This window comes from Choloepus didactylus, chromosome 10 (genome assembly GCF_015220235.1).
Source record: "Choloepus didactylus isolate mChoDid1 chromosome 10, mChoDid1.pri, whole genome shotgun sequence".
In the NCBI taxonomy this organism is placed as follows: domain Eukaryota; kingdom Metazoa; phylum Chordata; class Mammalia; order Pilosa; family Megalonychidae; genus Choloepus; species Choloepus didactylus.
Genome location: NC_051316.1, coordinates 80,228,442 through 80,372,620, shown reverse-complemented (window position 1 = coordinate 80,372,620; position 144,179 = coordinate 80,228,442).

Here is a 144,179-nt window from a genome sequence, read left to right as displayed (position 1 = left end):
TAGAACTAATTAATGGGTGTAACAAAGTGGCAGGCTACAATATCAACATGCAAAAATCTGTAGTGTTCTTATACACAACTAATGTACAACAGGAGAAAGAAATCAAGAAAAAAATTCCATTTACAATAGCAACCAAAAGAATCAAGTATTTAGTAATAAACTTAACAAAGGCCACAAAGGACCTATACAGAGAAAACTGCAAGAAACTGCTAAAAGAAATCAAACAGGACCTAAAAAAAATGGAAGAACATGCTAAGTTCATGGATTGAATGCTAAATATAATTATGATGTCAATTCTACCTAAACTGATTTGTAGATTCAATGCAATACCAATTAAAATCCCAACAACCTACTTTGCAGAAATAGAAAAACCAATAACCAAATTTATTTGGAAGGGCAAGGTGCCCGAATAACCAAAATATCTTGAGAAAGAGGAACAAAGTGGGAGGTCTCACACTACCTGACTTTGGAGCATATTACAAAGCTACAGTGCTCAAAACACCATGGTACTGGCATAAGGGTAGATATACCAACCAATGGAATTGAATTGACTGTTCAGAAATAGACCCTTGCATCTACAGGAAATTGATCTTTGATAAGGCAGTCAAGACAAAGCAACTGGGAAAGAGTAGCCTCTTCAGTAAATGGTGTTTGGAGAACTGGATATCCATTTCCAAAAGAATGAAAGAGGACTCCTACCTCATACCTTATACAAAAATTAACTCGAAATGGATCAAAGACCTAAACATTACTGCTAAGACCATAGGACTCTTAGAAGAAAATGTAGGAAAATATCTTAAAGATCTTGTGATAGGAGGTGGTTTCCTAGACCTTACACCCAAAGCACAAGCAACCAAAGAACAAATAGACAAATGGGATCTCCTCAATATTAAACAATTTGGTGCATCTAAAGACTTTGTCAGAAAGGTTAAAAAGGCAGCCTATGCAATGGGAGCCAATATTTGGAAACCACATATCAGATAAGGTTTTAATATCCCAAATATATAAAGTGATCCTACAGCTCAACAACAGAAAGACAAACAACCCAATTAAAAAATGGGCAAAAGACATGGACAGACACTTTTCTGAAGAGGAAACCAAAATGGCTCAAAAACATATGAAAAAATTCTCAACTTCACTGGATATTGGGGAAATGAAAATCAAAACCACAATGAGATATCATCTCACACCTACCAGAATGGCCATTATCCAAAAAACAGAAAATTACAAGTGCTGGAGAGGATGTGGACAAAGAGGCACACTTATTCATTGTTGGTGGGAATGTAGAATGGTGCAACCACTCTGGAAGACAGTGTGGCATTTCCTCAGGAAGCTAAGTATAGATTTGCCATATCACCCAGCTATTCCATTACTAGGCATATACTCAGAGGAACTGAAAGTTAAGACATAAACAGACGTTTGTAAACCAATGTTTACTGAGGCATTATTCATGATAGCCAAGAAATGGAAACAGCCCAAATGTCCATCAATGGATGAGTGGATAAACAAACTGTGATACATACACACAATGGAATATTATGCAGCTGTAAGACAGAAGAAAGACACAGAACATATAATAAGGTTTATGAACTTAAGGATGTATGTTGAGCAAAGTTAGCCAGAAATAAAAGGACAAATACTGTATTGTCTCACTAATATGAACTAACATTAATGAACAAACTTTGGGAGTTAAAAGCTGATATCACAGGCTATCAGGAAATAGAAAGAGGGTAGAGATCAGGCATTTGATGCTGAAGTACTACAGAATCTTCAGCAGGATTGACTGTACAGATCAAGAAATAGGTAGCATTAATACTGTGTGATGGTAGCACAATATTGTAAGTACATTGAGCAAAGATGTCTGTAAGCAAAGCTGAAAGTGGTGGGCTAGGGGCATGTATGACACCTGAGGTAAAGATAGAAGATCAAGAATGGGACTGTTTAACTTAGCAAAAACTGGAGTGGTCAATGATTGTGACTAAATGTACAAACATATAAATGTTCTTGCATGTGGGAGGACAAATAATGTCAACCATGCAGAGTGCTGAAAATTGGAAGTTATGGAGGTGAAATACAATCAAAGCAAACTGAGTCTATGGTCAACAGTGACATTGTAATACGCTTCCATCAAATGTAAGAAAGGCAATATACAAAACTAAATGTGTACAAGAGGGGGATATAAGGGAGGTATATGGAATTCTTGGTAGTGGTGTTGGTGTCTGATCCTACCATTATATTGTATTGTATGATATTTCATTTTTCTTTTTATTTTCTTTTTTATTATTCATTAAAAAAACTGTTTCGTAGTAATCAATATGTTGAAGTGCTGACTGTGGTGATAAATGCATAAGTATATGATGATACCGTGAACAACTGATTGTATAGTGTTGATAATTGTATGGTATGTGAATATAGCTCTATAAAATTGTAGGAAAAAATGTAAATAGGTATAAAAGTGCTGGAGAAGGGATGTACGTATTTACTTTGATTAGGAGGCAGAATGGTGTAGCCTTTCTAGAGGAAAGTCTGGTGGTTCCACAAGCTAAGTATGTGGGTGCTATTAGGTCCTGCAGTCTCATTGGGGGCATATACTTGGAAGATCTGAGAGCAGGGATATGAATGGATATTTGTACACTGTTGTTTATGGATGCAGTATGCCTGATTTGCAATGGGTGGAAGCAGCGTAAGAGTACATCAACTAATGAACAGAATGGTGATCTGTGGTGTGTGCATACAATAGGATACTGAGTGACTGAGAGGAGGAGTGAAGCTGTGATCCACACAATGAGGTGAATGGATCCTGTGGACAGCATTTTGAGTGAACTACGCCAGACACAAAGGCAAACACTATAATGCCTCACCGATATGGACTAACTACAATGTGTAAACTCAATTAAATCTTAGAGCACAGCTTATCAGGGGAACACTTATTTTAATGGTCCCTAGATTGAAGCTCTTACAGCAGTCACATCTATTCCTGAATTGTAATGGCTATCTCCAGCTTCTGAGATGCTGATCCCTTTGTGTATAACCTGACTGATCCCTGGAACTTTGTGTATCTGTGTGCCACCCGAAACTCAGAGCTAGAGCTCAGCAGATATGAATGTCATTATTAACACATACAGCAACTGTTAAAAAAGCTGAAAGAATCTAGACTTCAATTACAGATATAAATGAAACAGATCTAGTTTGAACTAGGGCAAATTGGGCCAAAGGGTAAAAGACAATACTGACTGTGTTTTAAAACTTCAACTTCCATGTGAGACCAAGGGACGAGATGTTTCTTTCATGCAGGATCTATATTTCCTAAACAACATAACTCATACAGTTTTTTCAAATACCATAATTACATGGAACTTTGAATAGGAAGTGAGACCTCATAGGTTTGTACAGGTTAGTGTGAAATAGTGACACATCCCAAAGTAATTTGGGCTGAGAATAAAAATATATATACAGGGCCCTCTTGAGGAGCCAGGGGAAAATGCAGAAGTGTTGGACTTCCTCACCTGCATTGTTGCTGATGTTCTCACAAACATTGAGGACTGCTGGTTTGGTATGCTGCGCCCTCTATCTTGGGGCTTGCCCTTATGAAGCTCATTATTGCAAAAGAGAGGCTAAACCTGCTTATAATTATGCCTAAGAGTCTCCCCCTGAGTACCTCTTTATTGCTCAGATGTGGCCCTCTCTCTCTGTAGCTAACCCAACTTGGCAGGTGAACTCGCTGCCTTCCCCCCTAAGTGGGACCTGACTCCCAGGGGTGTAAATCTCCCTGGCAATGCAGGATATGACTCCCAAGGATGAATCTGGACCTGACTTCATGGGATTGAGAACATCTTCTTGACCAAAAGGGGAATGAAAAATGAAACAAAACAAAGTTTCAGTGGCTGAGAGATTCCAAATGGAGTCAGGTGGTCACTCTGTTGGGCACTCTTATGCACTATATAGATAACCCTTTTTAGGTTTTAAGGTACTGGAATAGCTAGAAGTAAATATGTGAAACTCTCAAACTGTAACTCAGCGGCCTTCACTCTTGAAGACGATTGTATAACAATATAGCTTACAAGGGGTGACAGTGTGATTGTGAAAGCCTTGTGGATCACACTCCCTTTATCTAGTGTATGGATGGATGAGTAGAAAAATGAGGACAAAAACTAAGTGAAAAATAGGTTGGGGGGAGGTAATTTGGGTGTTCTTTCTTACTTTTATTTTTTATTCTTATATTTACATTTTCTGGTATAAGGAAAATGTTCAAAAATATATTGGGGTGATGAATGTACAACTATATGATTGCACTGTGAACAGTTGATTGTATACCACAGATGATTGTGTGATATGTGAATATATCTCAATAAAACTAAATTTTTAAAAAAGTGTAAAAAATAAAAAATAAACATGTGAGACTAGCTCAGAAAAACAACATGAATGATTAATGATGAAAGAATAGTTCCATTAGATATTGAAAAGCATTAGTATTTACATTATAGTATAGTATTATAATATAGATGAAATAAACAAAGGGAAGATTTGGAAAGAAGACCACCAAGTACTCACCAATAATTTGATTATTTGGCTCCTTAAAAACTATAGAGTTCAACTTAATAAGAGAAAACAGGAATTATTCTTTAAATTGTATTCAGTAGAATAATGGCAATAACACTCCAAAAACAAAACAAAACACCACAGAAATGCAACAATGATAAGCAAATGTCTGATTTCCAGAGTTGCCATGTTATATAATTTAAAATGTCCAGGTTTCAACAAAAAATTATGAGCTGCATGAAGAACCAAGAAAGCAGTGGCTCATACACACAAAAAAAGTGTCAACAGAAACTGTCCATGAGGAAGTCCAGATAAAGAACTTAGGATACATATCTAAAAAATTCAAAAACAGTGTGAGAACAAATAAAAAAAATCAATAAAATGACAGAATTATTTTTGAAATACCTAAATAGAAATTCTGGAATTGAAAAGTACAATAACTGAAGAAACTTGGTAAACAAAACAAAAAACAAAAACCCTAGAGGGCTTGACATAACTGAGTTGGCAGAATTAAAAAACCAGTTGACATGAAGATATATCAAATGGGATTATCCAGTCTGAGGAACATAAAGGAAAAAGTGACAAAAGAAAGAACAGAACTTAAAAAACCTGTGGGACCACCTAAAACATGCTGATATATCCATAATGGGAGTCCTGAAGGGAAAGGAGAGAAAGGGAAGAGAATAAATATTGGTCAAAAGCTTCCTAAAGTTGATAAATGGCCACTGGCTTGTTAGCTGGTGATTGATAGGGACTTAAAAGCCACTTCCCCAATATCAGTGGTGCGCATAACCAATCAATCATGACAGCTTTTGATTAGCAACATTAATCTCCATATTCAAGAAGCTGAGAAACTCCAAACACGATGAACACAGGAGATCCAAATAGCCACATGGCTTCACTGGTGAATTCTGCATAACTTAAAAGAGACTTAATACCAACCCTTCACAAATCTTTCCAAGCAATAGAATAGGGGGGAATACTTCCCAGCTCATTATGTAAAGCTAATAATATCTTGTTAAAACAGACAAAGATATAACAAGAAGAATAAAAAGGATGTACAGATTAATATTTCTTAATAAAATACTGGCAAATTGGATCCAGCAACACATTAAAAGGATTACACAAATGACCCAACAAGATTTAGCCTAGTAATGCACAGTTGGTTTGACACTGAAAAACCAGAGTATCCAGATTGGAAAGGAAGAAGTAAAACTGTTTTTATTTGCAGATGGCATTATCTTGTATAAAGAAAATTCTAAGGAATCAATTTAAATGACTAGAAATAATGAAATAGTTCTGCAGGGTTAAAGGATGCAAGATCCCTATACAAATATTTCTTGTATTTCTATACACTCACAATTTTCAATCTGAAAATGAAGTTAAGAAAACAATTTCTTTCACAACATGATCAAAAAGAATAAATACTTAGAAAAAATCTAACAATATAAGATTGGAGACTGCATCTCCAATGTATTGAAAACCACAAAACATTCCTGAAAGAAATTAAAGGAGATCTAAAATAAAGCAAAACATATCCTATGTTAATGGATTAGAAGATGTAATGTTAATACAATGGCAAAACATCTCAAATTATCTACATATACAAATTACCTGTCAAAATCCCAAGTGACTTTCTGTTCAACAAATTAAAGAAGGGTCCTAAAATTCGTATGGAATCCATGAGAATCAGAATAACAAAAACTATATGAAAAAGAACAATTGTCAATACTGTTGTGAGATGCTTTTCATCATTTTTCACTAATACCTTTCAAAAATAGAAATACATTTTTTAAGGACTAAATATTATTGATTTTGAAATATTAACCAAACTAAAATGTAAAATATGCTGTTGATACTAGAATTCCTGGAATGCCTTAAATAACTATTATTTAGAGTAGGAAGATCAAAGATTCACCAGAACAACTATTAAACAGGCAGGAATTATCTGAAACAACAATTTCAAAACTTCAGAGTCCAGTGGAACACTGTACAGCATCCAGGGAAGAGTAGGAGGAAGAGGCTAGCAAATTATGGTAAAGATTAGTAAATTGCTCTCTCCGCACAGCAGTTACTGCTGCCCATCCCCCACTCTCAAGGTAAAGACACTGTAGGGTAATGCCCCTGGCTAGCTAGCTGGTGAATGAAAGGGATGTAAAATGCCACTTCCCCCAAACCAGTGGTGGGCATGCCCAATCACTGATGACAGCTTTTGATTAGCAACTCCAGATCACTAGAGGCCCAGCTCTGAGGATGCGCATTGTTCCAAGCCACCCCAGACAAAGGCAGCCGAGAAAATTTAAAAGATGCTTCACTTCATAGCTTTCTCCAAAATGCTTCTTGGCATCTGTCTTAGCTCCTCTCTCTCAGCTCCTCTGTGTCCTTCTTTCTCCCAGGATGTTTCTCTCTAAGCATTTGAGAGTCCTCTCTTAGCTTATTCGGGGCAAACTTGGGGTTTCAACTCTTAGTTTAGCATCTCCAAATGTCTTTCTGTCTGCATCTCCAAGCATCAGCAAGCATCTGCTGGCTTTTGAGTTCTCTTAAGTAATCCAGTGAACCAATCAAGACCCACCCTGAGTGGGCAGGCTCCATGGAAATAATTTAATCAAAGATAATCACCCACAGTTGGCTAAGTCACATCTGCATGGAAACAATCAAAAGTTTCCACCCTAATCAAAAGGCTAATAAATTTGCCCCCACAAGATTGCATTAAAGACCATGGCTTTTTGGGGGACTGGCACAGGCACAAAATTTTACATATATCAAATAATTATAAACTTCACATTATTAAAATAAAAAAATTATCAATGGTTGGAAAAAAAATATTAGACTCAAGTTCTAGTTTTCAAATTGTTCCATGAATATCCATTTTGATAGTAAAGGAAAGTGAAGACCAAATGTCTTACAAGTCAGGGTAGTCAATATCAATAATGTTCTGAGTACTAAAGGGACAGAATATGATAAACCAAACAAGATGCCAAGTTTATGATGCAAAGCCAAATAATGAAGCTTACACTTCATTTCCAAAAGGGATGTTTAACACAATAAATCTCCAAGAGTCTTATCAACCCATTTTTAGCTAATTCAGGGCCTTTAAGAAGAAAAGCCAGGATACAATAATGGGGTGAGCAGAGAGAAGTAAGTTGATTTTAAAACAGACAATGAATACTATTTACCTTTTTCTTTAATGTTTTTATAAGAGAGATTCAGAAGTATACCTCTTTAAATTTGTAGACTATCAGTTAGGAAGATAATACCACCATGTGTATGCTAAATCTAGTAATCTTGTATTTTCTAAAGGCTATTTCTGTTTTTCTCTTTCTGTAGGACCATTTTACTTGCAAGAAAGACACACAAGGATGATGGGTTATTTCATAGAATCTAATGGGAAGAATATAGCCAATCCAAGAAAAAAACTGGACTCAGAAACTCAACTATTAACATTCACTTCCTTTCTATATTCTTGTCTCAGTCAGGTACAGTCAAAAAGCAGGAAATTAAGTAATATGTTTTCTCCCCCTGCTTCCTCCATTTACCTAGTAGAAAAAAGAATGGCCAGAGATATGCTAAGTTTACAGCTTTACATTCAACCACCTAAACTGATACTATCCAGGTCCCCAAAAAACACAATACCATGCTGAAGTGTTTTGATAATATTGTAGATTATTTTTAATATTGGAAGATTTGGAAGCAATCTAGATAACCAGCAATTTGAGTTAGCCAAATAATAGCAATTCATTGGTCCAAACAAATGTTAATCATCCATTAACAATGCTGATTATGAAAGCAATGTGGACGCAAAGAAATGTTACCTACAGAGCTGTAATTACTTTAAAGGTGTGCCAGTTTGAATATATTGTGTCCCCCAGATGCCATTATCTTTGTGGTCTTGTGGGACAGACGTTTTGGTGCTGGTTAGATTTGCTTGGAATGTGCCCCACCCAGCTGTGGGTGGTGACCTTGGTGGGATACTCCCATGGAGGCGTGACCCCACCCATTCAGGGTGGGCCTTGATAAGTGGAGCCATATAAAACATGCTGACTCAAAGAGACTGGACGGAGTGCAGCTGTGAGTGATGTTTTGGATTGGAGCAAGCTTGCTGGAGAGGAACATCATGGGAGAAAGCCATTTTGAAACCAGAACTTTGGAGCAGATGCCAGCCACGTGCCTTCCCAGCTAACAGAGGTTTTCCGGACGCCATTGGCCATCTTCCAGTGAAGGTACCCGATTGCTGACGTGTTACCTTGGACATTTTGTGGCCTTAAGACTGTAACTGTGTAGCAAAATAAACCCCCGTTTTATAAAAGCCTATCCATCTCTGGTGTTTTGCATTCCGCAGCATTAGCAAACTAAAACAAAAGGTAAAATTGCTGAACCTGTGTTTAATACTAAATAGTGTATGCACATGAATAAGATTTAAAAACAGTGCTTTAAAATGATAGCACTAATTGGGATGGTGTAGTGAGGTTTTTGGTAACTTCAGTTATTTTTTATAACAAAATGTGATTGTATTAGGTTTATAATAAACATTAACTTTTGTAAAGTGCCAGTACTTTTCAAAAATTATTTTATTTCCACATGTAAATGTCAAAAAGATTTTGGAAATTAAGTGAGGGAGAAAGAAGAAGACAAAGTCCATAGTCTCATCACACGCTCAGTTATAGCTAGTATTTTGCTTAATTTCTCCACACAGCAGCAATACAGAGCATCTATGTAATTAATTCAATAAATGTTTATTGAGTGCCAGCATTGTGCCGGACTGTTTTACAGAAAAGGGATATAGCTGCAAACTACAATGACAATGTCAATACCAAAATCCTCCATCTCTTGTGGAGCTTAAATTCTAGTGATTATTTTTAATGCTCAACTTTTCATCTTGGTTCATATGAAAATGTATGACAGGAATGTTCATGCTATTACATAATTTTATGAGGATTATTTTAATACGTGCATTATATTCCACACAATGGTTAGTTGGTATTATTATTGTTAATCATCTTTCTATTATCAAATAACTTGAATATTTTAGTTCTTTAATTACATAGATATGTTTTTAAGGAACTTGCATCTTTTTTCATGAAGTCATTTTATTCTGGAATTATGTTTTATTTAAATTTAAGATCAGTTCCAAAAGTTAATTTACTGAGATTAAATAAATATGTATTTGAGGCTCTGAATATATTTTGTTAAATTGTTTCTCCAAATGCTGCTGTTTATGTTTCTATTAGAAGTATATGAGTATCCATCTCACCTTCCACTCTTCAGAATAGGATATTATACGATGATTTTTCTGATTACTGTAGTTAAAAACTCCTATCTCAGTGTTTTCTTTTTTTATTTTGCATTTCTATTTTTCTATTAATTCAGTGATCAAGTCTCCCATTTACAACTTTTGTTTTCTTTATTTAAAATTATTGTTTATAATTTTTTCATTACCTAGTAAGCTATTGAAATTTATGATGAATTTTAAGTTCTATATTCATGATATGTTAATTACTGTACCAACTTTTACAGTTTGTTATTTTCTTTTTAATTATAATTACCTCTTGACACAGGAGTCATTACTATTATCATCATTGCTATTATCATTATTATTAACAGTGTAAGTGGTATTTTCTTGTAGTCTATTTCATCAGCCTTCTGGTGTGCTGATTTCTAAGCTGGAATGTAATGTGTTCTTGAATAATTGCTGAATGCTCTTACTTTTTGGAGTTTTTAAAATCTTGTTTTTTTTTACTTTATATCTGGAATAATTTTTAGTCATGTAAGAATATAGGAAGTTTTTTCCCCTCCAAATACTAACTCTTTCTCCCAGCACTTTTTAATGTATCCATGTTTGCCACCTCATTAATTAATATGGTGCTTATCATTCAAAAATTATTATCTGGTATGAGGAGAGTCTTTTCTTAAGCAAACATAACTCATATTTTGGTATCACATATACTTTTGATTGAAATGTTTTTTTCTGTCTGGGTAGTTTATCCTCATTGATCAAAGACAGAAAGTGATTAAAGAATAGAAGGGTATGTCACCCATTGTCTATATATGTTTGTCTCTTACCTACCTATCAAGTGGGGACCTTAATAATACATAAAATCAAAAAATTATTACATATGCAATTTTAGAAATGTGTTTTCAATATTTTATTAAATAAAGTAGTCAGATGGTCTCCAGAAGAGAAGATAGCTTTTATTTTTGAACATTTGCTTTTCAAGATTCTGCTTTTTCCTTTTAGATCAAAGGTAGGAGATCCCTATCACTTAGATATTAGTCTGAGAATTGTGAATTTTATAAAATAAGGGACACAGGGAAATAGCATTTAGAAAGCTCAGAAAAAAAAGTTTGGATAAATAGCCACCTGCTTTGCTTTGGGGAATTTTTGAATATTAGAAATGGAATTTGAGAAAGAAACTGCCTTTTTATTTATCTTTCCTCTGGATCCCTTACAAACTTTTCTCCTCACTGTACTGCACAAGGGAAATTGGAAGACATATATCCTGTTGGTTGCAGGAAAAAAAATGCTATTTCATTTTGGAGTGGGTGGTTGAATAAAATGTTTTAAGAGATTATAGTTAAAATATTCATTACACAATCTTTCGTCTTTGAATTGAGCCAAAGAATATACTGAGAGGGAAAGAAATCTTTAAACACATGGCATAAAATGCCATAATGTTTCTCAATGAAACCAAATGAATTTCATTCCAATCAATTGAAATTTAGAAGATTGTTAGGACATATGAAAATGCGATATGATACACAGTGAATAATGAAGGCTCTAAATGTTCAGATGTGCTACTTAAAATTATATAAATATTTCCTTTTCAGGATAAAGAGAGAATAAAATATATACAGCAGACTGAATTGTAAAGGTGGGATTTTAATAATACAATCTTTTAATTTTCCCTATATAGTAGTGTTTGCACAATTTAAAATAAATTCTTGAGTTACTATAATGGTGTAAGTGAAAAAGAAATGCCACTCTTCTTTCAGTTTAGTGACTGATAAAGCTATCTTCTTTACTGTGGAGTTGTTCGCTGCTATGACATTCAGAAAGACAGAAACATTTGAATATGTCTGACCAGGTGGATACCTCCTCCCTAAACTAAGCATTCATTCATGTCTAAATTCAGATGTAGTTACCTAAATTCAGGTGTAGTTATGTGTATGATTGATTGAGTGAAAACTTTTGCTTTGACAAAAAGGGATTACCTTTGAGAAGCAGTTGGTTTATATAAATTTAATCTGCAGTTTCAGAATCCTGGGGAGTAACTGATAAGATCAAGAGAGCTCCAGAGCCCTGGGCGATATTCCAACCCCAACAGCCACCTGTATTAGAAGATTAGAGGACTGCTGCCTTTCAGTTACAGAGGTATAGAAGAGGAAAGTGGTCAGCCAAATGTCTGAGCACCAAGAACAGACTAGCTCCTGTATCAGTACACCCAGCCTTCAAAAGCCATTACAATGAAATACCTTCCAACAGAGAAGCATCTGGAAGTTGAGAATATCAGAGAAGCTGCCTCCTGGGCTAAGTGAGTTTTTGGGCATCCTGTCTTAGGCAGAGATAGAGATGGACTGCAATAAGCTATCCATGAGGTGGATGGAAAAATAGAAGGTCTTGACTTAGTGAAGAAAGGCTGAGGTTGTCATTTTGCTTCCACAGGATTTTAACCATACCTGAGGAAACAAAACCTACAAATAACCAAGAGACTGCTCTGTAGGAGCCCCAAGTTCACCAAAATAGTCATGAGGTAACTGTGCCAAGCACTTGAACTGGGGGCTGCTATTTTTTATGTTGATATATTTTCTACTTTTGATCACCTTTTCTCATCTTGGATAATCTTAAAAGTGAATGGTAGAAAGACAAATCTTCTAACACTATGGGAGACAAAAATGGAGCCCAGAAAGGGAACCACCCCCAAGTGAGACAAGAATATTTCTCTTTAACTTTTTAAAGACTAGACTGAAGCAAATATGGACACAAGTGGTAGCCACTATGATGAAACTTATGACATTATGCATTGGGGATGGGAGAAATTAAATAGATACAGAGATTGAGATACACACACACACACACACACACATTTTATTCAGGTTTTGGATCATAAAATTATGAGGCCGTTTATTGTCTCGGGGGAATAAAAAGGCCGTAACTGAGGAGTCATGGTGTTGGAGGGGGGATGTTGTAGAATAAGGAGAATGACAAGAGAAAGACATACCAATTTTTGGGTGAGTGAAGCTAAGGGAGGCAGAAAAGTCTGAGAGTAGTTTGTCACTGTCAGATGCAAAAATAACTGCCAGACTGGGAGTTGACAGTGGCAGGAGGGGGACAGAATGGAGCATACACAGCAGTTCCACGGGCAACGGCTGCTACCATGAAGAAGCCCTTCCACTTCCAATCCACTCTGCAGCAGAGGGATGGCCAGCAGGGCGCAATGCTTCTGGCAAGAAAACTCCCAACAGTATGGCTGGGACTAAAGAAGGTTAAAACAAAAAAAGAAAGCATCTCTCTTCCCTGTCAACACCAGGCATTCTCCAAAGCTGAAGCATGCCTGTGAAGTCTAGCACAGTGTGTGATAATTTTCATTTATTCAGTAACAGTGTGTGTATACATATATATATGTGTGTATATGTATATATATGCATTTGTGTGTGTTTGTGTGTAAAACTTAATTTGTTTTCCTTATGATTCTTCTCAGGAAACTGGCAACAGATGATCTCCGTGCTGTATCTGCTGGGGGTAGCCTGATCAAAAAATCCATAATTCTTCTTTTAATCCCTATAACACTTGTGCCTTTCCTCTATCCCATCATAAAGGGACCAGATGCCTGCAAATGTATTATGTACATGACCAAATGGCAAAGATTAGAGGTGGATTCCATATGCTAGAAGACAGGTTATGGGTGTCCTGAGGTTATGAGTGTCGCCTCCCCCCTTCCCACTCATCCTCAGCCCCATAATGAGACCCATGTGGAAAAGGACGACATCGAGCAAAGAGCATAGGTGGAAACTCCCACCCTCCACAGCACTGATTAGCTGCTCTCAGCTCAAACGTTTAAAGAGAGCAAGAAGACTTACTTCAGTTGGTTGGCATCACTGTGACCACATGTCAATTTCATAGAGGAGTATACAGGAAGGAGAAAAGTGGCTCTAATGAGAGACAAGGTAAAGTACAACTTGAACTCAGCTCTGGTCTCAGCAAACTGGACACCACCACTACAGATGCTGTCAGGTCTTGGGTCTCAAAGTCCCAGCTCTCTTTCCTCAGGTTTCTAAATGTAATATAGTTTTCCTGAGGAAAGAAACATTTTAAAAAGTAGCAAGATCATTTTGAAAGTGGTTCTTACTATTTCTTCTTCTGCATTAGTACCATGAGTGCAAAGGGGGTGTGCTAATAGGCAGATGTAAAAGACAGGCTACAGAGGTGAGGACACTAGAAGGCTTGGTGAAGGGAGTTAAGACATACGGGTTACATGGGGGCTAGGAGTAATAGAGAAAATGGCTATGATTTACAAATGAAATGCTGGATAGGTAAGTTCTTCAAATCTGGGGGTTGTAGAGGATGTTGGGGTGAACCCAATCAGCATAGGACTCTCAGGAATGAAGTGTGGACATCCCCTCAAAGGGGTCTTTTCAACAGGGCCATTTCTGACACCTATCACAATCAAGGGGCTCAGGACAGGTGATCTAGTTTCTCCCTGGCAAGGTTAAATACAAAACAATTGAAAATAACAAGAAGGTGAAACTTAAGAGGTAAAATAAGTCAAATAGGAAAACCTACTACTTAGGATATGTGGAAAGGATGTGCTTTCAACAGACTTTTTCAGTCTTCATACAAGAAGCTAAGGGCTACCCTCTAAAATAGAAATTGAGGATAAATTCTTTATTACATCAACTGGCAGGAAATACGCCCTTCTCTGCATTTGTTGTCAGGGTCCCTGTTAAAACTGTAACTGTTTGGGAGCTTGAAGCCCTGGCTTGAGATAGCAGTTTCTACCTCACTGTTCCCATGACACTAGGTATATAAAGAAATAACCAGAGGAGAGGCAATAATTCAAGATGGAATGAGAATAGTGATGTTCACGTGTACATGTCCAGAAATCACTACAACAGCAGCAGGAAAAGGAAAAATCACTAAGATGACTAGGATCAGAGGGAGGGGATGGAAGGTGAAAGGACAAAGCAGAGGGGAGGGAAAGGCATGAGGGTAGCAATTTCAGGAGAAAGGAGCTCTGGAGGAGGGATAAGGAACTATCATTATGGCTGAGCTGTATGCACAGACCAAGAAGGCTTTGGGCTTGCTTTAGCTACCTCTGGATGGAAGGCTTGGGCTAAGTGCGCAGAGCTGACCAGAGGAAACTGCTAATAACCTTGACCAGAGAAAGGAAAACGGGTACTTTTGTTCAAAAGGCTTTCTTATGGATGAGAAGATGAAAGTAAATTTTCTCTCTCTTCAGATAATGCATGCATTGGAAATTAAATGATAGTGAATGAATAATCTTAAAGCCTAGAAGAGAAAGTTTTCAAGAAGAGGAGCCCAAGAGCTAAGCAAGCAGCAGAGGAGATTTCCACATTCTTGAAATATTTGTAAGTCCTAAGTATGAAAGCTAAACCTATCTAGCAAGCTGATTTCAGCCCAGGCTGTGGCTCCTGCCACAGATTAGGGTATGCATCCCAGCCCAGGCATTCTTCAAATCCAGGGGAAACATGGAATGAGTGGCCTATAAGGGAAAGTTATAGTTGCTCAAGGCAATTATTTCTGAGAACATTGGATCTAAATATTTCGTAGGAGCTTACAGTTATAAAACAGTTTCCCCGGAAATGTCAACTCTGTCGTTAGAGAGTTATCTGAATAGCTAATACCCAGGTGTAACTCAGTTTCCACATGAAAATACTCTTAATTCCTTAATCTTCTACTTTGGTTCCAGCTCTGACAGTCTGAGTCTTGTGATAAACAATTACTGATAGTAGAAGGGGGAGGAGGAGGATCTGAGGAGGCTATCCTGAGCCTCCCTGAAGGTAAAGCCTCTCAAATTTTTTATTTATTTATTTATTTATTTATTTATTTATTTATTTATTTATTTATTTACTGTGCTTCTTGCAGGGAGTCTTTGAGAATTTCTGAGCTATTGGTCACTTGGAGGTTTGCCTGCCTGATGCATGATTTCCATGTTGATATCCTCAGAGTAACTGAGGTTAGAAGCCAGAATGTAGCTGGAACCCAGGAGTGTGGAAAAGGTTACAGACCCCCTGAGCCCTCAGGCTTGCAAGAAATTGAAGGGTCATCTATATTACGGGGTCCTACTGCATTATCCTTCAGATGTGAAAGAGCCAAAAGGAGAAGGAACTTGGATGTGATATTTCCAATTGTGGCTCTGATTGCCCAGAGCCAGGATGAAAAATTACTTATGCTTTCCTTGGAAAGAGATGACATCCAAGCTATCTCAGGGAGAGAAGGCCCCAGAGTATCCCTGGGCCCAGCCTGTGTGAGACAAGCGAATGTAGAATTGGACCAGAGGAAAACTCATCCAATCCAAAGCCTAAAAATAAAAGTTATTCTGCCTTTGGCTTCTGCAGGAATCACTTAAGTATTATAGATGTAGGAGTACTGGTCATAGATTGAGAAAGGATCAAGTTTGTTAGAGGTTTGCCAGTAACAATTTTGCAGATTTAGGAAGCAGAACTGGAGTTTGGAATTTAATTATCCATCAAAATATCCCAAGCCATATAGAGGCTACCGTAACTTAACCTGACTCAGGTATCTTGAAAAACTATATGGATTCAGAAGAATAGAATATAACTTCAGGTCAAAAGAAGAACAAGAGCTTTGAAATCAAACTCTTGAATAAAAATTTAAATGCTTTCAGTCACTAGATATGAGATCTCATGCAGTTTCTTTGTCTCCCTATAACTCTGTGTTCTCATATATAAAATGGGAAAAACAACCTCTTCTAATGATCATTGTCAAAATTATTACATTATGTAACTAAAATACTTGACATAGTACATTTCCAAAAATGGTACGTATTGTTCTATGATTCGTCCAAATATGATCTTCTAAGTACTGTTTCTATAAATTGTCATATTTTAAAAACTTATTTTGATAATTTGAGATTGGAAGTGGCAAACTGGGATGGTGAGATACCTGGGCACTATGTCATATGAAACCTACCTGAAGAATCTGGTTAATGGTGAAACTGAAGAAATAGAAATTGAAGTCAGAAACATTCTTTTAATAAATGTAGAGCCCTGAGGATAGATACAGGAACAGAGGAACATGCTGGGAGTTATTTTTAGTATTCTGTAAAGGAATTCAACAGAATTTGTGATGTGGATAAGTTTAACAGGTGATGAAGTCTCTGTCATAAGTATTCACATGAGGCTGGAATACCCTCATGACGGGGTAATTTCTGAATGGAGTAAGTGTTAGAAACGGATTCTTTTTAACTAGAGAAGTTGTAAGTTAACAAATATGATGTATAAAATATGAAGTTCCCATATACCACCCTATTATCAACATCTTGCATTAGTGTGGTGTATTTGTTACAAATGATGAATATTTTTATAATTTTACTATTAACTATGATCCATGGTTTACTTTAGGGTTCATTGTGATTTACAGTACTATGGATTTTAAAATTTTTATTCTAGTAACATATATATGACCTAATATTGCCCTTTCTGAGCATATTCAAATATATATTTCAGAGCTGTTAATTATATTCACAATATTGTGCTACCATCACCATGCTCCATTACCAAAACTTTTTCATCATCCCAAATAGAAACTCTGTACAACTTAAGCATTAAATCCTGATTCCTTACCACTACCATGGCCCCTAGTAACCTATACTCTAGTGTCTGATTTTATGAGTTTGCTTATTCTGTTTATTTCATATCAGTGAGATCATACAATATTTGCCCTTTTGTGTCTGGCTTATTTCACTGAACATGATGTCTTAAGGTTCATTCATGTTGTCACATGTATCAGCACTTCATTTTTATGGCTGAATAATATTCCATTGCATGTAAATACCACATTTTGTTCATTCATTCATCAGTTGATGGGCACTTGCTTTGCTTTGTTTCCATCTTTTGGCAATTGTGAATAATGCCGCTATGAACATCAATGTGCAAATATCTGTTCTAGTCTCTGCTTTCAATTCTTTTGAATATACACCTAGAAGTAGGATTGTCAAGTCATATAGAAATTATAGACTTTCTGAGGAACAGCCAAACTGTCTTCTACAGCAGCTACACCATTTTACATTCCCACCAACAATGAGTTTTCCTATTTCTTCACATTCTCTCCAACACTTGTAGTTTTCCTTTTAATAGTAGCCCTTCTAGTGGGTGTGAAATGGTATCTCACTGTGGTTTTGATTTGCCTATCCCTAATGGCTAATGAGGTTGAGCATCTTTTCATGTACTTTTTGGCCATTTGAATATTTTTCCCACAGTCCCCAGAAATTGATTTTGAAACCTTATTTTATAAATTGCATATAGGAAAAACTGGCCACTAAGCACACTATCCAGAGATAAGCATTAACATTTTAGTGTAGTCATATTATATATTTTACAAATTATTGTTAGCCTGTACATAATTTGATCCATGATTAATTCACTGAAAATAACTTGAACATATTAAGGGAATTTTGCATTACTCATAAGAAACACTTTAATATTCCTGCATAGTATTATATGGATGCATTTAACCAATGAATGATTAATTAGTGCGTTTTGTGTAGAACCAGTGTGCTAGAATAACACAGGTATGCTCCCTAATCTAAAAGAGTTTATATTCTATTGTGGAAGCCTAAATATACAATTAGAAAAATTAATTTAAAATTAAAACCAAAATGAGATAATTTATACACCCGCTTGAGTAATTGAAAAACATAATCAAAAACAATACCAAGAGTGGGTGAGGGTGTAGAGAAACTAATGTTCATGCTGGTAAAAATAAAAATTGCCTCTCCACATTTTCTTAAAAAGTTAAGCATAAGAGTACCATACAACCAAACCCACTTATAGAAACCTACACAAGACAATGAAAATATGTTCACACAAGGATACATATGCAATGTTTATGGCATTATTATAACAAAAAACTGGAAACAATCTAAATGGTCATCAAAAGATAAATGGATAAAATATGGTATAACCGCACAATGGAGTTCTATTTCAGCAATAAAAAAAGAACATACTAATTATACATGCTACAATAAGGATAAACCTAAACATTTTGCTAAGTAAAAGAAGCCAGATTAAAAAAAAAAAATGAACATTACATTTACATAAAATGTCAAGAAAAGACAAATTTACAGAGACACAAAATTGATTGTCTGGAGCTCAGGGTATGAAATGCGTTTAATTGCAGAGAGGCTCAAGGGACTTTTGTAGGAGTGATAGAAATATTCTAAAACTTGATTGTGGTGATAATTGTCCAACTCTATAAATTTACTAAAAGTAATTCAATTAAAAATAGGCTAATCCTATGGCATATAAATTATATTTCAAAATAGCTGTTAAATTGATATAAAAAAGAAGAAAACACTCTTATAAATACAATGAAGGAAATAAGTAGGCTACGGTGATGGAGAACAAGGGAAAGAATAGGGGCTGAGTTAGATACAGCTCTCAGGAAGTCCTGCTTGCTAAGGAGGCAGCTTAAGCTGAGTTCCAGTGCAGAGGATAAGTAAGAGAAAGCCTTGCTCAGAGCTGGGCTAACAGCAAGCTGGATAACCACACAGGTGCTGGGCAGAATTCTCACATCTGCCAGCTCGTGATTCTTGGCAAGTTATCTAACATGTTCTGGGCTTCTGAAGAGGAAATAATAGGATGCATTTCCTGGCATGTGAAAAAAAATTAACTTTTATTAACCAATTCCATACTGCTGGTTAGTTGGGATATTTATGATGCTTTTTTGAGGTTCTAATTTAAATCTGTGGATGTATTCCTCTTTCCTCAACACAAATTCTTAGAGGTTCATAGGAAATATACATTTTTAAGATATATAATATATGTGTATAAATACTGTTTACATATACCTAAGTGAATGGAGACTGGGGACACCTTCGAACAAAAAATCTATTCTGTCCTGTAAGGGAAGGATCTGTTTCTGATTCATCTTTTTATACCTCGGAGCACTTACATAAGTGCTTTCCACACTAAGTAATATTTGTTGAAAGAATGACTAACTGAATCTTCCAGAGACAAGAATGAGCTGGTAATTGAGAATATTCTTTCGTGACCAGAAGTATACAGCCAGTTTTGTGCAGCCTTGTAAAAGAGTTTCTTCCTTGTAGGTTTCAGCCCCCAGCGGGGAGAATAAAGGGAAAACTGACACTCCAGGTTGACAACTTGAGGGAGAACATATTGAAATACACTCTGCAAATAGGTGGTTATGTCGAAAGGTCACTGTTCCCCTAAAAAACCTGTGATTATTTTTTTAATCAGACACAAATAGGGAGCCATTTTAAGCTTTTTAAGATAATTTAGTTTGGGGAATGTGACAAAAAAATAAGTTGGAGATAACTAAAATAGCCAAATCACCAGGCCCTAAGCATGCCCACATATCATGTTGGCATGAAACATAATTGTAAAGGCAGGAAACAAACCCATTGTGTTTCCAGAGTGCCAGAGCCTATTTCTTCTGCCACTGGTGGCTCCCTTTCCCCTCAGCTGAACGCTGGCCTCCCACCCTCCCTTTCTGTCATCCTTTCCCCCATAACCTACTCTCCGACAAATGACTGATGTGTTACTTTTCCTTTGGTATGTTTCTGAATACCATTTGCTGCACGACTTTTTCATAGTAAAATGAAAGACTCTGTCCCTTGTAATAGTACCAAGGTGAGGTGTATTGCAGTGATTCACTCTGAGTGCAGGCAATAAACAGTGCAGTGTCTACAGAGAATTTTAAAGCTGTGAAACAGGCTAAAAGTTGATGTGCTTTTCATTAGAAGCATGTGTCAGCAATTCCAAATATTGATGAAAAAAAATACTCCTCCCTTCCCTGCCAAAAATAGGACCATTTTGTTGGTCTGTGTTTTAAATTATTTTGTTTACTGTTGAGCTTTAGAAACACATACGTAAGCTTCAAAGAAGTACATTTGTATTACTTATACCTTAATAAACATTGTATTATACTGGAATCTAATTCAGAAAATTCCCAGTTATGCTACTGGCCTCAGGCATTTGCAGACTCAGATAAGCATGTTAATTTTTTGTGTGAGCTATTGGTTTGGAACTGTTCAAACTTGCTTTGGGCATGCTTCATGACTCCAGCCCCTGAGATACTGTATATTATTACATTTAAACAGACTCAAAATAAACAACGATGGCACAGGCCTTGATTTACTTCAATTCTGATATTCTATGTGACCACAGGAAGTTTGTATTTGTATTTACAATTTAAAACATTGAAATAGTACAAACTGAGATGTGTAGTGTATTTTACACATTTTAGACCACATTAGATGTATTTTGCAAATTTTAGACCAAATGTATTTTGAAAATTTTAGACCATTGTAATAAAGAGTCTGACTCCATTTTTTGATGTTTGACTGTCACAGCTTTTTTTTTTTTGCCCCGTATCTGGGAAAGCTTATGGGAAAGCCTGGGTGCTACTTCCGTGGTGCTGGCAGGGCCTTAAAATAATTCATGCCCTTGCCCATCCAAGGGAACTTTCACTCAGACCCACCCACTAACCACCATAAAAACCCCAAGCCTGTCTCCATTCTCTGTTACTTCAAGCCATTTTTAGATCTTCTTGAGAAGTCTGCCCTGCTCTCCCCAGAAAGCCTCCCTATGTGGGTAACCTTTTCATATACTTGTGGTGTGTTTGTGGCATCATCAATGTCGACATGCAAAGCAAATTTTGAGTGGAGCTTAATCCTGTCTTTGAGGATTTCCCAAGCAACCAGACATGAAATAGTCTACTAAATGTGAACGATATATTTAAAAATGAAGTCCACTGTTTTAAAATTAAAGAATAAAATAATGATTATCACTGATTATTACATAATTGTTAATAAAAATAATTTTTGTCATTTAGAGAAGAGAAAGAAAAAAAATTATCCATCCGAGTTTCAAATATGCTAGCTACGCACTGATAAGAATATCAAGGAATAGCTGGAGATATTCCAGCTGCCGAGATTTTATTTATAATCTTTCTAACATTATTCATTAAGAGTATCTCCCAAGGTATCCCTGCAGGTGATCTGAATGTCAAGGATTGGTTCTGTTACAGGTGAAACTGTGGACAATCAGGAGAGTAAAGATAGCACAGCTTCTGGGAACAGACGAATTGAACCATAAGCTTAGATCATTAAATGACCTTTTTTTTTTTATGTTACTTTGTGTTAAACCCTCTACAGCTCCAGATTCCTAAATAATTGCAAGATATGTCAGTCTTTCTACCAGCATATCTGTGATATGATTCCTTGTATGTCATATAAATGAAATTTTAAATTAGTCACTTTAAATAATTGTAGTTCTCAGCCCATAAGCAAAGGCACTATAATAATAGCAGTAATTGTAATAATATTCAATGCTTGTCGAGCACTCTGTGGAATAATAAAATTTTGTAATTTGTATGTAAATAAATAAATTAAATTTCATTTACTACTAACAAGAACTGTATTAGGTAGGTAATATTATGTTCTTCATTTATGGATGAGCTAATTGAGGAAGAAACAAAGCAGGGAAATATCTTGTTCAAGGTTACACAGTAATGCAGAAGGGAAATATATTTTCAGTGGCTAATTAATATATATAATGGAATAATATATATATTAATATAAATATTTATAAAATATATAATGGAATAATAATAATATAATGGAATAATAGTTGTTTATAATAAAAAAGTTTGGAAGTTAAGGACTGATTTCAAACCCTGGAAACTTCATTCATTTTCTGAAGAGTTTGCTGTCCCAGGAGACCTTGGCCCAAATATGTTTTGGAAGTCTGATGCTTCCTTTACAAAAAACAAATGCATTTTAATGGAATTTTGTATTTTTTCTGAAGAATAAAATCCCAGCTATTCCCAATGAAATCTCCTAAGCTCTGAGTTGATACTTCTCAGGAAAAACATAAAGAATATCACAACAAATGCAAAATGAAATGCTTGAGGAGTTTTCTGTTAAGTCTTTGTCTCCTAATTGGGAGGATTATTATCCCTATCCTATGTAGTAATGGAGTTTATTAAACATTGGCCAATCACTACCAACAGAAAGAGGAGTAGGTCAGAACTCCTCTCCCCATTGAAGCAGATACTCAGTGGAAGGCAAAATCTTCTGTACCCACTTCTCCATTAGAAAGATGAAGATATCCTAATCACTGAGAGTTCTGTGTGGTAGACATTACTAATACACATGAGCCTTGTGGTTTCCATTATTTCCCAGCCTCTTTACAGTTAGGTGGGGCAATATGACTAATATTGTTAACGCACTGGGAGTAGAAGTGAACATTGTGACAAAACCAAAGAGTGTCACTTTGGGGCTGACCCAGTGATAAACCCCATATAATTCTCCAAACCCTCTTCATTCGATTAGTGATCTTCCAGCATCCTGTTTCACTGAATCTATGCATGGAAGCCAGTTGCCCTAGAGAGTTGCCCAAACCTATGCAGAATTTTGCAAAAGTTTCAATGGGGAAAATTTTTTCACTAGATTAATAATATTAATGAATGAAATCTCTCCACTAGGATTTGGAGGGCTGTTTCTAGACAGCATAGCTTAGCCTATTCTGGTGAATGCATCATATAATACAATACTGTAATGAAAGTTTTAGTAGAGATTTAAAGAAGCATATGATAATCTTTTGATTTATTTTACTCAGTCATCAAGTGTCTCAAAATGTCTACCTTACTGATTATTTTAAGAGAAGAAAAATTCAGAAAAGCCTAAAAAATGGAGGCAATCCTGAATTTCATAGTCATAATAGATCAACACACGTCATTTACATTTTCTCTGCCTCTATTTCCTTATCTGTAAATGGGGATAACAGTAATTATTTCATTTCATTATTATGAAATTTAATTTAATTGAAATAGTGCAAGTAGAGTTTCTGGCACATTACAAATATTCAAGAATGTTGGTCACTTCTAATTTTCCTTGTTTATCTCCTCTAGCCTCTGGTACCCATTCTATAGAACTTCACTCAAAGATAGCAAAGCAAAACAAAAAAGCACACTTGCAAATCAGGGAACTAAATTATCCAGTTCTATCAATGTTCAGATAAGATAACAGATTTTCAAGATATTGTGACTAGCAACTTTTCCAACTAGCATATGCATTTCTGTCTTCCAAGCATGTCTGTTTTTATATTTGCCTAGTATAGTTTATAATTATTATTACTTATATTTAAATTAAAATTCCATATTTAGATGAGGAATCAGATGACTGAAGGGTATGTATATAGTTGTATATTATATATAACTTGTATAGTATGTGTAATATAGTATATATACATCAGTATAAATACACAGAATTATATATATACAACTACTGTGTGTGTGTGTGTGTGTGTGTGTGTTTACGTACAGTTGAGGAAACATAACTAAGAAATATACATTCTAGATTTGAGTTTCTTCTCTAAATGCTTGATTGCTCTATTTTCAGAAATACTTTCTCAAAGCTGAATGAAAGTTTTCCTATATATTATAACTGGTCAAATGAAAAGCAATCTTCTCCAAATTATATTCTCTATCACATTTGATCATACAAAGTTTTACCTATCTTCATACTTTTTTTAAGATTTATGCAAAACTAATCAAAAAATTGGTTGCTAAAATATATTTTAACACGAGTCAAGAGAACCCATGTCAGTATTTCATTACGAATTCAGTGGTCAGGAGAATACTGTGCCCCTCCACACACAAGGACTTCTTCAAGTATGTTATCTTTCTGGAAGGTCACAGCAAACCATTTAAAAAAAATCTTTATCAGATATATGCTTATAAAGTAGAGAAGGTGACAGTCCTCAGCAGTCACAGCAATAATTTATTTAAGAAAAAAAGATAAGTGACAGGTAGATAAAATTGCTGTCAAGCTTTGGAGACCTTGAGATAAAAGAGAAACTCTTTTAGAAATAACAAAAGGTCAGATCCTTAGTACTTTTAAGAAGACTTCCTTGATGCTTTCTTTTCATTTTTCGTTGTCAGAATGAAAGTGGATACATCTGGAATTGTCCTTCAGTTTTGATAGAATCAGGGCTTCAAATATATCAGGCAAGAAGACCAAACAGTAGGAAAGTGTGAAGAGTTAGGCTCAAATTACAGAATATTTAAATTGACTAGTTAAATGTGATTTCTCTTTCATCACCCATTTCAACATTAGAAAATTTCTTAATATTTGAAGATATAATTCAGATTTTGCCAATCAATTGTAAAATTAGTATAGCATTTTTAGTCCTTCAAAACTATATTTTGACTACTGTGTGCCATTGTCTAACATTATGCTCTTATATTCTAGTGGAACTCAGTAAACATTCAAATAATCTCAAAAACAATTACACACTGTGATACATATTATGAAAGATGAATATGGGATGCCATAGACAACAGAATGGGAACTGATGTGTTAATGATATCAGGGAAATCGTGTATGTGGAAATGAACCTCAAGAAAGACGGGTGGTATAGTTGTGGTGCAGACAAGAAGTCAAGAAAACATGTCAGGGCCCAGCTCAGTACATTCCTGTAGGCCATGGAAAGACTAGATTTTATCCAATGGGAAACCATAAGTGGTTTTAAGCACCAAATTGACATTTTGTCCATGTTTTAATAAACATTTTCATGCAGGAAAAAAAAAGAAAAACAAGAGTAATAGATAACAGAATCCTTTGAAGCTGAGGATAATTACAAAGGAAAATGATCCTTTATGCAAAATGAATATTCTATTGTTCATGCTACCTCTAATTTAAAAAAAAAACAACAACTAATTTTTAAGTCCAACTCTGCCTTTTAAAGTCAAATCTCAACAAGGAACAGTAAGGGCAAGGTAAAACTAGAGATACATAATAAATTTCAGCATAGAAAATAAATGTTAAAGTAATTACAAGAACATATCAGAGTTCTACAGTAGTCTTAGTTCTGAGATATAATTTGTGCCCATGTGTGCCGGTTTGAGTGTATTGTGTCCCCCAAATGCCATTATCTTTGTAGTCTTGTGTGGGGCAGAAGTTTTGGTGTTGGTTAGATTTGCTTGGAGTGTGCCCCACCCAGCTGTCGGTGATAATTTTGATGAGATGTTCCCATGGAGGCTTGGCCCCACCCATTCGGGGTGGGCCTTGATCGGTGGAGCTATATAAATGAGCTGACTCAAAGAGGAAAGAGAGTGCAGCTGGGAGTGATGTTTTGAAGAGAAGCAAGCTTGCTAGAAAGGAACATCCTGGGAGAAAGCCGTTTTGAGGCCGGAGCTTTGGAGCAGATGCCAGCTGCCTTCCTAGCTAGCAGAGGTTTTCTGGACGCCATGGCCATCCTCCGGTGAAGGTACCCGATTGCTGAGGTGTTACCTTGGATGCTTTGTGGCCTTAAGACTGTAACTGTGTAGTGAAATAAACCCCCGTTTTATAAAAGCCTATCCATCTCTGGTGTTTTGCATTCTCCAGCATTAGCAAACTAGGACAGATTTTGGTACCAGAAGTGGGGTGATTTTGCTGCTGAGTTTGCAGATACCAAACATGTTGGAACGGCTTTTTAAATGGATAAGGAGGACTTTCTGGAAGAGTTGTGAGGAGCTTGATAGAAAAGGCCAAAACTGCTTTAAAGAGACTGTTTGTGGAAATATGGACTCTAAAGATACTTCTGATGAGGACTTGAGCAGAAATGAGGAATGTGTTGTTGCAAACTGGAAGAAAGGTGATCCTTGTTTTAAAGTGGCACAAAATTTGGCAAAATTGAGTCCTGGTGTCAGGTGGAAGGAAGAATTTAAAAGTGACAACCTGGAATACTTAGCTGAGGAGATCTCCAGACTATCTGTGGAGGATATACCCTGGCTTCTCCTTGCAGCTTATAGTAAAATGCGAGTGGAGAGAGATAAACTTAGAACTGAACTCTTGGGTTCAAAGAAACCAGAAGCTGATGGCTTAGAAAATTACGAGCTTCCAGGGGGTAGAATCCCAGAAGCTACAGCCCAACGTGAGGACATAACCAAACATGGAACCCAGCCGCCATTTCAGTACAAGCCAAGTTTGGAGATGGAATTATCCAGAAAGGATTTGTGGAAAGTCCTATTGTTTGATGGCTTTGACCCCTGCGTGCTTCATGCAAAGCCAACAGAATTTTTGCGAGATCTTTATAGACAGAGCCATTGCCGGTCTGGACTGGAGGAGACAGACAAGGGAAAAATTAAAGGAAAAATCTCTTCAAAGACAGAGCCATGGAAGTTGAGGTCTGGAGTCAGGAGGTCTCGGGCTGGGAGAGCAGAGCAGCCCACATACATGGAAAGGGTGAGTTTGCCCTGGAGGTCGAGGGCGGGCCTTCCCCCTCGATGCTCTGGAAGAGTTCTGCCACCCGAGGTCCCAAAGAGGGTGGAGCACATTTCCAGGGAATTGAGGAGAGCCTGGCTGCCACCACACTGTTCTGAAGGGGTTGAGCGTGTGCCCCGGAGATGGAAGGGAATCCGGGAGCTGCCCCGAGGTTTTAGGAGGGTGGAGCCAAGAAGGTGGTCTCCCCAATGTGTGGAAATGTTGGAGCACTCACCCAAGCATTTGGAGAGAAAAGGGCTGCCACAAAGGCCCTTAGGAAGGGTTAGACTCCTGCTCTCTCAAGCCCCAAGGATGCAACGTCGTTCTGTAAATGACTCTCAGACTTTGAAATCTAATGGAGTTTGTCCTGCAGGTTTTAGGAACTGTTTTGGTCCTGTTAACCCTGTTTTCCTTACTCTTTCTCCTTATGGCAATGGAAATGTTTATCCTATGAATGTCTCTCCTTTGTATATTGGAAGCACATTCCGGGCGGAAATACCAAAAATCTGTCCTAGTTTGCTAATGCTGGAGAATGCAAAACACCAGAGATGGATAGGCTTTTATAAAACGGGGGTTTATTTCACTACACAGTTACAGTCTTAAGGCCATAAAGCATCCAAGGTAACACCTCAGCAATCGGGTACCTTCACCGGAATGGCGCCCGGAAAACCTCTGCTAGCTAGGAAAGCAGCTGGCATCTGCTCCAAAGCTCCGGCCTCAAAACGGCTTTCTCCCAGGATGTTCCTTTCTAGCAAGCTTGCTTCTCTTCAAAACATCACTCCCAGCTGCACTCTCTTTCCTCTTTGAGTCAGCTCATTTATATAGCTCCACCGATCAAGGCCCACCCCAAATGGGTGGGGCCAAGCCTCCATGGGAACATCTCATCAAAATTATCACCGACAGCTGGGTGGGGCATACTCCAAGCAAATCCAACCAGCACCCAAGGGTCTGCCCCACACAAGACCACAAAGATAATGGCATTTGGGGGACACAATACATTCAAACTGGCACACCATGTGATATTGTAGTTCATGTTACCTTTTTTTCTTTTGGATTTCTATATTATATTTTACAATCATATATTGTTTGTTAATCCACTTCTAATTAATGGCCACCACTAAATTCCTGAAGTTTTTATTAGCATAATCTTGATAGTAGATAAAATTAAAACAATTTAGACTTTAACTAAATCACTCACACTTAACTGTATCTGTATTTTGTCACCATATTCCCCCTTATTATATACATAATAATATGAAGGGCATAAAAAGAATGGATGTTTACAGAAATTTGGAAGCCTCATATACATCTTCCAACTTTTGCTCTTACTTTCTTTTTCCCGTAAATGTTCTGCTCTGCTATCAGATTCATTGTCAATTATAGAGATAGATTTCCATAGAGCAGCCAATTTTTGAAACAGCACTTTTATAGTTACAAATACATGCTTACAAGATTTTAAAACGATACTTGATATATACAGTTTTAAGATTATATGTTCTCATGGAGGTCAGTAAATCATGATTGCCTATCAATACTGGATTCTAAACAATTCCTACAATGTCAACCATTTATTACCAGCTTCCATGTACCAAGCTTTGGCTTACATAATTTTATTTAACCTTTGTGATTTAATTTTCCTATTTTTCCAACATGGAAATGGAGATCAGAGAGCTTAGGTTACTTGTTAAAGTAAACCAACTCATAAGTTATATAGCCTGAATTCCAACCTAGGTTTATCTGATTTCATTGTGCTGTTAATTATACTTTTAACATTCATTTTGGATCACATAATTTTTTGGATCTACTTTATTTTTCCATAAAGCTTAAGTCTTTAACTCCCTTTCCTTCTCTCACTCTCCTATTCCCTCTCATAATTGATTCTATTTTCTGTTTTCTTTGTCTCTGCACATGGGCAAGATTAGGTCACAACATTCAGCAAAACTGGGAATGATTTTCATTGTAAGTTACTGAAGCATTGCTTTAATTCCTTGCACACTTCTAACTAGGTGTGGTCACAGAACTACTTCTGCCATTAAACGTGTGACTTTGGAAACCCATGTAAATATTTTACACATCCTTTTCTTTTTCTGTATAATGAAGGGGTCAATATAGGTAATCTCAAATTTCCTCTAAAGCACTGATTATAATATCAAAGAGTTAATACTTTGGCTTGTTTAAGTTTTAGCACATCTTAATTTGGGTAATATCTAGAAGCTGATTTTATATCCTAACATTTGGCTTATCATGTGGTTATAATATCAATATATTCTAAAATGTGTTTCATAGAACACTAGACCAATAAAATGTTTCTTAAAAATGGGGTGCCAGAGTCAGATAAGTTTGGAAAATTCTGCTTGTTTTAAGCCTTTCTCATTTTAGGATGCTCCCAATAAACAGGAGCATATTAAATTGTCTCACATATTGTACAGTGAAATAATAAATATTTAACCTAGATTTCAAGAAAACTTTTTTGACCATCAGTATATGTTATTCATTTTGGAAAATGCAGTTTCCTATACTGCTGTCTCTGGTTCTCTTACTGGCCCAAGCTTGAAATATGTTCAAGGCTTACCAAACTCACATTGCTACATGGGTTTGGAGGAATTTAAAGGTGATTTTTAAAATATATACACTTGTGTCTATTTTAATACCTATAAGATACTTTATTTTCCATGAATTTCTATGACTGTTAGAAGTCCTTCCTACCTCGAAAAATCAAATGTTTAACATTCTCCAGACTTCTGTGTACTCACATAATGTATATCTAGTTATTTTAGAAGCTACACATGTTCTCCAATTTGCCTTCCCATTTATTTTATATGCCATGAAATTAAAGGCATAAAAATATTTAACCAATTATAAGTGTACTGATTTTGTGTTTTATAAAATACTATAAAATCATGTCATTTTTGAAATATGTATAATGTACATAAACTGCTACATAAAACAGGAAAAATTATAAAAGAAGCAAGAAGCAACTATATATCTAAAATATATTTGGTTTCTGTAAATCACTGACATGAGAATAAATCATGTCAGAATAATTATTATCTCTTTATATTTTCTTTTGATTTAATGGGAAAAATGACTCAAAAATCTATAAACAACTAGACCAGCAATCAAGGTGATGATTGAGTCAGAAACTGTTTACTTATTTGCATAATTTTCCTACCCAAATGATTATTGCCTAAATATACTCAAACTGAAATTCACGATCCCACAGAGAGAATTATTGATTTCCATGAAAATAAGAGTATGTGCAGCAGTGCATGATAAACTAGATACACTTCTTCAAGGGAATTGAGAGGGTATGACCATTCTCTATGGGAAACTTTACAGGACATTCATGTACATTCTATTGATTTTGTGACCTGTCACCCATAAAAGATAACTGTATATGTCTAAATATGAGGTGATCTGATAACTGTATCAAACACTGCTTTAGAGCAAACCATATCTGTAGTGGAGTTTACTGTACAGAAGGATGAATAAGAATACAAAGGAGAGCTTTCTCACAGTGTTTGATATAATAATTGAATCTAGAATGAGAGTTAAATTAACCCTGTCCTCAGAAAGGCTTAAGGCAAAGTGTATTTAGAGACAGCAATGTTGTTCAGGTAATTCATCTTTGGAAATAATGAGCAGAAGAGATACGCTTATTCCAAGAAAAAGGAAAACAATATCATCTTGATGGGTTGAAGTGGTCCTATCACTTCTTTCAGCCAAAAATGTTTAATTCAGTAGAAATGTCCACAAGGAGGCTGAGTAGAAAAACACTGAAGCTAATGAGGCAGCCTAAGATGCTGTTAGAGACCATGCTGCTCTTACTATTGCTACAACAAGGAAATTTATCTGTGCAATCCTTTCTTGATTTAGCCTGAATGTTCCTTTATTAATCTTACACCATCCTTAGGTAAGAACAAGGTGGTCAATGATTGCTTTGAGCTGGGAGGGTCTAATTTCCTGGCCCACCTCCAGATATTTTGATTCAGTAGATTGGGGGTAAAGTTTTGTAATTCACACACACATACACATGCCTAATATACATATACATACATGCATATATATATGCATAAATATATATAAATACATATATATACGCACACATATGATATCGATAGACAACCTGATGTGGTACAAGCTGAGCAAATTATTTTGAAAAATAGAAATCTGTCTGATCTAAAAGAGTGTTTTTAAGCCTTTATTATTCAGTTACTTTTTTTGTTTTTACAATTACTCTTTTTAACAGGACTAACACTAATCTTTACTTTTAAAACTTAGTCCATACCCTGTCTCATTTTCTCATTACATAAATAGAAATTTATGGATCACCTATATCATTATCCATAGTTATTTTCACCTCCTTCTTTTCATATATTCATTGAAGAAAACAGTTTTTTCTATGTGCCAACAATGTATCACAGTTATCTAGTATATAATTCTATATTCTCCATCTCTATGAAGCCTTCTCTACAGATTTTGGTCTACAACATTTCCCTCAACTAGAAAGGACCTCTTATATAACATTGTAATGTGAGGAAGTTGCAAGTTCAAGTTTATGAAATAATTTATTTTTCATAAAGTTTATGCAATTTCTCCACTATAGAGTCCCAACACAGTAGAACGGTTCAACACTCAGGATACACAGGGGAGGAGTATTCATTCCTATGACTTCCTAGTTGTTTTTGTTTTTTTTTTTAGGCTGTCCATAAGCCTGAAAATTCCTCTCCTGTTATCTGACTTCAATACCTGATGATGCCTTCATTTGGACTTTCTTTTAGCCTCAAGACTGTAAGCGAATAAGTCCCCATTGTTTAAGCCAACCCATTTCATGGTTTTTGCTTGAGCAGCCAAGGAAACTACAACACTGTACTTTTTCCTACTTCATTACTTCATTTATTTTTAATATTTCTTATTTTTAATATGTGGTTTTGAGGTTTTTTATTTATTCTTTGTATCTCAAGAAAATTTGGGGCATTGTACTTACCATTTTGTATAGTTCTAAATATTTTTATAACACAGTTTGTCATTTCTTCTTAAAACTACAAGTGTCATATTTTGTCAGTTCCCAAAATTTGGACAGTTCTTAATATATTTTTATTATTGATTCCTAATATTACCAACATATTGATATACAAAATGTGTTTGTATCTTTTGTTAAAAATTTCATCAGAATATGGCAAATAGCTTATTGCTCAAAATATTCCCAGGATATAAAAAATAATGTACATTATGATGTATATTTTGAATGATATACAGAATTTCCAAAAAAGTTTAAAGCAGTTTTAAGCATTAATCACTGCAGAATTATAAATGCTAAAATCTTACCAGAAGACACCATTTGAATAATTACTTTTAAAATTTATTTTACTCTTAATTGTTCTTTTTTAAATTTTGAATTTCAGTTTTTTAGTTTTAACTATTTATGCCTGTAATCAAAATGTAAAATGTTGATTGAAACAACAAAACTCCAAAATTTCATAAACAAACCTTATAAAGCTAAATAAATGAAAAATAACTGTAAAAAATTTTTTCAAATTACTTTTTGTATGTATATATGAGTTTTGACATTATGAAAGCCTAAAAATGCACTAAGATTTTTGGGACACTATAAAAATTTCTGTTAAGTTAGATATATCTTAATTACAAAGATATGGAAATTATGTTTTTTAAATCATCTGTGTTCTTATTAATTTTTTGTCTGCTTGCATTGTCGGTTTCTGAGAAATGCATATTAAACATACCACTGTCATTATGGATTTGTCAATTTCTCTTTGTATATTTGTATATATTTCCAGATGCATATGCAGTTATTGTCAATACATATTTTTAATGTATTATTATTACCTTCCACTTTTGATTCCTATTATTGCTTTTATCTAAATTCACTTTTGTCTGATATGAATAGTGATTAACCTTTTATTTCATGTTGGTTAATATTTTGCTTTTCTCTCTTTTCTTGTATTTACTCTCAGAAGTTCTTTGTGCTTTTGACTTCATGTGTCTTCAAAGGGCATATAGTAGGATTAAATTTATGTTTTCTCTCGGGTTCATTTCTGCTATTATATTGTGTTTTCTATATGCCATCAATTTTCATATATATGTTTATAACTATATATCATATAACTAATATGTAACCTTTAAATTATATATTTTACTTATATTCGTATATATATGACTCTTCCTCCTCCTCCCCCTCTCACTTCTCATCCCACTGCTCCTCTTCCATGTCCTTCTCTCTGCCTCACCTCTGCCTCCTCCTTTCCTTTAATTCATGCTTTAGGATTAATAAGATTTCCTATACTTTCTACATACAAGAAGATATCCTCAACAAATAGAGATAGTTTGGTATTTTTGCTTTATCTGGATGATTCTTGTTTTGTTTCTGCCTAATTGCCTTTACTAGAACTTCCAGGATAATTTTCAACAGAAATGACAAGAGTAGATACCCTTGTCTTGATCTTACGGGAAGAGCATTCACTCTTTCGCCATTATGTTTCCTGTTAGCTGTAGGGTTTTGTGTGCATGTTGTTTATCAGGTGGGAGAAGTTCCCTTTTATTCCTTGTTTTTTTCTATGGTGTTTATCTGAAAGGCTATTATATTTTGTCAGGTACTTTCTCTTCATTTATTGAGACGGTCATGTGGCTTTTGTGCTTTATTAATATGGCATATTACATTGTCTGAGCTTTTCAAAGCCACATGTGGACATTTCCTCCCCCTGCCCCCACCACCCCACCCCTCACCCTCCTGCCAATTTTTCTTTTATCTTTTTAAGCCAGTCTCTTGTTTGCCCCAACTGGCAATGCCACCTCAGGCAGCTGGGATGTGAAACAACTGCTGTGGTGGTTTTCAGCAAGCACCATGGGAGCACCCTGGTGGTAGGGCTTCACTCATTGAGCAAGCTCTGTATCAGGTCAAATCAAAACAACCCTCACCAACAGGCAGGCCAAATAGTGACAATTCTCTGGGGATAGGGCTTTTATGGTACAACAAACCCATGCTACCTCCTCCACCGGCTGCTAAGCTGTTAATTTTCACAGATATCTTGGTTGAAGGTCTATGTGTTTTCAAGACTACCACGGAGATGGTTAAGGGAGGAGGGGTTATGGCACATTAAAACACCACTAAGCTCAGGGTTCACCATTTTCATGACTAAACATTCATAGGATTGATGCAAGCTTTTGGTTAATTTTCCATAATTCTGAAAAATTTGATTTAACATTTGGCTATGTTATCACTGATTTCATGGAGATGATGATTTCAGAGGCCTTTACTCTACCATGCTGGAAGTGTTTCCAATAATTTTTATTAAGTGAATAAATATGTTGATAAGCCTGTTGCTGATATTAAAATATCACCATTATAATTGTTATCAAAAGCCTATCTTCTTTCTTAAGTAGCTCTATCTATGGGCCCAAAGTATTTCAGAGGGAGTACTGCAAGACTTTATAAAGTGAATGGAATGAGAAATCATGTTTTCTCTTTATAAAATATCTAAAAGCATGTTATTTTGGCCTCCTGTTAGACCCCTGTTTCATAAAGAGCTGGCAAAAGGGATATGGAGTACACTTTTCACCTTGCTAGAGTTTCTTTCTGAAGCTTCAGTAATCTTCACTACAACACTTTTACACCTACTTTGAGTAATTTTGAACATGTTAATCAACATAGAATTTTCCGATAGGCAACATTGCTTCTATAAGTGTGTGAATTTATAGCCCAATCATATGATAGAGGAAATTGATATGACATATAGAAAAGTTTTACTATTTTAAATGATTTTTTTCTATGATTAGGAAAATACATCTCTTAAAAATTTTTTGAAGGGTCTAATGAGAAATCCATGCATTTACTCATCCAACATACATTTATTTAGCTCGTAACATCTAAGTCTTTGTATTAGATTACTGAGATCCATTTTAAATAAAGAAGCTTAAAATCCCTATCCTCATGAAGTTTATAGCCTATAGGGCCAAAGATACATTCAAGAAATAATTATTTCATCACAAAGAAAAAATTCATTGTGATAATATGACATGGAATTAAAGCAAGTATAGGTTGTAATAAGAGGACATAACAGAGATAAATAACCTGACCTAAAGAGTCAGAGACAGGTTCTCTGAAATTTTAAGCTCAGATATAAAATACAAGTAGAAGTTACTTAGGCAAAATGGTGAGAAGTCAGAATGACAATTCCAAAGAGAGGATTTTCTTGTAAGAAGGCACATTGAATAACTAGGAGAAGGTAAGTGTGGAGGTGTTAACATTGAGGTGTTAACTGGCAGTAGTTGAGTCTGGAGATGTAGGCAGAAGGCAGATCCTGCAGCATCTGGGCTTTTTGGGAAAAAAAAATAATTTTCTTCTAATGAGCACACAGAATTAAAGAAAAATACTTAAGCTGTGTGACATGCTGCAGCCCAACCAATTATATCACTATAATCAAAGTCTTCAGTGACTGGTGTGACAGTTTTTGCATTCATTTTTTTCTTAAGTATGTTCCTGGCCAGAGAGAGAACCAGGAAAATTACTTGTCTGGGTCTGAAGATTAGTTTCTGGCTCCTATGATACGAACTTGAGACCTCACACCCTAAGCGAAATCTGGACCACAGGTTATAACTGCAGAGCTGTGTATGCTTAAAGCTGAGACCAAGTTTTAGCATAGATATTGGAGACTGTTCATGTTGCGGAGCTGAATCACCAGAAATGAGGATAGCCATAAAAATTATAATGCTCCAAAGGTATATCTCATCTCATATAATCTCACTACGACCAAAGTACATGTATAGATAAAGAAGTTTCTAGAGCTGTACCAAAGAGAAAACACTTTTCTGTTCCAGGAGGAAATGTACTGGTAAGACATAGGGTCTAATTAATGCAATTTTGGAGCCAAAATGTAAGGTGAGAAAGGTTAGTAACATTATGGGGAGGGATGTAATGAGGTACATATGTATAGCAGTATAATTAGGAAATCATGATTTGAACATTTTGTAATGAATAAATATTTTCCCAAATACATGGTTGGAAGAAAAGTCTTAAGGCAAACAAACAAACAAACAAACAAACAAGCAAAAACACTACTACCTGGGTAGAGCAGGGTGAATGTTAAGGAGGGTCAAACCTGTGGGTTGGGTCAGAGCAATTAGAGTGTCTCTTGGGGAAACAGCAATGATTTGTTTTGATTCTAAGGGTGCCCATCTCACAGTTTCTATGGGTCAGAAGTTCAAAAGCATTTACCTCAGTGTATACATGGCGCATTCCCATCATACGTAATTTACCTTCCAAGGCAAGAAAACTGTTAAAGATGCCTATGCGAATGGATTGTTATACTCAGTGGGACCTGAGGTGTCAGAGAAAGGACAGCTGCAGTTTTGTGTGCAGGCAGCTATAGGTCTTAATCACCTAAGACCATGGTTAGAAGCCTAGAAAATCTACAAATTCTATATTTCAGTAGTGTGGATGGGTCTCCACATAACTTAGACAGACTTGGTTTTCACTGGTAAACAACAAGACAGATGTGAGTCTGACTCTTGGCTTCATGTCATTACGCTCTGCACCTGAGTAAAGCTGGGATTCATACAGATCATTCTCAGATTTGCCATGCATATCAGAAAGGAGTGCCAGTCTTTTAAGAGGAAACGGGAGACAATATCCTCTCATTTGTAAATGAAAGAGTGTACAAAACAAGGATTTCAAGAAATGAAAATAATCTGAAAACAGTATTTCTATTTTATAGATAATTGAATTTCAAAACACACAAATCTGTGGTCAGAATATGAATCTCTTGGAAATGTCTTTGCTTGTAGTTTAACTGTCAGGTCAGATTTGTAAGGCATTCTTTTTTGATGACATGCTTTTCACTGAAAATTTTTCTATTCATACAAACTGTTCTGGTTGTAGAATTGAAATAACTCTATTATGAAAATGAAGTGTCATAATTTTTAATCAGTATGTATTACCTCTGGGGCTGATCTAATGAAAGAGTAAGAAAGGGACAGAAAGGATAAGAAAAAAAAGTAATTATACAAATCCAGATTATATTTGAGGGCTTCAGTTCAAGCTTCTAATAGTCATCAGTAACCTTTGTGATACTTTTCATTCTGCATTCAAAATACATTTGCCATTAAAAGAAAAGTCAAATTTGCATCCTTGCAGTTGGGATTATGGCATATAAATTTCAAATTAGTTCTATATTAATCCCCATTAGACTCTCCCCATAATCTATAGGATGTAATAAGATTATTATTAATAATAATAAACCAAAATCATGATTAATAGCAAAACTTTTACATCACCAATGGGGAGAATCACAAAGATAACAATAAATCATATTTTACTCATATTTCAGTCCTAATAAAGAGAGAAAACTTATTTTATTTTTATAAAAGCAATATATGTATACTATGTAATATTTTGGAAAGCACAATAAAGAACAAAAAAGAGAGCGAATAGTGGTGTGAAGTTCAGACTTTGGAGTTACATTGGCATACGATGAAATCTTAATGCCATAGCTTCGTAATTTTGAAATTTTAGCAAGTGAATCAACCTGAGTCTTTCTAACCTGCATGCCATGATGCCTCCTTTTTAGGATTTTTGAGAGGATTTAATGAGAAACTATGTGTGACAGCATGATACATGGACTTAATAAAAAGAAGTCATTAATGCTATTGCCACTTCCCAGGTGACTTTGATTAAAAAAAAAAAGTAATATTCACTATCAAGTATTATTTCCAATAAACAAAAAAATCAATGATTTTTTATCAGATTGAAATATATTAACTGCAACATAGTAGACTATTTTAAATCAATCCAATATAACTGACAATCCCAGACATAATGCCTATTATGGTTTGGGTGGATCATTTTTATTTCAAATACATGAACATGAATAAACTTCCAAATATTTGAAATCAAAGTTCTGTCACTATTTATGCAGTTTGTAATCATGCATTATATGAATTTTACCATATCACTAAATGCTCCTTGCATTCATGTTCTTTAAAGTTTGCATAATATTCCATTTTACATATGAAACATAATTTACTTAATGTTATACAATATAAATTGTTTTAAAGAGGTTTGGACAAAATAAGTACTCAATAATTAATGAAAATATATAGCAGATCTTAGATGAATGTCGAGAAAAGAAATGTGAGTGTGACAATTGACATATGGAACTGAACAAAATCAAATAAGCAAAATGCCACTAAATTTTTATGAGATATAAGGCAACGCTATTTAAAAATGACTACTGGGTGTTTAGAACCATGATAAAGCATGGGATAAGCATACCATCCTACAGCCCAACATTCCATATTAACATCAATAATTCAATTCTAAATGAAATATTAGCAAAAGCAATGCAAAGATACAGTAAGTAATAATACAAGCAAGTATAATTTACACCAGTAATTCAAGAATTATTTAACATTTAGGAATCTGTATATATTTTTCAGTCTATTATTTGGGCCAAAAAAGGATCATTACAACAGATGCCAAAAAGAAATTAGATAAAATAAAATATTTATTTTTGATAAAAATTATCATTGTATATTTGCATTTTGTGACATATACAACATAATAGGTCACCATATGCATTGCCATGTGGCAGAAAACTCAAGAACCAAGGACTGCAAGGATCACCAGCACCAGAATGGCACAGTCTTCTGGGAGAAACATTGCCTTGATGATAATGCCTTGATTTTGGTCTTCTCCTAGCCTCAAAACCCTAAGCCAATACGTTCCCATTGTTTTAAGCCAATCCAGTGCATGGTATTTGGTTTAGCAGCCAAGAAACTAAAACAGGAGGGTATATGGAACTTTGTATATACTGCATTTTTTTCTCTAGGATACAACTTCTCTAATAAAAATAAATAAATTTTATAAATGGTGCTGTGGCAAGTGGACATCTATAGGAAAAAAAATGTAAAACTTGACCTAAGTCTCACACATTATGCAACAATTAACTCAATATGCATTCAACTTGGGTAGAGAATATAAGATTATAAAACTTTTCTCTAAAAACCCTAGGAAAACTCTTTTTTATCTACAACGAGGCAAAGTGCTCTTAGATTTGTTATCAAAGTATAATCCATAAAAGTAAAACATGATTAATTGTACTTCACAGAAATTAAAACTTTTCTCTGCAAAGGCACTGTTAAGAGGGTGAAAATACAAGCCACAGAGTTGAAGGAAATATTTGCAAACTGCTTATCATATGTAGGATTATTATCTAAGAGTATGTAAAGTAAACTAAAAACTCATCAATAAAAGACAAAGCAATCCAACTAGAGATTAACAAAATACTTGAAAGTATATTTCATAGAAGAGAATATACAAGGGCAATGTAGCACATTAAAAGATTTTCAACATCATTATCCATTAGAGAATGAAAATTAAAACCACAATCAGATATTACCACACATCTATGAGAATGGCTGAAACATAATTAATGGCACCATCAAATGCTGGTGAGGATTTGGAGAAACTGGATCCCTCATACCTTGATGACTGAAGTAAAAATGATAAACACATCTTGAGAAAACAGGTTACCAGTTTTTTTAGAAAAAGAAACTAACTATTCAACTACGATATGAACAACAGTAGCACTCCTGGGCAGAGAAATGAAAAGGATGTTCACACACACAGGTACACAGTATTTTATTGCAGCTTTATCTGCAATATCTAAAATTTGTAAGCAACTCAGATTCCCTTTAGTTGGAGAATGGTTAAACAAATTGTGTACATTGATACCATGGAATACTACTCAGCAAAAAAAAAAAAGTCTCCAGATATTTATGCTGAATGAACAATGCCAATCACAAAATGCTACAGGATTCTATTTCAATAACAGCCTCGAAATGACAAAAGTATAGAAATGGAGAACAGATTAATGATTTTTAAGTGTTACAGAGTGGGTGAAGGTGGGAGAAAAGTGGTTGTGGCTACAACGGGAGCTTGAGGGATCCTTGTGGAAATGTTAACGTTCAGATACTGACAATGTCAATTTCCAGGTTGTAATATTATATAATCATTTTGCAGGATATTACCACTGGGAGACTGCAGGTAAAGAGGACCTGGGATCTGTCACATTATTTCTTATATCTCCATGCAAACCAATTCCCTCAACATAAATAGCTTAATTTAAAAAATAAACACAAGTTTACATGGCAAAAATGAAGTACTGGATTGAATAGATGTAAAAATTACAATCTGGAGGTCACAAACATTAGAACATGTATATCCAAAAGAGTCATTATTTTAATAATAAAATATTCTTAGATATCAGTAAATAAACATTGACAATCCAATAAAATTCAGCAAAAATATGAATAGAAAATTAAAGAACAAAGAAAAATGCTTTAAATTATAAGACAATGCTCCTCTCATTATTGACAAAAAGTTTAATAATAATATCCTTTTTCACTTATCAAGTTTGCTTAGATAAAAATATATAATACATAACACTGTTGATGACAAGAAAGTAGACTGGAATATAAGCTGATCAGACAGAAGTGGATAAGATAGTTTTATGGGCATTTGGATGCACTGATTTTTTTTAAAGGGTATAGTCTTTATATTTTAATTCAAGGAATACATTTTATATATTTACTAGTTTGTTTTACCAAAGAAAATATCTAGATATTGATAAAGTCTATATATATATACACACACACACAAGAATAATATATAATTACATACACAATTATGTACAATTTTAATTATTATTAATGATGGGTTATTATTTAATATATATATATTTGTTACTATATACTGTGTACTATATTTTATACTTCATTATATACTAAATATTCTAATATATGTAATCAATGGATCTTTTATATATTTACATATATGTTATTACCATGGAATTCTTAATAGTATAAAACAGCTATACAGATGCTGATCTACAGTGAATCCTAAGATAAGTTAGGGAGAAAGGTAAACCATATGTCTATATGTGTCTGATTATTAAAAGAAAAGGATAAAGTAAAAGAAGATGCATAAACACATACAAACATGTATACATGGTTACTTGCATATTCATAGAGTGTTTCAGGAAGAATTCCTAAGGGAAACAGGTAACTTGCTCTCAAGGAGAAGAGGGAAAACTAGTGTAGAAGACAATTAATCATGTTTATTTTTAACTGCATGCTTATTTGTGCCATTTGTATTTGCAAAATACATGAGAATTATTTTTCATTACTAAAAGTTGAGTAAAATAATAATTTGTATTATTTTAAAGACCAAAGTAGGAATATGGTGTTTAAAGGAGTTCAGACATATTAATACATACAACACTTTTAATAAAAGATTTCAGATATGTTAATACATATAACACTTGTAAAAGCAAGAATTTTAACATTAATTTCAAAATTTCCATTTCAACTTTGCAACAATTAACTGCCTTGAAAAATTCAATGTCAATCTGATCTGTCTTTAACATCTACAAAATGCTTCCTACTTGATGTTCCAGAACTTTAATTTATGACATGTCCTTCTATGCCAACGAAGTAGAATTTGAGATAGAGGCCCAGCCTGGAGAGTTGAGGAGTAATAACCAGTTCAAAAGGACAGAAAAACTGTAACTGATGGCTTACTCATCTGAATGTTCTTTTATTTATTACCACATTTTGCAAATTAGAAACAGTTAGAGCTTCACCATAAATTAGAATTTATGGCACAAGGCAAATACAGTCTCATGGGAGCTCTAATATAGGCCACTTTGGGGGAAAAAAAAAGCCTTTCACCAATAATGAGACCTTTGATACAATTTTATACAAATATAAATGAAAAATCTAGTGATGCATTTTACAGCTACCATAGTACATTTACTGCCTAGGCTTAACTTCTGCATAATAAATTATTTCAAATGCAAACTATCTCACATTCATATGGCTGCTACAGAAATGAAAAATCAATAAATCTTTACTAATGGTCTAAAATAAGTAATGACTCCAAAAGAATTCCCTGAATAGGACACCATTTGAAAACAGCATGCAATAAGCAAAACTGAAATTACACTAAAAGATGCACAGCTATTCACTGATCATCAATAACCTCCTAAATAAAATAGCAAAAAACAAACAAAACAAATTGTTCTAGTTTCTTTTTTTAACAGATAACTTTTCTCCCAAATACAAGATCTCAAAGAGGTAGTATTCTTGAAATACGAAACATTTAAAAGTTCATATTCAAATACTCTGAATTTCATAATAAAAACCACTTTTCCACACTTACTTACCACTATTTTTATCTTTTTCTATCTGTGGCAAAACTAAGTTGATGTGTCCTATGCATTGAATTGGGGTTCTTTTGATGTGACCATATTAATCATTTTAATTAGGAATAATTGATACAATAAGGACACTAATGTTATTTATAATTTTAGGAAGTGAACTTTAGCTACAACAAGGAAGCAGACTTTAACATAATGACATATTTATATATATTATTGAAAACTATAATAAAATAAAATTAAAAGTATATATCCTTATATTATCCACTTTTTTTATTCACATGTATACATTAACTATTATTATTTAAAAACTTTTGCTCCCAGAAAAAAACTAGGCTAAAGCTGAGTTAAATCATACAAAACAAGACTCCCTTATCTAAAATCTCACCAAGATCCAATTGAACATTACATGTGCTGAGCTATTTTTTTCTCAAAACTTTAGCAATTTTCCCACCACTGAGATTATAGTTCATTGTTTTCCATCACTCTATAGTTACTACAACCTAGACAGACAAAAGATTTAAATGGCCAACTATACTTGTTTATTTCATTTGCATTTATAACCTCACCCCAATTAACTTAAATTGATGAAAAGTCTTATTATTCATACTACACAGAATGTATAAAACTCAACTCTCTCTCTCTCTCTCTCTCCATATATATATAGGTATATATATATATATATATATATATGACATGCTAAATATAAAGATGTAATTATTTCTTTTAAGAGTATTTTGAAAAAAATGAAATAATCATTGATGTAGAATTTAAAATATCAATACAATACTTAAAATATAATTCAAATAAATAAGCTACAGTATAATTTGGTGAAATATTCGAATGTGAGTGCATTTTGTGTTCTTTATTAATCTTATTTGATGCACTCCATTATTGTGTCTGCAAAGTCTCCAAATTTTAACTAATTACAAAGTAAAGAACAATACATGGCAATAATTGTTATCAGAATCAAGCAATTTGCTATGGAGACTCAGATAATGGAAACTGTCACACTTACCTATGATTTTGCTTATGTGAAATCTTAACAGAGACCATGCAAAAGGTTAAAGGCTTTTAAAAAATATTTATGTCAAAGAAATATACTTGGTGTATGGGAGTATATCTTGTTTCGTATTTGAAATTTAATCATTTTTATCTATGTAATATGATTTAGTTATTAAAGTATATATATATATATATATATATACACCTATAAAACATTGTTCAATGTATATGAAAGTATATAAAACATGTATATAAGATTTTACTAGTTACTGGAATAGATTTTAGTCTCAGATATTCTTGCATCACTCAAAACTAATTTAATTGTATGCTAAAATATTCATAATGGTTATATTCATATTTCTAAATGAATTCAAATTTCTAAAATTTGGAATTAACTAATACAGAGTAATATATTCATAAATTTGTAAAAATTGTAAAAATTATTACCTAAGTAATAATTGAAAAAGGTTTAGCGGATGTGATGGTTGTATTCATGTATCAACTTGGTCATGTTTTGGTGTCCAGTTGTTTGGTCAAGCAAGTGCTGGCCTGATTGTTACTGTAAGGACATTTCATGGACTTAAATTATCAGTAAGTTGATTAATCAACTGAGGAGATGGCCTTCAACAATGAGAGAAGTCTCATCCAATCAGCTGAAGGCTTTAAAAGGAGAAGTGATGATTTCAGCAGTCAGAAGGGAGAATTTCTATCTCTTCTTCAGCAAGCCAGCTTCTCCTGAAATAGTCATCGAAAACCTTCATTGGAGTTCTCAGCTCGCAGCCTGCTCTATGAGATTTGGACTTGTGCATCTCCACATTCGTGTAAGGTAATTCTTATAAAAATCTCATAGTATTTACAGATATCGTCAGTTGGTTCTGTTTCCCTAGTGAACCATAACAAATACAGAGGGAAATAATTGCTAGGAACACAATTACAGAAGTCTTGGGTTCTAAATTGTACTTCAAAAGATACTAAGCCTCTATTTAAGCTTTTCTAATATGAAGAGACTGAATCAGGCATCAAAAAGCACCCCCACCCACCCAGACTCGAAAAAAGTCCAGGACCAGATGGCTTCATAGGTGAATTCAACCAATCATTCAAGAAAGAATCAGTACCAATCCTACTCAAACTCTTCAAAAAAAATTGAAAAGGAAGAAATGCTACCTAACTCATCCTATGAAACAAACATCACCCTAATACCAAAGCCAGACAAAGATACCACAAGACAAGAAAATTACAGACCAATCTTTTTAAAGAATCCTCAACAAAATACTCACAAATCAAATCCAGCAGCACATTTAAAGAATTATACACCATGACCAAGTGGGACTTATTCCAGTTATGCCAGGCTGGTTCAACATAATTAATGAATATATCATATCAAGAAATCAAAGCAGAAAAACCACTTGATCAAATTGATTGATGCAGAAAAAGCATTTGACTAAATTCAACATCCTTTCTTGATAAAAACACTCAAAAGGATAGGAATAGAAGGGACCTTCCTCAATATGATAAAGGCAATATATGAAAAACCCACAGATAACATCATACTCAATAAGGAAATACTGAAAGCTTTCCCTCTAAGATCAGCAACAAGACAAGGAGGCACTGTCACCATTGTTATTCAGCATTATTCTAGAAGTTCTAACTAGAGCAATTAGGCAGGAAAAAGAAATAAAAGGCATCCACATTGGAGAGGAAGAAGTAAAACTTTCACTGTTTGCAGATGATGTGATCCTGTATGTAGAAAATCCTGAAAAATCTAGAGGAAAGCTACTAGAAATAATAAATGAATATAGCAAAGTGGCAGGGTACAAGATCAACACCCAATAAATCAATAGTGTTTCTATACACTAACAAGAAGCAATGTGAAGGAAATCAAGAAAAAAAAAATTCCATTTACAATAGTAACCAAAAGAATCAAATATTTAGGAATAAATTTAACCAAGGTTACAAAAGACCTATACACAGAAAACTATAAGAAATTGCTAAATGAAATCACAGAGGACCTAAATAAATGGAAGGATATACTGTGTTCATGAATCGGAAGACTAAATATAGTTAAGATGTCAATTCTACCTAAATTGATTTATAGATTCAACACAATACCAATTAAAGTCCTAAGAACTTCCTTTGCAGAAAAGAAAAACCAATAACCCAATTTATTTGGAAGGGCAGTGTGCCCCAAATAGCCAAAAATATCTTGAGAAAAAGTAATGAAGTGGGCGGTCTCACACTACCTGACTCTGAAGCATATTTACAAAGCTACAGTGGTCAAAACAGCAAGGTACTGGCATAAAGATAGATATACTGACCAATGGAATCAAATGGAGTGTTCAGAAATTGTTCCTCCCATCTAAAGACAATTGATCTTGGATAAGGCAGTCAAACCATTGCAACTGGGACAGGGCAGCCTCTTCAATAAATAGTGTTTGGTGAACTGGATAGCAATATCCAAAGGAAAGAAAGACAACTATATCTCACATCTTATACAAAAATTAACTCAAAATAGATCAAAGATTTAAAACTTAGAGCTAAGACCATCAAACATTTAGAAGAAAATGTAGGGCAGTATCTTAAAGATCTTTTGATAGGAGGTGGTTTCCTAGACCTTACACCCAAAGCACCAGCAATCAAAGAAGGAATAGACAAATGGGGTCTCTTCAAAATTAAACACTTTTGTGCATGAAAGGACTTTGCCAGAAAAGTAAAAAGGCAGCCTACACAATGGGAGACAATATTTGGAAGCCATATATCAGATAAGGGTTTAATATCCAGAAGATATAAAGAGATCCTACAACTCAACAACAGAAAGACAACCCAATTTAAAAATGGGACAGACAGGGACAGACACGTTTTTGGAGAGGAAACGCAAATGGCCCAAATACATTTGAAAAGATGCTCAACTTCTCTGGCTTTTAGGCAAATGCAAATCAGAACTACAAAGAGATATCATCTCACACACACTAGAATGGCCACTATCAAAAAAAAATAAAAATAACAGAAAATTACAAGTGCTGGAGAAGATGTGGAGAAAGAGGCACACTTATTTACTGTTGGTGGTAATGTGGAATGACACAACCACTCTGTAAGACAGTGTGTCAGTTCCTTAGGAAGCTAAGCATAGAATTGCCTTATGATCCAGCAATCTTATTACTAGGTATACATTCAGAGAAACTGAAGGCAAGAACACGAATGGACATTTACACACCAATGCTTACAATGGCATTATTCATGATCGTCAAGAGATGAAAACATCCCAAATGACCATCAACAGACAAGTGGATAAGCAAAATGTGGTATATACATATGGTGGAATATTATGCAGCTGTAAGACAGAATAAAGTCATGAAGCATATAACAATGTGGATGAAAATTGCAGATATTAAGTTGAGCAAAATTAGCCAAAAACAAAAGGACAAATAATTTATGGTCTCATTAATATGAATTAACATTAGTGGGCAAACTTAGAGATTTAAAGTTGAGAACACAGGTTATGAGGAAATAGAAAGAAGGTAGAGATAGGGCATTTGATGCTGAAGGAGTATAGAATGCTCAACAGCATAGATTATATAGATTCAGAAATAGATAGCATGATACTGTGTGACAGTAGCACAATATTGTAATTACACTGAACAAAGATGAGTGTGAGTATGGTTGAAAGAGGAAGGTTACAGGAATGTAGAATACCAGCAGGAAAGATAGAAGATAAAGACTGAGACCATATAACTTAGTGAAACCTAGAGTCGTCAATGGTGGTGATTAAATGTGCAAATATAAGAATGTTTTCACATGAGGGAGAACAAATGAATGTCAACATTGCAAGGTGTTGGGAATGGGATATTATTGGGGGAAAAATACAATCAATGCAAACTAGAGTCTTATAGTTAACAGTAACATTGTAATATGCCTCCACTAATTGTAACAAAGGCAATATACCAAAGGTAAATGTTTGTAAGAGGGGGACATAAGGGAGGGGTATGGGATTCTTGGTAGTGGGGTTGTTGTCTGAACTTTTTAATGAATTTTATTTCATTTTTTCTTTTACTTTTTTTGTTCATCATTTACATTTTTTTTCTTTTGCCTTTTTTCTCCTCTCCCTCTTTTTTATATGGAAGAAACGGAATTGTCCACATATAGACTGTGATGGTGACTGCATAACTATGTTATTATACTGGAAATCACTGATTGTTTACTTAAGATTGAATGTTTAAAAAATAAACAGGAATACAAGTGCTGGAGAAATGTGGAGAAGGAAGTGCCTATTCACTGTTGATGTGGAAGTAGAATGACACAACCCATCTGGAGGGCAGTGTGGTGGGTCCACAGGAAGCTAAGTATGGGTTTGCCATATGGTCCTGCAACCCCATTATTTGGTATATACTTGAAAGAACTGAGAGCTGGGACACAAATGGACATTTGTATACTGGTGTTGATGGCAACAGTATCTATGATTCACAATGGATGGAGGTGGACTGAGGGTACATTGACTGATGAACAGAATGGTGAACTGTGGCGTATACATACAATGGAATACTGAGCAGCTGCAAGAAGAAATGTAGCTGTGAGGCATGCAGTTATGTAAATGGATCTTGAGGACACTATGTTAAGTGAAATAAGCCAGAAATGAAAAGACAGATATTATAATGCCTCACTAGTATGGACTAACTATAATGTGCAAACTCTGAGAACTGAATCTGAGAGCACAGGTTATCAGAGGAAGGCTTATTGTAATGGTTCCCAAACTGTAAGCTCTTATAGCTGTTACCTCTATTCCTGAGTTGTAATGGCTGTTTCTAGATTCTATGATGCTGAGCTCTTTTGTATAACCTGGCTGCTCCCTGAAACTTCAGGTACCTGTGATACCTGAGATTCAAGAGCTAGAGTTCAGTAGCTATGAATGTCAACATTATCCCACACAGCGAATGCTAAAGAAGCTGAAAAAGAGATGAGACCTCAATTAGAGATATGCACAAAATGACTTTGGTTAGAACTAAGGCAAATCAGACTAAATGGTAGAGGATGGAATTGACTGTGTTTTAAAACTTCAACTTCTATGTGAGACCAAAGACAGAGGTGTTTATTTGGTGGAAAATCTTTATTTTCTGTAGCACACTGTATAATTTAACTTGTGTGGTCAGTTTATTCAAACACCATAATTACATGGAACCTTTAATATACAGTGAGATCTGGTTTGTTTGTACAGTTTAGTGTGGAGCTCTGATACATCCCAGAGTAATTTCGGCAGTAAACAAAGATGTATTTGCAAAGCCTGTCTGAGGGACTGGGGAAAATTTGGAAATATTAAACTTCCCCACCTGGGGAGTTCTTGATATTCTTGCAAGCATTGGGGACTACCATTATAATAAGCTGAGCCCTCGATCTTGGGGCTTACCCTTATGAAGCTTGTTACTGCAAAGGAGAGGCTAAGCCTACTTATATTTGTGCCTAAGAGTCACCCCCAGAGGACCTCTTTTGTTACTCAGATGTGGCCTCTCTCTCTAAGCCAACATGGCAGTTGGAATCGCTGCCCTTTCCCCTACATGGGACATGACTCTCAGGGGTGCAAATCTCCCCAGTAACGTGGGACATGACTCCTGGGGATGAGTCTGGACCTGGCATCACAGGATTGAGAATGATTTCTTGACCAAAACAGGGAAAAGAAATGAAACAAAGTAATGTTTCAGTGGCTGAGAGATTTCAAATGGAGTCAAGAGGTCATTCTGGAGGTTGTTCTTATTCATTATATAGATAGCCTTTTTTTTTGGTTTTTAGTGTATTAGAATAGCTAGAAGGAAATACCTGACTGTTGAACTGCAACCCAGTAGCCTTGATTCTTGAAGATGAGTGTATAACTATATAGCTTATACAGTGTAGAAAAACTTGTGGCTCATACTTTCTTTATCCAATGTATGGACATATGAGTAGAAAAATGGGGACAAAAAAGTAAATAAATAATATGAATAATCGGGGTGCGTGGGAGTATGGGTTGTTTTGAGTGTTCTTTTTACATTTATTTTTATTATTTTTATTTTTATTATTTTTCAGAGTAATGAAAATGTTCAAAAATTGACTGTGGTGATGAATGCACAACTATATGATGATACTGTGAACAATGATTATACACTTTGGATGATTGTTTGGCATGTAACTATATCTCAATAAAATTGTAAGGAACAAAAAGGCATTGTAGTACTGATAAATAGATCCCTCAGCAATTTGCAGAAACACACAAGAAAGTTTTATTGTAGATAGGCAAAAGTGTAATAGCCAAGAACATGGACTCTGGAGTTATATAGCCTGGTTTCAAATTTAATTCTTGCTACTTACTAGCTGTGTGATCTTAAGAATGTTACCTAATATTTCTGCCTCTGATTTCACAGGATGTACTTCACAGGATGATTATAAGAATTAAATGTCTTCCAGTAAAAGTAAAATTCTTTGCACAATGCTTTGCACACAGTAAATGATGGATAAGAATTAGTCCTTGTTATGCCACAGAATGAATGCTGAAAAATTGATAAGAAGAAGATGATATATTAAGAGACAATTTCTAACCTATCAACTCAGATCATTAAATACTCAAAATTAGAGATCCTTTTTTACTGTATCTAATTTTTTGAATTTGGTTGCATCAATTTCCCACCTATAGGAATTGTGGCAAAGAGTCTTTGAATCTATATGAAAGCATACATTATCTGTAGAATGATAAAATAATATATTTCAATGTGTTACTTTTAGTTCTGTTACAAGCTATCACTATTTTATTGATTTATTGGGCATGGAAAATGTTTTAACAGTATTTTGAGGCCGAAGTGACATGCAAAAAAATTGCACATGTTTAAAATATAGAATTTGGTATGATTTTACATATGTACACACGTGTGGCCTTCAAGACAATCAAAATAATTAGCATATATATTGCTTGCAAACCTTTTTTCATGCTCCTTTGCTATCTCTTCCTCTCACAATTCCCAGCCACCTCCATCCACAGGCAAACAGTGGTCTACTTTCTGACAGTATATATTAGTTTGCAATTTCTAGATTTTTTAAGGAATAGAATCATATTATGTGTACATTTTTGTCTGGCTTTTCTCATTCAGCATAATTATTTTTAATAATTATTTTTCATGTTGCTACATCTATCAATAGTTCATTTCAGTGATGAGTAGTATTTCATTTTATGGGCATGCCACAATTTTCCTATGTATTCACTTGTTGATTGACATTTGAGTTGTTTCTAGTTTCATCTATTCCAAACAAAGCTGCCATGAACATTTGTATAAAAGTCTGTATATGGTCAAATACCTAGGAGTGGAAAGATTGGGTTATATATTATGCGCATATTCATCTTTGTTGAGAAACTACCAAATCTTTTACCAAAAGAGCTGTACCATTTGAAATCCTACCAGAAGTATATATGAGTTCCAGTTTCTCCATATCTTTGTGAACAACTGGCATGGTCAGATAGTTGTGGGTTTTTTTTTGTTTGTTTGTTTGTTTTAGCTTGTTTTGTTTTGCTTAATTTTAGATATTCTAATTGGTGTATAGTATTATCTCACTGTGGTTTTAAATTGCTTTTATTCAGAATGAATGATAACAAGCATACGTTCAAATGCTCATTTGCAAGGTGTGTATTTTCTTTGGTTCAGGATCTGTTTGGATCTTCTGACCACTTCGACTGGGTTTTTTATTTTGTTATTCTTGAGTTTGAGAGTTCTTTATTTTTCTGGATACAAGTCTGTTACCAAATATTTTCTCCTAGTCCGCATCTTGTCTTTTTTTTTTAATTTAATAAATTTTATTTTGAAATAAATTCATTCTTACAGGAACAGTTTCAAAAACAGTACAAACCCCATACATAGAACTCCATCATACCCCGACCCCCCTCCCCCGATACCCCAATCCACCACCTTTAACATCCTGTCACACCACTGTTTCTTTCTTTTCCTCCCTCTCTCCCTCCCTCCCTCCCTATCTATTATCCATCACCTGTTGCTCTGTCCTCTGAACATATGAGAGCAAGCTGCACATCTTTGAACAAACAATATAATTCACATATATGTTTCCCATGGACAAGAACATTCTTTTATGCAATCTCATTAAGCGCAGCTAAGAAGTTCAAGAAATTCAACATTGATACAAAGCTTACATTCTATATTTCCTTTTTTTTTTTTTCTTGTGTCCCATCTGTGTCCCTTTGAGCCTCCTCTCCTCCATCCCCAGATTGCATTCAGGTTCATCCTTGGAATTTAATTGTCACCTATTTAGACTGTCTTCATTTTTTTTTTTTTCAATTGTGGAAACATATATATAGCCTAAATCTTCCCATTCCACCCCCTCCCTAGCATTCCATTAGTGGGATTAATCACATTTAGAATGTTGCAATGTTATCACCTTCCCACTATCCATTTCTAGAAGTTTCCCTTCACCCCAAACAGAAACCCTACTCTCATCTCTTAACTCCCCATTGCCCCTTCCCCCACTTCTTGGAATCCCTACTCTATTTTTCATCTCTATGGTCATATTCTCTGATACTTTCTTTGTGTTTACTGTGGGGCTTAAATTTAACATCTTAAATCTATAACAATCTTGTTTTTCTTTGATACCAACTTAACTTCAATATGACATGTAGACTATGTTCCTATACTCCATCATTCCCCCACCTTCATGTACTTGTCAAAAATTACATATTTTACATTGAGTTCAAAACCACTGATTTATCATTACAGTTTATGTATTTTAGATCCTGTAGGAAGTAAATAGTGGAGTTATAAGTCAAAAATATAGTAGTATTGGTATTTATATTTACCATGTGATCTTTACTGGAAATCTTTTTTTCTTCATGTAGTTTAAGTCAATTGTTTGGTGTCCCTTCCTTTCAGCCTGCTCAACTCCCTTTAGCATTTCTTATAGGACTGATTACTGGTGGTGAAGTCCCTCAGTTTTTGATTATCCATGAATGTTTTCATCTCCCCCTCATTTTTATCCTCCAGGTATTTGTGAATTCTCCAAGTCTCTGATGGTTATTGACTTCTATTTCTATTCCATTGTGGTCAGAGAATGTGCTTTGAACAAATCCATTTTTTTTTTAATTGAGGCTTGTTTTTATGTCCTAGCATATGGTCCATTCTGCAGAAAGATCCATGATCACTAGAGAAGAATGTGTGTCCCCATGACCTGGGATGTAATATTCTATATATGTCTGTTAAATCTCTCTCTCTCTCTCTCCTTTCTTTGTTTCTCTGTCAGTAGGGCTTCCTTTAGTATCTGAAGTAGGGCAGGTCTTTTATTAGCAAAATCTCTTAGCATTTGTTTGTGAAAAATTTAAGCTCTCCCTCAAATTTGAAGGAGAGTTTTGCTGGATAAAGTATTCTTGGTTGGAAATTTTTCTCTCTCAGAATTTTAAATATGTCATTCCACTGCCTTCTCGCCTCCATGGTGGCCACTGAGTAGTCCAAGTTAGTCTTATGTTGTTTCCTTTGTATGTGGTGAATTGCTTTTCTCTTGCTGCTTTCAGAACTTGCTCCTTCTCTTCATTATTTGACAGTCTTATCAGAATATGTCTTGCAGTGGGTTTATTTGGATTTATTCTATTTGGAGTTCAGTGGGCATTTATGCTTTGTGTATTTATATTATGTAGAAGGTTTGGGAAGTTTTCCCCAACAATTTCTTTGAATACTCTTTCTAGACCTTTACTCTTTTCTTCCTCTTCTGGGACACCAATGAGTCTTAAATTTGGATGTTTTATTTTATCTATCATATCCCTGAGATCCATTTCAATTTTTTCAATTTCTTTCCCCGTTCTTTCTTTTGTTCTTTCATTTTCTGTTCTGTGGTCCTCAAGGAGGCTGAGTTGTTGTTCAACTTCCTCTAATCTTGTATGATGAGTATCCAGAGTCTTTTTAATTTGACCTACAGTTTCTTTAATTTCCATAAGATCTGCTAGTTTTTGTATTTCCTCTTGCAATATCTTCTTTATGCTCTTCTAGGGTCTTCTTTATGTCTTTTATATCCTGTGCCATGCTCTTCTTCATGTCCTTTATATCCTGTGCCATGCTCTCGTTGCCTGTCTGTAGTTCTTTGATTAATTGCGCCAAGTGCTGTGTGTCTTCTGATCTTTTGATTTGGGTGTTTGGGTTTGGGTTCTCCATATGGTCTGGTTTTATCATATGCTTTAAGATTTTCTGTTGTTTTTGGCCTCTTGGCATTTGCTTTACTTGATGTGTAATCTGTCAGAATTGCAGCTTGGTGGCGTACACTTTCTCTAACTAACCAGCAGATGGCGTCCGTGAGTCACCTATTCCCCTCAAGTCGGTTATCCCCAACTTTGTCTTTGTGGTGGTGGGGATCTGATTCTTATGGGGTCCAATTGGTGCACTTAATTTGGGTGTGTTGTCAGTGCTGTCCACCCTGAATGAGGGGCTTGTGTCTGAGCCATTAGGGAGGAAGGCCAGCTTTAATAATCAAACCTCCCAGGTGTTTCCGGAGATTCAAGCCTGTTCTCTGCCACTGACCCAAAAGTCCTTGGTATTGGCATAGGTTCCCTGGGATTTCCGAGTGGTTCCCCCTTCCCTGCTGTGCTCTTCCAGGACCTCTGCTGAGGGAGGGAGGGCCATGTCATGTCACAAGTGCATGCCAGCCTCCAGGGAAGCCCTGGGACACCGGGCTGTGCAGGGGCATTCCCAGCCTGCTTCAAAGATGCGTTAACTTCCCCCTTTCCACACAGCTCTGCCCTCCCATCTACGGGACAATCAGCCATGGGTGTATTAAAGGCCAGTGTCCACAGTGGATATTGTGGTATGTGCACAGTGCTGAGGGAAAGACTCCCTGTCACACTGGGTTTCTTGGCACGACTCTGTGCTGTGGGCTCGGCCCTGGGCAGGAGTGCCCCCGCCCGCCGGGGAGATGGCTGCAAGTTGTGCATTTTTTTCTCCTTTTGGCTGCCCTTTGCTCCCCTGGGCCTGAGACAATCAGCAGTGGGTGTGGGAAGGGGTATCCTCCATGCCAGACACTGAGGCGTTAGCCCAGCCCACTCCCGTCGTATCTGCAGCTGCTCCCAGGCTTTTTTTTTTTTTTTTAAAGAACAAGTCCATCTGCAAATGCCAACCCACTGTTTCCCCACACCGCAGTATGGTTGAGGGACTTTCAGCCAACTCACTCACTTGTTTCAGAATGTAGACTCCTGGTTTCACCAAATGCACAGTCCCTGTAGATTTAGCAGACCTTGCCTGGCTGGTGCTACTCTGGAAGTAGTATTCTGGGTCACTTTCTGTTTTTTATCTAGTATTTTTCAAGGAGGTGTTTTTTTGCCCTGTCTCACCTAGCCGCCATCTTAGGTTCTCTCTCTGCAGATCCTTTTCTTTAAACTGAACTCTGAAGATAGGCTGCCAGCATCTGGGGCTCCTCTGTCACATGGGAAGGCACATGGCTAACATCTGCTGGTCCTTCTTTCCCGGGTTTCATTGCTTTCAGCTTCTGGCTTCAGTGGCTTCGCATCTTGTCTTTTCAATAGTTTCCTAATTTTGATCAAGTCCAATAGACCAATTATTTTTACTTTATATGTTGTGTTTTGGTGATCTAAGAACTCTTTGCCTAACACAAGGTCATAAGTATTTTCTCCTATGTTTTCTTAGAAAAGTTTTATAGTTTTATGATTTACTCTTAGTTTTATGATCCATTTTTAGTTAATTTTTCCATATAGTGTGAGGTGTGGATTGAAGTTCATTATTGTCATATGGATAGTCAATTGTTTTAGCACCATTTGTAGACAAGATTAATCTTCCTCCATTGAACTGTCTTTTCATCTTTGTAGAAAATCAACTGACAATATGTGTGTGTGTTTCTATATTCTCTGTATTATCCATTCTTTTCTATTAACCTATTGCCTATCCTCTTGCTAATACCACACTACCTTGGCTACTGTTAACTTTGAAATAAGCCTTGAAATTAGGTATCATAATTCTTCAAACTTTGTTGTTCTTCTACAAAGCTTTTTTTTTTTTCTTTTTGCATTTTAGAACTTTTGCAACTTCACACCAATTTTAGTATTTACTTTAAATTTCTACAAAAAGAAAAATCTGCTGACTGTTGAGGCTATAGATCAATTTAGATAGAACTCCTTGAAAATAATGAGTCTTCAGATCCATGAACCGAGTATATCCTCCATTTTTTTTTGTTTTTTAATTTCTCTCAGCAATGTTTGATAGCTTCTAGCTTATTTTTCTTGCAGATCATGTCATATTTATGCCTACATTATACATATGTAGATGCCATTGTAATTGGTATTATGATTTTAGTTTTAATTCAATTGTTTACTGTTACTACACAGAGATGTTTTGTGTACTGATCTTATATCCTACAATCTTGCTAAAATCATTAGTTTTAGTAGCTTTTGTGTTTATTTCATTAGACTTTATACATAGGTGATCATATTTTCCTTGAATAAAGAATTGTACTTCTTTCTTTCCATGTTGAAAACCAGTAAAATGTGGAATAGAAGAGGTGTTTCTGATCTTAGGAGGAAAGCATTCATTCTCTCACTGTTAAGTATCATATTAGTTGATAGTTTCTCATGGATACCTGTCAGGCTGTGAAAGTTCCCTTTTATTCCTGGTTTGTTGAGAAAACTGATCAGGATTGGATATTGGAATTTTGTAAATGATTGTTAAGCAACTCTTTAGATAATCAAATGCTTTCTTTTATTTGTTTATAATATGTTGAATTACACTGATTTTTGCATGTTAAACCAAGTTTGAAATCATGGGATAAATACCTCTGGGGGTATTGCTCAGTTTTATCTGATAAATATTAAGAATTTTTGCATGTTGGTCAGCAGTTTACTTCTTTTAATGTCTCTGATTTTGGTATCAGAGTAATACTGACCTCATAGAATAAGTCTGGAAATATTTCCTTTTCTTTAGAATTGGTATTATTTCTTCTGTCATTTGGTTATGAAATTCACCAGTGAAGCCATACGGTAGAGTTGTCTATGGGAGAATTCAACTTCCTAGATAGATAGATAGATAGATAGATAGATAGATAGATAATTCAAGCTATTTCTTCCTGAGTGATCTTTGGCAGTTACTTGAGTGTTCCAAGGAATTTGCCTCTTATATCAAGTTTGTTATTTTTGTCTCTGTAGGATCTCTAATGATGCCAATCTTCTCATCCTTATATTAGTGATTTGGGCCTTTTTTCCCTTGATTATCTAACTAGAGGTTTAGGAGTGTTTTGAACTTATTACAGAAACAGCTTTTGTTTTCATGGATTATCTCTATGGTTTTCCATTTCTTTGATTTCCATTTTGTTCTTAATTATTTATTTTCTGAGCATACTTTGGGTTTCATTTACTCTTCACTTTCTACTTTGTTAAAATAGAAACTGGCAATTGATTTTAGACCTTCCTTCTTTTCAAATATAGGTGTTTAATGCTATAACTTTCCATGTATGTACTGTTTTAGGTAGACCCCACAAATCGGATATGTCATGTTTTAAAATTCATTCAATTCAAAATGCGTTCTAATTTTCCTCTTGATTTCTTCTTTTACACAAGTGTTACTTAATAGTTTCTTATTTAGTCTCCAAAATTTGGAGGTTTTATACATATATTTCTGTTATTCATTTCTAATTTAATCTCATCATTGTCAGAGAACATACTTTGAATAATTCTCATTCATATTTATATTTATTGAAAATTGTTTTATAGCCCAGAATATTATCTACCTTGGTTAATGCCTGCATGTAATTGAAAAAATGCCTGTATGTAGCTGAAAAAATGTGTATTCTGTTGCTATGTAAAGTGATATGCATGTATATAACAACCCCATACATACATGTGTGTGTGTGTATACACAAACACACATATACACATATCAGGTTAAGGTGATTCAAATGTGGTTCAAGTTCTCAATAGACATACCAGTTTTCTGTACACTTGTTTTATCATTTATTGTTAAAATATCCAGTTAAAACTCTGAATTTGATTATGTCCTCTTGCAGCTGTATCCATTTTTGCTTCCTGTATTTTGAAGCTCTGTTATTACATTTATAGATGCTTTTACTTTTAGAATTTCTTGATGAATTGATCACTTAATCATTATATCTTTAATCCTGGCAATTTCCTTTACTCTGAAATCTACTTTAAAAAAATTAAACATTACTTTTATATACTAGACATCTGTTTGAAGTACAATAAAAATCTTAGAAACTCATGATTTTTAGTTTCTTGAACACAGAGCATCTTCACACTTAGAGAAATATATCATTAATATCACAGTTTTTCTGGTGTTTTTTCGTCATGTAGAGTTTGCAAACTGTCAGTTATTTGTCCCTTTTAGTTTCTTTTGTACATTCCAATAGGCTCTACCTTTCCTTTGTTATTTCTTGAAGCACAGAAGTCCAAACAGCACATACATGAATCACGACAAAAATGGCAACTATATCGCAACAGAACTCTCCAAATACTCTAAAATATGCAAAGTAAAAATAAGTAAAAGAACTAAAGCTTTGTGGGGGGGGGGTGGGAGTGGGGATTTGGGGGATTGGGAGACTGGGGGACCACTTGAAATTGTCAGTATCAAAGACTCAAAGACTTTGCCTTAATTGGCACGATCATCACATAGGTTGGTCAGTGCTGTATTTGTTCTTCATCTGAAAAGGATATAGAGCTGACTCTCATATGAGTTTTGACAGTCTTCCTCTCAGAGAGGAGAGAGTTTTTGATGAAGTAGAGTGAGGATTGTCAATCTTCAAAGTGAGTAATTTACTATATCATTAGCTACATTTTGTTTAATAATATGCAAGAAATTCACCCCCCAAAAAAAGACTTTCTGGAAAAATCAAGTTTTACTCTTACATTTAGAAATAAATTTTAAAAAGTAAGATATTTCCATATTTCCACTGCTATTAATTTTTAGAAGTCTATTTTCTACTTTGTGAAAGAATGAATACATCAGATATAGTAACATATGAAAAGAAACAAAACACAATCAAGTTTATTTAATACGACTACTATAAAATTTGTTTTCATGAAAATTTAATTGGCCATAAATGTCTCTAATATATATTTTGCACACAAATTGACTTAGTAATAAAATTAATCATTTAATTTATTTATTCACTTATGGAATATTCATAATAAACATGGTATATGCCAGGCTATCGACTAGGTTTTTGAAACAAAAATCTTTATAACAGAAAGGTCAAGAACACCAGTTGATAACAATCTCTACATAGTAATATGAATTTAAATAAATATAGCCAATGATTTGTGATAAGAAACAGGATGGAAATATGCAGAGTCATTAATTCCATCTGGGATCTTCCCAGCAATTGCATTCTGACTTATATCATGAACAGTGAAGGAGATCATAAAGCAGATGGAGATGAGAGAAGTTTAGGCATAATGGCTAAATAGTGCAAAGAAGTAGAATAGCATGTTATTCTCATACAATTGTAACTTATTCATTGAATATGAAATGTAACATTCATGTGAGGATGTAATATTCATGTGAGGCTGAGACTAGACGGAGAAAGACATTTTATATAATGTCAATTATTTGGATATAAGTCTTGAATCAAATGAGAATTATAACAAGATATAAGGTGAGATATAATATTATTTACAAGATGTTATTTTCTCTTAACTATGGGTAAAAGATTACCCAATGAAATAATTATTTTTAGTTTTCCAGAGACATTACTGTTTTATTAACTTGCTTTCTTTATTACATTTCTTATTCAAATTAACAGAAAATAAAGAAATTGCACATGAAAATGGAGTTAAGAGATATTACAGCCACAACTTTTTAAAATTAAATGCGAATATTCTTAATACTGTACATTGCTCCCAAGTATCCTTCACATGATAGTATGTCTCTGTTTTGTCCTAAAGAGCTCAATGGGAAGTCAGAATTTGTTATTTGTGCCATCATTTGTTTATTGCCCTTATAATGTCTCCCATTGAGTTTGATTAAAATGCTATCCAACTTCAATTCCAGAATACCTGAAATCTAATTATCTAAAAGCAAATTTTAGTATTTTCTTTTTGTCTTGTTATGAAAAGTTAAGAGATACTGTGTCTTCTGAGAGTTATATTAACTGGCCAGCTTTAGAATTTCAACTTTGATTATTAAATTAAATTGTGGTTCTTACTGTTTGAAAACCTCTGAATTGCAGTAGGCCAGATGCTGTTGCCTGATTAGATACTGAGATATTTTAATCACCAGCTGTAGCATTATAAACCTGTTCTTTTAATACTTCACTTTAAGTTTTCCATCTGCTTTCTGCATCTGGTCAGTTCTGTCTAGGCTGTCATTTTATTTCATTCTTCTTTGTTACTCCACATATGTCATGGCTTAAATGGAACTGCTGTATTTGTGCTAATGATTAAACCAGATATAACATCATTCTTCAGTTCACACACAGTCATCTCTAAAACTTTTGTTAATACTAATATTTCTATAGAGTTTTCATTTTTGACATACCTATAGTAGGTAATACAGATTAATAATATGTTATGCATAATATAATAATACTCACTAAAGAAAATTTAATTAATTTAATTGATTAAGATGGGGAATGCCTTGCCCTAAAGAGATGTGTTACTAAAATAAACTTGCCAAAATGCTCTTTCCCATTTGTAATACTACTATGGAATGGATTTAGAGAATGGGTTAAAAGAGGTTTCAAATTCTGGGTATAGAATTCTTAATAATAGGGAAGAAGTGTACAGTATCCAATATTCAAGACCAGAATATTAAAGACTACATCAAAGACGGGATTGGGGTTTTGCAAACAACCAACCTTTAATCAGGGTTCTTTCTCTGTCACCTTCTTTAGATCTGTGCCAGGCCCACATCTTGCCTTCTCAGTTGACGATGCTTGCATGTATAGCAACACACACATGTCTTTCTCTTTAATGAGATTCTATTGAATCTAAATTACTAAAATGTTCATTTTTAACAGTTTACTTTGGAGTTTTACTTCACAATTAGTTTATAAGTCCATTTAGAGATGATATCATAGCTTTATTTTTTACACATATTTCATAACACTACATACAGTTTTGAGGACTTAGCAAGCACACAGTAAACATTAAGGACTGAGTAAGAGAAGATCCGCATTATAAAGTAAGCAACCTAGACATTGTGAAGCTTATAGATTTTAACAACAAAACTGCAGAGGGAAAATGAGGCAAAAGTAATAAAATAGGGAAGAAGTGTACAGTATCCAGTATTCAAGACCAGAATATTGAAGACTACATCAAAGACGGGATTGGGGTTTTGCAAACAACCAACCTTTAATCAGGGTTCTTTCTCTGTCACCTTCTCTAGATCTGTGCCAGGCCACATCTTGCCTTCATAACACTTATGAATTTATAGCTAACACTTTACAAACATACCGTAAGTGATTTCCAAATCCATCCATTCAAAATACTTATGGCGTGTCCACAGCATGCCAATACATATCCTGGAAATATATCAGAAAATTAAAATGGAAAATATAATTGATTTCATAGAGCTCATATTCCAATGGATGATGGTAAAGGAATCATCCAAATAGCATGCCATCTAAAGACAATGATAAATGATCTAGGAATTTTATATCTCCCTAATGAGCATTAAAATAAAAGCATTTTGTAGTGTTTTATGAAGAACACGTGTCCTAAATCTCTGAGGAAATCTCTCCTATTTGAGGCTGTAGTATTTGCATGAATTTTAGCAGTAGCAAAAAGAACAACAGCAGCAACAATGGAAAACAACAAAGTAGCGCTGATTTAAAAAAAAACACTGAAACTTGAGTTTATCAATAAAGTTATCAGATCATGACATATCAGCAGTAGTTTCAGAATCATGTCTACAGATGATGGGAAGTGAGGTAAAAAAAGAATTTCATCAAAACTGGAAAATACTTCCTTAGCCATTACTGTTGAAAATTTTCCCCTAGTAGGTAGAGGTTAAGGATAAATGGTATATTATCTATGCTTGATGGGTATATATCTCAATTACATCATTAGTCAAGAAATCATACATAGTTCATTCAAATATATACATGACTGTTTATTATATAATACTTTTGACATCTCTATAACACCCAAGCTAAGGAAGAAATCCTCATAATATGAAGGAAAGATACTTGAAGCAACAGAATCCAATTTACATCTACATCTAAATTTTCGTATATCAGCAGGGGAAATTATGTTTGGCTGTGATACCCTTTGATGCCAAAACCATTGCCAAAACCTGCATACTTAAAATACTGTTTTTAAAATCAAGTTAAAGTTACTTAATCCTAAAATGTTTCACCTAGAAATAACAAAGCAAAATTAAAATCTGCTTGTCCTTCAACAAACTAGTATGATATATTTGAGCATATTATTTTATGAGTATTAGTGATAGATTATACTTGCCCACAAATTCTTTATATTTTAGCAAACAGATTTATTTATTTATTCATCTATTATTCATTGACTTTGGCTTCACTGAATACTGAAAATATGCCAAATACTAATGAATTTTAATTATGAAATGATGGATTTAAGATCATAATCTTTGAATTAAGGCAGTTAATTGGTTAATCTACACAATTGGTTTTACTATTTCACACTTGTAGCATCACATTAGTTTTATGAAATATAAAATAAGCTATTATAATGTTCAACATGGGGCAAAAATTCAAAAACAAAACAAAAACAAATGAAAACAACATTCAAGTAAATATAGTTGAATTTTGATGCTGTTTATCAGCGATCCTTACCAGCACTTTTTTTAAGCTTCTGGGAAACACTATGTCCTAAACATCTGTCCTTTCAAAATCATTCATTTCACACAAATAATTGCTTAGAAAACTCTTGCTACTGTCTCCCTTGTTTATGAAAATCCACAATAAGAAAAACTGAACGCAAAGCTGTTTTCCAATATGCAGTAATTAAAATAACATAAATTATAGATGGGGTGATTTTCATCATAAATTGTGTAAAATGTGCTCTTGCATCAATTTCATCTATGAAAATGAATTCATTTGGAAATGCTTAAATTCCTTATTATGAAACATTACATTTTATCAATATATTATAAATAAATTTTATGGATCATTTGAATAGCATGAATTAAAAAAAAAACACATTTTCTGATAATGAGTTCTTTAACCTGAAATACCTATTATTATCCCTGGGACTAAAATTACTATGTATTTTTATTACACTTCCTGTAACTAAAGGTTATTTGCAAACACAATTAAAAAAAAAAGGTAATTTCAATACCAGAAGGTTGCAAAGAAAACAAAATATCAAGCAAATTTAAGGATGTTCAAACTCTCTAAGTTAAAATAACACATAAATACATGCACATACACACAGGTGCACAAACACACACATACACATCTAAGAAATCAAACAAGTGCTGTTGGTGCTGCTATTTTAATTCATAATGAACCTTATTTTAAGTAGGATTATTTTGATCATTTTATACTCATCTCCAGGACTTCTTACAGTTAAACCAAAACTTACTCCAGTGGATGTTTTGTAAATGCTTTTTATGTATGCAAAGAAATTATTCTGGACTGCTGCAGTGTGTCCTGTCTGCTCCTTGGAGAAATGGAAGAAAGCAGCCAGATATTTTTGTAAAGAGTTCATTCACCCTCAGTATTACTAGAGATTCCAAATAGACTCCTTGTAGTTTCCCAGTTAATCGGCAGGGGATCTGCTGCAAGGTGGAAAGCAGTGGGACCTGCTGAGATTTGCTGAAGACCTATGTGGATAAGAGCTCATGTGATAAACAGCAGCACAGTTGGTTTAGCTCCATTGGAAAAATGGTAACGTTTGATTATGTGGTATCTGCACACCAAGAGATTGACATTTTTGATTTCGACATTCAGTGAAACAGCCTAAGAAATTTAAAAAGTCTGAGGTTATATAATCCAGGTCAAACTTTTATTAAAACAACCATACCTCCTGTTTCAAGTCAATATTTACTTTGCTCTTTTCTCCTTTTCAAGGAAAACTAAAATAAAAATGTTTTAAAAATATATTTTCAAAGAGATAAATGTTAAAGAAAATAACTTATTGATCTCTCATCAATCCTAATAATAATAAAAGACACCACTTACAGCAATGAAATCATACAACAGTCCCATAATTTCCTATGAATATGTACTTCATGAATGAGTTCATTGTCAGAGAACAGTTTTCTCCTTGCAACTATTAGTCATGCCCCTGGCAAAAGTTCCCAGATAGAAATAACACACAGTTTACCAGGAAAAATTATTTGACTGTATGTGTGTGTGCGTGGATGTTTGTTTTCCTTGTCTTTTCCTTGTCCATTACTCATTCCCCTGAAAAACAACAGTAGAATTATTCTGCTGAAAGCTACTCTGCAGCAGTATAAGTGCCTTATGAAAACTGTCTTTATATCAAATAATAAACCCAAGGGAAACTCTAATGCAATGGTTTGTTACCTTACACCTCAACTCACATGTCAGAGAACTATTTTCCCATAAATAGCACTGTATTCAGTTTTCAAACTTCCCAAGTAGAAAGGACTGAAATTATGTAGAATTTATCTAACATAAAGACAGTGGATAGTTTCCTTAGCTTTGCAACACATAAGCTAAGTGGCAATAAGCAGCAAGTAAACAGGTTTGGCCACAGTTTTCATTAGATGAGGACACTCATTAGTGTTATACAGGAAATTACCACAGATAATTGAGTCTGTGGCTTGATGGGGTGAGTGTTCCAAAGGAACTGCTTCCGGAGTTGATTTTATTTATGCCACAGAATCATAAAAGAAACCAAATACAACAATTGATGGGTGAAGCAAAATGGTGATGCACATGATGAATTGTTTCTTTCAGAAGGTAGCAAACCAAATAAATCAAAATAACCATAGTAGTAGTAGTATACACGCCCAAGGCAGTAGATGGTAATCCACAAGGGACAATTTAAAGATAACAGCTTCTAGGACCCTATTGAAAATTTAGTGTTTTTACACATTTCAAAGAGAGTAAGGATTTATGAAACTTTTAGCATTGATATTTGAATATCAGATTTACCATGTGTCATATGTATCTCATTCATCTTTCTAATTTATCCTTATTTAATGCTGAATATCTTTCCTTCGAAGACTTGAATGTCTCAACAGCTTTATTTTTATAATAGTTGCATAATATTACAATGAATATTGCACTATAATTCCAGTATCAATTCATCACCTGTCCAGTTTTATATGATTACATAGTAGCTCCACTGAGAAATTGGACACCATTTTGCATGTAGAGGTAGAATCTCCTCCACTTTTAACTCAAGTGGCCAGGCTTTTTGGTAATTTTAGAAAGGAACATTGTTACATTTCTTGAGACACATCATCAAACAAGGGTAGTCTACTGATTAATGTTTTTAGAAAAAAAATGTTAAGACTATCATAATTAGCATTCATATTGCACATGGAATTGCCTCTGGATATCAAAAATGTGGGCATAAATATCAAGATGCAAATAAATTGAATTTGAATTCCACTATTAGATAGTTAATGGGGTACATACTTGCAAATCATACACACATGTATATGCATAAATATGTGAATATACATATTTTAAGCAAATATTTTTCAGTAAAGAACAAGAAATTATGAAAAAAGATACTTTAATTTTATTAGTCAAACATAAACTTACCTTTAATCATGTGACTAATGTTCAATATACTACCAGCTATATAATATGGATTACCTCTCATTAATTTCCAATATTCTCCATAAACAAGAAGTAACACATGATATAAATATCTCATTGAGAAATTATGCTGATCTTATACATTGCTGTATTTCCAGCACTATCACTTTGCCTAGTACTTATAGCAGATTATTTTGAAAGATTTTTGGTTGTACTTTATAACGATTTTCCCCCTCCAAAACATCCTACATTAGAACTTTACCATGACAATTATTGCCTCATAGAAAAGTCTGTCTTGGTCTAGAAGAAAACTCAATTATAATTTTTTATGGTAGAGCAGAAACCATTTTCTGAAGGCCAAAGCCTTTTTTATTTACAAGAATAAGAGTGCTTTGGATGTGAAAAGAAAGATATTTGTGTACACTTCCCAGGGAAGAATCCTTGAAACTTGCAATGCGAAATTTTTTTTAAATGGGAAAATAGAAGGTAGATAAATAATGGCAGAGAATGGTGTTGCTGTGTATGGGCATAAGGACACACCCAGAATGCCACAGAGTTGAAAGTATAAAAAAATGTCATGGATATTCAGAAAGAACCAATGATAGGTCTGTGACAAGGTCAAGTGTTGATTCTTTGACCAGGAGCCACAGGAGAGACCACAGAACAGAAATAAATAGGCAGTGGGATGCCCAAAGACCAGCGGCAAGAGCAGTGGGTGGCAGGACCCCAGTGCTCAAAGATCAGGAGCAAGAAGCCATATCTCAAGGAAGGTTAATCATGTTAGGGTACAACATAGGCAGCTTTGAGGTATTAACTCTTTTCATGTTTTATTTTCTATAAATCCTATAATGATGTTTTAAATAAATTTTGTTTGCTTTGACAGAGGTGAGTTACTTCTAGACCTTGAGATACTCTCTAATGCTAGCAGCAGAGAATCCCAGCTGCATCAATGAACAATGAAGAGCTACCATCAGATTATAATTTTTCACTATTCATTGGTGCAGCTATAATATCCATTTCAGTTCTCAAATTGAATGGCAAGTTGATGTCCTTAGCTTTTTTCTCTTTTTTTTTTTTTTGATGTCCCTAGCTTTTAACCAAATTTTCTGAGTCAAGCCAATTTTTTTCCACTGATCTCATTGCTACCCACTCTATGACTATTTGAATTTCTTTAGAAATGTATCTCTATTTTTTCCATTGCATTGCATATTCATAATAATATTATTTCCAAGAAGTCAAACCTCCTATCCTTGAATGCATAAACCAGTTGAGTCTCCAGGTTCCTTTCCAACCATGATATTTTGCACTGCTGGAGGTTCTAGTCTTCTAAATGTGTCTTAAAATTTCTCAATCTATTCTATTAATATTGGAATTAAAAGTAATTTCTCACAGAATTTGGTTTATAATTGATAAGTGTTCTTTGTTTCCAGGATTATTCTGATTTTGTATTTTGGTTTATTTTAGTGGCAGAGAGCAAATGCCTTGGGCTTTAATTTTAAAGACTATCATTTTATTAACTTGCCTGTGTAGTAGACAATTTTGTCCCTATTGTGGGAAGTAATCCAATGACTTTAGTCCTGGCATCTTTAATTCTCCTTGCTTTCCCACCTCCCAACCACCATATTTTAAGACATTTATAGACTAAGAGGAAGAGTGACGCATAGTACTGAAGCTGCTTAAAATTAGCAATACTTACCATTTCCTTTTTATTTTTTAAACATGTTGATCAATTGCCACAGTATAGTTTTAGGAATAATAGGATGCTTAGTGAATAGGACTAGCAGGACCCTCTGTAGTACACCAGAAAGACACAGCAATCCACTTTTGTTTTACAAAGCAATGACTGAGAATTATACCTAAAATGCTGTTTACCATAGCAAATCCCAATCTCTAGCTGGCACCAACCAATCAGTAAGTCTTTCTCTTGTTTCCTGGCCAGCCCTGAGCATTATTTTTCACATGAAATTTTGGGCCAGTGATAACATAATAGTGCTTGCTTTCTGGCAAATACAGTTTGCTTCAAGGAATATGCATACCTACTGAAGCATGACTTTTGTGTACTTGTTTCAGTCGGAAACAGACGGTGCAACCACTCCTCACAGATGTCTTTATAACTGTTTGCAGCTTTACTTCTGCCTTTCCAGAAAATATTATGCAAAAAAGCAAGAAAAAGGAGTATCAAGGCTACATGTATATGTATGTGTGTGTGTGTATATATATATATATATATATATATATATATATTTCTAAAGTATGAAAATGTGAAGAAACCAATTATTCAGTAACTGATTCAATACAGTGCCTCACCAAATTGGTTCCTGCATTTATATGAGCAGCTGCCTTTACCATACTTTATTGCATATCTTCCTTAAGCAGTGGACTTGGGATTAGGAAAAGCAAGGCCTTTAAAGTCAAGCTCATATATTTTGGTTGTAATATGTTGGTGGAAACTTCCTAGAGTATTTGTGAGAGAATTGGACTACTCAGAATAAAAGAAAGTCTGTCCAGTCAACATTTTGTACGTGGAGCTGCTCCCTGTATGCCCCAACTTGTCTCTCAGGGTGTTAAGTGTCTTACCTAGATCCTGTGAGAAAGCAGAATCTGAGGCAAGCTTGTATAAGCTTACATGAAATCAAAATGTAGGCTTAAAAATAATGAAACAAGGAAAGACAAAAGGCCCATATAAGAGTGCATTTTCAGAGTTACCTCTTGGGTCATTGTCTGAATCTTGCCAGGATCTCTTAAGAAACCACATAGAAGACAATTTAAATTGCCTTTGCAAGGGACTGAAGAGGAGAATAGTGAAGCAACTCCCATCTCTCATTGTTAATGCAAGGAAGAGCCCTCCATTACCTTTGCACCAAGTTTGTGCTTTTGTGAGTGGAGAGTGAGTTCCCATGGGTCTTCCACTCTGCTGGATCAGAGAAGCAAAGAAAGAGAAAAGCAGAGTTACAGAGAGCAGCTGAAGTTGTGGACAGGGCAATGCATGTACAGTTTCATGAAGTGGGGTTTGCTGCAGGCAATGGCCAAAGTGGACTGTGAGAAATGTGAGATGGCACACCCGAGAGCGTGCAATATGTTAACTAAAATATCCATGGGATAGACCCAAATCAGATTCCTCTTCCAAGTAAAAACTTAAAGTATTATTTTAATCCAAGGTTTCATAAAAATTGATTAATTAAAAATTACTAATACACAACATGGAAAGTATTGACTTTACTTAACACACACACACACACACACACACACACACACACACACACATGTAATATCACACACATTTATGTATTTATGTAGGTGGCCCAGGGCTTAGTATGAATAACAACTCTAAAAACTTGCTCTGACTTTTTCGTTTGTTTGACAGAAGTAAGGTTAATATAAGTAGTATCCTAGAAAACGAATACAAAGGACTTAGGAAGTGAAGGAGTAATAATAGACATCAAGTCTTCTTCTAATTACCTTTCTATGATTTCAAGTTCTATGGAGAAGGCATGACCCTTGTAATTGCTAGGGACTATCAGATTGTGGTGCATTTGATTCAGGAAACAGCTAATGAACCAGAATTAGCATTTCTCAAACAAACTCTAGCTTTTTGATCATTTTTGAGGCAGCATGACTTTTACATAAGGAAGGATTGGAAATGTTGATGCAGATCTAAATCTGATTGATTTGGAACACTAATGAGATATTCAAGAGTCAACCAGTAGTCTCAGCAAGCTGACTTTGTACAGGGTGTTATGGCTTCTACATTCCATTTCTTGGAATCAGAATTTTATCAGTTCCTTGCCATGTGCAGAGTTGGGCCACTCTCCCAGACTGATCAACTAGTCAGTAGTATTCTACTATATACTGTGAGATTCTCAAGCTTTGCAATTTTTGTGTTTCTCTTCATGCTATCTAATAAATTTTTTATACTTCATGTTTGGACATTAAGATAATTTTTTGTTTCCAAGATAGATATTTACCACATAAAGTACCCAATGTCTATTTCTTGACTATTCATCACTTAACATATACTAATTTAGTACTAAAAATACTAAGTCACAATTATACCATGAATTAATCTATAATTGCCTAGAGCACACTCATATTTTGTTATTGTAATACTAATTAATGATTAATAGTTGTTAATTAATAATATTTAACAATACCAATTAATTTCTGACACTGATATTAACTGCAGCAAGAAATGAGAAATATCCAAATGATGGCAATTCATAAAAAAGCATTTAACTCATTACATTCCACAACACATGGACATTACTTCTGCAATGCCTGATATAACCTACTAATCCCTTTGCCTTGCATTATTTTTGAAACTTCATTCAGGTGTACAAAGAGACGTAACTCTTCAGTTTATGAGATGGATGATTTTCTACCATGACCACTGTGGTTCTATGTCAATCAATGATCAACTTGGTCATTATCAGTTTTTTTTGTTTGCAAAAAACATATCAATATCTGAATGGATCACTTGTAGGTATTGGAGCCAATAGTTTTTATATTTCAATATTTACAGCGACAACCATCAACGATGGTGTTTCTACAGTTAAAACTCTTTCTATTGCTACTTAACTACTGCCAAACACATGAAATTTAGTGATTACAAGAGGTAAGTTTTTCCAAAAAATAAATACCCCCTGAAATTCTTATCCCAAAAATAACTTTCTCTGTACTACAGTAGCTTTAGCTCAGAAAGGAATGATTCCATTGCCTACATTGTCTAGAAGCCTTCCAACAAAATCTCAGTTTTATATTTAGCATTTATTTAAGTATAGATTAATGTGAAATACTGAATGTTGAGAAAAACATTTATATATATATATATTTGAGGGAGAAAATTAGTCTTTTTAAGAAAGTTTTCCATATAAATATATTTCAAAAGTCTAAATGAAGGTCATATTAATGGATATTAATCAATAGTATTGAATTCTAAGTAACCAATTAAGTTAGCATTAATTAGTATCCATTATTTTGTAACTTTTATAATTCTTTCGTGAAACATTTTAATTTTTAAAAAAATTTTAGTACTGCTTTTGTGAGTTAGCCAGTAGCTATTATATTTATCTTGTTGTCCCTATTTTCATTAAATAGGGATCCTTAAAATGCTGTTTCCCTAAAACAGTGATTTTTTTATGAGAACAAGGAATTTTGATGTTCCTTTTCATTTCATATCTCCACCTACACCTTTGAATTTATATTCTATAATTTGAAAATTAAAAAATACTTCTAATTAATTCATTGGTCAAAGAAGAAATTACAATGAAATTGTACAACCTATATTAAAGTGTACTGACATTTGGCAATGACGTTTTTAATATAAGACTTCTCACAAAGTTTAATATGCTATTGAATATGGTGGTCCTCCACACACATGCACAAAAAATGTAGTGTATGCAAGGTTATTCAAATTTGTTTGATTAAAGGACTCCCTTTTAGAGGAATGAATAGTACATCTAGTGTTTCTCAGAACAAACATTGGCTAATACTTCCCTGGAAAAATATATGACAAAAATAATAGATTGTCACCGTTTACATTTTTTAAAGCACAGAAATCATGTATATTACCTTGATAATGGCTTTAACACAGATAATAAAAACTGATACAGTGTAAGAACATGAAAAAACATGCACGTGAATCCATTTTTTGGTACCAGAACAGTGATCTAAAATACTTTGCAGAGCACTTCCAAAACCACCCAACACATCATCCAAAAATATGTTCCAATTCTTTCTCTGAACTCAGGAATAATATAAAGATTTGCATATCCCCGAAAGTGGCATTCTGGAGTAAATTAAACTATGTTTACTTAAGTTTATGTGTCAGTTAGGAAACATTTGGTTGCAGCGAAAGCAAACACAAAAGAGATAACTCAGTAAAAACTTCAATTTGAAAATGGAGAGAATGGAAACCACACACCCCAAGCGTCTCATCCGTGGAACTTATAATATCCTGATTTTCAGTAACAACAGGGTCTCTCTAACCTGTTGTGGAGTAAAGTCCTTGGCTGCCAGAGGTTTTGTTCTTTCTAAAATAATCTCCTCTGTACATCATCTGTGGTTGGTTGAAATTATGTACCCCCATTCAGACATGTTCTTAATCTTAGTCCGCATTCCTGTGAGTATGAACCCATTGTAAATGGGATCACATGAAGTATTTTTAGGTAAGATGTGGCTCAAACTAATGAGATTGGGTCTTAAACCTGAGTACTGGTAGCTATACAGAGAAAGAAACCGGAAGTCGATGTAAGAAAAAGCCAGGGGGAGGAGCCAAAAGCCGGAAATCAGCAAAACCGGAGTTGAAGGAAAACATCACCAAGTGACAGGAGGCAGAGATGTAAGGCAGGGAACCCCAAGGATGTTGCAGAGTTTGGGTAAAAGCATCACCTTGCTGGAACCTCAATTTGGACTCTCCTAGACTTAAAATGGTGAGTCAGTAAATTCTTGTTGTTTAAGGCAATCCAATGTGTAGTATTTGTCACAGTAGCCTGGCAAACTAGGACATTATCCTCCAAGGCCATACATGGAAGGTGCATTGAATGGAGACCATGCCTTTTTGGAGCTACCTCACCTCAACCCACTCCTATTCTAGTGAAAATTCTGGGGCATGAGTATTACTTTGGAGTTGAGTAATCACAGATCTTTCTTAGCCAGATTCCCTTAAAACTTTAAAACTATTTGATTTGACACAATTTTGCATGCTAGAAACCAAAGCCACAAGTTGCCTTCTAATTATATTCTTTGAACCTGGAATTAGGCTTGTGAATGTGGGTAAGTGACCAGCAGTCTTAGGCTCAAACCCTGCCCATTCATTGTGTGTAGAGAAGCTGCTAAAATAGTCTCTGGCTGCAAGGTATATGCCAAAGTGATTTATTTCCTTTTTTCCTTCCCTCCTCTCTGCCTCCCTTCCTTCCTTTATCTCTTTTTTCTTTTACATATTCTTTTCTTTTTTGTTTGTTTGTTTTTAATCAGGCAGGGGCTTCTAAATAAGGGTGTGGGGGGTTGTAGGCAGGAGACCATATCAGGCTTGCCTTAGGTGCTTATCTTATTCCTTGCCGAATCTCCTACATACCAGCTAGTTTAAGGATCTTTTCACTCTAGTTTAATGTGCAGAATTTGCCTTTACCAACTCAATGAAGTTCCAGATGTTCAGAATTTTGGTCACCTTGTAATGCAGCCTACAGACAAAAGGGGCTTCTTTTAGTAAAGCTCCTATTAATTTTATTATCTGCTTTCAAATGAACTGACTTCAGAAAAAACTTGTCTCAACTGAGAGCTGCAGCATTAGCCAACACCCCCAGGCATTATCATATTTTCCTGCAGCAACGCTAATTTTGCAGGCTCAGCAGACTCAAGATTTGAGTCCCAATGTACAATAGAGCACAGATTCACAATCTATTTCATTAACACATAATAAGGATCACGTGTTTCCTAGACTGTGATGAGGGTTCTTGCTGCTTTGTCCTATTTCCTTAGTTCAGCAAATCCAAATTTCAGAATCTGTTATTATCAATGCACTGTACAGATTTCTGAATGAATTCAGATGTTTTCTCTTGCAAGAAATGGATGGCTCACATAAATAAAAATCCCTTAGCTAGACTGTAGAACTCAGCCATAAAGCCTGAAGTTCACTCTGATTGAACTAGCTGAAGTCATATTCCCAGCCCTAAATAAATCACTGTGGCCAAAAAAAAATGGAATTTACTGATAGCAGCCAAATTCACATGGACTACATTTTGGAGCTTGAAATATAGTCAGGTTTCAAATGAATTTCCAGTGAAAATTAGCTACTGTTTGAGATGAGGGAAGGGCACTCAAAAGCTGAGCATTCAACCAACATATACATCACTATCCCTATAAATAATTATGAATCTTAAAGAACTTTTATAAACAATATTTAACTCTTTTCCATAGGAAGAGTTCAAATGATGTTTCATATCGACTATATTAAAAATTAACTGCTTCATGAAAACTAAAGTGACAGTATCCCTAGCAAAACAGTTTGTAAATACTGTGTTGTAGCCGTACCAAAATTGCAAAAAATAAATAAATAAATAGATAATAAAATAATCTAGACTACCTAAAGACCTAAAGGCCATGGAAATTAAATCACAATTAGTTTGCTTTTTCATCTTCTTCTGAATAAGATTCTTGAACTATAAATAAAAAATTTATTTTATGAAAACTGGAGCTTTACAAAAACCAAAGTCCTTTCTCTTTCACTAAATGAGCCTAGAATGTGTCTAATGACCTATCAGGGAACTGTTTGTGAGATTGTCCTTAAGTATCTTTTTGGCAAGACATCTGTAAGTCCCCAAAACACATTTGGAAGAAATGGCTCTGAAATAAGATAGATCTAGGTTCAAAACCCTCAACCATTATGTTATAATTACCAATATAAGTGTGGGCCAAAACATATTAAATTAAGCATCTATAGATAGTAATATTTGGCAAGCAGAGTTGTCATGAAGAGTACATCATAAAATATAAATGAATTAACTTAGCACATGACCTAATACATAAGTAGGTCCTAAAAACTAATAATAATTCATTTATGCACTTTTCTTAAATATTATTTTTGGGGGTTAGAATTAAGAATACAAAGGCTAATAGCAGTTAATTAATTCACTGGATTTCTTAATGTCCTCTTTGTACTCCTATTTTTTCTGCTTCTCATTCAGCTGCTTATGTTGTCTCTGAATCTTTACCCTTACCTGTTACTTCAGGTATTGGGAAAAACAACTTCCCAATTGAGTCACATTTAAAAAGTTTCCATTGTAGAGAATTTGTTTGCTCATTCATTCAACAAGCTTTATTAGGTTATCTACTATTTACCAGACTGCAGGTGAAGTCCTGGGGATTTAGTGGGGTTCATAACAGACCTGATAACTAGCATTACTGAATTTAAATATGTTGTTAGCATCTGTCACTTCCAAGAACCTTTGTGGCATATGTATTGGGTTTAATATCCCTGAAATGCTTACGTTCTGTTAATTCTTTATGGAGTCTTAAGAGAAGTTTTAAAACAATTTTTATCTGTGTAAATGTGATTAATGAAACTCAAGAAGTTTCAGTTTTGGTAATCACCAACCTATTCAGTTAGATTTCCTTCTTATTATCTGTTGATTCACCCTTTAAAAATTCCCTCCTAACTCTTCTCACATCACCACCAGTTCCTCCACTAAAATATCACTTACATATTGTTCTAGTTTGCTAATGCTGCCGGAATGCAGAACACCAGAGATGGATTGGCTTTTATAAAAGGGGGTTTATTTGGTTACACAATTACAGTCTTAAGGCCATAAAGTGTCCAAAGTAACGCATCAGCAATCAGGTACCTTCACTGGAGGATGGCCAATGGTGTCCAGAAAACCTCTGTTAGCTGGGAAGGCACGTGGCTGGCGTCTGCTCAAAAGTTCTGGTTTCAAAATGGCTTTCTCCCAGGACATTCCTCTCTAGGCTGCAGTTCCTCAAAAATGTCACTCTTAATTGCACTTGGGATATTTGTCCTCTCTCAGCTTCTCCGGAGCAAGAGTCTGCTTTCAACAGCCGTCTTCAAACTTTATCTCATCTGTAGCTCCTGTGCTTTCTTCAAAGTGTCCCTCTTGGCTGTAGCTCTCTTCAAAATGTCACTCACAGCTGCAATGAGTTCCCTCTGCCTGTCAGCTCATTTATATGGCTCCAATGATCAAGGCCCACCCTGAATGGGTGGGGCCCTGCCTCCATGGAAATATCTCATCAGAGTTATCACCTACAGTTGGGTGGGGCACATTTCCATGCAAACAACCTAATCCAAAAGTTCCAACTTAATCCCCACTAATATGTCTGCCCCACAAGATTGCATCAAAGGATATGGCTTTTTCTGGGGGACATAATACACTCAAACTGGCACACATATGTTAATAAGTTAGATTTGCACACCTGGAAAGCAATTGCCTTCATGTTTTTAAAATGCATAAAATATGAAAGAAACTTCATGTAAGACAGGAGCGTAAGAAAGGGTTAAGTTTCGCATTCACATAAAGGCAGCATGGAATAGGGAAAATGGCAGCAGAACTGCCTTAAACAGGCTCAGCAGTAAAGGGAGAAGAGAGAGCCATGAAGTAAGTCTAGAATCAGTGCCAGCTCCTTATATGGGAAAGAAAACCAGGGTTACTGGAATGTAAAGGGATATGGGGTATACTCAGAGGCGTCTCTCTAAGATAGGCTGTACAATTCAAATCTTAAAGACAGGCTAGTTAGCTCTCTTGGATAGGCTGTAACCTCTGGAGTACCCAGCCAATGGGGAAACAGGGGAGGGACCTGTGCATTAGGGGTAGGATATTAAAGATTGCCATGTTCTTTTTCCCACGCGTCAGCCCACCACGTTTCTGGCTGTGTGCCCTTTCTTGCAAGATTGTAAATAAATTCTTTTCTCCTCCAGAACTGAGTGAGCATTTACTCCTTTATAGGTACTGCTTTATTTCCAACAACTTGGGGGCTCGTCCGGGATCTGAGGCTTAGGAGGGGGACACTCGAGGTGGACAAAGGGAAGGCGCGCCCTGCTTATTGAGCGGTCTTGGACTCCACCATTGGGGGCCCACCTCCGGTAGCTGAACAGCCCAAGACCAGATGCTTGGATCTGCTGGTTGTGGATGAGAAAAGGGGAAAAGGGAAAGCCTGCTTCCTGTTGACCAGGCAACTCCCTGCACAGACCAAGGTAAGGAAAGAGGACTATTAAATATTATATTACCTTGGTGGTTGGGAATTCTGATGAGTCTGGGGTTGATTGTGTGTGACTGAGACATGCAAAATACTGCATGAAGCGAGTGTAGAGTCCTGATTTGCGGTTCCCTTCTCCCTTGAGGAAAGGGTCAGAGACGGACAAAGTGAAAGGAACTGAGAGAAAGAAGCCCAGATAAGACTCAGAATGGGGAACAGAGGCAGTTGGCCAGCCAGGGAGGAAGAAAAGGGGGCACCTGTAGAGTCCCTCAGGGACATCCCTCCAGATAGTCCACTAGGTAGAATGTTAAAATATTGGACCGATAGCAATCAGGCCAAGAGAAAGGACAAAAAGAAAATGATTAAATATTGTTGTTACATTTGGACCAAAGAATGCGTTTCACCGCCGGATGTATTCTGGCCAAAATACGGGACAGAGGAGGATTGGCTCTGTGCCAAACTTGTACTTTATGTTAATGAAAAGAAAACCTTTTCCAAAGAGGAGTCATGTGCTGGCTAAAGAAGAAAAACACTTCCCTCTACCTTATGAAAGATAAAAATCCAAACTCAGAAGCTGAATTGGTGGAATCTAAACCCTGGGACCCCTTATTAAGCCTTCCTCCTCCCTACTTTTCCCCTCCTCTCCTGGGGCAGAAATTGTTGGAGTCTGAGGGACTAATAAAGTTCACACAGGTTCCAGGGGAACCAGGAGGCCCCTTGGCACCAATTGCCCCACCAGATGCGACCCATCAATTGTTGAGGAAAGAATTGGCACAGTGCAAAAGGAATATACAGAATTTTCCATTTCCAAAAACTCTTGAAGGAAAGGGAGTAAGGGAACATCACCCTGTTGAATCCCTTTACCCCTTGAGGGAGGTGCCTATGGGGCGAAAAGAAGTTGGGTATGTAGATGCCCCATTAATGAGTGTAGAAGTAAGGAATTTTAGGAAGGAGATGAAATCATTAATAGGGGACCCAATGGGGCTGGCTGAGCAAATAGATCAATTCCTAGGCTCTAGCCTATACATGTGGTCTGAACTTATGTCCATATTAAACATCCTCTTTACAAGACAGTAGAGAAGAATGGTGAGAGGGTCAGCTATGATAGAATGGGAAAGGCAACACCCACCAGGGCAAGGGGTGATGGCAGCAGAGCAAGGATTTCCAAGTACTGACCCCAATTGGGATAATAATGATAAGGAGGATAGGGCACAAATGAAGGATCTCAGAGATCTCATTATACAGGGGATAAAATTGGGCATACCCAAATCTCAAAATTTGGATAAGGCTTTTGAGATGAATCAAGAGAACGATGTCTCCCTCTGCTTACCTGCAAAGATTGAGAGATCAAGTGAGGAGATATTCAGGTATGGACCCTGATGACCCTGTGGCCAGGGAATATTAAAAGTCAGCTATATGAAGGGGTCTTGGTCTGATATTCAGAAAAAGATCCAGAAAATAGATGGATGGATGAATAAGCCATTGGAGGAGTTATTAAGGGATGCACAGAAAGTATTTGTAAGAAGGGAGAATGAAAAGCAAAAGCAACAGGCTAAAGTCATGGTGTTCATTGTCAACCAGTTGGTCAAGAAAAGATTAGAAGCAGGGAAGTGAGGAAGCAGACAGAGGCAAGATAAGGGAGTGGGCCAGGCTAACTTTAAATAAAGGAGTAAGGAGAATGCAGAACTCTGCAGGGTGTTATTACTGTGGAAAACCTGGTCATTTCAAAAGGGAGTGCCCAGACTTACAGAAGGAGGGCTGAGTCGTACCTCTAATGAATTTCGAGGACTAGAAGGGTCAGAGGCTCCTCACCTCAGAAGCCCACTGGGAGTCTTTAGTAAATTTAAACGTGGGCCCATATCAAGAGGAAATTACATTCTTGGTAGACACTGGAGCAGCTCGATCCTCTGTAAATCATCTTCCAAAGGGGGCCAGGCTCTCTGGCAGTTCCCTCACCATCTCAGGGATAAAAGGGGAGGGATTTAAATTTCCCATTCTTGAGCCTACTAACATTTGTTTGGAAAATAATCAAATTATAGCTACCTTATTGCACATCCCAGAAGCTGGGAGTGATTTATTGGGAAGAGACCTAATAATACCTATGGGACTGGATTTAGAGGTGAGGAATGGACAAATTGAGGTTTTGGCCCTGTTCACTGAAGAAGATGAAAAGGACATTAAGGAGGAGGTATGGGCAAAAGAAGGAAATGAGGGAGGGTTGCAAATTCCTCCAAATTCCCCCAGTTAAAGAAGGAAGGGGAAGTTGTGTGCTGGAAACAATATCCTATTTCCCTTGAAGACAGGACTCCAACCCATCATTGATGGTCTCCTTCAAGATGAACTCTTAGAGACTTGTTTGTCCCCTTTTAATATTCCCATTCTCCCCATCCAGAAACCAGATGGTAGCTGGAGAATGGTGCAGGACCTAAGGGCCATTAATCAAATTGTCCAGGTTCGACACCCTGTTGTTCCTAATCCTTACACTCTCCTGAGTAAACTCCCCTACTGTCATAAGTGGTTTAGTGTAGTAGATTTAAAGGATGCCTTCTGGGCCTGTTCCCTTGATCCAGAAAGTAGAGACCTGTTTGCCTTTGAGTGGGAAGATCCCTTCAATGGGCAAAAGCAGCAATACGTATGGACGGTCTTGCCTCAGGGTTTTACAGAGTCCCCCAGTCTCTTTGGGCAAGAGTTAGAAAGGGTACTGGAAAAATTTCCAATCCCACCTGAAAGCACCCTTCTGCAATATGTAGATGATCTATTAATATCGGGTAAAGAAAGGCAAGCAGTGGCTCAAGCTACAAAGAATCTACTGAACTTTTTAGGGGATCAAGGATTAAGGGCATCTAAAAGTAAACTGCAATTTGTAGCAAGGGAAGTTAAGTACCTAGGCCACCTCATAAGTGAAGGAAAAAGAAAAATCCATCCAGAAGGGATTCAGGCCATAGCTGAGTTGCCTCTTCCTCAAACAAAAAGGGAACTAAGGAAATTCCTGGGATTGGTAGGGTACTGTAGATTGTGGGCAGATTCTTTTGCATCTTGAAGTAAGGGGCTATACCAAACATTACTGGAAGAAGAACCTGACAATTTAGAATGGGAGGAAGTGGAAATGGAGGCTTTAAATGAGCCCAAGCAGGTACTGGTGCAAGCCCCTGTTCTAGCACTTCCTTCACTCGAGAAACCCTTTCACCTGTTTGTTACAGTAGACAAAGGAATGGCTTTAGGGGTCCTAACTCAAATCTGGTGAGGCAAGGCCCATAGCTTTCCTTTTCAAGGTTTTAGATCCAGTCTCTAGGGGGTGGCCTGGGTGTGTTCGAGCCATTTCAGCAACCACCCTTTTAGTAGAAGAAAGCAGGAAGTTAACAGTTGGAGGGGCATTAGCAGTTATTACCCCTCATGAAGTGAGAACTATTCTGTCTCAGAGGGCAGGGAGACGGCTGACTGATTCCCAAATCCTGAAATATGAGGCAATCCTAATGGAAAAAGATGATTTAGTCTTGACAAGAGATCATAGCCTAAACCCGGCCTCCTTCCTCTCAAAGGGGGCTGAACAAGTAGAGACCCCTGAGCATGACTGTTTAGACCTAATTGACTACCAAACCCGAGTCCAGCCTGACTCAGGGGAAAGATTGTTCATAGATGGATCCTCTAGAGTCCTAGAAGGAGAAAGGCACAATGGCTATGCAGCTGTAGATGGTAACTTGTGAAGTGAAAGAAGCTAGCTGACTGCCCAATAAGTGGTCAGCTCAACCTTGTGAGTTGTATGCACTAAATCAAGCCCTCAAATTATTAGAGGGAAAGGATGGTACAGTACACACCTGCTCTAAGTATGCCTTTGGGGTAGTCCACACCTTTGGAAAGATCTGGGAAGATAGGGGATTAATCAACAGTAAAGGAAAAGAACTGGTTCATGTGGAATTGGTGAAACAAGTATTAACCAATCTACTCTTACCTAGAGAAGTATCAGTGGTGCACAGAAGCAGACATCAGAAGGGCCCTACTTTTGAGGCAAAAGGCAATAGGTTAGCTGACGAGAAGGCTAAGGAGGCTTCTCTCTGTCCCCCTTTAAAACTAATCGTGATAACCTCTATCCCTGAAGAGTTTGGGGTCCCTACATTCTCTGTCAAAGAAGTAAAGGAGCTGGAACAGTTAGGAGTGACCTTAAATGATAAGGGGAAATGGTTTCTCCCAGTTGGCAGACAAATGTTAAATAAAAATGAGGGAGGTATTAGCAGTCTTACACCAGGGGAGTCACTGGGGGGTAAAAGCCATGTGTGATTTAGTACTTAGACAATTATTTGGATGTATAGGCCTTTATACAGTTGCTAAACAAATATGTGAATGGTGCATAATTTGTCAAAAGATTAATAAGAAGGTCTTGAGAAAACAGGTACAAGGGGGAAGAGAGCCGGGCCTTAGACCATTCCAGAGCATTTGGGTTGATTACACTGAAATGCCCCCAATAGTCATTTAGAGTATATTGGTGATTGTAGACCATCTCACCAGATGGGTGGAAGCCTATCCTCTATCCTCAGTTACAGCATTGGGAACTTCTAAAGATATCCTTGAACAAATCATTCCCTGTTTGGGTTAGTGGAAAATATAGACTCTGACAATGGCAGTCAGTTTACCTCCCATGTGTTGCAGAATGTCATGAGAAGCCTGGGTGTCACTTGGGACTGCCACACTCCTTGGCATCCACCATCCTCTGGGAGAGTGGAAAGAATTAATCAAACCATAAAGAAACATCTTTCTAAATTAGTTTTGGAAACAAAGTTACTCTGGATCAAGTGCTTACCTATAGCTCTACTAAGAATCAGGACTGCCCCTAGAAAAGAACTGGGAATTTCCCCTTATGAAATGCTTTTTGGTTTGCCTTTCCCCAGGAGGACTGAGAGCTTGCCTCCCTAGACATGAAGGATCTTTTCCTTAAGAATTATATTCTGGCCTTGTCGTCTACTTTATCATCTCTCAGGCACTGTGGATTGCTGGCTCAGACCCTGCCTCTTGAATTTGCTGCCCATTGACATCAGCCTGGCAGCTGAGTTCTGATCCAGTTGTGGATAGAATTCAAACTTTGGGAGGGACCCTATCAAGTCTTGCTGATGACTGAGATGGCAGTCTGAACAGCAGAAAGAGGCTGGGCTCACTACACACAAGTAAAGGGACCAGTGCCTGAACCAGACAATAAGTATTCAGCAACTCAACCTGAATCCTGAATGACTCCCACCTCAGATCCCCTAAGGATTACTCTAAAAAGGCAATGGTTGAAAGAACATACTAGGAGGGAGGTAGGGCTGGATTAAACCCTGCATTTTTATTGTGCTCTGTGTATAGCTTAATCATGAAATTGCTTGTACTGATCATAATGTTCCATATTCAAGGAGTAACAGGTTCCGCTAAACTGGTTATAAGTGTAGTCAAAGGCATAGAGTCCCAAACTGTACAATTTGATGTCTGTCAAGTAATTAGCTGTGGAAATCTAGAACATCAGTGATGACTGAGGGAGGAATATAAGTATTTACGTGAGCAGACTGTTCAAATAGAAAGCAAGATTGTGGGGGGGGGGCGGTGGAGAACATTTGGGAGTATAACTTATGAGTCACCTGACCCCTGTTATTCTTGGAACACTGTTTGGTGGACAGCACAGTAAAAGGGATGGGTTTCACCCAGGTTGGAGGGAAAACCATTAAGGGAAACTTGGCTGGAGTCTAACTCTCCAATTCAAATTGACCCCAAAGTCATTAGGATACTTGAAGCCAGAGACTTAAAGCAGACCATAGAAATAGAGAGAGGTTATGGAAATACAAATGCCTGGGTAGAATGGGTCAAATATACCATCCAGAGTCCTAATAGAAGCGACTGTTATGTTTGTTGAACTGGCCGACCCACTGCTCAGATTGTGCCCTTCCCCTTGGGGATGGAAAAGCATAAAAAGAAGTTTAAATGTACAACACTCCTCTTTCAAAATGCTACTCCTGGTGAAAGTTGTAGTACGTTGTCCTCCCTTTTCCTTCCAGTTCAGAAGGGAAGTGTCAAGGCCATACCAGCTTCTCGCCTTGGTCCCGAAAACCACTCTGCCCGTCTCTCCAGATGGGAAGAAGGGCTCCAGGATCTTGGTACCATGGCTTTGTGTACATGAGTGTGAAATGTGAGCAAGGATAGTACTGGCAACTTCTCCAGCCTAACTATACCCCGAGCAGACCTCTGGTGGTACTGCAGGAAGGGCGTCCTCTGGCCAACACTACCTGAAAGGTGGGGAGGAACCTGTGCTCTGGTTCAGTTGGCTATCTCATTCACCCTGGCATTTGAAAGTGAAGAAAATGTGCCAACCCAAGGCAAAGGAGGAAAGAGAAATGTACGAAATGTACCTGGTTCCTTTGATGGAAGAATTTATGTAGATAGTTTAGGGGTTCCCCAGGAAGTTCCAAATGAGTTTAAAGCTAGAAATCAAGTGGCTGCAGGATTTGAATCATTCTTATTCTGGTGGGTCACCATCAGTAAATATGTGGATAATCAGCAAAGATTTATCAACTATATCAGGGATGTCATTAAGGGAATAGCAGAACAGTTAGATGCCACTAGCTGAATGGCTTGGGAAAATAGAATAGCCCTAGACATGATGCTAGCTGAAAAGGAAGTGTCTGTGTTATGGTTGGGGGAAGTTGTTGCATGTTCATCCCCAATAATATGGCACCCGATGGAGCTATCACCAAAGCTCTACAAGGCTAAACAGCCTTATCTCAGGAACTAGCAAAAAATTCTGGCATTAATAACCCACTCACAAGGTGGTTGGAAAATGGAAAGAAATTGCAACATTTATTTTTATTTCTCTTATCATTTCAGCTGGAATGTTTACAGCGGCTGGGTTCCACATCATCCTGTGTGCCCAGGGGCTAGTTCAGAGACTTATCAAAACCACTCTAATCACGAATATCAGCAGAACAATCTATATACCCCTTAAGAAGAAAGATCCCTATGATGAGGAATGTGAAAAAGCTCTTAGCAACTTTGAGAAACTAAAATGTAAAAACTAAAAAGTTTTAAAAAAAGAAAGAGGAGGGACTCTGTAAGAAAAGGTTAAGTTTAGCTTTCACATAAAGGCAGCATGGAATAGGGAAAATGGTGGCAGAACTGGCTTAAACAGTTTTGGTGGTAAAGGGAAGAGAGAAAGCCATGATGTAAGCCTAGAATCAGCGCCAGCTCCTTATATGGGAAAGAAAACTAAGGTTACTGGAATGTAAAGGGATAATCAGAGGCGGAAACTCCCAGCAGGAAATTTAAACTGAATGAGCTCTCTTGGATAGGTGTACAATTCAAAATCTCAAAGATGGGCTAGTTAGCTCTCTTGGATAGGCTGTAACCTCTGGAGTACCCAGCCAATGGGGAAACAGTAGAGGGACCTGTGCATTAGGGGTAGAATATTAAAGATTTCCATGTTCTTTTTCCCGTGCGCCAGCCCACCATGTTTCTGGCTGTGCGCCCTTTCTTACAAAATCATAAATAAATTGTTTTCTCCTCCAGAACCGAGTGAGCATTTACTCCTTTACAGGTATCACTTTATTTCCCAACAGGAGGATTCTGGATCTTCAACAGAGGAGGTATTAAGAATGGTAGCAATAGGCACCAAAAGGGATTATGTAAATACAAATGAGGGTTTGTGTAGGGAAAAAATATTTGTTCTGGTTCCTTTTCCATCATATTTGGATGTTGACCTCAGTAAGCAAGGGCTTAGCCATTAAATTTAGAAAGTGTCCATAATGCTTTGTCTAAAAGCCAATGCTAGCTTTCACATTTAAGAGTCACCAAGTCAGGGCTGTGCAACTGTGCTAGTGAAGCTTTACTATCTTCCAGCACACCCCACCTGAAAGAAGAGAGACTTCTGAAGAAGAAATGTTTGTCCCGGAAGGAAAATCAAACAAGATGGGCAGATTCAGTCTCAATTGTTTTTTGTTTCAAAATACAACAGGTAGGTGTTTGGTTGGGGACCAGGGATTGCTTGGAGGGTGGTTATATGGGACAAATAAGGGGGAAAGAGGTCATAAAAGAAGGTCCATACATGCAGAGAAGCACCTCACATATGGAGAAGGTCTGTGAGAGGAGATGTTGAGCAAAGGACATTCCATTTACCACATCTTCATAGTTAACATTGGTTCTTCCAAGATGCTAAGACTTATTCCAGGATGAATTAAAAAACAAAAAAATCCAGAATCTCAGAATAAATAGCAGTAAAGAAAATGATAATTGTAGAGTATAATAATATTGCAATACTATTGAGAGTAGATTTGTATTGTACCTGTTATATACCAGGTACCATTAAAAACACTTTATAATCTTTAACTCAATCCTTCTGACAATCTCATGAGGTAGTTCCTATTGTTATGCCAATTTTATAGAAGAAAAAGCAGATGCTAGTAAATTTTGGAATTGTGATTTCAATTCAGGCAATCTGGCTTCAGAGACCATGCTCTTAACTAAAAAACTTTGCATTTGGATAGAAAAGGAGATAATAAAAGGAGATAATAAATGAAGAAGAGAGAAAGAAGAAAGAGAGAAATTTCTAAACTATTTAAGAGTGTAAACCAGAAGAAAGAGCTAACAGTATTTTTCCCTGTATTGGTTACACAGTTTGGAACAATCCTTTAGAGACCAAATAAAATGAAAACACATTTAAAAATTATTATAGCAATTTAGGTTGGGACAGAGAACATAACATACTGGGTTTTAAACTAAAAGTATAAAGGAATTTTCTATGGCAAAACTTGATAATAATGGTTATTTTTCCAGTAATCACTGCCTTCTCCTGAATTCTCTAAGAACTTCTCCCCCACTTTTTTTTTTTTTTTTTTTTTAAGCAGTATACTCCTTCACTCTCCAATCCTTCACATACTTGACTGGCTGTGAGGCGAAGGTGTATCTGACCCAAATTTAACCAATTATTTTTGCCCTTTGTTTCTGTTTTTGTTACTGGCATAATTCAGAAACTGTCAGTGATCATCTCTTTGGCAATATGGTCTGGAAAAACAAAGGGAGTAGGTAAAGAAAGAGAGAAAATGAAGTAGAAAAAAGAATCCCAAGACAGAAAGCAAGTTTTTATTACACTTGGAGTTGTTTCTCACACCCACCTGCCCACATTCCTGCCCTTAACTTCCATAAGACATGTTGATAGCCTTCTAACATATTTCAGACTTTTCTTAGTCTATTTTAAGGGTGTCCTTGGATCACTTATACTAAGATTCTAACTATACGTTCTCATTCTTCAGTGACTTCTTTCAAAATAGGTTAGCCTCATTTTTAGTGGTCCTTAATGTCTGTTGAATATTTATTCAGCTGATCAGAAAATTGTCATGTTATCCTCATAGACCATCGTTTATTCCAAATTTAGTATGGATATTATGGTCCATCTTGATGGCAGCTTCTCTTCTGGATTTTGATGTGATACATACTGTGCTGGTTTGTATATTTATGATGTCCCCCGGAAAAAGCCATATTCTTTAATGCATTCTTGTGGGGCAGACATATTAGTGTGGATTGGGTTGGAAACTATTGATTCAGTGTCCATGGAGATGTGACCCACCCAACTGTAGGTGATAACTCTGATTGGATGATTTCCATGGAGGTGTGGCCACGCCCATTCAGCATGGGCCTTATTTAGTTTACTGGAGCACTATATAAGCTCAGACAGAAGGAGCTCATAGCTAGCTGGAGCTGAGACAGACATTTCAAAGATGGCCGTTGGAAGCTGATGCAGACATTTGGGAGAATGCCATTTTGAAACAGAACCTGGGAGCAAGCAGATGCCAGCCACATGCCTTCCCAGCTAACAGAGGTTTTCCAGATGCCAATGGCCTTTTTCCAGTGAAGGTATCCTTTGTTGATGGACACTTTATGGCCTTAAGACTATAACTGTGTAACCAAATAAACCCCCTTTTATAAAAGCCAATCCATTTCTGGTGTTTTTGCATTCCAGCCACAATAGCAAACTATAACAAATACTATTAGTGATATTTCCATATTTTAAAATATGAAACCTCTGAAATTGTAAATAAAAGGAATATCAAAAGTAATGCAGAAAAATTTATGGACTTTGAAAAAAAATGGCAAATAAAAGGAAAAAGTGTCTTTTTTAACCATGTTTACAGGCTGTTTGTCCAACCATTCAGTCGCCCTGACTGTTAACCATATCCTGTAGTAAACATTCCCCGAATGAGTCAAGCCTCCCCTGATTTCAAAATAATAGGCAGAGAATCCCTAGGCATGAGCACTGTGGCAAAGCAATTCTCACAGTGCACCCTGTTCAGTCACAAATGTTTCTAAAATATTTAGACACAAGGTAATAGATGTTTTATTTCAGATGGGTTAGGTTTAAAGGTCAGCACTGTGAAAAGCTGTAGGAGGTACATTAAGCAATTTTTTTTTTCCTTTCTTTTCACTTTTAATGTTCAAAAGCAAGTATAGGAGCTCAGGAGCACCTACACAAGAGGCTTTGTTCATAGGTATTTGATTTGGATTCCAACCGCGTAGGAGCACATTGATTAACAGTGTGCTGGGGCAGAGAAATTAAGCCCGAGTTTGTGATGAGATGTAGGGAGGCTTGACCATAAAAAACCCATAGAAGGACAAAAAGGGGAAACTTCTAGGCTCTGTAGTTAAGAAGAGAGTGACCCTGTGCAGGAGCAGAAGAATTTCAAGGCCTGAAATGTAACGCTTAGTATGGTATAGGCAATCTTGTAAAAAGATTATTTCTGGTTATGGTGACGTAAGTAGTTTTTGTGTGCTGAAATGAGTCCACAGACTTGCGCTCTTAGGACTTAGTGCAGTGAGACTGCTACAACTCAGCTGCGGAAACCATCTCTAACTTTGGGCACTGCTCCATGAGATTCAAGGGAAGTCACAGTAGCCAGGTTCAATCCCATACATGCTATCTGTTTGTAATTTTGCAACAGCTTTTAGTTGCTTTAGGAGTAAGACAACATATAAACAAGCTCAAAACAAATCCAAATTATCATTCTTATACCGTCTTTTTATGCATACCAATTCTGTGATCTGGCCAAATGAATGCAAAGAGTTAGTATGATTAATTTCTGTTCTACACATACCCAAATACACACACACATTTTCTTTACAAAGACTTTGGAAAGAGATTGAAGAAAGTATTATGTATACAAAACTCACCTTCAACCTTCTAAATAGTTAAGAAAATGCTTTAAATGTGTTTCATTGAAGCTCTTAGATAAATAACTCAGACGAGTCTAGGCTGTTTGATTTTGCTCACATGGAAGCTCCTTGGACATGATAGCCAAATAGTTTACAGATAACAAATGTACATTTCAGATATGACAAACAAGAAGCAGTTGCATAGTGGCTCACGAGTAAAGCCCAAAACAGGGCAAAGTCCTCCCTTCCAAGGTTTAGCTGCTATTATTATCCCCCATTTTACAAATGAGGAATTTACAGTACAAGAGAGTACATTACTTGTCATGATCACAGAGATCGAAGTTACTAGAGCCAAAGTTTTGACCTAGTGACTCATCCAAAGTCATAGTAGTAAGTGTTGGAGCAAGAATTTGTCTATCTTCAGATGAGCTCTTAGGCATATTTGATGCCATCTTCACATACTTTATCTTATTGAATTCCCATGACACTTTCGAGGGATGATATTATCTCAATTTTATGCATAAGGAAACCTGAATCCTAGGAAATCATGTTATTTTCCCTTTGTAACTAGTCATTAAATGGTACACCTAGAATTTAAACCCAGGTTTTTTCTGACTCCAATGGGGACAAAACACAACTGTGAGATATTTGTGTTTGTTCAATTATTATGATGATGTTTGATAGCCCCCAAATTCTTTTTCCTCCTTCTGAGGTATGCGTATAGTAATAAATAGTTGGAAAAGCATAGAAAAAACAAAACAAAACAAAACTCACTGCTTATAAAAAAAATGGCAGATACCTTGAGGTTAAAAGTAATAATTTTAATAATAATATTAACAGTTTCCTGAAAAACCTCCAGGCAGTGACAACAAAGAAAAAAAATGAAAGTGAATTTGCTTCACTTGATAATCATGATATTAAAAAAAAAAAAAAAAAAAAAAACAAAGCGTAGATTGACACTGTTAAACTGGAACAAAAATAAACATAGATATATATTAAACAAATAATAATGTAGAAAAACAAGAAAGAAACCATACTATACATGGTATTTTGATACCAAATAAGGCTAGCATTGAATTAAATGGAACTCATACAATTTAATAAATGATACTGAGAGACAGTTAAAATTACCTAATAAACATATAAATGATTCTCAACCTCACTCATAATTAAATACAAAATAAATTAGATATTATTTTCATTCTCAGGTGGATGGATATTTACATGTTTTATAATAACAGTAAAGGTATGTGGAAACAGGTAGGTATTCTTATATACTGTTGATCAGAGCATGAATTGTATTAATCATTTATAAAAGACAATTAATAAAAACTCAAAATTTTTTATATCCTGTTTCCTTTGACCAACAATTTCAATTTTAGAAATTTTAATATTTTGACATACTTGCAATGCGTACCAAGATAGATAAATTAAGTCTGAATAGATTTTACTGGGATCAACCAAAAAGAAACATGTTTAGGTGAGGTAAGAGACAATGAATTAAGATACATCCACAATCAAATGTTAGTTACTTTTTAAAAAAAAAGGTAGACTCTAATATGATTAATGTTACAATCTATATACTATCTACTTATGGGAAAAAAATGTCCAACAAAAATGTACAAATGAATGTATATACTAACACACACACACACACACACACACACACACACAATGTCCAGAATAAAAGAAGCAGAGCTAAAAGACAAAAACAAACCTAGATTCAGAAATCTAGATAAAAGCAAAGTGGTGGCAGGATGGAAAAGTCCTGGGGATCAAGTTTTAGCCAGAGAGTTGTGCCGGTAGCTACGCTGGGATAAAGTACTTTGTATAGGTGTTAGTCAGGGATTCCTCAACCAGCTGCCTGGGGATATTTCAATTAGTAGTTTAATAAACATGAAATTTACACTTTTACAAAATCACATAATACTACTGCTACAAGACTTGTAGAAAATTCAGCAAGCATCTAACAGTTCATTCCATCCTGCTTTCCAGGGACAACCCCTTACAATAATATTAGCTATTTCTTTTAGCAGTTTTCTCCATATTTTAAAATGCATATACTGAAAGTTTTTGTCCATTTTAGACACTATAATTTTAAATTATCTTGTACATGAGAATTTTAACTTGCTTAAACCTACTGTTCTTACATTTCTTTTCTCCTCTATTTCCTCCTACTTATGATTATGCTTTTTTTCTAAATATTTTTCATCTTTATGGATATCTTTAAGTGGCTATTTGGATTAATCATGTTTTCTAGCTTCTATAAATTGATACTGTTAACATCTATAGACATTCCCAGTTAATCAGGCCCCATCTATACATCTAGTCACACCTAGATTATTCTGACCCCACCTGTTTACAAGAAAACAATCACAAACAGGCAAGCATATCACTTTCAAATATAGTCAGCCAACAGCATGCTGGCTAGTGTAGTCTTGCTTCAACCTTACGCATTTCCCATGAAAACACAATAAAGTCACTTAGTGCTGCTCTCTGTCTCTGCATCCTGACTGACCAAGGTGTTTTCCCTGTGTAGCAGTCTTGCTTGTTGTCTTGCTCTCTCTTTAGGGAACTAAGAGTATAATAAATCTTTAGGACTCTTATTGTATTCCTCTTGATCTGTGTGTGACCTTACTACATGTTTCAGATTCCTGGCTGCTAATGCAAATACCATGCAATGGGTTGATTTAAACAATAGGAATTTACTGGCTAATGGTTTTGAGGCTAAGAGAATTCCAAAATCAAGACGTCATCAAGGTGATGCTTTCTCCCAAAAGACTGTGGCATTCTGGGGCTGGCTGCCAGTGGTCCTTGGTCTTTGACTTTTCTGTCACATGGCAATGCACATGGTGGCCTCTTCTGGCTTTTCTGAGTTCCATTGACTTTCAACCTTTGGCTGTTCCTTGTGGGGCTCTCTCTCTGTGTATCTGAATTTCATTCTGCTTTTTAAGGACTCCAGTGATAAGATTAAGAAATGTCCTCATTCAGTTACCTTAACTGAAGTAACTTCATCAGAAGATCTTACTCATGATGGGTTCACACCCACAGGAATGGATTAAGATTCAGAACTTTTTTTCAGGGGTACATAGTTCTAAGCCACCACACTATACCTCATACAAAGGGATTTAAACAAAACACAATGTTTCTTCACATTTGTTTTTTTTTTTTTTATTCTAAAGTTGTCTTGTCTCTTCTAACATATCTATAAAACACTCTCAATATAATTTTCCACTTAAAAAATTGTCAGATAATCTACTACTTCCATGTTTTCCTGATTCCTCCCCTATAGTTTGGACTGATGGTTCTCTATGGTTGCTAAACAGTTGGCAATATGGGTATTTCACCAGGCTATCTCACATATTTCTTTCTTATTTCTGGAAACTGCGTCCTCTCTCTTAATTTGCTTTCTCATTTTGATGGAAAACATCCTCCAACTGCATCCTCAGATGTGTTACATGTAAGGCATTTTCTTTAAAAATGTATAGAAGTATCTTCATTCTACTTTACCATTTTTTTCTCACAATATAACACATTGGGGGTTGGGGGTACAGGGGTTTATTCTGGGGTAAACAGGACAAGGGGGTAGTCTTTTTTTTAACTTTATCAAAAAATTTAAAACAAACAATAAAAAAAATTACAAAACCAAAATGAAAGGAATAAGAAAAAACAAATAACTACATTGCTTCCAACATGTTCCTACCATACCCATGTTCCTACCATACCCAAAGAAAATTAACAAACCGTAACCGAACAAAGGAATAAGAAAAACAAATAACCTAAAATAACTACATTGCTGCCAACTTGTTCCTACCGTACCCCCCAAAAAATTAACAAACTATAGTCAATCCTGAGCATTCCCATAACATTAAGTTTGCACTCCATAAGTTATCTGTTCTTATTAGATTATCATTCCCCCTTCACTATTTGCTGTCTATCGCTAGGTCCCCTACATTCTGCAATATAAACCATTTATTTTACATTTTTCACAGAGTTCACATTAGTGGTAACATACAATATCTCTCTTTTTGTGCCTGCTTATTTCACTCAGCATTTTGTCTTCAAGGTTCATCCATGTTGTCGTATGTTTCACGACCTCGTTCCTTCTTACTGCTGCATAGTATTCCATCGTGTGTATATACCACATTTTGTTTATCCACTCATCTGTTGAAGGATATTTGGATTGTTTCTATCTCTTGGCAACTGAATAATGCTGTTATGAACATCAGTGTGCAGATATCTGTTCATGTCACTGCTTTCAGATCTTTGGGGTATATACCAAGAAGTGAAATTGCTGGATCTAATGGTAACTCTATATCTAGTTTTCTAAGGAACCACCAGACTGCCTTCCAGAGTGGCTGTACCATTATACAGTCCCATCATCAATGAATAAGAGTTCCAATTTCTCTACATACTTTCCAGCATTTGTCATTTTCTGTTTGTTTAATGGCAGTCAATCTAATTGGTGTGAGATGATATCTCATTGTGGTCTTAATTTGCATCTCCCTAATAGCTAGTGAAGCTGAACATTTTTTCATGTGTTTTTTAGCCATTTGTGTTTCCTCTTCAGAGAACTGCCTTTTAATATCTTTTGCCCATTTTGTAATTGGACTATCTGTACTATTGTCATTGAGTTGTAGGATTTCTTTATATATGCAAGATATCAGCCTTGTCGGATATATAGTTTCCAAATATTCTTTCCCACTGAGTTGTCGTCACCTTTTTGACAAATTCTTTTGAGGTACAGAAGCTTTTAAGTTTGAGGAGTTTCCATTTACCTACTTTTTCTTTTGTTGCTTGTGCTTTGGGTGTGAGCTCTAAGAAGTGACCTCCTAATACAAGGTCTTGAAGGTGTTTCCCTACAGTATCTTCTAGGAGTTTTATGGTACTGTCTCTTATATTGAGGTTTTTAATCCATTTTGAATTAATTTTTGTGTAGGGTGTGAGGTAGGGGTCCTCTTTCATTCTTTTGGATATGAATATCCAGCTCTGCCAGTCCCATTTGTTGAATAGGGGGAGAGCCATGTTAAAGGAGGTCTTAAATATTTTTCTTTTAAACTCAAAGTGGGACCAGGAAGCAAATGTTAAATATACAAAAGGGTGGAATTAAGAAAGACCTAGAGAGGAACCTAAGATGGCGGCTAGGTGAGACAGGGCAAAAAAACACCTCCATGAAAAATACTAGATAAAAACCAGAAAGTGACCAGAACACCGGTTCCAGTGATGCACCAGCCAGACAAGGTCTGCTAAATCCACAGGGACCATGCATTTGGTGAAACCGGGAGTCTGTGTTCTGAAATGAGTGAGTGAGCTGCCTGAAAGTCCAGTGGTCGTGCTGCGGTATGGGGAAACTGTGGGTTGGTGTTTGGAGATGGACTAGTTGTTTCTAAAAAAAAAAAAAACCCAGGAGCCGCTGCGGATACAATGGGGAAAACCGCTCAGTGAGCATGGCAGGAGTGGGCTGTATCAACGCATTGGTGTCTGGCATGAAGGATAGCCCTTCGCACACCCACTGCTGATTGTCTCGGGGCCAGGGGGTCAGAGGAGAGCCAAAAGGAGAAAGAAACTGTGCCCCTTGCAGCCATCTCCCCTGCGGGCTGGGGACACTCCTGCCTGGGGCCAGACCCACAGCCCAGAGCCGCACCAAGAAACCCAGTGTGATGGGAAGTGTTTCCTGCAGCACCACGCACATACCACAATATTGGCCATGGGTGGGGCCTTTAGTGCACTCACAGCTAATTGTCCCAGAGCTGGGAAGGCCTAGCTGTGTGAAAAGGGGGAAATTAACACACCCTGTTCAACCATCTTTACATCAGGCTGGGAACGCCCCTGCACGGCCCAGTGGCCCAGGGCTTCCCTGGAGGGCTAGCATGCACTTGTGACATGGCACAACCTTCCCTCAGCAGAGGTCCTGGAAGAGCATGGCTGAGAAGGGGGAACCACTCAGAAATCCCAGGGACCCTATGCCAATACCAAGGACTTGTGGGTCAGTGGCAGAGACAATCTGTGGCAAGACTGAAATGAAGGCTTAGACTCTTGCAACAGCCTTAAATCTCTGGGAACACCTGGGAGGTTTGATTATTAAGGCTCCCCTGCCTCCCTAACCACCCAGACACACGCCCCACATTCAGGGCGGACAGCACCAACAACACACCCAAACTTAGTGCACCAATTGAACCCCACAAGGATCAGATCCCCACACACCACAAAGGCCAAGTTGGGGAGAACTGACTTGAGGGGAATAGACAACTTGCGACGCTATCTGTTGGTTAGTTGGAGAAAGTGTACGCCACCAAGCTGTAGATCTGACAAATTAGAGATTGGTATTTTTTATATCCGGAAAGAACCCTATCAAGTAAAGCAAATGCCAAGAGGCCAAAAACAACAGAAAATCTTAAAGCATATGATAAAACCAGATGATATGGAGAACCCAAACCCAAACACCCGAATTAAAAGATGAGACAAGACACAGTACTTGTAGCAATTAATCAAAGAACTAAAGACAAACAATGAGAGCATAGTGTAGGATATAAAGGACATGAAGAAGAGCATGGCACAGGATATAAAGGACATAAAGAAGACCCTAGAAGAGCATAAAGAAGAAATTGCTAGAGTAAATAAAAAAATAGACGCTCTTATGGAACTAAAAGAAATGGTTGGCCAAATTAAAAAGACTCTGGATACTCATAATACAAGATTAGAGGAAGTTGAACAACAACTCAGCCTTCTCGAGGACCACAGAATGGAAAACGAAAGAACAAAAGAAAGAATGGGAGAAAAATTCGAAAAAATCGAAATAGATCTCAGGGATACGATAGATAAAATAGAATGTCCAAATTTAAGACTCACTGGTGTCCCAGAAGGGGAAGAAAAGGGTAAAGGTCTAGAAAGAGTATTCAAAGAAATTGTTGGGGGAAACTTCCCAAAGCTTCTACACAATATAAATACACAAAGCATAAATGCCCAGTGAACTCCAAATAGAATAAATCCAAATAAACCCACTGCAAGACATATTCTGATCAGACTGTCAAATACTGAAGAGAAGGAGCAAGTTCTGAAAGCAGCAAGAGAAAAGCAATTCACCACATACAAAGGAAACAACATAAGACTAAGTAGTGACTACTCAGTGGCCACTATGGAGGTGAGAAGGCAGTGGTATGACATTTAAAATTCTAAGAGAAAAATTTCCAGCCAAGAATACTTTATCCAGCAAAACTCTCCTTCAAATTTGAGGGAGAGCTTAAATTTTTCACAGACAAACAAATGCTGAGAGATTTTGCTAATAAAAGACCTGCCCTACTTCAGATACTAAAGGGAACCCTACCGACAGAGAAACAAAGCAAGGAGAGAGAGACAGAGAGAGAGAGAAATTTAACAGACATATATAGAACATTACATCTCAGGTCACCAGGACACACATTCTTCTCTAGTGATCGTGGATCTTTCTCCAGAATAGACCATATGCTGAGATGTAAAACAAGCCTCCATAAATAAAATTTAAAAAAAAATTGAATTTTTTCAAAGCACATTCTCTGACCACAATGAAATACAAATAGAAGCCAATAACCATTAGAGACTTGGAGAATTCACAAACACCTGGAGGGTAAAAATGAGGGGGAGATGAAAACATTCCTGGATAATCAAAAGCTGAGGGACTTCATCACCAGTAGATCAGTCCTATAAGAAATGCTAAAGGGAGTTGAGCAGGCTGAAAGTAAGGGACACTAAACAATTCATTAAGAAATAAAGATTTCCAGTAAAGGTCACATGGTAAAGATAAATACCAATACAACTGTATTTTTGATATGTAACTCCACTATTTACTTCTTACAGGATCTAAAATACATAAACTATAATGATAAATCAGTGGTTTTGGACTCAATGTAAAATATGTAATTTTTAACAAGTACTACATAAAGGTGGGGGAATGGAGGAATATAGGAACATAGTTTACGTGTCCTATTGAAGTTAAGTTGGTATCAAAGAAAAACAAGATTGTTATGGATATAAGAGGTTAAATTTAAGCCCCACAGTAAACACAAAGAAAGTATCAGAGAATATGACCATAGTGATGAAAAGTAGAGTGTGGGTTATGAGAAGTGGGGGAAGGGGCAATGGGGAGTTAAGAAATGAATGTAGGGTTTCTGTTGGGTGTGAAGGGAAATTTCTAGTTATGGATGGTGGAAGGTGATAGCATTGCAATATTCTAAATGTGATTAATCCCACTAATGGAATGCTAGGGAGAGGTTAGAATGGGAAGATTTAGGCTGTAGATATGTTTCCACAATCGAAAAAAAAAAAAAAAACAAAACAGTCTAAATAGATGACAATTAAATGCCAAGGATGATCCTGGATGGGATCTGAGGATGGAGGAGAGGAGGCTCAAAGGGACACAGCTGGGACACAAGAAAGGAAAAAAAGGAAATATAGAATGTAAGCTTTGAATCAATGTTGAATTTCTTGAACTTCTTAGCTGTGTTTAATGGGATTGCATAAAAGAATGTTCTTGTTCGTGGGAAATGTATATGTGAATTATATTGTTTGTTCAAGGATGTGTGCAGCTTGCTCTCTTATGTTCAGAAGACAGAGCAATAGATGATGGATGATAGGGAAGGATGGAGGGAGGGAAAGAAAGAAATGGTGGTGTGACGGCATGTTAAAGTTGGTGGATCGGGGTTTCGGGAGAGGGAGTCGGGGTATGCTGGAGTTCTATGTATGGGGTTTATCTTGTTTTTGCAACTGTTCCTGTAAGTTTGAATTTATTTCAATATAAAATTAAAAAAAAAAAAGACCTAAAACAGCTCAGGAGTAATTGACACTAGATGACAATGGGGCAAATGGGGCACATAGGGCAAAGACTAATTTCTGGAATATTTCTTCCAGCATTTGTTAATTCAAAAATTTGTTGCCATATTTTAAAATTTGCCAGCATCTGTTTCTTGTTCTATGCTTGCATCTTCTTATTTTTTAAAGCATTGTGTTCCTGGTGTACAGATGCAGTATCTGCTTCACGTCTCTCTGGCTATCATTGTTTTCTTGAAGTTTTCTTAATTGAGTGTCACTGTCTCTTATTGCCGTTGTTGTTGGTTGTGCAGTTGTTAGTATATTTTTTCTCTGGAGCTTTTGATTTCTGAAAATAAGTATTTTCAGTCTACTACCTGCCAGTGCTGGCATTCTTAAACTAGACAGGAAAGGGACTGGTTAGGTAGGGAGTGTCTCAACATTCAGTGTACAGATACAGATTTTTTGGCTCAATTCTCTTGTTTTCAGTCTAGCTATTCACCATGAACATCACCTGTTCCTAGTGAATTGAGCCCATGTTCTCTCTGGCTTAATTCATTATTTTGTCTTATTTGTTAAGAGAATATACATTTTGCCTGCTGTGGAGGAGTAGAATTATTTGCCTGACAGCCTGTAGTGCAAGTTGCGAGCAGGGAGTTTTATGCATACTTCTAAACCAATTTTCTATATTCAGTCCCTACCTCACATCATCTTTCTCTAGTTCCTGAGACTTTCTTTCATCAGGGCAAATTTACTTGCTTTCCATAGATATCCTTTTTCTGAAAGCACATAGGTTTGACCTCCTTTCTCTCCCAAGCCATTGACACCTTTCCTAGGTCTACTTCATGTCTTCATATAGTGTGGTTTGTGGGAAACAAATAGCCTCTTAGTTTTCTTCAAGTTGTAAATTGTGATTCTGGTTATCTTTCTCCTTAATGTTTTAAGCTGACTTTCAAGAATATTACAGAATTGAAATGTCTATAATGTGGTGCCTTAGGACTAGGAAAATTTTAAAAGAGCAATATGTTAAAATAGTTTTGGAAATATTTATCCTTTCACATTCTTAGTTATTTATTTTAACATTTGTCCTATTTAATATAAGTCCAAGTTAATGAAGTGATGTTCTCTTGGATGTTTGAACTGTTGCAAACTTTTTTTTATATGGAATGCTATAAGAAGAAAGAAATAAAATGGACTATAACCTGTCTTATTGTTCAAATAACCCATTGACTAATGCAATAAACATATTATATGCACATGATTAGGAAATTCAAAAGGAAAAAACTGTTACAACATTTAAAATAGACTCTCTCATCTGTACCTCAGCCAACTCCTATCCTTTGTAATTCTTTTTCAGACATAGGTAGATATATAAATAGATAGATAGATAAAAGAATAGATACATATTATAGGCAAAGGATACTTACAGATATAGACATAGAGATACAGATACATACACACAGGTATATAGATGGATATATTATATACACAGAGAGACATGCATCCTGTCATGTGTACTTTAGAACTTAGCCATACATTTGTGATATAAATTTCCAGAAAAGGCATAATGCAGTACATTTTGTGCTTCAGCTCCCTGCTATAATATAATTTTTTCTGGAAACTAAACCTCATAATCACATATAGATATATATCCTTCTTCCTAACAGATACATTGCATTTCAGTAAGCTTTAATAGTAAGTCATAGAGTAAATGTTCAGCAATGAGTTTGCAAGTCAAGGGATAAATACATATGTTTTAAATTTTGATTCATACTGAAAATATTGATGCAGAGAAAGTTAGCATTAACTTATATCTTTATTAGCACATAGTCTCAATAAAATTTTAATTATTTCATGAGTGCCTTATGCATTTATTGATTACTGTTTTCCCTTTGCATTGAGCCAGGCCATTAGGGTGTTCCTAGGAAATATCAGATTACACAGTATTTGATTGGAAGTTCCATTGAAGGAGCTTAGATCATAAGATGCCGCAATATAATCTCAAATATTTATATCACCATTTATTGTCTGGCACTATAGATTATGAAATTATTACAGCCTAAATACAGACAAGAGTTTTGAAACCCATGCTTTGTGTGGAAAACATAGGTTTTCCAAATTCATGTATTTTTTTCTTTTAACATAACAAGAATCAGACCTTATCTGCTAATGTATGGGTATGGGAAAATGTGAGGATTTAATGGAGATTAAGAAAAAAGTCCATCCCTTTTGGCACCTAGAAAAAAGGAGTGGGCAGGAGGTAGATGAAGCAGATGGAGAGAAACAACATGTAACTGTCTTCATACCTCTGGGTCAAAATACCAGAATAGTGGAAGGAAGGAGAGACAGTAGGGAAGAGCAGGGGTTTACATAACTTCAGGGGGAAAGAAGGTCTAATGCTTCATTTTCCATTAACAGTTCTTAAAATAGACTCCTTAATAGGCTAGCCCCTCACCAAAATTTGGTTTGTTCACCAAAATAAAATTGTCAGCCCAGAATGAAAAACAAGGGAAAGATATTGATCTAAATTACCCAGAGCCTCCATCAACTTCTCTGAGCCATGGGGAGTATGAAAAAAATGTCAGATTTACTGCATATAGGGACTCAAAAATATTCAGATATGAGTTTATGAAAGGCACCACTGAGGGAAAGGCAAAGTGACCCTGTATACAAGGTTATAAGAATGAATACTCAGGCTGGGGATTGAATGGGAGTCATAACTGCATCTCAGAGGGATAAGCAGCTCTGAGAAGAGCTGAGGTAACTCCAACAGGGAAGCCAACAGCACATAAAGCAACCCTTGGACCTGAGAGATATGAGAAAGAGCAGAACACCAGCTAACGTCAGCAAAAGATTCACAGGGGTTAGCAACAGCCTGGCACAGGACACAATTGTACAGGAACCTCTGTGAGATTCTGTCTTCCCAGCCATTGTCAAGTCACCTAAACCCTCCATTCCACATGCACAGAGCTCCATCTTGAAGAAAAGCAGTAAGAATAGGAGGAAATCTGAGCAATTGTGTCTTTTTTCCCATCAAAGACTGTGAACAAGCAAATGAGATTTTAGTTTATTGGAGTGTATAATTAAATTGGCTTGAATTTAGTTCTCCCTCCAAATCTCCCTTATTCTCATGACTATCCAATATTGTAAAGTTTTCTGATGTGAGGAATATTAGACTAGTTATTTTAAAATAATATATCTGACTATGTGTAAATTTACAAACCTATTACATAAATAATTATGATATAGAATTTTAACTTTTAAAGTAAAATGAAACATTGGGTTTAAAGATGAAACTCTTTAGTGTTTTAAAACAAATTTTATGATTACATTCCATGGTTAATACTCTATAAATAAATTGATTCAAATATTTAAAATGATGGTAATGTGTATTGATTAAATAAAGAGGGGTGATGCCTTTATACACCTCACAAAACATTTACAATAATGATTTCCCCATAGCTGCATTGAAAATTGTAATGGATGTGCACCAAATTTAATAGACCATGATACTGCAATTCTTTTTATTATTTATAATTTTGGTAATCTTACAATCTTCCTTGTAAAGAACTCCCAACAAGTCTAACTTAATAGCCAGAGATTCAAATTAGAAAACATTATAGCCATTTCTTTTAGTATTTAATTTTGTTTCTTCTTTCTCTTAATCATTGAGATGTAATTATGTCTGGTAAAGGAGGATATATTAAAATAGTTTCAAATACCAGGTTTTTCTCTCTATCTCTCTCTGGAAAGATCCAAGAATTATCCAGCTTTCCCAGTCCATGAACAAACAAACAAAGAAACAAGCAAACTGCAATGTTTGAGCCCCCCAAAAGGTTAGTGTACAGTACTGGTGTACTTATATGAAATAAATCCAGCATAATAATGGGTGAAATAAAACAGTCTAAAAATGAACCAAGCTGTGTGGCACAAAATTCTCTATCAGTATATTGGAATGTAAGTGACTCTCTTGGGAATTGAATGCAAATAGAAATACAATATTTTGGTTTCCATTTGCTCCTGCAAATCACTTTCCTCATTTCATATTGAAATGCAGTTTCTCAGTGCCTATTATTTGAACCATTATCCAGAATTTGATTATTCATTCATTGACTTATTTATCCATCAAATATTAAAGAGGCAGCTTTTATGTGCCAAGAATTGGAGCAGAGGCTTGAAATGCAAAGAGAGAGCAGAGAAGTCGCTGTCTCTAAGACAGTGATAAGAGATTCTTTCAATGTTCTCACTATCATTTTCTATTGTCTATTTCATTTATCTCTGCTCTAATCTTTACTATTTCTTTCCATCTGCTCACTTTGGGTTTAGTTTGCTCTTCTCTTTCTAGTTCCTCTAGTTGTGAAGTAAGTTACTGATTTAAGAACTTTTTTTAATGTAAGCGTTTATAGCTATACATTTCCCTCAGAGACTGCCTTTGCTGCATCCCATACATTTTAATATGTGTTTCCATTTTCATTCATCTCAAGGTGTTTTTTAATTTCCCTTATGATTTCTTCTTTGACCAGCTGATTGTTTAAGAGTGTATTGTTTCATTTCCAAATATTTGTGAATTTTCCATTCCTTCTGTTATTGATTTACAGTTCATTCCACTGTGCTGGGTGAAGACAGTTTGCATTATTTAAATATTTTTGTATTTATTGAGACTTGATTTGTGACCTCACATATGGTCTATCCCAGAGAATGGTCCATATGCACTAAAAAAGAATAATCTGCTGTTGTTGGGCAAAGGGTTCTATGTATGTCTCTTTAGGACTAGTTGGATTATAGTGTGGTTTAAGTCCTCTCTTTCCCTATTTGTCTTCTATCTAGATGTTCTATGCATTATTGAAGTGGTGTATTGAACCTCCTATTATTAACATAAAGCCACCTTTTCCCCCTTCAATTCTGTCAATGATCACTTCATATATTTAGTGATTTGTTTTATGCATGTATATATTTATAATTGTTTTACCTTATTTAACAAGTTACTAAATATTAAATACTGTTAAAGTAATATTATTAAATTTTAAATACTGTTAAATATCTTCTTTAACAGTTTTTGAATTAAAGTCTATTTTATTTGGTATTGGTATAGTCACTCCAGCTCTATTTTGTTAATATTTGATTGAACGGTTTTTTACCATCTTTTCAGTTTCAACCTGTTTGTATCTTTAAATTTAAGATGCGTCTCTTATAAAAACCTACAGTGTCCTTATCCATTTTTCCAATCTTTGCCTTTTGATTGGAGAGTTAAATCCATTTACATTTAAAGTAAAGACTGATTTTGCAGGGCTTACTTCTGCCATTCTGTTATTTGCTTTTGGTAAGTTTTATACCTTTTCTATCCCTCATTTCTTCCATTAGTGCCTATATTTTTGTATAGTTGATCTTTTGTAGTAAGTTCTTCTCATTTCCTTTCGTGTATATTTTGTAGATATTTTCTTTGTGGTTACCGTGGGGCTTAAATATAACATCCTAAATCTATAATAATCTCATTTTATTTTATATCAATTTAACTTCAATAGCAGACAAAATCTATGTTCCTCTGCTCCCCTTCCTCCTTTCCACTTTGTTGTTCCTGTCACAAATCACATCCTTTAGATTATGTGTCAGACATCATATATTTATACTACTTTTTATGCATGCATATTTTAGGTCATATAAGGAGTAAAAAAAGTGATGTCCTCTCCTTTGACTTCTACGTTTCCCTGATTTCCCGCTCCAGGATCACCTCTGTGGCTTTCTCTGACCCTACTTCTAGTTTCTTTTCCTTATAAGGCCTCTAGTAATCCAGGTTAAGGCCCACCTTGTTTCAGCTGGCCAACTTAACTAAAATTACATCTTCAAATTTCCTATTTAAAATGGATTCACATCTACAGAGATGCGGACTAAGATTAAGAGCATGGCTAAATCAGGGTACATAATTCCGTCTACCACACTGCGCATATCAAACAGAGGCTGCCACCTGACAGACTGATATAGCCATGGACTTAGAATACATTCTTAGGAATTGAATTCAAAGGACTATGTCAAAAGTAATAGTAATTATAACTGCAATAAGTGACATTATCACATTGTCATTTTAATTCAATTTAATTTAATCCAAATGACTGTCATAATTAATAGATACAGAGAAAGAAATTCCAAATGATTATATACCAATAAAATCATTTTCAGGTACATTTAAATTGCTTATTGTATTCCTAATCTTGTACAAGTAGGTGAATAATGTCCAATTAAATAGGAGGGGTTAAAAGAACATGTGTGCTCTCTGAAGATGTCTCTTCATGTTCATGTCTCCATGGGGCTTGAGTTGGGCTCAGCTCAACTGCTTGCACAGGTTTTTGCTGGCACAGTCTGTAGAAAAAAGACATACTAGTGGCACTTTAAAATCTCGGTAATGATGCTCCTACACTGATGCAGAGCAGTAGTCAGGACATAAGGGTGGAAATTGCTAGTCACGTTTGATTGCTGCCTGTATACTCATAAACCTGGGGTTTAATTTTTGCATTTTCACACATCCAAAGAAAATATCATGAAGAAAAAGGTATATTTCGATATTTTCCTCAAGAACAGAGAACAAATCGAAAGGCTTCTTCATCTACAATAAACCACTTTCCCAACATACATGTTTTCTGTACCTTTATGATAATTTCCCCTTTATTCATATGGATATTATAAGTAGTACAGTCATATTAATGCAAGTCATGATAAATTGAAATTTGTGATAATTTGGAGAATCATATTTAGCAACTGCTTTAAAATCACAGAATTAGTGGCTAATGGGAAACAGATGTTTAATTGGGCATAAAAATAGAAACTTTTATTCCAGGTTTTTTGTTCTTTTTCAAAGGTAAATGCTTTTCAATTGAATTGAAAAAGAACTAAGCATATAGGCTGTTAGAAGAGGAAAGGACTTGCCTAATGAATCCCCAGTAACCCCTTACAAAGGTGGCCTAGAGGATTGTAATCTCCTTCACAGAACCTCCTTCACAGAAACCAATTTTGTCAGCTGTCACACTTGTCCTATTCACATCATCCAATTACAGTAAGGCAGGAGCAAATTTTAACTAAGCCAGTATAATATTTGTAGCATTTCTGTAAGGTAGATGATAGTATTTTAATTTCAACAAATGAAGAAACTGAGTGTAAGGGAGGGAAAATATTATAACAGTACATAATTAGAGAGGAATAAAAGAATAAGGGAGGGAAAAAAAGGGAGGAAGGAGGGATAGAGGGAAAGGCATAGGGTAAAAGAAAGGAAAGAAGGAAGGAAATAAGATGGCCATACTAAACACTGTGTTACAGTTTGCCCAACTTGTAAACATGGCTGAGCTGAGATTTTCACCCTAGACAGTCTAATTCTAAAACATGTGTCAGTGTAAAGCATTGAGTTCTAGCTTTGCTGAAATCCTTCTAAAACTACGTTTCTTTAAAAATAGTTCAGTTTGATTATTTCACCAATGTCTCATAACATGCTTGGCCTTTCTAGATAACTTGTGTTATCTGCTGTCATATTTCTTTCCACAGTGATCATATTTAATGACAAATATGTTATACATACTTGTTTTTATTTAACTTAATTTTTTTTTTCACAATAATATTTTCTACTCTTGCCAGTTAGGCAACTGAGATTTTCCATAGAAATAGATGACCTTTAAAAACCTCTAACACAATGTCTAGTACATTATAGCTGTGAAAATCAGCTTAGAGAAAGTGACAGATTCACTATGAAAAATAAAAGATGGGAATTTCCCTTTGTTTCTCAATACAATTACCTTAATTTTGTATAAGAATACTCCCTTCCCTTCTTTAGGACTTAATGAAATTTCTTTGTCAGTAGTTTGAGTTTTACACATCCAGAAATGTGATTTTAGGTTTGCAAGATGTTATTCCTGGTATAATAATGATGTGCATAAGACTGGCAGTTTATAGTGGCATAGATTTCTCTCAGTCCACTAGTTGACCTTCAGGAAGAAGCTGTAAAGAAATATCTGATTCACAAATTCAGAAGATGCTGATTTATTGACTGCCTTGTCCAGGTGCAAGACATAAAATAGATGAAACTTGCCCATATTTAGTTTCAAATAGTATTTCTATTGTTCTCTGAATAAATAAAACTAACTTGATAACAGCTAAGAATTACCTGAGTTAGGAGACTCATTCTGTTAGGGACTGAGTCAAGTGATCTATAAAGACATGGTCAGATCCTAACCTCTAGTCTTTTGGTTCTGAACTTGGTTCTGAACTCATTTGTAAATAGATCTTCAAAGATGAAGACAAAGTGAATCAGGGTGGGCCTTAATCTAATACCACTGGAGTCCTTACAAAAGAGGAAATGTGGACACAGTCAGGAGTAGGAGACAAAAGGAGACAAATGATCATGTGATGGGGCAGATACTGAGCTATGGATTGCCAGCAAGCTACTATCAGGCATCTGTCAACTTTGAAGAAGGCATGATTTTGCCAACACCTTGATTTTAGACTTCTAGCCTCCAAAACTGGGAGAAAATAACTTTTCGTTGTGTAAGCCAACTAATCTGTAGTACTTTGTTACAATCTTGACAAACTAAAATACCTTCAAAAGAGTCATGTTTAGAAAGTAAGTACTGAATTGGTCAAAATAGGATAGATTGTCTTACGGATAACTATTTCTTAAAAAATTGGGACTAATCATATAAATAGATTTCATTCACTGGCTTGGATGATGCTGAAGAGCATTTATTAGTTCCAACACATTGTTGTCACTTTTTTGCCGGTTAAATCTTCCAGTAATGCATAATTAGTTTAATTTTTCAAGTTTCTCTTCCTTTTTTAAACTGTAATGTATGATTTCTTACTAACCCATTGTAATTTGATGCAGAGAAGATCTCAACTAAAGTCAGGATTCCTAGGTTCTACTCTCAACAATAACACTAACCGATTTTGAGAATTTAGACATTTCACCTCTGGTTTCAGTTGTAAGTAATAATTTATACTTATTTGAAGCATCTATTGATTTTGGTCTGAAGCTTAGGTTGCTTATGGGCAGGAGTAGCAATTCCCAAATTTTGTTCTCAGAACATTTTTTAATACTCTTAAAATTATTGAGGATCCTAAAAGCTTTTGCTTCGTAAATGAAGTGAACAGTAATAAAAAGTAAAAATCGTATCCTTTACTAACTTTATTTTTGCTGAATGGAAAAACTCTCTGGACTAACATCCCATCTCCCCACCAGGACAAATATCACCCAAAGTGTTCTTTGTCAAGTAGAATTTCAAGAAGATGATCCTAGACAGGGTAGTTTTGCCATAAACTAAAAAAGAAAAGTATCTAAATAAATAAATTTTTCTAAAAGAAGATACTGTCCAGGGGAAAGGAAAAATTTGATAATCCAACCAGAAGTCAATGATAATTTCAACCAGAGAAGCCAAGCAAAGTTATGAATCAAGGCATAGAATATTAGGGTAGCTCCTAGAGAAACACCTATTTTGAGAAAGTGTTAATATCCTGGAAAATGTTCCAAAACTGCTAGAATAGAGGGGCAGGCACTTCTGTGATGACACTTGAATAGTGAGATTAAAGAGATTAGCCTAGGAACTAATTTAACAAAATTATTTAGAAATTTCTAAAGTATTATTTTGTTTTCACATTTTGAGAGTAGACAGAAACATTACATTTGCAAACAACACCACTCCCTTAAAGATAAAAACCTAAATGTCATGCCAACTTTTTCACCTTTTCAGTGAAAAAGAATTCAAAGAAATAAAAAAAAACTTTTTACCATTTTACGTGTAATTATTAGACAGATTAATCTGTTTGCTCTGCTTTTACCCATCTGTTTCCTAGGCCATTGATCTAGGAACAGATTACAACAGATTATAATAGCTACCCTGAAGCCACCACCACATGTTGCCTATAGATTAAACTGTGTATTTTTTTTTTTCATTCTTTGGGTATATGTACATGAAAAAAGAATCAAGAATATATAGGTCCTTAAGTTACCTTTAGTATAAATACATGAGTGAATTTTGTCAACATGCTTGGGGAAGGCTTCACTGAGCAACTGCTACTAAAATTCTGCTTTGAGGATGGATAAAATTGAATCAGAAGAAGAAAACATGGTGTGGAGTTGGGGCAGGACTAGTGTTTGTTTTGTAATATAAGCAGGAGAAATGGTGTAGGTAAAAGCAAGTGGAGAGAATGGGCAAACCACATGAGAAAGATGATGAAGAGAGCTGCTAACTAACACAGCAGGATTAATGTGCATGTGTTAGAGGGGAGTATGAAGCAGGAAATAAATTTGGATTAGCAGAGAAGGATCTGGTGTAGACATATTTTAATAGCCATACTGAAGAATCTAAATTGAGCTTAATCATTATAGATTTTTGATCAGGATATTAACATGCAGACAGTAGTGCTTTAAGAAGATATTGAGTGCTGGCTACACAGGAGACTGGGAGAAATTAAAAACAAGATTTCAATCATTTAGATCAGTTATCTTATAAATGATGCTATATTCCAATGAGGTGCATATTTGAATTCATTAGGGTGCAGGAATAACTCCATTAAATCTATTTTAATATTTCTATTTGTTTTGATGTACATTACATATTAATTTATTAGTACATTTTGTATTTTATAAATGATTATTAATATGTGACATGGATGATCAATTAAATATTTATAATGGTGATGTGTGGTAATAAAAGTTTATAAATGACATCTAGATTAAGCTAGGCTTATATGGTAGAATTGGCATTGAAATTGGTAGCATAAAAATAAAATCAGTATCTTAGAAGGGCCAAATTTGACAGGTATCATAAAGGAAAGTACAACAGAATTTAGAAACATATTGCTAATGGATAAAGAGCATGACATAGTGAAAGCTACTGCTATGCTTTTATGTACAGAGAACTAAGATAATGATACTGTTAATCAAAATTTAGATTTTTGAGGATGAACTCTGAGTATAAATGGTCAGTTTGATTTGGAATGAATTTTGTTCCCCACTCTATTCATTGTTAAATGTGTGCCAAACACTCTACTCTTCATTTTTTTAGCTCAAATCAAGTTAACAAATGTTATTTGAGCACCTGCTATGTACTGAATAGTTCTGAGAATACAGAAAAATGACTAAAGAAATTGCCAATATTGGGTCAATAAATGTATGCATTTGACATACAACCTAGTTAGTGCTATAAATATGTCTGTATAAATTGTTATAGGAATGCAGATGTTAGAACTATTGATTTTGTTGGGAATTGTCAGAGAAGAGCTGGCATTTGTACAGTACTTCAAACCCTTTATATATTTGTCCTTTGGACACTTATTACTTTGACAAAAAAAGTTAAAAAGAATAATTGCCACCTGCCTCAAGGAAATAAAATATTATTTTATATATTTTGTGATAATAAATACCAAACTATTTGTTCTCTCTGTCATAGCTGTGGGTTGTGTCCTTGAAAATAATAGGTAGATTTTAAGAAACAAGTGGCATTGTAGAGCTACATGATGCTTTCTATAGAGGAGCATAGTCAACTAATTATAAGACATAACGAGCCCCAGGATAAAGAAATAAGTAAAAGAAACTAGCTCTAACCTTCAAAGGCAAGTTATAACATTTTATTAGAGCTGCACAATATATTTATAGCTGTTACTGGTACCAGTACAGTGCCACACATTGCTATGAGATGATCTTTGTCACCTTCTACAACACCGTTACCATCTTCACATATCATCTACAGATTTATATAAGAAACCTAGCTATTAAATTTCTCTCTTGCATTCTGTATGTGTGTGTATCTGTACATACATATATATTTTTATGTGGGAATAAATCTGAAGTGTGTAAAGGAAGTCAAGCATTTTAAGAATTTTTTGCCTCACTAATATCAAAATGTCTTTGATTTTCATTTTATTTAGAATGTAGTCTATTAAATTAATTTTCATAATTTTAGAGCAAAATATGAAGTGTAGTGAAATAATGGTCATTTAAATTACAGTAGAGGTGGGGGCAAAATGGCATGTAGAGAGGAGTGGAATTTAGTTAGTCCTCTGGAATAACTAATAAACAACCAGGAACAACTAGTAAATAATTTGGAATAACTGCTGGGAGACAACCATGACTGTCGATACATTGTACACCAACCTGGATTGGGAGGAATGCCTGAGACTGCAGCATAAAATCTGTAAGTAAAAACTGTGGAAACATGCTGGGAGTCCCCTCCCCCCACAGCAGACTGAGTTGCAAAACCCCACAGTGGTAGAAAGCAGCACTCTCCCAGCAAGCATATATAGTGCAGCCAAGCTCCAGCTGGGGTTTTAATTAACAAATTTGGACTGCTGAATACAAGCTACAAATCCCCAACAAGCAGACAGAGGCTTTTAGTGATGACTGACATTAAAGAACCAGAAGACTTATCTACCCTGGGAGGGGGAGCTCAGAAGACCAGGTGTTACCTCTGGCCAGTGAGTGAAACTGGGGGGCCATGTACTGGCCCCAAAAGGGGGCTTTCTGTCCTTTTTTCTCTCCCTCAACCTGTAGGGATCAGAAGAGAGAGCCACAGACATTTTCAGTTCGCAGCACTCTGACCCAGACAGGGGTGGAGATAACAGAATCAGAGAGACTATTCAAATGCAGATGATAACTCCCTGGGGGGGTATCTTCCCTAAGAGTAAGGAGGTGGGGTCCAGCTTTCCCTTCAGAACCAGACCCCAAAGCCTGGGGGAAAATAGCCAGAACAGAAACTAAGGAGGCCACATCTCCTTACACCAGTCAGGAGTGAAAACAGGTGCCACCTGATGTGCAGCTTAGGAAAAGCACAGTAGCTAGAGACCTCACAGGAGAGCCTGTCGTTCTCCTAAGATACACCCTGAATATATCCCCACTCTGAGATCTGAACCCTTTCTGGTCTGGGAAAATCTGATTGGGTATCCAAGGAAACCAGAAGCCTAGACAGCAGAAAACTATAATTTACCATAGGAAAAAAGAAGATATGGCCCAGTCAAAGGAACAAACTTAACACCTCAATCAAGATACAGTTGAGATATTGTTTCAACTTAATGAAACAATCTATTAAATACTTTCAAAGAAATATGCTAAATCAAATTAAAAAAATCAGCAAGTTCAGGGAAGATATGGCAAAAGAGAAGAGGGCTATAAAGAAAACACTGGGTGAACATAAGGTAGAAATCAAAAGTTTGAAAAAACAACTGGCAGAATCTATGGAAATGAAAGGCACAACACAAGAGATGAAAAACACAATGGAGACATATAACAGCAGATCTCAAGAGGTGGAAGAAAACATCCAGTAACTGGAGAACAAGACACCTGAAATCCTACACACATAAGAACAGATAGGGAAAAGAATGGAAAAACAGGAGGGAGAGTTTAAAATATTCTCTGACAAACAGACAGTGAGTTTTTGAATGAGATACCTGCTCTACAGAAAATACTAAAGGCAGCACTACAGACAGATAGGAAAAGCCAGAAGTGAGAGGTTTGGAACATGATTTTGGATGATGATAGCACAGCAATTTAAGTACACTGAACAAAGATGACTGTGAGCATGGTTGAAAGAGGAAGGTTAGGAGCATGTGGGGCACCAGAAGGAAAGAGAAAAGATAAAGACTGGGACTGTATAACTCAGTGAAACCTAGAGTGCTCAAGAATTGTGATAAAATGTCCAAATATGTTTTTTACATGAGGGAGAACAATTGAATGTCAACCTTTCAAGGTATTAAAAATAAGGTGGTATTGGGGAAAAAATTGCAGTCATTGCAAACTAGAGACTATAGTTAACAGAAACATTGTATTATGCCTCCCTTAATGTAACAAAGGCAGTATACCAAAGCTAAATGCCTATAAGAGGGGGATATGGGAGAGGTATGGGACTCTTGGAATTGGTGATGTTGTCTGACAATTTTATTCTATTTTAGTTTAATTCTGTCTTTCCTTTTGTTGCTTTTTAGCTGTCATTTTTTTTTTCTTTCTTTTCCTCTTTCTTTTGTCTCTCTACCTTCTTTGACTCTTCCTCCTTCTTTGTGGAAGAAATGGAGATGTCCCTATATAGTTAGTGGTGATGGTGGTGAATACATAAATATGTGACTATACAGGGGACCCCATCATGTGTTTACTTAGGAAGGAAAGTATAGTTGGTGAACAAAACCATCTTAAAAAAAAAATTAGGTTGATGAAGGAAACTTGAGGGCACTACATTAAGTGAAATAAGTCAGATGCATAAGGGCAAATATTGCATGGTCTCACTGATATGAACTAATTATAGTATGTAAACTCATAGGCATGAAATATAAGTTACCAGGTTATAAAACAAGGCTAAACAATGGAGAACGGTTGCTTATTATGGGCAGACTGTTCAACGAGGTTGAACTTAAGTGTTTGGAAATGGACAGAGGTGACGGTAGCACATTATTGTGAGAATAACTAACAGTGCTGAATGGTGTGAGAATGTGGTGGAAAGGGGAAGGTTAGAGTCACGTATGTCACCAGAAGGAAAGTTAGAGGTTAAAAGATGGGAATATATAAAACAGTGAATCTTGTGGTGGACAATGTCCATGATTAACTGTACAAATATTAGAAATCTCTTTCATGAACTTGAACAAATGTATGACACCAGAACTAGAAGTTGATAACAGAGGAGTATATAGGGAAAAAATATACCTATTGCAAACTATGTACTACAGTTAGTAGTATTTTAACATTCTTTCATCAACAGTAACAAATGTACTATACCAATATTATGAGTCAACAATGGAGGGGGTTGGTTAGGGGTATGGGAGGATTTGAGTTTTCTTTTTTTTGTCTTTCTTTCTTTTCTGGAGTAATGAAAATATTAGAAAAATTGAAAAAAAATTAATTGTGGTGATGGATAGACAGCTGTATGATGGTACTGTGGGCCGTTGATTGTGCACTTTGGCTCTTTGGATGATTGTATAGTATGTGAACAATCTCAGTAAAATTAAATTAAAAAAATTTCAGTAGCGCTGTCTGCAAGCTTAACTCTTTCACTTGTCATCTCTTCAGGTGTTGAAGTCAGAACAAGGTATTGAATTTTCAGTTTTCTAATATATGCTTCAAAATCAGTGGAAGATATTTTAACATGTTAAAGCCACAAAGTTAAATTATATGAATTATAATCATTATGCAAGTCTTTATACAGTTTTAGGATCTGTGTAATGATTTAAATATGCCTATAAATCATTTTTATTATCTGAGATATTTTGTTCCTTTATATGTGCAACTGAACATGCACCAACTTTGTGTTTTTTTTAACAGTCATATATCATTAGAGATCAAAATGAAAGTGCCTGTTTTTGCCTGTGTCTTTTTGTTTGGCTCATTAACATCTGAATATTTTTGTTATTTAAGTGAAAATTCAGTCTACTTAAGTTAAACATGTAAAAGCAGATATAGTAGTCAATGGACTGAACTATTTTATGTACTTCCAGAAATACAGGTGTCAAGATAATTACTTATCCTGAGAGGTGGAAAAGTTAAAAATATAAGTAGACTCAAGAAGGATTTAGATAAATCTTAGGCAAAAGGTCAATAATGAGTTACCAACATAAATTCAGAGTCTTATCCACAGCCATCAAGGATAAAATCATGTAAAGCATAACAAAGGCTGGCATTTAAGTTTGGTCTGAAAAACTGCTGTTTCAGAGAAAGTGGGATGAAGAGAATCATGAGATGGGTTCTGAATGCAATAGGAAAGGTGTCAGGATTAATAGAAATGTCTGCAGTGGATGGATGCAGACTAGTGCTAGCATAAATACATGCCAGTTATTTGCTATTGGTGATATAAACAGATATCTATTAGCATCGCTACACAACAAGCAAACACACTTCTCTTGGTAAATACTATGCAGATTCTCCCATAACTAACCCCTCTTCCTCCAATTATAATTCATGAATTTTATGTAGAGTTGACTCCATCTCCAAACTTCAGGAAAAGACAAGGAGCATGGGTTTCATAAAAATCTGAAATATTTATTTCCCCTGGCACTAGGGATTGGATTCAGGGATGGGCATTTGACCTACAATTGAAATAAGAATGACTTAGATTTTGGCTTTCTTTTAAAAGAGAAGCTTATTGTCTTCTTTGGTTAAACTAAACTTGTTAGAATGTTAGTCTATAGCTGAAAAAAAAAAAAAAAGATCATATAGAGCCTTAGAATAAAGCCAAGTGGTAAAAGGAGCTAAAAACTGAACAAAACTAAGTCTTATTTATATAAATTAGAATAAGCTAAACTATACCATGTAAGTCCCAACAATTTGAGCAAATAAATTTCATGTTTTTGCTAAAGCCAGTGTGGGCTGGATTTTCCATCATTTGTAAAGGACAGTTCTAAATGTGACTGGCGTGCCCCATATATTTGGTCACTACTAGTATCACTGCCAGTATGCATGTTCATTACTTACCTGTTGTCATAACAGTGGCCTGCAAATGTACCAAATCATAGCAAAGTTTGATAGAGGGATATATTCATATTCTAATGATTACAAGAAAGGTGAACATTCTTCTCCTGTTATGAAATGGAGCTAGTTAAGGGGCAGACACACACACACACACACACACACACACACACACACACGTCAGTGCACTCTTGCCCAAAGCAGAAATTTCCATAAAAAGTAGATGTACCAAGTGCATTTCCTGAGAAGTTGTCTAGCTTGGCTTCCCTTCAAAACCACACATGTCCTGAAAGTATTATTATTCAAAATGCAAATATTCTGGAATGTTGACAGCTAGTAATCCCTTCTACTCCTATGTTGAGATTAGAGGAGTAGATTAGATTGCCTGAAATGTTAGATAGCATAGACTTTTGTTTTTGAGAATTACAGATGTGTGAATTTTTAGGAAGTTAATTGGGGTGTTGGATGGATTCATTGGAGATAGACAAGGTGGACAGAATGTTGGAAGTTCTATTGACAGTTGTTTTCGCTTCTCTGGCTGCTCAAGCAAATACTATGAAATGGGTTGGATTAAACAATGGGAATTTATTAGCTCATGGTTTTGAGACTGGGAGAAAGTCCAAATCAAGGCATGAAGGTGATGCTTTCTCCCCAAAGACTGGCATTCTGGGGCTGGCTGCCAATGATCCTTGATTCCTGTCTCCTCAGTCACATAGCAATGCAAATGGTAGCCTCTCCTGGTCTCTCCCTCTCTTCCAAGTTCCATTGACCTTCAGCTTCTTACTTCCCAAGGCTTTCTCTCTATCTTTCTGAATTTCATTCTGCTTATAAAGGATTCCAGTAATAGGATTAAGATCCATGCGGATTGAGTTGACCACACTTTAATTGAAGTAACCTCAACAAAAGGCCCTATTTGCAATGAGTTCACAAACACAGGAATGGATTATGTTTAAGAACATGTTTTTCTTGGGTACATACAGTTCCAAACCACCATAACATTGCATATCTGGACCCTAACCAAACACTGTGCCCAGGAAGGGACAGGTCCTTAAATGGAAATGACTGTGTATGTATGTCTATAGAAAGTTGCTAAGTACTGGAGCCTTCAGAGTAGAGGTGAAGCCACCTAAGGCTGAAGTTATGCAAGTGTTGTCTAGCTAGAAGAAATTAATTAGAAACTTTCTACCTTAAAATGAAAGGAAAGACTATATACCCAGATAACTTAAGTAACGAAAAAATAACCAAAGTCAGTGGTTAGCCAATGCTAATCTATACACCACTATCTGGATGTGCATGAGGACTTCCATACCAGAAGTGCCCACAGCCATCGCTGCATGTCTGCAGGATATTTCTGTCTAGGATGGCTTCTGTCAAAAGAAATTCATGAAGAGGAAATAATAAAAGAGAGGTTTTCAGGAGAAAGAGAACTTCCTTGACTATACACTTAACTAATTCCACATAAGCCTGTATAAAAAAAGTTTCCAAGAAGTCTAAGTAGTTGAGCCCCTGCTGTATGCATCTTCCCTCCCATTTTTCTTTCCACAAGTAGAATATTGTCTATTGAAAATTCAGTCTTTTGTCTTTGTTTCCACAACATTGTCTGCATAACTTGTGGAGATTTTTTTTAAATTCCGATTTCAGGTTCCATCCTTTAAGATTTTGATTCAGGGAACACACTCTGGGAGTTTGGGAGTCTGCATTTTTAACCAAACTTCTCAGGTGATCCTGTTGGACATGTAGGTTTAGAAACTACTGACTTAATGCATGGAATTCTAGGGAAAACAAATATATAAGCATAGATTGTTCTAATTAATAGATAAAATTGGAGATGAGAGAGCAAAGCACATTTAATTTAAAGGAATCAAAACAGACAAATGGGAAGTTTAGTGTTCTAGTATTACAGGCTCTGCTTTGGATAATACTGAGACTGCTGTTTACAGTATGTCAGGGTTAAGTTCATGTGTCACCTTGGCTAGGTTATAGTGTCCATTTGTTCGGTCCAGCAAGCACTGTCCTGATTGTTGCTATCAGGATATTCAGGATTGAAATCATCAATAATTTTATTGCATCTCTGACTGAGTACATCTACAATCAACTTAAGGAGATGGCCTTCAACAATGAGAGGCGTCTCATCCAATCACATGAAGGCCTTAAAGGAGAACTGATGATTTCAGCAGTCAGAAGAGGAACTTCCATCTCTGCTTCAGCCAGCCAGCTTCTCCTGGGGAATTCATCGAAAACCTTTATCAGACCTCCCAGCTTTCTGCCTGCCATATGGAATTCAGATTTGCCCATCCCCACATTTGTGTTAGCCAATTCCTATAATAAATCTCATAATATTATTGTTTCCCTGGAGAAAACTGACTAATATACAGGACTATCCAGTCCCAATCATTTGTTTCTTTACTTCAGAGTCAGTTCACAAAGTTGACGGAAATGAATTAGAAGATTAACAAACACTCTCTTACTGATTCATAATTTTGATAAGCCTATTACAAGAGACTAAGATCAAAAGCCCCCATACTATGAGCTGAAGAAGAATAACTTTCTCCACTCCTTTATAACAATTTCATACTTCTGGTTTCTATAAAATAATGAATGCATCTTCTGTTCATGAACATTTGTATGTGTTGTGTTTAGTAAAATTAAATCTATAATTCAGAAAAGTTCAAATGAAAATTATATTTCTGAATAAAGCCATGGACAAACACTAGAAGCATTTTTTGACATTAAATTTTGTGTTATGCATGTGTTTTTGGGGTTCCACATCAGTTGATTAAAGCAGGGTGAAAATGGGGCTAAAATCATGTATTCATATCATATATGGTCTGTTTAGCATTTTATACTTGAAGAACTTCATGGAAATAAATGTTAAAAAGTAAATATCTATGCATAACCTATCCTGGCTACAGAATCCTTAGATTAATTTGGCCTATTAATAGTTAAAAATTATAGGACAGCACATACTTATATCAGTTTGTGACATAGAGGAGTATAAGCAAAATGTTAATTTATTATCATTTCAAAATTTATGATCTGAAATCTAAGATCATCTCATATATATGTTGCTCTCAATAAAAAGTTTGTGTCCAAATTTTCTATATTTATATATATGGCCAAAATAGGGGACTAACAACATTATTTGACACTGCAGTGAGAGGGACTACAGATGAGAGTAATATAGCATGTGAAGGAGTGATTGGAGTGCTAACAGAGAGAATACATGGAGGATCAGACTGAAAGGAAAGCAAAACAAACCAATAACACTGAAATGATGAGCTGTGGAAGAATGAAGTAGCAACACTATGAGTCAAATAAAGTGAGGATGTATAGAAATAGGGACTGAAAGCTCTTCCATTTTCCTTTATGAGAAAACAATACACTGTAAGGAAACACTCAGAACTGAGGTGGGGTTCATGAATAGCAGAGTCACCTATGCATTCTGGCACAATGGAGATAATGTTAGCATTGGTCCAAAAAGTACAATATGTATTCAATTTTGTAAATATATTAATGTTAGGCAGGATAATTTCAGTTTCAGTGTTTATTATCAATTAATTTAATTAATATTTATAGTAAATTCCAATAATTATGCTTATATTTTAAACATCATGGTGTTTTTCTTATAATGAATGTATATATACCCAGGAGAACTGGGAGAGGTAGAATTCCAAAATATAATTATAATTACTTAAATTAATCACCTACAGAATTAATGATTTATCCTTAATATCACTGATATATTTAATTCTATTTTGTATTTCTTAGTTAAACTTTTTTGTTTAGAGATAATTGTAGATTCACATGGAGACGTGATAAATAATAGAGAGAATCTTTATCCTATTTACAGTTTCCCTCAAGGTAATATCTTGCAGAACTATAGTAAAATATCAGAACCAGGATATAGACATTGATGTAGAAACTTTTCATGACCACAAATATCCTTCATGTTGCTGTTATAGTCATATCTACTTCCCTGCTACCTCACCCCTCCGTAAGTCTTAAGCTCCGATTACTTTAATTTTGTCATTTTAATAGTGTTATATAAATGGAATCATCCAGTATGTAACTTTTTTATACTTTAAAAAATTATTTTTTTTATTGGAGAAGCTGTAAGTTTAGAGAAATATCATGCATATATTAGAGTTCCCATATAAAACCCTATTATTAACACCTTGCATTAGTGTGGTACATTTCTTGCAATTGATGAATGAACATTTAGTAATTGTGCTATTAACAATCATCCATGACTTACACTAAGGTTCACTGTTTGTGTTGAACAGTCCCTATGATTTTTTTTTTTAAATTTTAATTCTAGGAACATATATACAACCTAAAATTCCCCCTTTAAATCACAGTCGAGTATATAATTCAAGTATATGATTCAGTGCTAATTACATTCACAACGTTGTGCTGCCATCATGACCATCCATACCTAAATTTTCAATCACCCAATAGAAACTCTGTCCAATTTAAGCATTAACTCACCATTCCCTACATCCACCTAGAGATCTGTCAACCTGTATCCTAGTTTCTGACTCTGTGAATTTGTTTATTCTAATTATTTCATATCAGTGAGATCACACAATATTCTCTGTGTCTGGTTTATTTCACTCAACATGAATATCCTCAAGATCATCCATGTTGTCTCATGTATCAGACCATCATTCTTTTATGGCTGAACAAATATTCCATTATGTGTGTATACCATATGTTGTTTTATTCCATTCACGAATGATTGGACACTTGATTTTCTTCCATCTTTTGGCAATTGTGAATAATGCTGCCATGAACATCATTGTGAAAATAACTGTTTGAGTCCCTGATTTAAATTCTTAGGGGTATATACCCAGAAGTGGAATTGCTGGGTCATATAGTAATTCTATACCTAACTTTCTGAGGACCTGCCAAACGTTTTCCACATCAGCTGCATCATCTTACATCCCCTTCAACAATGAAAGAGTGTTCTTATCTCTCCACATTCTCTCCAATGCTTGTAATTTTCTGGTTTGTTTTAATAGTAGCCATTCCAGTGGGTGGGAAGTGGCCTCTCATTGTGGTTTTGATTTACATTTCCTAATGACTAATGATTGAGCATATTTTCCTGTACTTTTTGAACATTTGTGTATCTTTTTTGGAGAAATGTCTTCAAGTCTGCCCATTTATTTCATTGGCTTGCTTGGTTTTTGTTTTTGAGTTGTAGGATTTCTTAATATATTCTGGGATTTAACCCTTTATCAGATAGGTGGATTCAGAATATTTTCTCACATTCTATAAGTTATCTTTTTTCACTTTCCTAATGAAGTTCTTTGAGGCCCCAACATTTTTAGTTTTGATGAGATCCCATTTTCCTATTTTTTTCTTTTGTTGTTTGTGCTATGGATGTAAAGTCTAAGAAACTATTGCCTAACAGGAGATTCTGAAGATTCTTCCCTATGTTTTCTTGTAGGAGTTCTATAGTTCTAGTTCTTATATTTAGGTCTTTGATCCATTTTGAATTGATTTTTGTATATTGTGTGAGATAGGGGGTCCACCTTCATTCTTTTAAATATAGATATCCAGATTTCCCATCACTATTTCATGAGATTATTCTTTCCCCATTGAGTGGATTTGGCAACCTTGTCAAAAATCAGCTGGGCATAAATATGAAGGTTGATTTCTGAACTCTCAATTTGATTCCATTCGCCTGTCTTTGTGCCAGTATCATGCTGTTTAGATTACTATGGCTTTGTAATAAGTTTGAAGGTCAGGAAGTGTGATCTTCCAACTTTGTCCTTCCTTTTCAAGATGGCTTGGGCTATTTGGGGCCCTTTATCTTCCATATAAATTTCATGATTGGTATTTCCATTTCTGCAAAGGAAGCTGTTGGATTTTTTATTGGGATTGTGTTGAATCTGTAAATTGCTTTGGGTAGAATTCACATCTTATTTAAATTGAATAAATCTCAAATTAAATTAAATCTCAAATTGAGAGTTCCAATCGATGAATACAATGTCCTTCCATATATTTAAGTTTTCTTTTGCTTTCTTTTAGCAATGTTTTTCAGTTTTCTGTGTACAAGTCCTTTACATCCTTAATCAGATTTATTCTGAGATACTTGATTCTTTTAGTTGCTATTGCAAATGAAATTTTTTCTTGATTTCTTCTTCAGATTGTTCATTACTAATGTATAGAAACGCTACTAACTTTTTGCATTCATCTTGAACTTCACTTTACTGAATTCATTAAATTAAGTGCCAATTTTTCATCAGAAATCATAGAGGAAAGAAGGCAGTGAAAACGGTTGCCAACCAAGAATTTTCTATCTGCTGATATAAGATTAGATTTTACCATACTTGATATCTCGAATTCATATTTGATTTTTCCATGCCGTTTCTTAGAGCATCAGAGGAGTTATACTCAGATTATCTCGGGGCTCAGGCTGATTATGCCTTTGTTTGGAGGAAGTATTTCAGCTGTGGATAATGTTCCTGAGATATTAGAGAGGTGATAATGTCATTATCTTACTACCAGAGAAGATGATTTAGTTAATTGGACAATAAGATAAAATAAATGATTAGTGTAATTTTCCAGAAAGGTAAGTGTGTTACCCTTAAGATCAGTTTTAGAAACATACTTTTACTTTTGAACAAAGGTTAATAAAGGAAAGAATAAAAATGATATGAGAATTTTTAGCAGTCTGTTAAAAAGAAAAGCATTTATTATACTGAATTATCACATTTTTGGTTTGTTATTTTAAGGCCCCAAAAGTATTAGAATTCATTATCTTGTGCCTTGAAATTATGCTCATTGCAGAGAACTTTTCATTGTAAAGACATTCTATAATAGAACTTGACCTCTATCATGATATGATGTCTTTTTTTAAATAATTTAACAAACCCTGACTTCCTGATATGGAATGAGCCAATTAAAACTATTTTAAAAATGCATAAGTTTCTCTAGTTGCTATCAATTTTAAATAAGGACAGTATATAATATCTAGCAGTTTAGTTTTTCAATTTAAAAATACAGTTAATATCTCTACAATTATAGTTCTCCATCACATTTGTCAACTGAATTGACATTTCAGGTCTTGTATAATCTTTCTCACTAATTTGATTTGTTAAGAGATGAGAAGTCATGCTGAAGAATTCCATCTTCTAGTCAATTTGCAAAGCTCTGAATCAAATTTACTTATGGCCTTTTAAAATTTCTTCTTTATTATAAAAGTGGAAAAGAATCACCAGCACTAGAACAAATTTTCATCTTTAAGGAGTATAACATAAACAAGATTACACAGCCATCAGTAGGCCAGAGAGACTGAAATAGAGCTTAGAAATAAAAAACATACTAAAGAAACTGAAAACAAATTCATCACCAAAGAAAAGAATCAGGCCCAGTAATCTAAACTGGAAAGGGACATGAGAGTTTTTCGTAGGGCAAGGCAGATAGGAAGGCCACCTACCTCTGAGAACCTGCCAATATGTATTGTGTTGACTCACAAAAGCCTACGTATCTAACTTATCATTCTTCCCACTGATAAAATATTATAACAGAGACAGAGGATGAATAGCAGGTTAACTAGACTCAGGCAGGCTCTTTTCCTGTTCTGTTTTCTTCCTGGGGCCAGAAGAAAGGAACTCGGTCATGTGGAATATCTCAGGAAGTTAGTTTAGCAGAGTTTTTAGATTTCAATTTTGAATGCTTGAGAGTCAAGGTACACCCTGTTGTCTCTCTTTATATTGGATTCTGCAATAGATACAGCAAGAAGGGTATTTTCCTAAAAGCATAAGACTCCTATGATTCATTTCTGAAGATATAGGAAGGAGCCAACAAGCAGAAGGGCTCTGAATGGCAAAGTGTCCCTGATGGGCAGGCAAGAGAGGCATGCTTTGCTTTTATGTGCATAAGATGTGTTACTATCTCAAGTGTGCCACACAGCTTTAGGAAAACCATCAACTTTTAATACCAATTTGTTTCTTGTTTGGCCCCCAATGAACCTTTTTCTACATCTTGAGAAACATATAAGGTTTGACAGATTTATTTGTAAATACAGGAAACGGAGTTTCACCACTTTTGGTTACATGGCATTTCTGCTATGATACTCCCTGATGGAAAGTAAAACAAAATTAACACAGTGGTAGGTGAAGACAGAGCATTTGTCCCACTTCCCCACAGTACACAGTACACAGTACACAGCAGAGCCAGAGGACTGCAACGTTGGCAGAAGCTAAGTGCAAGCAGCAGTGTAGCAGGAAGATGCTTAGCAGAGGGGCAAGTTGGGTGAGGGACAGTTGCTTAGGGAAGTGACTGCACTGAACAGAAACAATGAGCCTTGAATGGGTGAACTGAAGCCTGGAGGAGCAGTAATGGTACCTAACAGAAAGATCCGTGTCTTTCACCAACTTCAGGATCCAGAAGTAAAAGAGGATCCAGCAATAGGGTGAATTTGACTAGACTTCATGAGAATATGTGAGTCACTTCCTAAGGATTTGCAGTAATAGTTGTGTATTTGTGTGTGGTAAGGGGAGATGTGGGATAATTTTCAATGACTGGGATGTGTCTTGGCCCAAAAGTTCCTGAGATCTAGGTTCTGCAAAAAATTGATTCTTTCTGCTTCCCCAAAGTACAATTCCCTTTCTTAGTTGAATTCTTCAAAGTAAAATGAATACAATGGTGATGTTATTTTTATATTTGAGAAGCATTGTATATATTTGACTGTATATGTACAACAGACCTGAGATGTTTCAAAAATGAAAAAAAAAAATTAACTAAATGGTTTGGCTGAAGGGTGTTGCAACAGACCTCCATGTGTTTCCTTGAAAATTATCCATTTTCTCTTGTCTAAATTAAACCCTTAGATATTTCCTCTGATTGATCAAGGAAAGTGATATATAATTTACTAAAAAATGATGAAAAAATTATTCATTACAGTGTATAAATACAAAAATCAAACTTATACATCAGACTTTAACTTTAAGCATTTGGGATTCTCCACTCTGTTTTCACTTTTATTGAGCATCTACATCAATGAGGAGCACTGATTTTCTGTACATTTTTAACCAAAACCTGACAATGATCCTAGGAGATATTAATATCCATATTTCATATTTGAGAAAACTAATATTCAAATACATTAAGCAACTTGAAAGCTGAATAAAAATATGTAATATAGTGGTGATAAATGGAACACATGTAATATGCTTTTTTCCTGGAAGTTTGGAAAGTTTCCATAATTGCCTCAAATTTCCTCTTTACTTAGATAGTGAAACCCTGCTTACTCAGTTTGTACTTGGCTCTATCTTTTCAGTAACTCTCAATTTCATCTGGACTTAACTAAGCCATGTTAGCTGTCAGTGATAAGAAAAGAGTTTCATGTGCATTATTCATTATAGTGAGTGGGAAATCATTTCACCCCTGAAGAGTACTTCCCTTACCTAATACAGTGATTCATGTCAGCTATCCACCTACGCAGGCATTTGTTCAATCTGGCCATAGCAAGTTTTATTAAAGTCCTTTTCAAAAAAAGAAAACCAGCCTACCCTTTACATTTTTAAATTTCCTTTTTAATTACTCTCTTGAGAAAATTGTTCTGCAATTGTATAACTTTGTAAGACTTTCTTCTGAGTAAAATGGTGACAACAGCTTGCTTTAATCTTTGAATATAGGACAGGATTACATATTTGATGGTTCATAGCAGTGTGTCTTGTGAGAAGAATAATATGCAATATGACCTTTTACTTACTTGCATTGTGAGGTATTCTAATTTAATAATTTTATTCACTCATCTTTCATTTTTTTCCTTGACATACCTGCTTACACATTAACTTTCACATTTAATTTAATTTAAAAATTAATGTTGGTGTTGGTATCCCTTATCCAAGTCCTCACTTCAAGGCACAGCCATTACTTCAACCAATCAGAAAAAGGGTTGCTTTCCCTGCTCTTACGAATTTCTCACTAAAAATTCTATTAGCTTACAACATACTCTGGGCATTTAAATTTTTCATCCTGTCTTTCTCAAAATGCTGACTTCTTTACCCAAGTGAAAAGTTTCTCAAACTTGGTATACTGATGTTTTGGACCAGATGATGCATCATTGCAGGGGGCTGTCCTGTGCCTTACATGCCAATTGCGGCTCCTTTCCCCCTCCAAGGTTATGACAACCAACAATGTCTCTAGATATTTTCAAATGGTCTTTAACAGGGCAAAATCAGCCCCAGTTGAGAACCACTGTTCCGGTTTGCTAATGCTGCCATTAAGCAAAATACCAGAAATGAATTGGCTTTTATAAAGGGGGTTTATTTGGTTACAAAGTTACAGTCCTTAAAGTGTCCAAGGTAAGGCATCAGCAATCAGGTACCATCACTGAAGGATGGCCATTGGCTTCTGGAAAACCTCAGCTAGCTCAGAAGACACTTAGCTGGCGTCTGCTTGCTCCCAGGTGGCGTTTCAAAATGGTGTTCTCCAAAATGTCAGTGTCAGCTTCCAAAGGCCGTCTTTAAAATGTGTCTGTCTCAGCTGTAGCTCCTCTTCAAAGTGTCACTCTCAGTTGCTCTGACACCCTTCTGTCTGTGAATTTCTTCATATGATTCCAGTGATCCAATTACCACCACCCTGAATGGGCTGGGTAACACCTCCATGGAAATTATCCAATCAAATGTTTCACTCACAGTTGATTGAGTCACATCTCCATGGAAAAACTCAATCAAAGGATTCCAATCTAATCAACCCTAATATGTGTGCTCCCACAAGACTGCATTAAAGAATGTGGCTTTTTCTGGGGGACATAATATATATAAACCGGCACAACCACTATCCTAGTGACTTGGATCACAAAGCATTTACCTGCTTAAGTGACTCAGTAGATAAGTGTTCTTTATACCTGTGATTCTTCTTCAACCTCATATTTTATTCCTCATTTAAACACTAGTTGTTTTTTTTTTTAATTTTATCAGAACATAATTTATTAGATATTATGAATGTTATTTTATTTGTATTGTTTCCCTCAGCATTGTCTTGGGCTAAAGCAAAAGTTCCTGGCCTATATATCCCCACACAGATCAGCCCTGGCTGCAGGCGCCCCCGGGGAAGAGAGTATGAGCATGGGAGTTCTCTTCCCTGGGAACAGTCCCTGGTGCTGGCTGAAAGCCTAAGCCTGACAGGTGACAGCACTCCTAGCAGCTAGACTCTTCAGTCCTGAAGAGGGATCTGGATGGTGCACTGCAATATTGATAGAGTAAGATCTCTCACAGGTTAGAAGGTAGGGGTAAAGAAGCTTCAAGGGTTATGCCCAGGTTAATGGATTCAGTAACATTATTGGATGGCCATTCCAAAGGCTGAGATGACTGTCAGGAAGAAGAATCATGTGTTTGGTGAAAGGAACTAATTCAGTTTTGGACAAGTTTGAAATTGAGAGATCTGTAAAATACCCAAGTGAAAATTTTCAGTAGCTATCAGTTCCCTGGGTTTGAAGTTCAGGAGAGAAACATGATAAAGATTTGTGATTCATCAATATGCAGATGTTATTGACCATATGGAGGGTATAAAATTACCTGCAGAAAAGCATTTGTAAAAACACAAATGTAGAACAATTTTCTTTGGCATTACTTTTAAATCAGGAAGGCATGTAAAGTCCTGTCTTTATTTTATTCACGCATTTTGTTCAAGATCAACTATTAAAGGGACAAAAAGGATATTATTTCCCAAAATTATGATAGAATTTTTTAAGAAAGAATAGACAGTCAATATGGGACTCAATAAATAAAAATACAGAATGTAACCGTGGAACAATTTTAGGTAATCTGGAAGGGAAAAACACATTAGCATGACCATCACGTACCTGGGGGCTCGGTGTGCCCTGAAGGAACACTGTAGCATAAGCCTCAGTATCACCCACACAGTCGTTCAGCGAGGATCCCTGTGTTTTGGGTCTCAATATCTGTTGATTATCTGAAAATTGTTAGAATCAAAGTGTGGCTTTTTGTTGTACTTTTTCTAAGCACTTGGTCCATTTCATCTACTCCTTTCTTGCTTATGTATTCATTCGAAATAGCACTGGGTCACAACAAATTATGGCATTCTCTGAAGTAGTTCAGAAAAAGGTAAAGCAAAAATTGCGCTATTTTTTCCATTTCCTATTTTGTTTCTTTGCTTTTATATATTTTTTTTCTATGCTTACTTTATTTTCATATACCTGCATAGACCTTTTGAATTGAAGCTTCTGAACTGGATGTTATAATTACTTCTGATTGAGATAGCAGCCCATTAAGCTTATTAATTCTGCTCATTTTCTTCTCACTAAAATTATTCATTTGTCAAACAAATAATGATCAGATTAAGAGGTCCCTGTATTATGAAAGTTTGAAAATTATTATTCTAATATACACATATCAGCTGTTACATGCCAGAAGGATAATTTAAATGAAGGTCACTACTTTGATTTTTTAATTTACTCTCACAGTTAGGAATTATAATATTTAAAAAATAGAACTTCTGTGGAGATCTCATAATATATTGCAAAAATATTTAATGTATTCATTTATGGTCAGAATTATACTGGCCCTATACCATAAAACCTAATTTAAATCTTAGTAAATTTAAAATCAGATCAACAATTTGTATTATTATTGAAATTAGAGAGGGATTTTGGCTGAATCAAACAAAATATCATTACATGCCAATAACACCCATCAAAGTTAATTGTTTCGTGATACCCTGGAGAGGTCATATGCTACATCATAAGGGGCAGATGTTTTCAAGGAGTTAATTCCGCATAGAAGTTTCAGATTGGAACAAGAAACTATAATGCAAGGTAAGAGTATCACAATTAAACCAACACTAAAATCAGGAGTGGTTTTATTAAGGTATCAAAGCACCCAATCTAAATGACATGGACTCTTGGTAACATGGGAGAAAAAGAATAGAAAGAACATATAAAGGTAAATGTGAGACAGAAAATATGATGGTTTCCCACAGGAATACAATAATTTAGAAGACTGAAGGCCAGAAAATCTGAAAAATTACCTTAGTCACATTGCTTTGGTTTGAGGCCACAATTTCTACTCAAGTAGGTCAAGGTAGACAGAAAAGCTACAGAAAATATAAGAGCAAGTAGGTAAATGCTGTGGTACTTTGGCAGGGGTTTCAGCCTACAGGGAAAGCTGGAAGAGACCTCTGCATGTCATCAGAAATATGGGGACCAGGAAAAGTCCGTAGGGTCTAGGTTCATTCTCATAATTCCAAATACAGCTACATAAGTGATTATTTTTTATTTTTGGCCTCTGTCATATTTCCACAGTGTCTTCTTTGCAAACACTAAAGAAGTATTTGAGTTATAAAAAATATATATAATCACAAAATCTGTGAAATGTATTAGCTATTCAATTTTCAATCTAAGCACTTTCAAATCAGGCAGGGGATAATTTCAAAATATATCTTTTTTGAAAGGAAATATGAATCTACAAAATTTACAGTTGACATTAGTTTCAAATATAGAAAAAATATCATTTAGAAAAACAACTGAATATTTATTAATTCTTCTTTGTTCATTGCTGTCATAATATTAATCATGGTGAATCTTGTTTTTTAATGATACCAGATGAATCATGACTTCCAGCTTCCAAGCTCTTAACATAGGTTTCATGCATAGGACTGGTTTTTGCCATGTGTCTTGCTCTGGCCAATGTAACATCAGAAAATACAACACAGCAGAAGCTTAATAAACTCCTGAGCATTGGGGTTTCCCACTTGAAATGCTCCCACAGACATGTCAGAATATGAAATAAAGAGAGACTGGATGGCGAAACTAGCTGCTGGCTGGGACCCAGGCCCCAAATGTGTGAATGAAGCCCTCTTAAACCATCTGGCCAGGGCTGAGCTCTCTGAACACTGCAGCTGCATGAGTGAAGCTGGCAAGACCAGCACTAAGCCTGGATCACATTTTGAATTATGAACAAATATATCATTATTCTTTTAAGTCACTGAATTTTAGATTTGATTGTTACTGACCCTAAGTTAAAATCATTGCAAATTAATCACAATTGGATTAGACAGAGAAGGTTTTCTCCATACCTGACATGACACCTGGAAGCCACAAAGGTAAATATTGACAGATTTTATCTTATTATCACATAATTCACCACAAATTAATTTAAGAGAGAGAATATATTTATGACTTTTGTAATAAGTAATGGATTTTAGTATCAAAAGAGTTTCTAGACAACTTTTAAGCAATGTGGGGGGGGTAAAATGGAGGGTTAAAAAGTGTAGGATAAATGGATATTGGGAAGAAAATGGAGGTAGGTGGAAGGAAAGTCATCTAGTTGGGAGATGAAGAGGATCTGATCGAAGGCAGCATTGGTGGTGTGGAATGAAAGACATGGATATAGAGACATTGCACAGTAGAATCAAATGGACTTACAGAAGAGAGAAAGAATGATCCAGACTTGAGGAGCAAATGCCTGTTTAGGGCAAGAAGGCTGTCTTAGTTTGCTAATGCTGCAGAATGCAAAACACCAGAGATGGATTGGCTTTTATAAAACAGGGATTTATTTTGCTACACAGTTACAGTCTTAAGGCCACAAAGCGTCCAAGGCAACACATCAGCAATCGGGTACCCTCACCGGAGGATGGCCAATGGCCTCCGGAAAACCTCTGTTAGCTAGGAAGGCAGCTGGCGTCTGCTCCAAAGCTCCGGCCTCAAAACGGCTTTCTCCCAGGACGTTCCTCTCTAGCAAGCTTGCTTCTCTTCAAAACATCACTCCCAGCTGCACTCTCTTTCTTCCCCCCCCGAGTCAGCTCATTTATATAGCTCCACCGATCAAGGCCCACCCCGAATGGGTGGGGCCAAGCCTCCATGGGAACATCTCATCAAAATTATCTCCCACAGCTGGGTGGGGCACACTCCAAGCAAATCTAACCAACACCAAAACTTCTGCCCCACACAAGACTACAAAGATAATGGCATTTGGGGGACACAATACACTCAAACTGGCACATTCCACCCCCTGGAACCCAAAATGACATTATCTTTCCAAATACAAAATACATTCATTTCATCACAATATCACAAAAACTTAAATCATTTCAGTAACAAAAATTAAGTACAAAATCCCATCAAAATCAATTTAGGCGTGGTCAGTCCCAAGGCACAATTCCCCTCTAGCTGTGGATCTGTGAACCTAGAACAAGTTATGTGCTTCCAATATAGAAAGGAGAGACATTCATAGGATGAACATTTCCATTGCCATAAGGAGAAACAGTAAGGAAAACAGGGTTAACAGGAGCAAAACAGTTCCTAAAACCCACAGGACAAAGTCCATTAGATTTCAGAGTCCGAGAGTCATTTACAGAAAAATGTTGCATCCTTGGGGCTTGAGAGAGCGGGAGCCTAACCCTTCCCAAGGGCCTTTTTGGCAGCTGTTTCCTCTCCAAATGCTTGGGTGAGTGCTCCAACATTTCCACACATTGGGGAGACCACCTTCTCGGCTCCACCCTCCTCAAACCTCGGGGCAGCTCCCGGATTCCCTTCCATCTCCGGGGCACATGCTCAACCCCTTCAGAACAGCATGGTGGCAGCCAGGCTCTCCCCAATTCCCTGGGAATGTGCTCCACCCTCTTTGGGGCTTGGGGTGGCAGGACATTTCCTGAGCAATGAGGCAGAAGGCCCGCCCTCGACCTCCAGGGCAAACTCACCCTTTCCATGCATGTGGGCTGCTCCGCTCTCCCAGCCTGAGACCTCCTGACTCCAGACCTCAACCTCCATGGCTCTGTCTTTGAAGAGATTTTTCCTTTAATTTTTCCCTTGTCTGTCTCCTCCAGTCCAGACCGGCAATGGCTCTGTCTATGAAGATCTCGCAAAAATTCTGTTGGCTTTGCATGAAGCATGCAGGGGTCAAAGCCATCAGACAATAGGATTTTCCACAAATCCTTTCTGCTTAACTCCTTTTCCAATCTTGGCTTGTACTGAAATGGCGGCTGGGTTCCATGTTTGGTTCCATCCTCACGTTGGGCTGTAGCTTCTGGGATTCCACCCCCTGGAAGCCTGTAATTTTCCAAGCCATCAGTTTCTGGTTTCTTGGAACCCAAGAGTTCAGTTCTAAGTTTATCTCTCTCTGCTCGCATTTTACTATAAGCTGCAAGGAGAAGCCAGGATATATCCTCCACAGGTAGTCTGGAGATCTCCTCAGCTAAGTATTCCAGTTTGTCACTTTTAAATTCTTCCTTCCATCTGATACCAGGACTCAATTTTGCCAAATTCTCTGCCAGTTTAAAACAAGGATCGCCTTTCTTCCAGTTTACAACAACACATTCACCATTTCTGTTCAAGGCCTCATCAGAAGTATCTTTAGAGTCCATATTTCCACAAACAGTCTCTTTAAAGCAGTTTAGGCCTTTTCTATCAAGCTCCTCACAATTCTTCCAGAGTCTTCCCCTTATCCATTTAAAAAGCCGTTCCAGCATGTTTGGTATTTGCAAACTCAGCAGCAAAAGCACCCCACTCTCGGTACCAAAATCTGTCTTAGTTTGCTAATGCTGCAGAATGCAAAACACCAGAGATGGATTGGCTTTTATAAAACAGGGATTTATTTTGCTACACAGTTACAGTCTTAAGGCCACAAAGCGTCCAAGGCAACACATCAGCAATCGGGTACCCTCACCGGAGGATGGCCAATGGCCTCCGGAAAACCTCTGTTAGCTAGGAAGGCAGCTGGCGTCTGCTCCAAAGCTCCGGCCTCAAAACGGCTTTCTCCCAGGACGTTCCTCTCTAGCAAGCTTGCTTCTCTTCAAAACATCACTCCCAGCTGCACTCTCTTTCTCCCCCCCCCCGAGTCAGCTCATTTATATAGCTCCACCGATCAAGGCCCACCCTGAATGGGTGGGGCCAAGCCTCCATGGGAACATCTCATCAAAATTATCTCCCACAGCTGGGTGGGGCACACTCCAAGCAAATCTAACCAACACCAAAACTTCTGCCCCACACAAGACTACAAAGATAATGGCATTTGGGGGACACAATACACTCAAACTGGCACAAAGGCAAAGGTGCTTCAGAACTAACTATGGGATAGGGAACACATTCTGGAGCAAGGAGAGAATTCATTTCTGGACATTTTCATCTTCACCAGAGGGATATCCATGTGGAGATTCAGAGCAAGAAGTTAATTGGCAAGACTGATGTTTAGCTGATTGCACTGCTCCAGTGACCCAGCCAGTGCCTGAGCTGTACCAGTGCCAGCTCTTTTGAATATCACCAGGGGGCTTGGGAATTAGTTACTTTGAGGGAGAAGTCATGAGATCAGATTATATCATCAAGAAAAAAATAGAAAGATTGACTAATGGATTCCAGGACTATATCTACTCTGGTGATGGCTGAGAGACACTTCTTTAACAGTTGCTGTATGGAGTAATGCTGACTTTCAGAGCTGCAGAACTCTCACTCTGAGTCTTGGGTGTCACACAGATACCCAAAGTTACAGGGAACTACCAGGTTATACACAAAGAGCACAGCATCTCAGAATTTAGAGAAAACAGTTAAAACTCAGGAATGATATAGATTGTAGTGGTAAATGCATAACTATGTGATTATACTGGGACTGACTGATTATTTGCTGAGGGTGGATTGTGAATAATACTCTTTAAAAAGTAAACAGAAATATACAAGTGCTAGAGAAGATGTGGAGAGAGAGATATACCTATTCACTGTTGGTAGGGAAGTAGAACGGTGAAGCCCCTCTGGAGGACAGTGTGGCAGTTCCACAGGAGGCTAAGTATAGGGTTGCCATATGATCCTGCAACCCTGTTATTTGGTATATACTTGGACAAACTGAAAGCAGGGACATGAATAGGCATTTGCACACTGGTGTTTATGGTGGCAATCATGATTTGCAGTGGATGAAGGTGGCCTAACAGTAAGTACATCAGCAGGTGAATGGAAGGGCAAACTGTGGTGTATACATAAAATGGAATATTGAGCAGCTGCAAGAAGGAATGAAGTCATGAGGGATGCAACTAGGTGAATGAAACTTGAAGACATAATGTTGAGTGAAATAAGCCAGAAAGGAAAGGACAAATATTGTAAGGCCTCACTAATATAAACTAACTGTAATGAGCAAATGATGAGAATTGAATCTGAGAGCATAGGTTATCAGGGGATAGAACATGGGCAGAGATTGGGCAATCAATGCTCAATAAGGCTCATTGTAAAGGTTCCTAGATTATAAGCTCTTACAGTAGTCACATCTATCCCTGAGTTTTAACTGTTACTTAAGAGATGTTCATTTGGTATAAAATTGATATTCTCTATAGTGCACTTTCTAATTTAACCTGTATGGTCAGTTTATTTGAACAATATAACTACATGGAACCTGGAATAGGGAACAATATCTTGTTATTCTGTACAGGTTACTGTAATACCCCAATACATCCCAGAGTATTTGGGGGAGAAAATAAAAAAGTATTTGCAAGGTCCCCTTGAGGGACTGGGGAAAAATATGGAACTATTAAACTTCTCCACCTGGGGAATTCCTGATATTCTCATTAACATCAGTTACTCCTAATTTAGTAAGCCAAGCCCTCGATCTTGGGGCTTGCCCTTAATGAAACTTATTTCCACAAAGGATAAGCTAAACCTACTTATAATTTTTGCCTAAGATTCACTCCCAGGGAATCTCTTTTTTGCTTAGATGTGGCCTTTCTCTCTCAGCCAACTCTGCAAATAAGCTCACTACCCTCCCACCTACGTGGGACATGACTCCCAGGGGTGTAAGTCTCTCTGGAAACATGGGGCATGACTCCCAGGGATGAGCCTGGCCCTGGCATTGTTGGATTGAGAAAGCCTTCTTGACCAAAAGGGGGAAAAGAAATGAAACAAAATAAAGTTTCAGTGGCTAAGAGATTTCATTCTGGAGGTCATTCTGGAGGTTATTCTTACGCATTGTATTAGTCCTTTTTATTTTCTAGTGTATTAGAATAGCTAGAAGAAACACCTGAGTCTATCGAACTGTAATCCAGTAACTTGATTCTTGATGAAGACTATATAACTACATAGCTTTTATTGTGTGACCATGTGATTGTGAAAACCTTGTGACTGACACTCCCTTTATCCAGTGTATGGGTGGATAGTAATAAAATAAAGAAAAAAAATATTAAAATTAGTGGGGTGGGGATAAGGGGTATAGAATATTTTGGATGTTCTTTTTTATTTTTTCTTTATTTTGGAGTAATGAAAATGTTCTAAAATTGATTGTGGTGATGAATGCACAACTATATGATGACACTTAACCCATTGATTTTATACTTTGGATGGATTATATGGTATGTGAATACATCTCAATAAAATTGCATTAAAAAGAGTTTCTATAATTCAAGTAAAAAGATAGCAATCTAAAATGTAAAAGGCATAGCTTGGTAATTTTCATAAGTAGAAGCACAAATGACTAATAAATATTTGCAAATATTGTCAACCTTATAAATTAATAAAGTAGTAGAAAATTATAACAATGAAATACTATTAATAAGACTGAAAATTGTATGTACTGTTTTGAAATTTACAAAGGACATTGATGAAAAAATTCTAATGAGGTATCAGCTGAATACACTTTATGAGATAATTTTTCAATATCTATCAAAATTTCAAATACTTGTATATTATGGCAATAGCCCCATTACCTCACAGAAAAGAGTAAGGATATTACAAAAAGATGTGTTGGAGCTGAGTTACACCAGCTCACAAGAGTCAACTGTTAAATTTTCAGGAATTTTGTGAGCTGGTATATAAACCAAGTCAAAATTAAAAATTAAATTATGCAAACTAATGAAAAGAAATTATATAGAAACAAAAGTAATACATACTAGACATTCATGATCTCCTCATTATTTCACTACATTTTACTACTACCTATGCTCCTATTATTATTTATATTTATTCTCTTGTATCTCTATTATGGAAACACCCTATCTAATGGTATGCTACTGCACAATCTCTGAAAATCTACAGCTTGATTTACTTGGCTATGGTGGGAGTATTTATACCATGGAAACTGAATTTGCATTTGCATACATAAATTCTGGAATATTGAAAAAAGGTATTAACAATGGTTACCTCTGAACCAGTGAGAGGAAAAGGTTAGATGGGGTTTGAAGATGAGAATGAATCATTTCACTTTATACCTTTGCAATTTTTTTTAAACAAGTAAATAAAATTAAACAGATCATAAAATTTAAAACATGCTAGAAACTGGAAACTTTAGAAACAATAAATTTCCTAGAAGAATCATGAAGGTATAGGGGAGAAAGACTTTACAATCTCTTCCAACAATGGGTTTAGAGATGATGATAATTAAGTTAGGGTAATTATTTTGTTATTGAATGCATTACCTACTGTGATGGATAGGTTCATGTGTCAACATAGCCAGGTGATGGTACCCAGGTGTCTGGTCAAGCAAACACTGGCTTAACCATTACTGCAAGGACATTTGTGGCTGATTAATAAACCAGAAGGCTGGTTTATTAAATCATCAGTCAATTGATTGCATCTGTGGCTGATTACATCAGCTAAGGGTATGTCTTCTGCAATGAGATAATTCATTCAGCTGGATTTAATCCAATCAGTTAAAGACTTTTAAGAGAGAAACAGAGAGGACCTTCACTTCTTCTTCAGCCTGCCAGCCTCTCCTGGGGAGTTCATTAAAGACCTTCATTGGAGTTGCCAGCTCGCTGCCTGCCCTATAGAATTTGGATTCCTGCATCCTGCCTTATGGAATTTGGACTTGTGCATCCCCACAGCTGCAAGACACACTTTTATAAAATCTCATATTTACAGATATCTCCTGTTGGTTCTGTTTCCCTAGAGAACCCTAAAACAGCTACCATAGTGGTTTCATTGACGTATTTTTTGCTGAATAAGTACTGAACTTATCTTTGCAATACTTTGCCAAAGTCTGAACTCCAGTAGTGGGTTAATGTAGCATTCCTCTAATTTTCTGAACCATCACCTTTTCTTTGATTTTAATTCATATTTTTAAGTAATTTATATTAAATAGGTTTGTAAGTCACCACAGTTTCCAGCTATGTATACATTGATATCTATGATACAAACCTAACATCAAGCGATGTTTCTTTGAACAAAATCAAAGAGTTAATAAGAAACCAGGATTCAAAATCATATTGGATGAAAAAGTATCTTCTCCATCAGAATAATTCCCTTTGTAATATCTTCCAGTGAAATTAATTAATTCCATAGTGACCAGCTTGAGCTTTACATTTTATCACCCCATTCCCTGGTGATTGGTTTATTTTCAATCTGATTTTCTAATTTTTACTAAGAAACATAAAAGGATCAGGTACCATTTAATAGTTCTTTTATTGCTACTCAGTTCAGAAAACAGAAAAATAAAATAGTGACTCAAGGAAAATGTATTTCCTGAAGCCCGTATATACTTATCTACTTTATTATATTAGTTACTTAGCATGGAGAATTTTGAGTAAAATAAGAATCAGACTGCAATTATTTATTTTATCTTAATTCTCAGGGCAAGAACATATTCAACATTTTTGGGGTAGTTTACAGAAGTCAGATAATTCAATCGCCTGCAGGGGCCTAATTAGAACTAATTTTGAATTCTTTTAACTTTTTTGGCTGTATAAGCTTATATTTGAGCCCCAGAGTACAGCTTATATTTTTGTTGACCTACACATCTAATACTACAGAAGATTAAACTTTATTCCCAGTCTAAGAAAAGATAATCAAGATGTTTGACAAACACAAAAGATTACAGAGTACAACTAGAAAGAAACCATTTTACATTATGTGTTATTTGTAATATATTTTATGTTTCATTCTTCTCTATATCTTGTTTTTGATTTATGATTACAATGATGCCTGTTGGGACTGTATTTATAGTCATATCAAGGTCCATAAAGTTGAGATTTTCTTTTAAGTTGTTATATCAATTTTTTTTTTCTAATTAGCTATGGCTTTTTCAGAAAGAGGATAAAGTTCTCCCTGATTTCAATATTAATTGTATTTGACTTATCTTAGAAATTTACAATGCATTTTCATTCTTTCAATAAGTCAAATTACTATTAATATTATAACCAATATATCTCCTTAAATTTAATACAGGTTAGGGGCTAATAAGAAACCTTATGAAATTGAGCAATAAAGCATGTAACCATCTCATGTGTTGGTGACATCCAATCAGATGCCCACTCTAGTTACAATATTTACTGACCTTACAGTCACATCCCCTCTTTTTGTTGAAGATTTTAGCCCTTATAATTGCTGCCTTTTTCTCCACTGTTCTTCCTGGTATCCCTACTAGTGGCTTCAGTGCTCCTAAACATGATCCATATCCTTAACCATCTTTATCGACTATCTCACCTTCAAAGAGCTCTCTTCCCTCCCCCTTAATCACCCACACTTACAGCCTTATTCAGTACTCACAAATAATAACACTACATCAGAAACCTTGATTTCAAACACTCCACTTTCTTACCTATATTACTTACTTTAGGAAACAATGAAATATCAGCTCCTATCCCTGTCTTATAACAGCCCTTCCATCTGTGCCCTAGATCCCAGCCTCTCTTTTCTATTCACTCTTGAAACTACTCTGACCAAGGTCATCAAATCCCTTCCTCTTGCTGACAACAATAGTCAATTCTCATTTTTTATCATAACACCTTTCAGCAGTATCTGTCACAAATGTTCACTTACTCTTTTCACTTGGCTTTCAGAACTGCACACTTCATATTTTCATACTACCCCATGGCTACTTTTTCTTATGTTTTTTCTGAACATTCTTGTACAAAACATTTGAGATGCTATTAGGAGCCTCTCTTTGCCATTTTCCTTTCTCCGTCTACATCATTTACTAGATGATTTCATGATCTCATCATGGTGTAGGATTTCAAATATCATGCGTATACACCTGTATTAGTTGGGATTCTTTAGAGAAACAGAGCCAGCAGGATAGATGTGTGTGTATAAAGAGATTTATTTTAAGGAATTGGTTCATGCAATTCAGACTAAGAAGACTGAAATCCAAGGCAAGGCCAACAAGCTGGAAATTCTGGTAAGAGTGATGCTTCAGTCTTGAGTTCAAAATTTGTAGGGGGGTCCAGCAGGCTGCAAACTCAGAGAAGAATAGATGGTATGGTCTTGAGGAAGAATTTCTTCTTTCTTTGGGAAATTTTAGTTCTTGGCTCATAAGATATCTAAGTGATTGAATGTGAGTCACCCAAATTATCAATGAGACTCGCCAAATTATCTTCTTTTAGTAAACTGATTATAGATGCTAATCACACCTACAAAATATCTCCACAGCAAATTCTGGGTCAGGATTTGACCCAACAACTGTTCACCATAACCTACCCAAGCTGATATATAAAATAGTCACAATACCAATTAAATTCTATATTTTCAGCCTGTAATTCTCAACTTATCTCAGAATCCATACATCCAACTGCTTTGTAAACATCTCTATTTGGATGTCTCATCAAATCATTCTTAATTATTTTCCTTATTCCCTGCCAATAACCACTTAAAATATTTCTCAAATATGATGTCTATCAGACTAATCCAAGGCAGCATTATCATTCTTTTATAATGTAATATTATAATAGCCTCCTGATCAATTTTCCAGCTTCCATGCTTACATCCATACAGCTTACATCCACTCTAGCCACATTGGCCTTGCTGGAAGGGCTGTTATAAGACAGGGATAGGAGCCTTGCTGTTCTTAAAACTGCCAGCTAGTCCCTGCTTCTATGTCTCTGCTATCATAATTTCTACTCTCCTAATTGTTCTTGCAGATCTCTAACTACCTGGCAACATCTCATGCTTCAGGTGTCTTTTCAGTTGTTACCCCTTTAGATAGGCCTTCCCAATCACACCATTTCAAACATTGCTATTTTTCATCTCACCACTATTTTTTTCATGGCATTTATCACCAGCAGAAATTATATTAACTATTCATTGATTTCATTTGTAAAGTATCTCTTTTTTTCCCACAGCAATGCAATTCCTATGATGGCAGGCCTTTATTTGGCTCATCTTTGTACCTCAAGATTCTAGGACAGAACCTATCACAAAGTACATACTTGAAAAATATATATTGAATAAATGAAAGCTTACCGTAAATTTACCCAATAATTTGTATTCAAAAGGAATCAAGGAAATGTTTAGAAAGAACTCTTTTGTAACACAAAACAAAAACTCCTTTCCATGCTTTTTCTTTGCATTCTTATGCAGACCAGAATTTATCAATTCTCTCATGCCTGAAACATTTCTAGAAATGAAGCATGTATTTTTAAAAGTTCCATAGGACCACAAAAAATGCAAGAAAGAGTCACTGACAAGCATTAGTCCCAAATAGCTACTTGTTCAAATATGAAGTAACAATTTTAAATACAGAATCCAGCTTTCTCAGAAAACACTCCTACCTGTTATATATATGTGAGCATTTTATTTATGCATTATGATATAAGAAACTAACAATTATGACATGTGATACTATTTGAAACCTTTACACTTCTTTTCATTTGTTTAAGAATTGAGACTGGTTTTGGATATTTATATCCAATATATTGCTTTTAATTTATTAAATTCTAACAACTTGCCTTGTTTTAACTCATTTATTCTAAAATACTAATAAAACTATTGTGGCAAGGCAGAATTATCTAGCAGGGCTAATTCCCTAGCAGGAAGCAAATATTTATAATTTCTTAAAGCATACAGAGAAGCCTGATCTAGAGACTCTTTTTCTGTCTCCATATCTATCTCTATCAAATTGCCTTGATGGTTGCATCTCAAATAAGACCCTGTTACTCTTCCTGTATGTTTAAATTTAAACTTGATCTTCTATGGAATCAGTATAACCTCCTTGATTGTCTGTGTTTCTAATGATGAGTGGAGTAAGCGCCTTTGGCAAGAGAGAAATTGTGACCTCTTTGGGGAAAGGCAAGAGTTGACCGCCATTACAAGGTGTGTGTGTCAGCATTAGTCCTCTATATATTCAACATTATTCTTCATCTGTAAATCAGCCTCCTGAGAGAGTTTAAAAGAAAATTGGTTCGTTATTGCCAAGAAAAAGCTATTTCCTCTCTAAAGAATTCTGTGTAGTTTAGGTCAATCGACTCTTACTTGAGGGTGTTCTATGTAACAGATACTGGGTTAGTGCTATGAAACAAAGAAAATAAGAAATTTCTCCTGATTTTAAAGGAGTTTAAAATCTAATATGTAGTGGGAATGTTGTACATGTAAACTGCATATTTACCCTGGATCCCAGATGGAGATTAAGCCCAAAGTCAATGGAAATAAATGTTCCATTACTTTACTGAATAAAAAATGAAGAAGACACTTCATTGGCCACTGAAATTCCCATGACCAAGCTTAATGTCAATGATAGAGGGAAGTATTTCCTCTGATGAAGATGCAGGGTGTGGGGAAGGGTGTGCTTATATGATGAAAATAATCAAATCTGATGTGTCTCCTTGATGAGTTGCTTTGAGGATTACAAATGTGGTGTGTAGAAAACTATGGTATTTGTGCCTGGTCAAAAGGGGAAACTCATAATGCCAAGTCCCGTTGTATATGTCTATTTTGTTTTGAATTTAACCTTTATGTATAGACACAATTCATTTCATATCATCATCAGAGTCACTCAAACAATCCACAACATTTCAGTTTGAAACAGAACTGGCCGCACCAATCTCCTGACCTGTGAGAATGAGAACAAATCTGGTTTTATTGGGGTTGCTTATTATGCAACAATATCTGATTGGCCCCACAGGTATTATCAACAATGCAAGACTGGTTAGAAAATAGGGGATCAAAGATCTTAAGTATGTTGCCTAAGTTCCCACAGCTACCAACAGACTAATAATGGAAATGACAGGACAGAAGTATACTCAAGTCTGGCTCTAAAGTTAAAATTAATGTTTTTTCCATAATGCTATGCTTAATTTATTATAAATAAATAAAAGAGCAATAAAATTTATACTGTAAATAAACAGGCATGCATAAACTTTATAAATTTTGATTTTTACTGAAAATTAATAATAAATGGATTCCTCATATTTTAATATAACCAATATTGGGGGACTCCCTATAAATTTGAATTTTAACAAAAGAGCTTTGTGCTTCCTATTTCAAAATCCTAAGGAAAATTCAATGTCTCCCCCTCAGGTATCTATGAATCTTAGAGAAATTAAGGCTCCAAGTTCCTAGACCCAATCAACTTTCAGTTTCATATATTTCTTATCCCCTATGCCTGTTCTATTTTCTCTGCTATCAGGTAAATGGACAGGATTTTTCCTTGATTTTCTGCCAAAATCATTCCTAAAAGGCATTTATATGTATAGGTTTTTAAATAAAGGTTTTGGTGAAGGTGGGGATTTTTTTAACTTTATCACAGTACAAAATAAAAATACATTAGGCATTTATGTTTTAAAAACTTCCTTAGACACCCTGTTAACAAAATACTTATCTCCTTCAATTCTCTTCTGTTAATCTCACTGTTTATTTGTTTCGTAGCATCTGTCCCTCTGAGTTGCTTCCAGAAAATTTTCTTCTTTTCACTCTGTTGTGCAGATAAATTAATCCCCTCCCTGCCCCCAATTTCTTTCTGTGTCCTCCATTGCAAATCCGAAAACAAACAAATGTGGTTTGCTAAAAAAAGGGGGGTGTAGGTATTCTAAGTTTTTATTTTAAGTGGTATTAAGAAATTGTAGGGAGAGTTAAAAGTCATTCTTTCCTGTCCTCTGTCTTCCCATTTAGAAGATAAAAAAAGAGACAAAAACCAAACCAAACCAAATATTCCCGTCTTTCACATATGTAGAAAGATCTAATTGGTGTAATAGGATAAAAGGCTATTGTCTACCTGCTGTAGGCTCCATTTTTCTCTCTTTTTCAGTCAGGCTGAACACAAGGTGGAGAAATCTTCCTTCCCTTCCTTCAGTCCAGAAGGTAAGCCAAAGCTCACCTTGATCTGGGTTGAGATCCATCTCTCCCTCTTCTTGATTACTGCAGCTTGGTGAGTGTAAGCCACTGACTTCGCTTTAGATAACTACATAATCATCTCCTTCCGATGATATCCCAACATCCATTCCACAATGAAGATAGAAATACAATTGTGACCATGGATCTAATTCCTTCATATCAATCCAATTTTATCAATACTAATGCTGATGTATTGAATTACCTAGTTATGATTTTTGTGTTTATATGTGTGTGTGTGTGTGCTTTCCTTCATTAGTACTAGCAATTTCAGTGGTTTCTCAGTCAGAGTTCTCCAGAGAATCAGAATTAACAGAATATATGTATATTAAGAGATTCATTTTGAGGAATTGGTGCATGTGATTGCAAGGCCTGGTAAATCTGAAATTTGTAAGGCAGGCTGGCAGGCTGGAAACTTATGCAAGGTTGAAGGTGGCAGGCTTGAGACAAAATACTTCTTTTCTAGGAAACTTCAATTTTTTTGCTCTTGAAGTCATCAATTGAAACTTGTAGAGTTCTACCACACTTTCACTTAAAGTCAATTGACTGGAAATTCTAATCACATCTGAAAAATTACTTTAACAGCATCTAGACCTGTGTTTGACCAACCTTCTTTAGGCACCCTGTTATTGAAATTCTTATTCCCCTCAATACTCTTTTGATAATTCTCACTGTTCAGTAGAATCTCTACCTTTAAGATACCTTCAGAAAACTTTATTCTTTCACTCTTTCACACAGATAAATTAATCCATAGTCTAGCCAAGCTGACACATAAAATTAACTGTCACTATGGTCCAAAGAATATGATTAATTATCTGATACAAAAGGCACATTTTCTGAGAAACAATGAGAAATAGAGTGGGAACTTATATTTAGTGACCACAGCAGATAAAATTATCTATGTAAATTAAAGTGTGGCCATGATTTAATTTGATAATTAGCAAGCTCAATACTCTCCTTGACAAGATGAAGCCATGTTTACTGTGCCTTTTCTCCATAATCATGTGGCTGATTTCTAACTGGTAGGATTGGTACCTGATGAATATTTGAGCCACAGTTGTTGACATTGTGCGATCTAGGAGAAGGACATAAGTAAATAAAATGCAAACAGTTGTCTCTTATTCCTAGATTATTTTCTATGTTGAATTGTGGTTTTCCACCAGAATTGCAGGTCAAGAATTAAACGATAAAAGACAGCCAACTTGTACATGATCTATAGATTGCAAATTTTAGCCATAAATTTAAACCAGTAGGACTTAGTGGAGGTTATCAGATTAGTGATACCAAATTATTTTCCTCTGTATATTATTTCAAATTCTATTTAGGTCCAAAAATAATATGGAACAGATCATTTTGTGGGATGTGTGTATGTATCTAATATCTTACAGTCATTGATCACTAACTCATATCCAGATAGCATGCAATGTGTTTGTAATACATAGATTTTGATGATGGTTTTGAATTTTAAGCACCCAGATAGAGCCCAAGAAGGGAAAATCATGCAAGGGCGCATTTTTGAAGTTACACATATAGAATCAATAACATGAAATTAGGGAGACCATCTCTTTAAAATTATGAAAGCATGTGAATGTAAAGACAAATTTGGGGAACAATGGAGGAGTAAATGCAGAGATTATTAACTGAGTTTCAGGGTGATGCCATTATTCCAAGGGGCAATGCAGTTTCTCTGTATCTGCAGAGACCATGACTGGGAACTGAATGGAGTTAGGATGCTAAGGGAAACACTGGCATGATGAGTCACTCTGAAGAGGACCCAGTGAATAGAGTAATGCATTAAATCCAGGCCTATGTAAGATCCAGGATCTCAGGGGAGACTACTTCCTCACTATGTAAGCAGGGTGTTTAATGCATTTGAAACATTGGTAGTGTCTGAACTCCTTGACTTCTAGAAAAATATGCTAGAAAAAAAATTGTCCCTTTATAAATAAAAGGAAAAGAAAAAAAAATGAAACCAAACAAGCGCTCAGATTCTGTAAACAGTCCTAGCCCTATGCTTAGTAGAAAAGAAAAGGGAGTTAATTAAGATTATGAATTAACACTGTTCTAGAAAGGGATATGGGTAGAACAATGAGAAAATGGATACTGGAGGACTGTGCATTTTGGACGGCAACATGGTTCTGCTGCCATAGAAGTTAGCACAATTTACTCAAGTCTGAGACAATTCAAAATCCGAGGAAAACTTATTTGGGGGGAATGCAGGGCAAAGGTATTTAATCTCACTAGACCCTTAAGGCAACAATTTTCAAAAGTCTTAACAGCAGCTTCAGTTCAGAATTCTATGGTGGATAATTCTCCATCTGAAGAAAATATGAGTGCAATGTAGAAAACATCCTAAACAAGTTTTGAGTTTTAAAATATTTTGAAACAAGAGGCATACGATAGCAAAAGCCAATGTTAGGAAGCAGTAAAAATATCTGCTGATAAGAGATACAGAATATGGCCGCAAAGAAAGCCCAGATTTCACATAGCATTAGAGTGTCCAGAAGAGGATTCAAAGGAGGAAGAGGAGTAAAGGGATTTTAATTATATGAGATGGGAAAGACTAGATCCTTAAATAGTTGCTAAAGGAGTCACCATTCCAATTTTTACAGAAATTTACAAGAAGGCAGAAATACCTTGGATGATACTTTCCATGAAATGAGGGAAGTCACAGGTAAATTTTCCCTATAATTGTTCATCATAATACCATAATAAACTTCTTGATGTGTAATTTCTTCCAGTTATGTATAGGTTCATTTGCTTTTTTCAATTTCAATAGACTGAAATCCTGGTGTGGCTGAATACAAGAAAATATTCTTTTTCTCCAGGGTTTTCACTTACTCTTCTCCATCCCTTATATTCTTCAGAATCCCATCACCCCCCCACCCCCACCCCTTGACACGAAACAATGTGAGTCTAGAGCATACTAACTGTTAGGATATGAAGTCATTTTTCTTTTTTTCCCAGTTACTTGTTGTAGGGACTGAGACTTTCTTGCACTTTTATAATTTTGGGAACTGTCATGATATTTTTCACATTAACTCTTTCACCTCTTTAAGTAGTGAAACACATTAAAGATTCTGAATTTACTTAAATAAATGTTAGAAGTTTTTTAAAAAAATTTAAGCCAAAGACAATCAATAAAGCTGCTGCTAAACCTCAATTCTACCCTGATTTCTCACTCTCACTGAGTTTCTTCTGGCTGAGATTAATTGGAACAAGGAAGTAGGTTGGAAAGAAATGCAGACTTTCATTTCTTTTGGATTCATCTTATAAAGAAAAGGTTAATTTTTGTTGGACCTCAATTTCTCCCTAGGTATTTGATAAAAGAAGAGGGCTTCTATCAGCCAAATTCTACTTGGTTTATGTTACACATTTTTATCATTACTTAATGTCTGGGGAGCTGTGTCAGACAGTTTGGCTGGGCATAATCTTACACAGGTAATAGAAGAGGAAATGAAGCTCCAGCCTATAGGGCATTTTGGCCTTAAAGTTAATTTAATTAATATAATACATCAGAGACTTCTAGGGAAACCTGTCTACTGCTCAACAATAGTCCCAGGAAGGTGCAGAAACTGTGTTTGGTTTTGGGGGTGGTCTCATGAAAGTGGGAGCAAGCTTACCTTAAATGTTTTTGTTCTTTTCCCAAAAGGGGACAATTTCAGGGTGACAATAAGCTAGACTGCTAAACCCAATGGCGTATGGAACAAAATCTGGGCAGTGTTAAGTAAGGAAAACTCCTATCCCTCTGTCCTCCTATTTCTGGGAGGTTTGTCTGCTTGCAGTGAAAAAAAAATTAGACATCTTTCTGGTAACTCTCTGCACCTCATATAATGAAAAGGAGTTACACTGATTTACACTGATCTGATCATTAAGATTGGGAACAGTCTATGGATATAAAATTAGGCTTATTTTTTTTCCCCCCTCTTTAGGATATTCTGGGCTCTGGCTTCCGTTCAACTTACACACCTGGGTTAGAGTCTGGGATGAGTTTTCAGAGATATATCAGAAGAATATCTATAGCAGACTCATTACTGGGGAAAGATAAGAGTGAGAAAGAAATTGTGGCAGCTAATCAGATTAGAATATGCTGGAAGATTCTACCTCAAGTCAGTAGTTTGGGTGTCAGAATACAACAAATGAACCTGACTGTAGTCACAGGTCCAAGAGCTTTTTTACTAACAAAGCTGACAACCAGCTCTCATCTATTTGACACCATGTTTATTTCTCAATTTCTTCTATAACTAGTATCTTGAACAAAGAGTATTTGAGATTATATTTACATGTATAACATTACTTTTTTCTTCCACCATCCCTTCAAATCTCATTAAACATGAATGATCTTTCCCATGCATGTTTACCATCAGCCCAATAGCTTTTCAGTTCATTCTTAGGTATTCGGTATTCCTATGGTCACTTTCAGCTACAGAGCTCAGTATTAATTCAGAAATTTGAATGTTCATCATTATTTATACCTTAAGGCTATGAGGTCCTTTCCCTCTTAGCCATCACTTTCATACATTTCTGCAATGGCTAACATGACTTTTAACATCATGGCTATGCCACTGATGTGGTGCTTTTTGGCTTAAGGACTTGTAAACTCAAAGTTTCCAAATTGGTAGTCTGGGTTATTTTAACGTGCAAAGGCAGAGAAAGAGCTAACCAAGAGGTAATTACTATAAGCCCATAACCAAGAAGCCAGTGATCCTGATAGAACATAGTAATAGCCTCAAAATCAGAGTGCCAGGGTGATATGACAGTCTTACTCAAAATTCAAACATTTCAGTACCACCTTAATAAACAGTGCCACATCTTCATACTACTGTGGCTATCATTTATTTATATTTTTCAAGTCAAGATAGCTTTTTATTTAAATAAATTGATCTATAAAGGAAACTTTATCTCAATACCATACATGAAAAATCAGTATTCTTTGCATTTCACAGCTGTGTCTTCTCATTATGTATAATTCCTTCTTAATTTAAGGTAATTCCTCTCAATGTGGGTTTTACTGGTGGATAAAATATATCTTCCACCATAGAAATTGGCAATGACTTCCCAGATTCAAGCATCTTGCCAATCTGAGGCACCTGCTTTGGGTTTTCAATGGCACTAGTCATCTAGAGGAAAACTCATTTTTCCTGATGCAGTGGCAACAGAAAAGCCAGTTTCTGGGAGCAGCAGTGGTGAACCTGCAAACAATCCGAGCTGGAGTCCAAGGCTGGAATGCAGTACTG